This window comes from Mytilus trossulus, unplaced genomic scaffold, assembly GCF_036588685.1.
Source record: "Mytilus trossulus isolate FHL-02 unplaced genomic scaffold, PNRI_Mtr1.1.1.hap1 h1tg000380l__unscaffolded, whole genome shotgun sequence".
Taxonomy (NCBI): Eukaryota; Metazoa; Mollusca; class Bivalvia; order Mytilida; family Mytilidae; genus Mytilus; species Mytilus trossulus.
The window spans coordinates 314,744-443,131 of NW_026963343.1; the positions used below are offsets into that span (position 1 = coordinate 314,744).

At 31.6% G+C, this 128,388-nt stretch overlaps 2 protein-coding genes, 1 long non-coding RNA gene and 1 pseudogene across 7 annotated transcripts; 2 read left to right on the plus strand and 2 right to left on the minus strand.

Moving 5' to 3' along the window:
- Nucleotides 1-9,939: 9,939 nt before the first annotated feature.
- On the plus strand, nucleotides 9,940-25,377 carry LOC134702045 (GH3 domain-containing protein-like). 2 transcript variants are annotated; one of them, XM_063563143.1, is made up of 7 exons: nucleotides 10,009-10,056; nucleotides 14,579-14,725; nucleotides 17,157-18,373; nucleotides 19,119-19,246; nucleotides 21,908-22,050; nucleotides 22,293-22,387; nucleotides 23,682-25,377. In XM_063563143.1, the coding sequence occupies exons 2-7, from the start codon at nucleotides 14,602-14,604 to the stop codon at nucleotides 23,898-23,900; spliced, it is 1,926 nt and encodes a 641-aa protein (XP_063419213.1). In that variant the 5' UTR covers nucleotides 10,009-10,056; nucleotides 14,579-14,601; the 3' UTR covers nucleotides 23,901-25,377. The 2 variants fall into 2 exon arrangements, with proteins under 2 accessions (XP_063419214.1, XP_063419213.1); XM_063563144.1 differs by lacking the exon at nucleotides 14,579-14,725 and having other exon boundaries at nucleotides 9,940-10,056.
- On the plus strand, nucleotides 21,600-21,708 carry LOC134702063 (U2 spliceosomal RNA; annotated as a pseudogene).
- A 10,544-nt stretch (nucleotides 25,378-35,921) lies between the features above and the next one.
- LOC134702059 (probable protein phosphatase 2C T23F11.1) lies at nucleotides 35,922-64,608 on the minus strand. Of its 4 annotated transcripts, none has more exons than XM_063563155.1 (11): nucleotides 64,483-64,602; nucleotides 58,482-58,591; nucleotides 57,068-57,151; nucleotides 49,628-49,693; nucleotides 49,157-49,249; nucleotides 48,088-48,134; nucleotides 46,149-46,290; nucleotides 44,949-45,032; nucleotides 43,854-43,999; nucleotides 41,061-41,233; nucleotides 35,922-38,205 (listed from the first exon to the last, which is right to left on the minus strand). In XM_063563155.1, exons 2-11 carry the CDS (start codon nucleotides 58,582-58,584, stop codon nucleotides 38,133-38,135), a joined length of 1,011 nt encoding a protein of 336 aa, XP_063419225.1. In that variant the 5' UTR covers nucleotides 58,585-58,591; nucleotides 64,483-64,602; the 3' UTR covers nucleotides 35,922-38,132. The 4 variants fall into 4 exon arrangements, with proteins under 4 accessions (XP_063419225.1, XP_063419227.1, XP_063419226.1 ...); XM_063563157.1 differs by lacking the exon at nucleotides 48,088-48,134 and adding an exon at nucleotides 39,445-39,507 and having other exon boundaries at nucleotides 49,110-49,249; XM_063563156.1 differs by lacking the exon at nucleotides 48,088-48,134 and having other exon boundaries at nucleotides 49,110-49,249; nucleotides 64,507-64,608.
- Nucleotides 64,609-126,411: 61,803 nt separating this feature from the next.
- LOC134702058 (uncharacterized) lies at nucleotides 126,412-127,803 on the minus strand. Its single transcript, XR_010104305.1, has 3 exons — nucleotides 127,581-127,803; nucleotides 127,153-127,230; nucleotides 126,412-126,587 (listed from the first exon to the last, which is right to left on the minus strand). It is a non-coding gene; the product is annotated as an uncharacterized LOC134702058 (long non-coding RNA).
- Between the last annotated feature and the right edge of the window lie 585 nt (nucleotides 127,804-128,388).

The window sequence follows — 128,388 nt, forward strand, 5'->3', positions numbered from 1 at the left end:
TCCAGTCTGATTCTTCACCATTCACTATGACCTTTTGTTTCCTATCTTCTAAGAAGCTTGTTATCCACTCTACTATATATTCATTGACACTTAGATTTATTATTCTGGCTATTATTCTTTTAAGTGGTACCTTATCAAAGGCTATCATAAATCGGTATATATGCAGTCTATGTCTAAACCTTGATATAATGCCTCTGTCCACTTATCAATCACTCCTTATAGTTGAAGACCAGTTGACGTTCCTGCAATTAATCCTTATTGCTTTGCAGAGATCAGAATATGTTGTTCTTTTTCATATGTTCTTTGATAAATTCACGCAATTTTTTCTCCATTGTTTTGCATACTACAGATGTCAAACTGACTATCCTATAATATTTGGCTAGTGACTTATTACCCTTTTTAGATATTGCACTTATCATATCATGTTTCCAACCGTTAGGTACAGTCTTACTTTCAAGTGATTGATTATACATAATACATAAAGGTTTAGCCAATGATTCAGCGATCTCTTTTAACAGCCTAGGGTGTAGTTTGTCCATACCTGGAGATTTATCTATTTTTAATGCATTTAAGTGTTTCAGCACTACTTCTTCCTTTATTTTCTGATTTGACATTTCATAAGTTACTAATACCGGCGTTTGCGGTGGCACTTCTCCGTCAGGTTCCTTGGTTAAACACTAGAAAAGTATTCTGCTAGTAATTTGGCCTTCTTGCTGTTATCTTCCGTTTTATTTGATTTTGTGTCTTCTGGATCCAGATGTAAGTCCCCAATTCCTTCTTTGGTTTTAGTTTTGGACTTAATGTTACTCTAGATAGCTTTAGGGTTTTCTTTAGCTTTTTCAGATAGATTTTTCTCATATTCCCTCTTCAACTTATTTACTCTACTCTTTACTTAATTCCTTATCTTATTGTATACCTGTCTCACCTCTGGGTCGTTATCTTTTTTTGAGAGGATGCTTTTCCTTTTAATTTAATCTATGGTGTTTTTATTAATTGAAAAGTTGTTTTTCCCTCTACCGATTTGTCTCATTTCTTTTCTTGGTATATATTTTTTGTTCATATCTTGAATAATTATACTTAAAACTGATCTCAAGTTTTCGTTCATATCATTTTCTTTTTGTAGTAATTTTGACCATTTAATTGTTGTAATTCTTCTTTTATTTTTTATGTAGTTTCCTTTACTGAATAATTTAATTATTTTTGGTTTACTTTTTGATATTTGTGCAGCAACTAAAGTCAAATTTCATAGTACAGTGATCGATTTTCCCCAGTAGACTTTGGTCTTGTAAATTTGAGATTATATTTTCCTCATTTGTTAAAATCAGGTCTAGGGTATGGGTTGTATTGGTATCTCTCCATCTTGTTGGTCTTGTAACATGTTGAAATAAGAAGTTTTCTTGTAGATTCTCTAAAAATTTGTATTCATTTCTTTCTGTATTTTCACCTGGGGAACTCCAACTGTCCCAGGTTATTTCTGGAAAATTACAATCTCCCATTATTATGGGATACGTGAGAAGCCTTTATTACAAGCTTCAGATGTAGGAATATTTATTTTTTTATTGTATTCATGTGATCTGTTTGGTGGTGTTCTATATATTAGGCCTAATAATAGCCTGTCTGACTGATTTAAATTAATCTTAATAAATAAGTTTTCTTGAAGTTCTGTATTCATTTGGACCTGTGATGCGTCCAGTTCTTTATCTATGTATACAATAAAAGACCTCTGCCTGTGTCGATGTCTAGGTTTTTAACAAACATGTTGTAATCGGATACATCGGCTAAAAAATATTCTAAAATTCCTTGTTTGTACCGAATATTTTTAGGTTTAACCTCTTTAATACCAATTAGTTTTGGTTTGTCGTCTCTTGTTCTTACTATTAATTCAGGCAGCTTGTTAAATAACTGGTCTGCATTTGTGTATATACAGATTAATTTCGGTGAAACTTTAAAATGATCTGTGTTTACATTTAAAAAAAATCTTTTTACCATTAAAATTATTTACATTCTCTTTTCCTCCTTTTTTTCTTTTAGGAGTCTAGCTTTCTTAGTTAGACAACCTTCATTGCCCAAGGTAAGCCCTTACTTTGAAATGCATGGTAGTCTCCGAAACCTTTTCTTCGGTTTGTTTTCTCGCTTAATCCCACAATATTTTCCCTTGTTCTCTATCTGCTTGGGTTAGGTCGTTACTGACTCCCAATTTTTGGGGTTTGTTTTAAATATTGCATGTTTCTACATGGGATGATCTTTGGTTCTGCACTAGTTTATTTTCATAGGATTAGTCTATTTGGGTTTTCTGTGTTGAATTTCCCAAGTCTTATAACCGTTTTCAAATTTTCCTTATCCAGTTGTATTTTACAGTCTTTATAGAGCTCATTTAGTCTTTCTTTGTCACCATTTTTGCTCTCGTCATCTATTAGTATTTCAGTTTTCCCAAAGACGATCAGGTTATTTTCTCTGGACTTTCTCTCAATAATTTCTTCAAGAATATTTGTTACAGTCTCTTTTCTTGTTATAGGATTGGCTACTTTATCTACCTCATTGTTTGTCTTTATCTCCTGTATTGTCTGGCTTTTGTATATTGCTTATTCCCTCTGTTATAGCCTTTACTTTTTCGTCATTATAACTGTGATTGGTATCTCTATTTTGCCAACTTCTTCTTTTACCATAATTTTTACCATATTGTCATTGCAGTTTTTTTATTTCCTCTCTAACAATATCCTTGACTTTATTCTCCTCACATTTATTTTCAACTGTTTTTTTCAAGTGATGTTAATCTTTCCTCGTAACTCTAAATTATATATTTGCACCTTCTTTCTATTTCAATATCGGTGACTGCATGTTGTTCCGTGACTATTCTGCATTTCCCACAAAACCACATTGTGCATCTGTTTTACATAACATACTGTATTCCGCTTTTGTTTTCTTTGGACAGGTTATGAAGAAATGATCCTTACACCTTTGGCATTCCATAAGTTGAGCCTCTCGCTCTCTGAAGATGTTGGTATATTAAGCGCATGTCCATGCTTCATCCTCAACTTGACTTGTTTTTTGTGACGATTTGGGGCCTGTGGTACTGCTTTTTCTGGTTGACGCCATACTTTAATTTAAAAAAAATATTAGAAGCTAAACTATCCTAATTTTGACAGGGCTTCCCTATCACGCGTTCAATTTATTTCGGGACAAGGCTTCCTCGTCCGTTTGACATAGACTCCACTCTCAATGATAGAAATAGCGCTTCCCTGTTTCCTCAATAACTATCTTTTACTTATTTTTCGGTCCTACTAAAAAGCGCCTGGGAGCGCCCGAGAGCGCCCGGGAAAAGAAAAAGCAGTATATCTGAGGTAGTTAATGCACATCTTTGCTATTATCCAGATTATAGCACAGTAAGAACAAAGAGATTTTACCCATGTCATGTGTTAAAATATAAAATTATTTTACAACAATATATTTTTTCCAAAAAAATATAATCATTGTTTGTTTTGTCCTTAATATAAATGGGGATATGAACGATGCTAAATCTAAAGTGTTGTTGTACTTTTAAACTTTGATTTCAAAATGGTATATAAGTAAGTAAATAAATATAGATAAGAGTATATAGAAGAATCATGAACGATATTGTCCTCGATTAAAACCAAACTCCTGCTCTTTGTCCACTTGTTTTAACTACGGTACATGTATAGTACTGCTTTATTTGCTGATTTATAACTCTTTTAATTTTGTTTAAATTAATATTTATCGGTGAAATTTAAGTTGTTTTTTACATTTTTACATTTTGATATCGTTTGTGAAAAACACGTCTTTTGATGTTTTATACATTTTATAAATCTTCCGCATAAACTGTGATCCAGTATTGTCTGTCTCTCGAAACAGCATTCATATATTATTGTTAAAATTGAAACATTCATACTTGAGTTTGTGCTTTATTACAAATGTCTATTATCTGAATTTGCAAAATACTTGTCTAAAATTAAAAAAAAAAAAAACAATGTTCATAACTTATTTCATCGACACCAAATTGTCTCATGCCAATAAAATATTTTTTATATTTTCCCCTGGCGCCTTTTCTTTTCCCGGGCGCTATATTTTCTTCCCGGGCGCTTTTTTTCACCTGGGCGCTCCCGGGCGCATTTTAGTATGACCCTTATTTTTTAGGACAAGGATTCCTTGTCGTCCTCCTATTAAAGTTATAGCACTGACCTTTTTATTGAAGAACAAGGTTTCCTTTGTTTTTTATTTTTCCTTGTTGTATATATTCCTTTCCCTTTACTCAGAAGACAAGCCTTCCTTGGTTTCTGTTCCCTTTTAAAATAAAACCATGCCTACCTTTAAGTAATAAAGTAGTACAAAGAAATGTTTTAATTGATATTCCTAAACGGGTCATGCTTGAAATAGCCGTTGGCGGAATGTTTACGTTTAGAACGGTAAATTGCCTAAGGGGAAGTTAAATGAAAATAGAAACCGCAAAACAGTAATGCCAACATTGTTTTAGTGGAAAATTCCTTAAATTCACATCATATTAATGTAATCACTAATTAAGTTTACAAAGTAAGTTTTGTATCGTCTTCTATAATGTAACGGTAAAGATAATTATTTGAGACATCTGAAGAATCATGATAAGGATATTTAGACTAATCACGGTAAAATTTAAACCAATTTGACGCTTACAGCTGAAAATGACCGTTTGACGCCGGACGGTTAATTTAAAGGGCATTACCACACTCTTGGAAAGTTATTTAAAAATTTTGCTTTCACACCTTCCTGCAGTCCGTAAAAATTTTAACGAGTTCGGTCAAAAAAAGCATCTTGACATCTCACATGACCCGGTCATCCTATCAGCACAGATGTTGGTTCTGATATAAATTTTAGCAACAAAATTAGTCCCTGGAACATTAGTATTCTTTATTTAAAGCTTCAATGAAAAGAGATCACTTATGCTAGTGATTATAAAAGAAAGACAACTCTTACTTCTAAACTTTCTGGACATAATATTACTTGAATCAGTGATTTAGAAAATGACTCATTTAAGTAAGTCCCCTGACTGATGAGACAACTCTCCACAGGAGACAAAATGACACTGAAATTAACAACTACATGTATGGTCAAACCCGCTATTTTTCTGCAGTCAACAATTATTTGGCTTAATGTTTCCCTATTTTGAAAATTTGTTTTCCACTGATCAATCCCAATTTTATTTATAACAGCCTGTTTTAATGGGGCATAAAAAGTCCTACGGACCCCTTCCAGAGATGGACATCTAGTTAGGAAATGTAGAAGGAATTATTCCTCGAGTTTGCAGAGGGGACAAATTGGGTCTGCACTTCCTATATTAAATTTAGTTTTGGTTGCTTGTAAAAGGTAGGTCCCAGTTAGTATTCTAGTTTTTGTTATGGCTTTCTTTGTATCCCCCGGAATTTCTGTTGCTGTTTTCCAAACTGGATGTATTTCTCCTATATTGATAATGTCAGTACAGAGCCTATTCAGGGTTGATTTTTCTTTACTTAGAGACCTAAATTTATTACTCCAAAATGTATTAATAGCATGTCTAACGGATTGCTTCCATTTAATGTTTGTTGGAAGAAATATAAGAAGCTCATCAATACTTGGTAGGCTATATTGAAGCAGGACATTTTCTGTTCTGTGTAGAAAGGTTCCATTGCAGATTTCTAGCCGATACTGACGCAACAAGATATCCCTAAGATTTTGATTTTCAGACGCTAGGATTGAATGCAGAAGGCTTAAATGTTTTTTGTGAAGCACGGCCTCTATAGGGAGGGCACCCAGTAATGAAAATACTGCAGCAGAAGCTGTTCTTGTTGGAAGAGCCTTCCCTATTACTTAAATCCTTCATTTTTTTTTATTATGATTTCTCTGGATATGCTTTTATGCTTTAAATCTGAAGACAATGCTTCCTTGTCTACGGAACAACTAGTTTACATTTCATTTCGTTATGTCACAGAACAGGGCTTCCTTATTCTTCTACCACTTAGAACTATACTTCTACAATAAAGTGACCGCCTTCAACAAATTGAAGATTATGTCGCAGGAGGAAACTTACAACAAGACAAAGATTGAAAAAATGTACAAGTTTTTAAAAAATATGAAAGATTTAAAAATATAAAATGTTTTGTATAATAAAGTAAGATGTGGTAATTAATATTGATGCTTTGAGATTGAAGATTTGAACGAATCTACTGAAGTGCAATTTACAATGTTATCCTGTAGTTTGTTCCAGTCGGTAATAGTTCTTGGAAAATATGATTCTTTTCTGTACTGTGTTTTGCAGGATGGAATTTGGAAGCTGTTCGAGTTAGAATGTCTTGTTTGTCTTTTTTGAGGAATTAATTTATTATTTTTAGGAATTGCAACCTTTTCGTGTTCAATTTTGTAAAGCATTACCAATCTGGAGTCTTTACTTCTGTCAGAGAGACTGCACCATTCAAGATGTTGTAACATGTTACCAACGCTTGAGGTGTTTCTGTATTTGTTGGTAACAAAACGCGCAGCCCTTCTTTGAACTTTTTCAATGCTTTCTATGTCTTGTTGTTAGTATGGATCCCAAACAGAGCAAGCATACTCTAGTGATGGTCGTACTAGGGACTTATATACTTGCTCTTTAATGGATGTTAAAATATGCACAATCCATTTAAGGTTGGAACTGATGGTGACCCCCAGACATTTTGCTGTTGTTACATGTTCTAATGAATGATTGTGTAATGTGTAGTTAAATGTGATTGTTTTTTTTTAATTTCTGGTGACTGAAATTACATTACACTTATCTGGGTGGAATGCCATTTTCCAAGTAGTTTCCCACGATGCCAGTTTGTCTAGATCTTTTTGTAATGTTAATGCATCGGATCTTGATCATTCTGTCTAACCTCAGTCTCATCTTACTTGCACAGACAGGGTTAATTCCTATATGTATAATAACTATGACTTTACAGAAATTTAGAAAGGAATCATTTAGTAAAATGTACAAAATATATTTGTAACCGGAGGGGTTTTTACGTTGCGTATTTCTGTGTCAACTTTTACATAGTTTACCCCAGTTTGTATAAAGAGTAGGTATCGGAATCCTGAGTATCTGATCCTTCATATTCAGTGGCTTTGTAGAACTTAACACTAGCAAGTTTTCATAGTTTATTATAATAAATTACAATTTAGCAAATATCAACAATATTATTAAGATAAAAGTATTCAAATGTAAATAAGTTAAAACTCACATAAAAGTAACAAAATATGGTGAGGTCTGTGCAAGACCAACAAGACTGCAGATAGACATTTTGTTCTATATATAACAATGTCATCTTACAGTTAGTGGTAAGGTCTGTGCTAGACCATCAAGCTTTCTATATGTAAAGCTAAACTGCAGAGTGACTAGTGTCGACAAGCAGTGTTGCATAGTTTTTCTTTCATAAAAACACTTACCGTAAAAAGTCTCTTTAATAGACTGTGGCTCTCTAAATGATTAATAAAGGCAACAGTAGTATACCGCTGTTCAAAACTCATAAATCCATGGACAAAAAACAAAATCGGGGTAACAAACCAAAACCGAGCGAAACGCATTAAATATAAGAGGAGAACAACGACACAACACCGAAACGCAACACACACAGAAACAGACCAATCATCAGAAATTACACCACGAGAATAACAAATGTTACATGAAAACCAAATACATGAATTTGGGATAGACAAGTACCGTGCCACGTCTTATCTCAATATCTCAAAAATAAGAGAAAACACAAACGACTCAACGTAAAAATGCAACACAAACAGAAACGAACAATATTATGACCATCTTCCTGACTTGGTACAGGACACTTTTAAAGGGGAATAAAAGTGGTGGGTTGAACCTGGTTTTAAGGCATGCCAAACCTCGCACTTCAATGGCAAAGTTAAATATAGCATTGAAATGACAACATAATATTACAGGACTACAATACAAATAAATAGGAGAACATATTAGACACAGAAAAAACATGATTAATAGATAACAAAAAGCATCAGGTTTAAAATTCAATAAGCCAAAAACGCGCCTTGTCCACACAAGACTCACCAGTGACGCCCAGATATAAAAGATCGAAAGTGAAAAAGTACAAAGTTGTACAGCACTGAAGATCAAAAGTTAAAAAGGTTTCGCAAAATACGGCATTGTTTTTATGCCCGGGATAAGAACATTCTTACCATATAGAACAATTCATGCTATTTCAAACAGTAAATTCTATCAAATGAATATGAAAGAGATATACACAAAGAAACTAAAGTATTAACTAACTACAGAAAACCAAACCCGAATACATAACGCCCAGACACAAAAGACCGAACGTGAAAAAGGTACAAAGTTGTACAACACTGAAGATCAAAAGTTGAAAAGGTTTTGACAAATACGGCATTGTTTTTATGCACGGGATAAGAACATCCTTATTATATAGAATACTTAATGCTATTGCAAACAGTAAATTTTAACAAATGAATATGAAAGAGATATACATAATGAAACTGAAATATTAACTAATTACAGAAAACTAAACCCAAGTTTATCACAAAATAGACACACATCCGAATCAGTCCAGGCGTCAACGTAATTAAAAAAATTGTCACATACGATGGCGAAAAGGCAGAAACGTTATGCCACATTTGAATTTATGAAATTTAGAAACAGCATGACGTCACATATGAAAAACTATCATTCAAAAATGAGATAGAATTAGGATTGATTTAGAACTAAATACTGATAATTCATTTAAACAAAATGCATATTGCAATACTTATTAATAGCAATTAACTGTAATATATATATACATGTCCAGTTTGTTATGAATCCAACTTCAAACGTAAATAATCGTACAAAATTTAATATAATTAATAAAGAGGAGGTGATTAACTTTTCTATACGTCATACCTAAATATATAATAAGAAGACGTCAACACATTTGACAAAATCTGATGAGAATTACAAATATAACATTAAACATGTAAACTAAATACATGAATTTGGGATAAACAAGTACAGAAACACGTCTTATAGTAATGCGAATTCACATTCAGCAAAACGGTCACAATCGGGAATAAGTCACGTTTCGTAATTAAAAGATTAGACGACATAATGACAAACCACAATCTACCATGTGGTAAAAATGTCCTTAGCTAGTTTGGTTAAAGAGACATCATATGGATCAACCAATTCGTGATGGTGTCCATAAAATTTACGGAGTGTCAATTTTAATCTGTCCTCCTCATAACTTTGTTGGAGCAGTTTCTGCGTAAGGAGCACACTCCTGTATATGAAGTCCGTATAGTGTGAACATGCACGTGAATAACGTATCAATTGTGATATGTAAACACCATACGAAGGGGCAGAGGGTATGTTACTGCTGAGAAATGGGAAATTGATAATTGGGAAGTTGAAATCGTCCCGTTTATCATAGATTTTTGAAGTCGTCCATCTACGTCAATATTGAGGAAAAGATCAAGGTATGAAGCAGTCCTTCTAGTATCAGTAGTATCCTTAATTTCAAGTTCACTGGGATATATGAGATGTAAGTATTGGCTGAAGTATGGGTTGTTCAACGATAAAACATCATCAATATATCGATAAGTAAAATTAAAGAATTTCGCAAGGTGTTTTTTCTTTTTGTCTTTTAGAAGGTTCTAAATAAATTCTGCTTCTGTTTAAGCAAGTTGACAAATATTAATCTCGGAACTAATTTTACAAGAGCAAGATAAATAGAAAAGCTCTATAAGTAAATGATAAGTTGCAAATTTATCAAAATCTGTGACTATCTTCAACAAATTAAAGCACAATAAAGTAAATAGATATCATGACCAGAGACATATAATACAATGTAGTTTTAAAAACTGGCTCTCCGCCACATATTCAAGAATGATACAATTTCCGGCTGTAGATTGTGTGTGCATTTACTCAGAACACGTGACTGGCAGTTTTCTATGGTTCACGTGTTGCATTACTTCCATGTCCAGAAATTCAGGGGAAATAACCCAATCCTTATTGAGAATTTGTAGACGAAAAAATGAGGATGAAAATAGTATTCAAAGGTAGAAAATTGGTGAAAGTACACCATAACAGCATTAACATCAATGCGTATTTCAAGTTTTTTGATATACAAAATTGAATATTTGTTTATAGCATAGCTTTATATGAGAAATAATGGAAAATATTATTATAATTGTCATATAAACATAAGAAAAAAGGGGGAGTTGTACAGGCAATCGATGCTAAAGGCCTAGGTTAAGACCTTCTGGGCCACTTCCAAGCAAGGACCGAAGCTCATAAACTCGGCAATCAATCCTGTACATTGCGAGTATTTTGTATTTCTCAAGGTGAAAGATTGTTTTAAGGAGGACTTGATGGGTGGGATTGGTCTTATTGGGGTGTAAATAAAGGCAACAGTAGTATACAGCTGTTCAAAACTTGTAAATCCATGGACAAAAAACAAAATCGAGGTTAACAAACTAAAACGGAGCGAAACGCATTAAATATAAGAGGAGAACAACAACACAACACCGAAATGCAACACACACAGAAACGGACCAAGCATCAGACAAAATCCCACGAGAACAACAAACATTACATCTAAACCAAATACTTGAATTTTGGATAAACAAGTACCGTGCCACGTCTTATCTTAATATCTCAAAAATAAGAGCCAGTCCCAGATTACTGTGACAACTGAGGGCTGTTTTGCGTCATTGCCAGACATGTTGGGGCCTTCCCACAGTACTAGCTTGTCTGGGAAAACTGCAGTTGGACATCAAGTAATCTCGACTATGTATGAGCCTGATCAAGGATTGGCCAAAAGGCAATTTATTTGTAAGCTTAAACACATGAAAGCAGTCTACTGAAGATTTCATAATTATAGCGAGAAAATAAAATGGAAAATGGAGTAAATAAAATATTTTTAGTAGTATTATTTTTAAAACTTTTTGTATGCCTCAGAATGCTTCCAACCTAGGTGCAGTGTCTTTTGTCATGTATCTTGAGATTTGATTTCTCTATTTATATATCATGCTATCATCAGCAAATATTCTGAAAATTCATTGATGCACATTAAACCGATGTATAATTGTTTGATTTAAAAATAGTTCTATTTAGCAAATTTAGATAGGAAAGTTAACTAGGACTACACACATGATAGATACAAATTGAATCTATGACAAATTTAACATATAGGTGGTAATTAGAATGTTATTTAGACATGATAGATAACAATACTAGTGAAATTTGATTATAGATATTCAATAAGTTTAACCACTGAGGAGGTTATATGAGGTTATGTTACCTCCTTGGTTTAACAGAGATATACATGTGAGATAGCCTTTATTGTCAATAGAGGACTTGTTTCTGACCAAATCTGTACAAATATAAGATCGACAAAATATTAGACTAAGCACTAACCTAAGTTAAAGAAAAAAGTAAGAAAACTAACCCTATTAACATGATTAACATTATTAAGGAGCATTAGCCATAGGAATTGTGTTAGTTAATTCATACTGAATTATCATTTAAAGTAACTGGAACCTTTGCCGTGTGATCAGAATATTATTTACCACTTTTACTTTTTAGTTGTCATTATCTACTTCTTATCAATTTTCAACATGCTCAATGTGGAGAATTAAACAGATTTTTTTTCAATATCGCAAATATAGAACCCTGTTCAGTCTAAAATGACAAAATCGCAATAATAAATGCATGCAATATTTTCTGAATTTACAGTACATGATGTATACTATATGAAATGTTTGTATATATATGGTAATACATGTACATGAACATGTATTCATCATGTATAGATGAGAGGTGAATAAAAATCTGTTTTTTTTTCTTTTTGGTCTGGGTTAAATAAATTACCATTATTATCATGAAATTATGATAACAATTTCAGTAATATATGAATAGACAGAGATACTTATACTGTTATACTGGTTTGTACAATTAATTTATTATTATTTATGTTGAAACAATTATGAAGTTTATAAGTATGATAAGTATGGACGTTGAACTTCATTGTTCAAGTAGGAAGTATAGACATTAATAATGTGATGATTTTATGTTTTTATGATCAACAATAATATATCATATGGGAAATAGGATCATATATCAATGTATTATAGTAGGTAAATTTGAAGTATTTTCGACAACATTTATGACTATTATTTATAGATTTGTTGCTAAAGTTTCCTATTATATTATATAATAGGAAACTTTAGAAACAAATCTATAAATAATGTATAATTTATATGTGAATCTTTTCATGAGAATGCATGTTTTTGAATAACCTTTTAGAACTGATTAAGAATAAAGACATGATAGAAGACAAATACAATGTGTTTATAGTTTTATGTAAATTCTCCATGAGAAAGTAAATTGTTTACAGAAATTATTGCAGTGACAGCATTGAGCATGTGTTACCAGTTGTTACGTTGGATGTTTTTATTAATTTTATAGCCCAGATTGATGAACCAAAGTTTAGTTATATCCTAAATTTATCATCCATTCTATTTAATTTTATTTATTTCCTCCTGTCACTGATTAATATGAGTGGAAAATATATGCTGTCAAATTATTTTTTCCCCCTCATTAACTGCTCCTTGTTTTGTATCACCATCACAGCATGGTCGATATAGAGGTTGATAGTTACACCAGTGAGGAGTTTGGGACTAACCATCTTATCATTCAACAGTTGGTGTATCTCAGTATTATACATTTGTATAGAGAGAATTGTTTTTCACTGTAGGTAAACAATGGTAAATTAAAATACTTTGTGATATCTTTTTCATCCTATACATTTGATGTACATTGTGACCTACCAGTATAGTTGTTAATTTCTGTGTCATTTGGTCTCTTGTGGAGATTTGTTTCATTTGCAATCATACCACTTCTTTGTTTATATGTCATGTATGTCCCACTTATCTTGAATTACTTGAGTATAGGTATGTAACATGTGACTTAGACATTGACATGCAAGAAACATGTTTTTAAATATCTATTTAATATCACTAATTTCATGATATTGATGAATTTCATTGTACATGTTGTAAGTAAAATGTATGTAACTGGAGACAGACAAAATGGTGTGAAGTTTGGTGATATATCTTTGTTATCCTTTAATTTTGTGGTGAATTCTTAAGTTACCATTCCTTATTTTACATTGTGGTTATGTCACAGCCTGGCTGAGAAACTGGATAGGCAAATGCTCACATTAAATCTGTACTGATACAGTTTGTTAAATGGCTTCCTTTTTATACAATATCCCATGGTGGTGCTCCTACTATAGAAGGAAGATACAGAATAAACAAAATGGTGTTGAGTTTGGTGATATCTTCGTTATCCTTTACTTTTGTGGTGAATCCTTCAGTAACCATTCCTTATTTTACATTGTAGGTATATAACTAGAGACCAACAGAATGTCTTGGAGTTTGGTGATATCTGTGTTATCCTTTACTTTTGTGGTGAATCCTTCAGTAACCATTCCTAACTTTACATTGTAGGTATGTAACTGGAGATAAACAGAATGGCTTGGAGTTTGGTGATATCTGTGTTATCCTTTACTTTTGTGGTGATCCATTAGTTACCATTCCTTATTTTACATTGTAGGTATGTAACTGGAGACCAACAGAATGACTTGGAGTTTGGTGATTTCTGTGTTATCCTTTACTTTTGTGGTGAATCCTTCAGTAACCATTCCTTATATTACATTGTAGTTATGTAACGGGAGACCAACAGAATGGCTTGGAGTTTGTTGATATCTGTGTTATCCTTTACTTTTGTGGTGAATCCTTCAGTAACCATTCCTAACTTTACATTGTAGGTATGTAACTGGAGATAAACAGAATGGCTTGGAGTTTGGTGATATCTGTGTTATCCTTTACTTTTGTGGTGAATCCTTCAGTAACCATTCCATATTTTACATTGTAGGTATATAACTGGAGACCAACAGAATGACCTGGTTTTTGGTGATATCTTCGTTATCCTTTACTTTTGTGGTGAATCCTTCAGTAACCATTCCTTATTTTATATTGTAGGTATGTAATTGGAGACCAGCAGAATGGCTTGGAGTTTGGTGATATCTGTGTTATCCTTTACTTTTGTGTTGAATCCTTCAGTAACCATTCCTTATTTTATATTGTAGGTATGTAATTGGAGACCAGCAGAATGGCTTGGAGTTTGGTGATATCTGTGTTTTCCTTTATCCTTGTGGTGAATCCTTCAGTAACCATTCCTTATATTACATTGTAGGTATGTAACGGGAGATTAACAGAATGGCTTGGAGTTTGGTGATATCTGTGTTATCCTTTACTTTTGTGGTGAATCCTTCAGTAACCATTCCTTATATTACATTGAAGGTATGTAACGGGAGACCAACAGAATGGCTTGGAGTTTGGTGATATCTGTGTTATCCTTTACTTTTGTGGTGAATCCTTCAGTAACCATTCCTTATATTACATTGTAGGTATGTAACGGGAGACCAACAGAATGGCTTGGAGTTTGGTGATATCTGTGTTATCCTTTACTTTTGTAGTGAATCCTTCAGTAACCATTCCTTATATTACATTGTAGGTATGTAACGGGAGACAAACAGAATGGCGTGGAGTTTGGTGATATCTGTGTTATCCTTTACTTTTGTGGTGTATCTCCTTCACTATTCTCACTACCTACTAACCGTTCGTAATGGCCTAGATGGACTTCTAGAACATTTATGGTCATGTAAGCTAGATAGCACTTTTATGTTTAAGAAGAAGGAATAATGTTTATCTTGTGTATTTTTTGTGATTTGAATTGTTACTTTTCGAATCCTTAGATAAAAAGAGGGAGGGTAAAAGAAGTGCTGTGGTCATGCCTGGCATCATATCTCACTCAGATTGCAATTATTTTTGTTAATAAAAAAATGGTTGTAGTTTAATTTCAAAGACTGCTGGTATGAGTTTATTTCCTTAATCAGTCAGGGGACTTACTCAAACATGTGATTATCTAAATCACTTATTCAAGTAACATTATTTCCATAAAGGTTGGAAGTTAGAGTTGTCTTTCTTTAAAAATCACCTATTGAAGTATTTCAAATTAATCACTAGAAGAAGTGATTTAAAATTAGTGTAGCTTTAAATATAGAATACTAATGATCCAGGGACTAATTATGTTTCTAAACTTATCAGAACCAACATCTGCGTTGTCTAGGATGACCAGGTCATTGCAGGTGACTGATGACCTTGTACCTAATCTAGGATAATGACTTAAAAATCACTTAAGTATCAGACCTCAATTTTCTTCCCAAAAATCACTTCTTTAAGTATCATTCTTTTAATAACCCCCACTAATTTCAACACCCCTGAACAGTGAAATTTTTATCCTGAACAGTAGAATTTTATTACATAATCTGAAAGATGAAACCTTGAACTTCACAGGAAAAATACTCCCATTGCTGTGAAAAATCTTTTTAAGAAAGTATCAGTTCGTTATGTAAAGCCATTATTATAGCATTTTTTCCACTCAAATACAATTTTCAGGTAAATTAAAGCATCAAAGGCATAAACCTTGCTATTTAAAAGAAGCAAAATGTTCATATTCTTTAATTTTACTAATTAAAAGATGTTATTTAAACCTATGTGTTTAAAACTTTGAAAAAACTACATAATCCGAAATTTGTGACAAAACCTCCAATTTGCTACTCAAATAAGTGATTTAAAAATCACTTATTTTCAGTGAGACCCCTGACTGTTAATTATAAAGAAAGACTTTGACCAGTTTGTCTTATACTCATGATGTTAAATGCTAAAACTTTAATTCTTCTTCATACAGTTTTGTAAAGTTTAACTTCAACTATTATGTGAGTTATAAAAGATAAATTGTACATGTCGGTTTTTTTAACAATTAATATTTAGGAGATTTGTAGTCAATGGGAGTTTGCTAACGTTTTTTTTTTGTGACAACACAACTGCATTTATTGTGGAGTCATGGATTGAAAACAACCTTTAAAATTTTCAGCACCTCAACTATAAAACTTTACCAAACATGGCAAATGGAAATTTGAAATTTAAAGTTTGAAATTTATAAAATGTAAGGCCAACAAATGACCATATCAGACCCTGTCCTTCCATAATCACATCATTTCTGCAGCACACACTTAGTCACCTCAAGACATTGTCTCATTTTTACATGTATGCACTGACAAAAGAAAATACCACTTTTGTATCAATTTAACTTATTGCACAACTTATTTCTGAAAATGTATACATGATGTTATCATTTAAAGATTTACTAATCTCTGAAGAGAAGATTTCTTAGCAGAATTTCAGAGTTTCAAAAAGGGTTATCGCTATAAAAGTATTTTTTAAAATCTCATATATATACATTCAAGATGAATAAAAAAACCATCTACAAACATATATGTTGTAAAACAAACACTGAATTATTTTTAAGTCAATAATTCAGGAACAGGCTAAGGGTCCCTGTTTAAAAAAATGAACCATCTATCCAGGGGAAATAGAAGGCAATACATTTACAAATGTCCACTTTTTACCTTGGATTTACAATTAGTGTAAAAAATATATCCATATAATGTTAGAAGCATCTGACAGTTCAATATATACTTAAATTTCAAAATAGTAAGTACATAATAAGATACCTGCAGTGAAGTCAATGATTTTAATTTACTTGGTAGATACTCAATTGCACAATATTTTGGTGTAGGATTGCTAGAAATTGTATTGTATATTGAAACTCATTGTGTATTTTGGTGTCGGATTGCAAGAATTTGTAGTTTGAAAATATATTTAGTTAATACATAAAATGTCTTTTCTCTTAACAATATTAACATAATACTCTAGTCTAGGTCTGTTGTAACTTCTGAAAACTGTGATTAGTATCAAAGTAATTTTCTACTTGGAAAACAGAGATGATAATTTTATAAATTATATATTTTTTTGGCATGATAGTAGATATATACATGTATATACTTTCTATTTGTTTAATATCAGAATTATTGAAATCTAGTCCAAATAATACATATCTTTGTTTTTTTTTGTTTAAATGCTATCCTTTTTATTGAGAAATGGTATTCCTATTTAGAAAAATGGCCTGTAACCACACATCAAATTTTGTCTAAGAAAATCTCAGTGTTTATTTTAACTATTTTTTACAGGGGTTTTAATACCAGTGTTTAGTGCCACCAGTTATGTCTGTTATGATTTCTACAGAAGGAATGTGACACCAAATCATACAATAAGAACGTCAATAGATCATTATATCGCTATCTCATCCTTGTCATGGGTCGGATGGTACATGAGACGGAAATTAGAAAAAGCAACAAAAAATGTAAAACAGGCACAAGATGAACTCTTATTACAGAGACTGAAAGATAATGCGGAGACATCATACGGGAAAGAATATCAATTTGGAGAAATAAAAGATAGGGAAGAATATGTCAGAAGACATCCATTGACAAGAATTTCTCATTACGAGCCATATATACAAAAAATGTTAGAAACAAAAGAATGTGAAAATATTCTGACACATAAAAAGCCAATTCAGTTTGCTGTGACGTCAGGTACCTCAGGTAAGAGTAGTGTATTACCTATGACAGGTGAGCAAAGACTAGCATTCTTTACACATGGAATCGCTGTAGTATACAATAGTTTACTCCAATCTTTACCAGAGAACAAATGTATTCAGAAAAGTTTGAAATTATTTTATACTCCACGATGGAGAGAATCAGCTGGAGGCCTCCCTATTGGACCTAACTCCTCCTCTCCAACTAATTCCAAGGCCTTACTTAGTATATACTCAACACCTAAACCTGGGTTTGAAGTCCTTACAGAGCCTGAAGCATTGTACATCCATTTATTGTTTGGTCTCAAGGACAAATATCTTGGAATGGTAGAAGCTAATTTTGCTTCAATTGTACTCATAGCATTCCAAGCATTAGAAATGCAATATAAAAGTCTTATAGAGGACATTGAATTAGGAAGAATTAATCCAGATCTTAAAATCTCTGATGAGACCAGAAATGAACTAAACAAACTTTTATCTCCGGATAAAAACCGTGCCAATGAACTACGAGATGCTTTCAAAGGAGGTGCTGCCGGACTAGTTAAACGTGTCTGGCCTACATGTCATTTAATTCTTGCTGCTGACACTGGTGTGTTTACTTTGCCTGCCAGTATCCTAATGGAGACATATTGTAAAGGCATCCCTATGTATTCTCCATTATACGCAGCATCAGAAGGCTTACTAGGTGTCAATATCTGGCCTGAGGATAAACCAAGTAGATACATGCTGGTTCCTGGTTATATGTTCTTTGAGTTTATACCAGTACAACATTGTGATGAAGATCAACCACAAACACTCTTCTTAGATCAGGTATATTATATAATATTTCTGCTCCTTTATCCCTTACAATGACAGGGACTTTTTCTCCCACACTTTTTTCTTATTTTACTTCATAAAATTTCAGATGTGTTGTTGACCTCAGATTTAGCAGCTCAACAAAATATAACCACAATTGTATTAAGGTCACAGAACTTTGATATATATTTTGTAGTGATAGTTTCATCTTGGATTTAGGACATGTTCTTTTTGTCATGCGAATAACAGCTCACCTTGGATAATGGACAAGTATTAGCTTTTGCTACTTAACTATAAATTTGTAATGAATAATTTATTTATACTCAGGGAACAATGTATTCATGAGTAGTTGTCTATATGTTTGGCAAAAATAAATTTCGATAGCATTATTCATTCCTGCAATTGCAATAAAATATCTTACTTTTAGGCTTATTGCTCAACAATCACAATGATTAATGCACCCTAGAATTTCTAAATTTACAGTCTAAGTAAATCTAAAACACAATTACTACATTACCATAACCATGATAACAAACATGACAAATGATTTTGACAATTGGCTATTCTAGAAAAAAGTGTATGTTCTAAAATTAATTTGAAAAAAAGGCCATAATAGTTTCAGTGACATAGTTTTTCAGAACTTTTGGAATGAAACCATACCTGTATTTGTATTATAACAGGTAAAGGATTTAAACATTTACATAATTATAAACATATTATGTATATTATATATTATATCTGTATAAATTATATTTTCTAGGTTGAGCTTGGTAAAGAGTATGAGTTAGTGATAACCAATGCTGGTGGTCTGTACAGATATAGGTTTGGGGATGTTGTGAAGATAGCAGGGTTTCATCATCAATGTCCAATTATAGAATTTATGTATAGGTACAGTACTTTAAACCACACAGTGTTTTAACTGTTTAATAGGATATGATATTGAATCTGCATTCTTTTCTTGTCTTACTCTATTGATATACAATAGATAATAAGTCAGACATTATAAATTCACTTCACTCTGAACAAAAGATGGCTAAAAGGGCAAGGGGAAAATACGTGAAGTATATGAACATTTTACTTTAAACAAAAATTCACATCTTTATATATATATATCATGTATATGGACCATAATTTGGTATTCGGCCTTTGGTTTCTTTTTGTATCCTTTTTTATAAGTTCTAAAATTTTAACTTTTATTTTGTGGGTTGTGTTGGTGTTGGAATAGAATGAATGGAACAATTGAGTTTTTCGAGAAAAAATTAATACATTTTGATTCACGGTTTATGTGACATGAAACCAAACAGGAAACCAATCTTTATTTTCTTTATTTTGCACAATATAATTCAAAAGGAATAAATAAACACCATTACTAGTGTTACTTGCTTCATGTTAATATTTAAAATCTATTTTCAATGTTATATTAAAGTTTTTTTTAAACCTGACAGGAAACCATAAGAAACCGAAAGCATTTTTTTAGTTTTATTTTATTGCAAAATCTGCTTAAAATAATCTGAACAGTATACTTTTTCTTAAAATCCATCTTAAATGTAACAGTATTATAAAACTCCTAAATATGTGCTTGTTTTGAAAACAATTAGTACAATTTATTCAGAATTTTCCATATTTTCTTCATTGATACAGGATACCATAATCGTTGTATCTTGATGTTTAAGCCAAAAAATGTATTTATATTTGGTTTTGATATTCCAGTTGTATACAATTTATTTCAAATCATTGGCAATGTAACATTCTTTAAATCCAGTAAAGAAAAAAACTTTTAACTTGGAATTAAAATCTTTAAAATAGGCACAATGTGATACTTGTGACCTGTACACCATCTACATGGTTTCCACATTTTAACCTACTTTAGTGGGCTAAAATCAATAAAGTACTTCCTTTCAAGTCATGCATGGTAAAAGTTTACTTCTCCTTTGACAAGTTTATTGCGTTTCTGATAAGTGTTTGCAGAACATGAATAAAAAATATTAATTAAAAACTGTGACAAGATGCCAACTTTGTACATTCCATGTGTAACGGTATATTAACATGTATTTTTTATTAAATTATATTTATTCACCTAAAATATCCAGTAACATTTACTGCTGAAGTTAAATCAATCCAACGAGCATTGGTACAATGATAAGAGACGTAATTTCGATTGATTTTTCCAAGGACTCTTCACGTCATTATCGGGAAACGAAGTGTGTTCTAACGCCTGTCAAATATGTAATCGATTTTGTCAATTCATTGGGCATTTATTTTCACACAGGATCGTATGTAACATTATGCACATAGGAAAAATAACAGACCACAGGCACAATCTCTTTGACAATTGTATTTTCCTCCTTTAAACAAGACGAAACAAGTCTACAGATTATGTTTGCTAACATCCTGTTGGAAACAAAAACAATGTTTAGACCTAGTATTTCGTACATCTTGCCGTAATGGCGTTATCACATGTTAGTCACATGTTTCACGTATGACCGGAAATGATTAGAACTTAAGGACAAAAACAATTTTAATAAATAACTGGACTTCTGTTTCGTGTGAAATGTAACGCATAACGCTAACGTCATTTTCTTACTTTTAAAATTATTACGAAGATCAAAACAAGAATGTAAATCATCTCTGATTTACCTGTTTGAACATCTCGCGAGAGTTCATATTTGCATATTGTTTTTAAGAATTCTATTACAACAAAGCAGATTACATCATCTAAAATTTGCGTTACGAAATCGGACACAAAAATCACGCCACTGTTCTTACATCTGCTACATAAATACTTATAGTTCTCGGCATTTTCTTCTCACTATTCTAATTGGTCGAATTTCTTTGTTATTTGAAAGCAAAAGTTACAAATTTGTCGATGACGATTATCTATAAATCAGGCCGCGTTATGCTCTTCGGAAGCAAAAAGTAACGCGAGAAACGACACAAAAACACGGTTGTAGAATCTTTGCAATTCGTATATTTCAATTTTTTTTCTAGGGAAGAGTAGCATACACTTGTATGTTGATAAAAATAATGGCATCTTTAGATGTAGTTACAACTTTTCTTACAGTAATTCACATTTTATTACTTTTCTATAGTTATAGGAAACGGAGCCCAATAGCAAATTATGGTCCATATGTTTTATTTTATAGTGCAACCTGATATTACATAATAATTCAACATATTTAAGTACATTATTAACATATCAGCCAGCCTTCAAATACTTGATGCACTGCTATTAAACTCTAACAGCGCTTGTCAGCCTTTTGGCTAAGATCAAAGTGTAGTATCTGTTCTTATCATCTTTATATTGGTGATTAACATGATAAACAAATGATAAAGATAGTTAAGCACCAAGTCACAACAAGGTCTTAATTGTGAATAAATTGAACAGATACTTCCAATTATCTAACAAAGAAACAAGCAATTTCTAAAAAGACAAATCTTTAAAAGACAATTAAATTTCATATTAAAGGTATAGAAATTGACATTCATTATCCTATTTCATGTATTTCACAACATTGATGACACTAAATGATATTATTGTTATCTTTCCAGACAAGGACAGTTCCTGAATGTAAGAGGAGAGAAGACATCAGAGAAGACATTCTATAATGCATTGATGAAGGCAGTCTCTAGCTGGGAAGGACTGAAGTTAACAGACTATTGTTGTTCTGAGAGTTTATTGATAAGTGAAGAAGGCAAGGACATTCTATCTTAAAAAGACCTAAAGTCAATCAACCGTAAAGAATTTTCAAGGGACACAACTCTGTACTAAATAATGTGCTCACAATAAAAGTAAAAATTCAATGATAACTGCTCAGTGTTCCTTGACCTGCTGAAAAATGCAAAACTTTTATTATTATTTTGTCACTCTAGGCAATTGATAGATCACTCTGACATAATATATAGATGTAACAATAGATTTATATTATACTTGCAGGAGAGAAGAAGGGCTATGCCCCATTTTATCATGTATTTTTGGAATTGGATTCAACAGATGGAGATGCTATGCTGACTGAAGAACAGAAAAATCGGGTAAAGGCAACATCAGAAACAAGCATACTTATCTTTTCTGATGGATTTAAATACAAATGACTTACTCAATTTCTAAATGTTATTCTTTTGAATTTAAAAGATTCATTTAGATCAAATAAGTATCAGAAAACTTGTATTGCAAATCTGGATTTATTTAAGTTATTATCTAGTTGAAACTTTTGGTAACTGGTTATTGTAAATTCAGAAATTATTTTGGGTATCAGAATTTTTTCCTCAAATTGCTATATTTAATCCCGAATTTCTGTCCATTCTTTGAACATGGCAATAAAAAATGCATGCAATAAATTCTGAATTTGCAGTGCTGTTATATGAATTATTGTTGCGTAACAGCAAATAGTATGGTGTATTCCTGAAGAGTTTGTGTGTCATTTTCATGTCCAAATTTCTGTAACAGGCACTTATTTTATGTTGTGTTAGTCAGTCTGTCTTCTGTTCAAAGGAGTAGGTTCAGTAAGACCTCTTTTTGGCCCCAAAATATAGCAGTTTTACAAAATTGTTAAATTATAGATTTTCAGTTATTTATTGGACAGAAGAATGCTTCTGCTACATAAATATGGGCTGTTTTTGACAATACAATGCACATATATCGGGTTGTAGCACCATTAAGTCATGCTAAATTACTGAAATATTCAAAATTCTAGCATTTTAGTTAAATTTTAGACAGTTTCCGTGTAAAACAAAAGTGGCCGCATTCGTGTTCATCCTTAATATTGAAATGTAAGTTGTATTTTATGATAATACATAAAATATCTAAAGGTTGTGGATGAACACGGATGCGACAACTTTCATTTTTGCCAAAAAGCATCTATAAAGTGACATTTTTCGGCATATTTGGTAGATTTTTCATATTTGAGCTTGAATCGGATGGTTTTTAATGACTAAATCAGTAAAAATCATTCACATAAACTAATTGAATCAAGTGAAATAGACACTTAAGTGTTTAAAAAGTGGTCAAAATCTTTCGTCAGATGAACCTGAAATTTGAGGCCAATATCAGTCCTTACCGGACCTTCTCCTTTGTGAAATCGCCCATTTATTTACGTTCAGATCAAGTTATTCAATCATAAGCATTAAGGTTGAGGCCACATCCACTTGCAAATTAGCACAAATGTTCCTCCAATTTATTTTGCAAATCTGAAATGAAGGAGAATCCTATTTTGATCATGTTTGATTGTTTCCAATATACTCAGCACTCAGTACTATAAATGTATAATGCCATAGCATATATATGTTTTTTGCAATTAAGTATTCATTCAGTGAACATTTATTTCAGATTGACGAGACTCTAAGTGACCTGTCTTATGTGTATGGATCATTTAGGAAGAAGGGGAGTATACAGAAAATGAAGGTGTACATGGTCAAACCGGGAACGTTTCAGGGACTTAGAAAGTTTGCCATAGAGACTACACAGGCCTCAGCCAATCAGTATAAAATACCAAGGGTTGTCAAAACTAAGGAAGCTGCAGCATTTATGATGAACAATGTGATATGATACAAGTTGTAAATAGCTTGTTGGAGATTGTGATACGGTTTATATTTTTAATCCTATTTATGATTTACAAAAGCATTGTGATCAACAATCTAATATTTTGTTTATTTAATATTTTTATACATTTCAATTTAAAATGTTTTGTTTTTGTTTATAAAACAAGACTTCCACAAAAAACAATCTTTCTTTTGTTTGACCTGCTGCCTCATGGACATTCATTTGAAATCTTATTTTATTTTCAATACAATAAAAACATTAGTTTTAAACAATTTTCTTGTTTGACACTTTTGAATAAATTTTGATAGCAAAACAAAGAGAATATGCACTATAAAATTGATAAACTATGTCTGCAACTCTGCAATACTTATTTTTATTAATCTGTGTGTGTTGAGGAGGGGACACTATTGCATGAAATATAATCAAAATCATATTGTCACAAACTTTGATAGCTGTAATTTTTATACCTCATCTTTGCCGTTGCTGCATGTGCAGTAAGCTGAACATTCTTTAGATCCTTTCCATGTCCGATTGTGAACAATAAATGTTAATGATATATTCCAAGTCCGATTGTGAACAATTGTTGTTAATGATACATACTCAGATATTTAAGTTATAAAATGATGTGCATAACAATACATGTTTAAAAACATTTTATTAGAAACAACATTAGCCATCTATGGTCAATTACAATTATTGACAAAAGAGGTAACTGATTCAATTTAATATATTTCTAATTGCTTATTACAATATAAAGTTTAATCCGTCTGCACCAAAATCTGACTACTAGTTCAAAGACAGATATTCTGACTTTTTCTATTAATATGTGTCTTAACAATGTTTTGCAATAACTTACCTCCGATACATTTCTAGAAATGTGATTGGTTAAAAGCACCCTTGTGGAGACCGTGTATATTTGATATTAGGTTAGAAGGGAGATGGGGCTTATCTCTTTCACGGTTAGTAGTGGTGTTTAACATTCCTTTATATTCCATATAAGGTAGTAGGGAGTGCAATAACTAATACTAGTCCAATATAATTTTACTAGTCTAGGGCATTGGACCGCCTAATGGTGCATAAATTTGAAGTTCAAATTACCAAATGAAAGTTATGATCCTTACCCTTCACTGCCAACAAGTGCTTTTATATATCCTGACTAAAAAAAACTGATCAGGCATATCTAAACAAATTAGAGCTATGTTCATAGTTTAAGTTTGATAAATGTATTTCAAATTCAGCTTTCAATAATGCATACTTTCCTAATATTTACTTTTGTGTTTACTGTGCTTTTGACTAACAGGGATAACCAGGAATTGGGGATTGTGCAAACATATGTACTCGAGAGAAATGATATTGTAACTTATTTTTGTAAATTCATGTTGATATTGTATACAAAAGTCTTCAACGTCATGATATTTTACTTCAATCTATTGACCGTTAGGAAATTTATATATTATTTTCACTGCCATATGTTATTTATGTTAAAAAAATTTCGTCGTATATTGCTATCACGTTGGCGTCGTCGTCGTCGTCGTCCGAATACTTTTAGTTTTCGCACTCTAACTTTAGTAAAGGTGAATAGAAATCTATGAAATTTTAACACAAGGTTTATGACCATAAAAGGAAGGCTGGTATTGATTTTGGGAGTTTTGGTCCCAACATTTTAGGAATAAGGGGCCAAAAAGGGCCCAAATAAGCATTTTCTTGGTTTTCGCACTATAACTTTAGTTTAAGTTAATAGAAATCTATGAAATTTTGACACAAGGTTTATGACCACAAAAGAAAGGTTGGGATCGATTTTGGGAGTTTTGGTTTCAACAGTTTAGGAATAAGGGGCCAAAAAAGGGCCCAAATAAGCATTATTCTTGGTTTTCGCACAATAACTTTAGTTAAAGTAAATAGAAATCAATGAAATTTAAACACAATGTTTATGACCACAAAAGGAAGGTTTGTATTGATTTTGGGAGTTTTGATCCCAACAGTTTAGGAATTAGGGGCCAAAAAGGGACCCAAATAAGCATTTTTCTTGGTTTTTGCACTATAGCGTTAGTATAAGTAAATAGAAATCTATGAAATTTAAACACAAGGTTTATGACTATAAAAGGAAGGTTGGTATTGATTTTGGGAGTTTTGGTCCCAACAGTTAAGGAAAAAGGGGCCCAAAGGGTCCAAAATTAAACTTTGTTTGATTTCATCAAAATTGAATAATTGGGGTTCTTTAATATGCCGAATCTAACTGTGTATGTAGATTCTTAATTTTTGGTCCCGTTTTCAAATTGTTCTACATTAAGGTCCAAAGGGTCCAAAATTAAACTTAGTTTGATTTTAACAAAAATTGAAACCTTGGGGTTCTTTGATATGCTGAATCTAAAAATGTACTTAGATTTTTGATTATTGGCCCAGTTTTCAAGTTGGCCCAAATCAAGGTCCAAAATTAAACATTGTTTGATTTCATCAAAAATTGAATAATTGGGGTTCTTTGATATGCCAAATCTAACTGTGTATGTAGATTCTTAATTTTTGGTCCAGTTTTAAAATTGGTCTAAATTAAAGTGCAAAGGGTCCAAAATTAAACTAAGTTTGATTTTAACAAAAATTAAATTCTTGGGCCTCTTTGATATGCTGAATCTAAACATGTACTTAGATTTTTGATTATGGGCCCAGTTTTCAAGTTGGTCCAAATCAGGATCTAAAATTATTATATTAAGTATTGTGCAATAGCAAGTCTTTTCAATTGCACAGTATTGTGCAATGGCAAGAAATATCTAATTTCACAATATTGTGAAATAGCAAAAAAAATTTTAATTAAGAGTTATCTTTCTTTGTCCAGTTTAGTAAGCAAGAAATATCTGCAAGAATTTTTTTTAATTGGAGTTATCTTTCTTTGTCCAGAATCAACTTAAATCTTTGTTATATACAATATACAATGTATATTCACTTTTTACTACCAACTGATAAATTTGAATAATCTTTACCATTCAGTGATAACAAGCAGTTTTTTTACATCTTAATATTTTATGATGTATTTAAATGAGTAGTAATTGTTGCAAACTCCATTAGAATATTTTAATTGAAATTAGTTTTGGAATAAGGGAAAGGGGGATGTGATTAAAAATTGGGTTCAATTTTTCTCATTTGAAATTTCATAAATAAAAAGAAAATTTCTTCAAACATTTTTTTGAGAGGATTTATATTCAACAGCATAGTGAATTGCTCTAAGAGAAAACAAAAATTTTAAGTTCATTTGAATACATTCATTCTGTGTCAGAAACCTATGCTGTGTCAACTATTTAATCACAATCCAAATTTAGAGCGGAATCCAGCTTGAATGTTGTGTCCATACTTGCCCCAACCATTCAGGGTTCAACCTCTGCGGTCGTATAAAGCTACGCCCTGCGGAGCATCTGTTTTTTTCTTATATAGGATTTCGCTATATTTTTTTATAATTATAAACTTTATCATATACTTAAAAGAAAACTGAAATAAAAAAATGGGATCACCGTTCATTTAAGCTCACAATCTGCCTCCGGAAGAAGCATACATTTTTGTTAATGTCCTTTTTTTGTTGTTGAACTAATAGGAGAAAAAGAGGTAATATCGAAATAAAAAAAATACTTTTTACAGAAAACGCTTAAATTTTACAATTATTTAGTTTATGTACAGCTCATTTGAAAACAATAATAAAAAATATAGGTTACCGATGAGTTTAAAAAGATATTTCAAATTTAATACCAAAGGGAGATAATTTGGAGCTTTTTCAATTAAAACATCTTTGGCCAAACCAAATCAATTTTTTTGGGTTGATTTTTGTACCATTGTAAAAGTAATAACTAATAGTGTAATGAAAAATAAAGTTTTAATTTTTTGCTGAAATTTTGTACCCACAAGCCACCTTAAATCAATTTATCTCTCTTTTTGATTAGAAGTAGTACTAATTCATTTTCAAGCCGATATTTTACATTCCAACATACACGTACTGTTTATTCAGAAATTATTACTGGTATCAATCTGTCGGTAATGGAAAAATTGTAACTGAAATTATTAATGGGAGTTTTTATAATATAGTGAATTTTATAATGTCATTTTTTTGCATTAATAAAAATATTGCAATGATATCTGAATTTCCAGTAATTGCATTCAAACTATACTATAAAAGTTTTTATTCTTAGTTATATAGGGATAAAAGTTTTTTTTTTTTTATTTCTCACCTATGCTCTGCAGTGCCAAAAACTAGTACTACTTCACATCAAGGGAAAAGAAATGTAATACTTGCCAAAATGCTGATGTCTTGATATTTGTACTGTGTCACTGTTTGTAATAATTTATCAAAATAAAAGATGATCAAATGTGTTTTAACTGGTATATAAATATATATAAGCCCAGGTGGTCGTGTGGTCTAGCAGGACGGCTACAGTGGGGGCAATTTAGTGTCACTATATCTCAGTAGCATGGGTTCAAATCCCGGCGAGGGAAGAACCAAAAAATTTGCCAAAGCAAATTTACAGATCTAACATTGTTGGGTTGATGTTTAGACGAGTTGTATATACATAATGTACACAGCCATGTATCACCATCACTGCTGGTGATCAGATGGATAAATCTGTTGTAGAGCTGTCACTGGCTCAACAACTTATATATATATCTATATATATATAGTTGTCTGACTTGAACCATTCAGTTTCTGTGTAAGAATTATAAACATAGCCTGGATAGAGATAGAAACTTATACAAAATAAAGTGCATAAGATCCTATCTATCGAAAGAAGCAACTGAAACTTTGGTCTTATCTTTGGTTATTTCACATTTAGATTATTGCAATGTTATACTTTTTGGAGTTTCACAAACTGATTTATATAAATTGCAACGTATACAGAATATGTGTGCCAATCTTGTGTTAAACCGTTCTAAGTATGACAGTCAAAAAATGTTTGAAGAAATTTTCTTTTTATTTATGAAATTTCAAATGAGAAAAATTGAACCCAATTTTTTATTCACACCCCCCTTTCCCTTATTCCAAAACTAATTTCAATTAAAATATTCTAATGGAGTTTGCAACAATTACTACTCATTTAAATACATCATAAAATATTAAGATGTAAAAAAACTGCTTGTTATCACTGAATGGTAAAGATTATTTAAATTTACCAGTTGGTAGTAAAAAGTGAATATACATTGTATATTGTATATAACAAAGATTCTGGACAAAGAAAGATAACTCCAATTAAAAAAAATTCTTGCAGATATTTCTTGCTTACTATACTGGACAAAGAAAGATAACTCTTAATTAAAAAAAAATTAGCTATTTCACAATATTGTAAAATTAGATATTTCTTGCCATTGCACAATACTGTGCAATTGAAAAGACTTGCTATTGCACAATACTTAATATAATAATTTTAGATCCTGATTTGGACCAACTTGAAAACTGGGCCCATAATCAAAAATCTAAGTACATGTTTAGATTCAGCATATCAAAGAGGCCCAAGAATTTAATTTTTGTTAAAATCAAACTTAGTTTAATTTTGGACCCTTTGCACTTTAATTTAGACCAATTTTAAAACTGGGCCAAAAATTAAGAATCTACATACACAGTTAGATTTGGCATATCAAAGAACCCCAATTATTCAATTTTTGATGAAATCAAACAATGTTTAATTTTGGACCTTGATTTGGGCCAACTTGAAAACTGGGCCAATAATCAAAAATCTAAGTACATTTTTAGATTCAGCATATCAAAGAACCCCAAGGTTTCAATTTTTGTTAAAATCAAACTAAGTTTAATTTTGGACCCTTTGGACCTTAATGTAGACCAATTTGAAAACGGGACCAAAAATTAAGAATCTACATACACAGTTAGATTCGGCATATTAAAGAACCCCAATTATTCAATTTTGATGAAATCAAACAAAGTTTAATTTTGGACCCTTTGGGCCCCTTTTTCCTTAACTGTTGGGACCAAAACTCCCAAAATCAATACCAACCTTCCTTTTATAGTCATAAACCTTATGCTTAAATTTCATAGATTTCTATTTACTTATACTAACGCTAATGGTGCGAAAACCAAGAAAAATGCTTATTTGGGTCCCTTTTTGGCCCCTAATTCCTAAACTGTTAGGACCGAAACTCCCAAAATCAATACCAACCTTCCTTTTGTGGTCATAAACATTGTGTTTAAATTTCATTGATTTCTATTCACTTTAACTAAAGTTATTGTGCGAAAACCAAGAATAATGCTTATTTGGGCCCTTTTTTGGCCCCTAATTCCTAAACTGTTGAAACCAAAACTCCCAAAATCAATCCCAACCTTTCTTTTGTGGTCATAAACCTTGTGTCAAAATTTCATAGATTTCTATTAACTTAAACTAAAGTTATAGTGCGAAAACCAAGAAAATGCTTATTGGGGCCCTTTTTGGCCCCTAATTCCTAAAATGTTGGAACCAAAACTCGCAAAATCAATACCAGCCTTCCTTTTATGGTCATAAACCTTGTGTTAAAATTTCATAGATTTCTATTCACTTTTACTAAAGTTAGAGTGCGAAAACTAAAAGTATTCGGACGACGACGACGACGACGACGACGACGCCGACGACGACGCCAACGTGATAGCAATATACGACGAAATTTTTTTCAAAATTTGCGGTCGTATAAAAACAACAGCAGAAGGTCACCCCATTTATTCAATTTTTGATAAAATCAAAAAATTTTAATTTTGGACCCCGATTTGGGCCAACTTGAAAACTGGGCCAATAATAAAAAATCTAAGTTCATTTTTAGATTCAGCATATCAAAGAACCCCAAGGATTCAATTTTTGTTAAAATCAAACTAGGTTTAATTTTGGACCCTTTGGACCTTAATGTAGACCAATTTGAAAACGGGACCAAAAGTTAAGAATCTACCTACACAGTTAGATTCGGCATATCAAAGAACCCCAATTATTCAATTTTGATGAAATCAAACAAAGTTTAATTTGGGTCCCTTTTTGGCCCCTAATTCCTAAACTGTAGGGACCTAAACTCCCAAAATCAATACCAATCTTCCTTTTGTGGTCATAAACATTATGTTTAAGTTTCATTGATTTCTATTTACTTAAACTAAAGTTATTGTGCGAAAACCCAGAATAATGCTTATTTGGGCCCTTTTTTGGCCCCTAATTCCTAAACTGTTAAAACCAAAACTCCCAAAATCAATCCCAACCTTTCTTTTGTGGTCATCAACCTTGTGTCAAAATTTCATAGATTTCTATTAACTTAAACTGAAGTTATAGTGCGAAAACCAAGAAAATGCTTATTTGGGCCCTTTTTGGCCCCTAATTCCTAAAATGTTGGGAACAAAACTCCCAAAATCAATACCAACCTTCCTTTTATGGTCATAAACCTTGTGTTAAAATTTCATAGATTTCTATTCACTTTTACTAAAGTTAGAGTGCGAAAACTAAAAGTATTCGGACGACGACGACGACGACGACGACGCCAACGTGATAGCAATATACGACGAAATTTTTTTCAAAATTTGCGGTCGTATAAAAATTAAAAGGACAAAGACTAAGCAATATGAACACCACCAACAACTAGGGGTGATCTCAGGTGCTCTAAAGGGTAAGCAGATCCGGCTTCACATGTGGCACCTGTCTTTTTGCTCATGTTATTTATTATTATTACAAACCAGGAAAATACTCTAATCGGTAGGTTACATTCGTTATGAAATAGGAAGTGGATTGTAGTTAAGACACTTGGAACATATCCAATATTATCTGTGAAACAGTTATTCAATAATGTTCAACCCACTTGTTGGCAACAATGGAAAAAAGATTCAAATTCCCAGGTTGTGGAGAATATTTCTTTTAAGCAATGTAAAATGGTCTACAGAACAGCAGGCCAAGGTGGTGAGTGGTGTAAGTAGTTGAACTACTGTATCAGCAGGCTTTCAACACTGATCATGAAGTTCGTACCCAGCACATGGCACCTGTACTCACTCTAATCTTAAAATTAGTAGGATTGTTGGTTTTCCTACCTAAGATCAATGGTTCTTCCCAGGTGTTATCTCAATATTGATCATACCAGTCAACTGACCCGTTTTCTGCGGGTGTGACCCGAGATTTTCACAATTCTGAGGGATCACCCGGGACACCCGCCGGGTCATTGAAATCACCCGGGAATTCCGAAAATGACCCGATTTCACCCGTATTTCTTAGCCTTGCGATTGATTTCATAAGTAATATTCTTTTGAAATACCGGCAAATTCGTAATTCTTCCATGAACAGGAAGTTCATCTAGCTATGTAAACTGTCAATTTAAGTGACCCATTAAGTGCATGGCTTTACTTGACAGCTTTGGTGTCAAACACACTGTTAATTAACACCAATTACCTTAGCTTTAGGCCGTAAATAAACTGCTCTACATTTGTTTACAAATAGAGTTAGAGTTACTTCCCCTAATTTGTCACCATTCAAAATTATACCTTATATTTACGTTTTATGGGTGAAAAAGATAAAATGATAAAAAAAATAGAATTCAAATACATTTTGAACCAGATGCTTCGCAGGGCGTAGCTTTATACGACCGCAGAGGTTGAACCCTGAACGGTTGGGGCAAGTATGGACACAACATTCAAGCTGGATTCAGCTCTAAATTTGGATTGTGATTAAATAGTTGACACAGCATAGGTTTCTGACACAGAATGAATGTGTTCTAATGAACTAAAAATTTTTGTTTTCTCTTAGAGCAATTCACTATGCTGTTCAATATTAATCCTCTCAAAATAATGTTTGAAGAAATTTTCTTTTTATTTATGAAATTTCAAATGAGAAAAATTGAACCCAATTTTTTAATCACATCCCCCTTTCCCTTATTCCAAAACTAATCTCAATTAAAATATTCTAATGGAGTTTGCAACAATAACTACTCATTTAAATACATCATAAAATAAACTGTAAATAAAATGTAAAAAAACTGCTTGTTATCACTAAATGGTAAAGATTATTTAAATTTATCAGTTGGTAGTAAAAAGTGAATATACATTGTATATTGTATATAACAAAGATTTAAGTTGATTCTGGACAAAGGAAGATAACTCCAATTAAAAAAAATTTCTTGCAATAAGATATTTCTTGCTTACTATTTTGGACAAAGAAAGATAACTCTAATTAAAAAAAAATTTGCTATTTCACAATATTGTGAAATTAGATATTTCTTGCCATTGCACAATACTGTGCAATTGAAAAGACTTGCTATTCCACAATACTTAATATAATAATTTTAGATCCTGATTTGGACCAACTTGAAAACTGGGCCCATAATCAAAAATCTAAGTACATGTTTAGATTTAGCATATCAAAGAGGCCCAAGAATTTAATTTTTGTTAAAATCAAACTTAGTTTAATTTTGGACTCTTTGGACCTTAAAGTAGGCCAATTTGAAAATGGGACCAAAAATGAAGAATCTACATACACAGTTAGATTTGGCATATCAAAGAACCCAATTTATTCAATTTTTGATGAAATCAAAAAAGTTTAATTTTGGACCGCGATTTAGGCCAACTTGAAAACTGGGCCAATAATAAAAAATCTAAGTTCATTTTTAGATTCAGCATATCAAAGAACCCCAAGGATTCAATTTTTGTTAAAATCAAACTAAGTTTAATTTTGGACCCTTTGGACCTTAATGTAGACCAATTTGAAAACGGGACCAAAAGTTAAGAATCTACATACACAGTTAGATTCAGCATATCAAAGAACCCTAATTATTCAATTTTGAAGAAATCAAACACAGTTTAATTTTGGACCCTTTGGGCCCCTTTTTCCTAAACTGTTGGGACCAAAACTCCCAAAATCAATACCAACTTTCCTTTTATGGTCATTAACCTTGTGTTTAAATTTCATAGATTTCCATTTACTTATACTAACGTTATGGTGCGAAAACCAAGAAAAATGCTTATTTGGGTCCCTTTTTGGCCCCTAATTCCTAAACTGTTGGGACCTTAACTCCCAAAATCAATACCAATCTTTCTTTTGTGGTCATAAACATTATGTTTAAGTTTCATTGATTTCTATTTACTTAAACTAAAGTTATTGTGCGAAAACCCAGAATAATACTTATTTGGGCCCTTTTTTGGCCCCTAATTCCTAAACTGTTAAAACCAAAACTCCCAAAATTAATCCCAACCTTTCTTTTGTGGTCATCAACCTTGTGTCAAAATTTCATAGAATTCTATTAACTTAAACTAAAGTTATAGTGCGAAAACCAAGAAAATGCTTATTTGGGCCCTTTTTGGCCCCTAATTCCTAAAATGTTGGGACCAAAACTCCCAAAATCAATACCAACCTTCCTTTTATGGTCATAAACCTTGTGTTAAAATTTCATAGATTTCTATTCACTTTTACTAAAGTTAGAGTGCGAAAACTAAAAGTATTCGGACGACGACGACGACGACGACGACGACGACGCCGACGACGACGCCAACGTGATAGCAATATACGACGAAAATTTTTTCAAAATTTGCGGTCGTATAAAAATAACTTTTCATTATTTTAATACTTTTATACAATTTAAAAACAAAAAGTTGAAAATTATTTTTTACATTTATACTGCCTTTAACTGTATTACTATATTTTATCTTATTCTAATTTCCTACTTTGTTCAGAGTTGCTGTGTGAGCCAATAGTCTCAAACATTTTACATTACAATTGAAAAAAATTTCTAGTATCTTGATAATTACAAAAAGTAAAGAACATAAAACTGTATAACACAAATTTATTAAAATCTTTAAAAGTGCAATGAAATAATAATTAATTAGAATAAAATGACTTAACCAAGTGAACATGCATTGATGTTTTGGTATTTTCCATATACATAATAAGAAAATGTACCATTAATACTGAAATTCAGCTAGAAAAAGTTCGTACGCGTTATGACCTGAGATTTGATTCTTCAATGCAGGTCATGACCTGCATTTTCATCGTCACAGGTTGACAGGTATGATTGATGAAAGTGGTGTTCAACACCAATCAATACAGAACCAGTTTGGTACTGTAACATTCTGTCCAAGGTTAGGGTGAGGATTTGGTACCAACAAACTAGCTTATTGCCACAAGATTCTGTCAGAGGTTAAGGGGAGGATTCGGTGCCAACAAACTAGCTTATTGCCACAAGATTCTGTCCAAGGTTAGGGGGAGGATTCGGTACCAACAAACTAGCTTATTGCCACAACATTCTGTTGTTGTCATTTGTTGATGTTGATCATTTTAACTGTTTTTCATTCATTGTTTCATAAATAAATTTAAACCAGGCAGTTAGTTTTCTAGTTTGAATTGTTTTATATTTGTCATTTCTGAATTTTTGTAGCAGACTGCAGTATGGGTTTTGCTCATTGTTGAAAGCTGTACCATGACCTATACTAGTAGTTGTTAACTTGTATAAAGATATAAAAGGATGCGGTATTAAATCAAATGAGACAACTCTCCAATACAACTAAGTCCCTATTTGTAAAGTAAACCATTAAAATTCAAAGTATGAGCTTCAACACAGAGCTTTTACTTACAACGAACAGCAAGCTATGTCACTTAGTCTCTGATAAAGATTGGTCAATCATACCACATCTAATTTTTACATCTACATATTATGTCTTTATTATCATAAAAGGTTCATACAATTCTTTTGTGTAGCATCAGAAGCAATGATAAGAGGGACTAAAAGAATGACGGTTTACATTTCTGATGAATTAAAAACATTATACACTACAGAACTTTGTAACATTGGGTTTAAGTATGTATATATGTATATCCTTCTTTTGAAAGAGAAACTGTAAACACTCTGGCATGCTTCTCAGACTTTGACCAGAAGATTCTACAATTGATTCTAGATCATTCATCCTTGGCTGAGAAGCAACAAATACCAACTTTAAAGACTTTGGTTTGACCTCATCAGAATCAAATTAAATCCAAGACATATATGAAGCCATAACAGTGACCAAGGGTTCAATGTGGCATTATCAAGTCTTAGTGGCATATATAAAATAAATACAGACAAATCTATCAAACATTTTGTTTTTATTTCACAACAAAACTAGGTGTATTTTTCACCTCATGAGCACTACGTACAAATACAGAATTTTTAACAAAAACTATCTAACAAATTCTGTATGTTTGGCGATCATTGTTATATAACTTATTTGTGAATCACTTCAAAACATAGATAATAACAGCCTTACAAGGGACTATTTAAGATATAAAAAAATAAATCCTAAAAAAACCAATGGAGTAAAGCAGTAAATTTTTGTCCATAATTTGTAATGTGCTGCTAAAATGTTTATTTCCTCGGTTTCTACCCCTTTCCATATTTGCTGTGCTAAATGACATGTTTTATCACATATCTAAAGTTTCCACATAACTTTTTACAGTAATATTTTTTTTTACTGATTCACAGTGATAGAAGAAATTTATTCACAGGTACAATTTCTAGGATTCAGTGATTTATTATTGCTAGCATTAATGTCCAGTGGCAAGTATTTCATGGATATTTAGTGCCTGAAAAAATTGGTTAATACAAAAGATATGTTTTGAAAATATGTCTGACAGGGAGGAAGGTGGGAAATGAGACCTGTATTGCCACTTTATTTCTAAAAAATAAGATTTAACCATTAAAAACAAATTATATTGTAAAATTAATCCCTAGAAATATCATTCCATAAAACAATCACACCTGAAATTGTTATATATACGTTATACAACTATAAATGTACAATGAAATGTGATAAGCAATAAAGTTACTTTTAGCTCCAAATGAAACATTGGAGCTGGATTTATCATAGTTTAGATTTTCAGGTTAACAAAAATTATGAAGAAATACATTTTATATGATATAGTGTCAAGTAAATAATAGGAAAAATGTTAATTATTTTATAAGGTCACAGAACAATCACTAACAAATAGAAACTGGAATTAGTCTGTTTTCTATATTTTTATCATCAATATTGTTCACAAAAGTGAAAACCAAACAAATATAGAATTTTTTACATATTTTTTCCATAGCATCCAAGATTCTTATTGCATGTACTTTTCACAATAAAATAAACAGGATATTTTAGAAAAATCAGTACTTTATTTGTGAAAAACTATTGTTTTCCTGTCAGAATCATCTATAAACAGTCTTGTCTAGTATGTGTAAGTGTTTCTACAATTAATTCAAAACTACATAGTGTATTTAATAAACATAGAGCCATTTCATGGATATATGATAAGTAAAAATAAAACAATGAAATAATTTACACACAATGATAGGACACAAACATGTCTCTATAAAGTATATTAAGCACTTATAATTACTGAATACATCTGTCACTAAACTAACTTTAATTGTTGTTAATTTACCAAAGGTTGAAATAAAGTACAGAACCACTTTTGTCCTTCTTGAATTTGTGTTGTGAATCAATCTACATTTTATGGAGTAAAGAAAATACTATGTAACAGAAGTACACATGTTAATCTATTTATAGTAACACACATGATAATAAGTGGATATTTTGCATACATCATATGTTTTTTTTAGATTACAAGTTATGTTTTATAGTTGATATTTACAATGTGTACAAAAAAGAACTATGTGTTACAGAGATCATGGCTTGAAAGACAAATCATAAGTTCTGAGGTACTGCTCAAAAGCGTTTGTGAAAATGCAAGAAAATAAAAAACAAATAATTTAGTATACTATATCCATGCCATAACAGGTTTAATAAATAAATATATATATCATAAAATTCTTATTTACATTATCTTAGACATGGGACAGTTCTTTGGTGGCTTAAGATGATACTTTATATATATATACAACTCATAGAAGTATTACATTTTATTGGGACCGCTTCAAAATAACATATCGGAAATGTTATTTAGATGACACATGATACATAGAGAAGTTGAAAAGTGCAGTTTGTCTTTCTTAGATATGGATATTTGGTTTTCTTCTGATATAATATTTATTATATCCATTTTGGTCAGTGATTCAATATAAATCAGATTCCCCCAAGTTATAATAGTATGGCTCATGGTACAGTTCAAATTGAAGCATTGGTTTCAAAAACGGAAGTTTAATAAAAAATACAATTACAAATAATGGACCCAACAGAGATTGAGAATTTTTAAGCAAAGCCTTGAAAAACTATCTGTAACTTGTGATCAAAATGAAAAAGAAATTAACTAGTTTTAGAGAAAAGTATTTCCTTCTATGTATCAGTAGTGCAATATGTTAATGTAACTGTCTGTTATAAAAGGCTCTGTAGAAAACATTGTTCTTTGGACTTGATTTAACAACAAAACCCCTGCAATAAAATAAAACAACCAAATTAAACATGGTTAATGTAAGATTGGCAATTTATAATAAAATTGTTAAGCTGCTTTATGATTTTAAAATCATATCTCATATTCATCCATATTACAATTGATCAAGTAGAAAAGTGGTCCTTAAATGTGATCAGTTATAGGATTTTGCATAAATTGAACAACTACTATTTCATAAATCAGATTTTGAATTGAATATTTCAGAAAACTTTGTAAACTGATCAGTAAATTAACTTTTAACTAGTTTACTTATCTAACAAAACATTGTAGATACAGTAATCATAAAGATAGCATTGAAACTGCAGAAGAACTGGTTTAACATGTACATGATCATATTCAAAAATCAAATTGTCTTAAAGTTATTTCATCAGAATGTTTAAAAAAAATTCCACCACTTAAAACATGGTGTGAAACAAAAAGTTCATTCTTTAACCTTACAAGGAATTAAATAATCTGTCTAGACATAAAACATATGTATAGAATACAATTAAGATGTCAAAGTGCTTTTCCCATACTCATACACAAGTATATATAATTACTCTGATGTTAAAGTTCCAATATATACTGTTTGAACACAACAGGTGCACAAAATTTCCTTAATTTTTAATTAACAGTAAGCAAATCTATTGTTGTTTTGAATCAATTTTTTTTTATAATAATAAGATGACTAGCACATAGAAAACATACTTTTTTTTCTCGTAATCATTTAACAATTGTAGCAGAATGATATAAAAATTCTGATCCAACTCAAACATGTTCTGATATGATGAACCTATCTAAATGGAATAGCTGTCATTATATCATATTGACAAGTAACTTGGAACTCTATTTTATAGATTTAAATGAGGTGTTCAAATTGCTGTGCATTAAACAAACAAAGAAAGTGTATCTCAAATGTTTAGCTATTTAGTAAAAAAAAATATGCCATCATTTTACATGCTGCATTGCCCATCCGATATTTGCCCAATACTAATGTATTAGAAGAAATGTATAACAATATTTAACAGTGATATTTTCATGTATTTTCTTACAAAATAATGTATATAATAAGTTCACATGTCATTACCATATAAAAGAGAATAATTCTTTGGCTTTTCAAAGATCCATAAATAAAATTAAAGACAAGGTACATGATTTGATATTATACTAAAGTAAAAGGAGGAGAATAACATATAAAGTGCACACAGCAAAATAGATATACAAGTGAACAATGTACCCACTTTTTATTAAAGTGATTATCTAACATACACACTTATCATAGTTGGTCTCTACCACGACGTACACTGAAACAAAAGAAAACAGGTCACATGACATCAACCATCCAATCAAATGTCAGTTGAAACATGTCACATGACATCAATCACCCAATCAATGTCAGTTGAAACATGGAACATGACATCAATCATCCAATCAAATGTCAGTTGAAACATGTCACATGACATCAAGCATCCAATCAATGTCAGTTGAAAGTTTATTCCATCTTTCTTATAACAGCTTTAATAAGCTGCATTTCGACTATAAGTAACATTGATGGAAAATTACACCAATATTAATAACAGATTTTAATTTATTAAAAGGGTCTTATCTAAATTAAATTTTGGTTTTTATATTAAAATAGTGCTTGCTCTTCTTTACTGAAGTAGGGGACGAAATAATACTAAAAATATGGGTTATGAATTTAATATAAAAAGTATGATTTTGTCTAGTTAAAAGAGGTACAAAATAAATGTCTGAATCTGTTAAACTGAATTTAAGACCCCAATGACATAGAGTTTTCAATATTTTGAGTTATAGCTGATCAAGTTTTTTTAATCCTTTTGATATTAATTGTCCCAAAAGTATTACGTCACCAACTTAAATAGAGACTGAGAAAGCGCAAGTGTGACTTTATTAGTTTGCATTTATTGTCTATAAGAGATGAACTAGTAAATAAATGTGTTCTTGAGCCAAGTAGCTTTTCACTTAACTAATGATTCAAAATAAGAGGTTATTTACCTTTTAATGAGTGTAAAAGTTATGTCTAAATGGAATTATCTTTATAATACTAGAAACTACAGTTCAACACTAGTTCATCAGAGTACTCAGTAACCTTATTTATTTCACTTAATTTAAACCAAAATTATAAAATCAACCGTAACATTTGAAAACTTTTCATATATAAAATCATTTCAACTAGTTATTGAAAATGTGACGAATTTGGCTTTAAAAGCAAGCAACAGAATATTTATGTTAACATTATGTAACATTTCTAGCCTTGAACATGCTAAAAACTCGAGTAGCAATTGTGTCACAGAAAACAGTGTATTACTAGAAGTCAATGTTGTGTTGCACATTATTTTAATTAGAAAGGAGAACATGGAGGGATGCTCATGCGTCTTTGAGTTCTGTTTAGTTTATTATAGCCTTGTATCACTACCACAGGTGACCTATGGTCTTGCATAACAAATGTAAATAAATAAATAACTGTTTAACAAACAAAGACTTGAATACAAACAACTGCCCAGTGACATAAAACATTCACTGGATAATATAATACTTCCAAATGTTCTCGGGCTACTAAATCAGGGCTTGTTTAGCTGCCATCAACTCAATTATCCTGGGTATATTGTATCAATAGTAAAAAACTCCCTCAAAACAAAAGTCTTTACTGAAGCAACACAAAAATTTCAAGTCGTGAAATTCATTTTCAGGTGACAAACAAGCCCTGATACAGTCAAGTTTTTGGAAATAAATAACATTTAATTTTTTACGTATCTCCAAGTGACTTTTGGAAAAATCAACAGTGAATATAAATAATAAATAAAATAAAATTTTAACATAACAATTTTGTTAGTACTTTGTCATATTTGTGACAGGACCAGCAGGACTGGGTCGTTGACAACGTTTAACGAGGTCATCGTATGTTCCTCCACTAAGAAAACACACGATAATGACAGTCATATTATCACAGCCTAAACCTCCCATCTCACAATCTGGAGCTAAACATCGAGTCATTAATTCTTCACAAATCTGAAAATATAAATTATAACCTCACATTACAATCTGGAGCTAAACATCAGGTCATTAATTCTTCACAAATCTGAAAATATAAAATATAACCTCACAATACAATCTGGAGCTAAACATCGAGTCATTAATTCTTCACAAATCTGAAAATATAAAATATAACATCACAATCAATCTGGAGCTAAACATCGAGTCATTAATTCTTCACAAATCTGAAAATATAAAATATAACCTCTCATTACAATCTGGAGCTAAACATCAAGTCATTGATTCTTCACAAATCTGAAAATATAAAATATAACCTCACATTACAATCTGGAGCTAAACATCGAGTCATAAATTCTTCACAAATCTGAAAATATAAAATATAACCTCACATTACAATAAGGTGCTAAATATTGAATCATTAAAATATTTTTTAATATTACATCCTGCTGACTTAACATGTTTTTTTTATCCTTTTTATTTAGATCAACAGATCATATATCAAATTCATTTAGTTATGTTGTGCGATATTTTTTCAATGAGAAAATTAAAACAATACAGGCTATGTGTAAAGTTAAAGACTTGTATCTATAAAATTGTAATAGTACTAATATTTGTATAAAGGATTTCCTGAAATCAAAATAATAAATCTAAAATTTTTGTCCTTTATGATTAAACAATGTCTGAAATAAATGTACACAATTATTTCACAACTTAAGTATTTCTCACATACTTTAGTTTGTCCCTTAAAAATGCAAGACATTTATATATTTCAACTGTCATACAAGTGAGAGATTTAGCTAGCTATAAAATCATTTTTAACCAATCATTTTCTTTGGAAAATGTATGTTCCAATTTTAGAATATGGCATTTTTCTTAATGTGTTGGCTTGCTTTTTTGTCTTGGGGTTCAGTATTTTTGTTTTAACTTTGGGTTGTTTGAGAATTTTCTATACAAAATGCACTGTAAAAGGCAAAATCAGGGTAGATAACTCATCTTGCAACTCAAGTTCTTCATTGCACAACTATCAGTATTATTTCTACCATTTAGTACTGGCATAGTAAATCAAAGCAGAATAATAACCCATACTTTTTATAATGACTAGAGCACACCCGCGAAATCGCAGGCATTCAGAGCGTATTTGAAAGGATGTAAAGTGTTGTAGGAAGAAGATTTAATGACTTGAAAATTTCAGGAAAAGTATCAAAAGTACTAAAAGGTACTTGGGGACAGGAAAATGTTTTTTTTAACCCTCCTCCTTTAATTCCAAAATTCCCATTTTTTGTTTTCTATTAATTTAATTATGAACATACATTTAGTGTACATGTATTATGAACATTCCAGTCAGGAGCCTGTAATTCAGTGGTTCAGTGATATTTGTTTTTCGTTCCTTTTTTGTACATAAATAAGGTTGTTAGTTTTCTCATTTGAATTGTTTTACATTGCCATTTCGGGGCCTTTTATATCAGACTATGCAGTATCTGCTTTTGCTTATTGTTGAAGGCCATAAGGTGACCTTTAAATGTTAATTTCGGTGTCATTTTGGTCTCTTGTGGAGAGCTGTCTCATTGGCATTCATACCACATCTTCTTTTTTTGTAAAACATTTAGTGATTTGAGAATTTCGGAAAAGGTATCAAAAGTCATAGCTAGGTAATTTGGGACAGGATAATTGTTTTTCTAGCCCGGCTCCTCCTTTTTCCACCAAAAAATCCTTTTTTTTGTTTGTTCTCTATTAATTTGAATGACACATGAATAATTTTAGCGCTTATCTGTATATAATGAACTTTCATTAAAGGGGGGTCTGGACTGGGCGGATTTAGGGGGCCCGCCCCCCTTTTCTGGCAAATAATTGGTTGCTTATATAGGGAATCACTGAAGCATGACCGGAGCGGGCCCCTCTTAGGCAGTCAACGGGCCCCTGCGTGTGAAAACTTCTGGATCCGCCACTGCGGAGGGGCCCTGATCCCGATATCCAGGGCTTAAAAACATGAAATCCTGAGGTTCTGAACTTATTATACAAATTAAATATCTCGACATCCCGAAATTCGAAAAATGAAATCCCGGATCCCGAAATGGTCAATCCTAAAATTTCGATCTTAAAAACACCCGTTCCAGACGTCCCGAAAGTGTATTTTCTTTTTACAGTCAATTCTAAGTTTAATAATTGATCCACAGCGGTCATTGATTGATTATTCAGACCCTCTCTCTTAAATGAACCCTGTGACTGCCGTGGATAGTAAACTTGAAAATTATACACTTCATTCGTAGTATATGTATTTGTTTCAAAGTAAAAAGAAAAACGCAAACCGGGGTTCTAATTTGACTTAAAATTTCGACCGATGACGGAAACATATACGGACATGTTTGTTCTCGTTTTTCACCCAAAATAACTCAACCCGAATAATCATATGAATGGATGACAAATGCGATTATGCACTGTACCCATAGGACACAGAGGCATGATGATTAATTTATTGTGGAAAGAAGAGAAGCAACACCCAAAATGAGGTCTTCTCGTTTAATAGTATAGATTAATTTTTGTGACAATACCGATTCTAAGATATATTTATACTTTATACATTATACTTTATATATTTTTCTTTCTAAAAAGTACAGATATACTACATAGTACATACCATATCTGGTTGCATTCCCTGAGCAATCCTGCTCCTGACAAAAGTGACAACCTCCTGGTTAGTTAATACATCCCAGATACCGTCACAGGCAAGAACAATAAACTCATGGTCAGATGTTATACGTTTCTGTACAACGTCAGGATAAGCTACAAGTATTCAAATAAAAACATTACAATTACCCACCAAATCCTTTCTTTTCAGTAATAAATTCTAGATACAGATAGTTTGATTATAGTTTTCTTTTGCATCATTATAAATAGCTTTGTATGTCTTTTCAGTCGGTTTTTGTGACTATTTCTCTTTAATTGATGTAAATTTATATTTATAATTACAGAACAATATATATTTGTACAAGATCAGATTTGAGTTCCGTTCCTGTTGACTTCCTTTTTTTTAGAGATTTACTGTCACAGATATCGTTTAAATGTTTATTCTAATATTTGTCATGGGAGATATCAACCCAATTCAATACATCTTTTATTACTTCCCCTGGGTGGTTACCTCAACATTTTGATTGTTAGTCCCGAGTGTACCATCAGCCCAGTAGCTTATACTTTTGAACTAACATTAAAATTACGTAAATAGATTGTGTTATTCAGACTTGCTGATCTATAGAGTATGTTCTTCAGACTTGCCATTCTTGCTGTCACAACATTTTGGGAAATATCTTAAACTAATCATATATCTCCCTCATGCAATCTGATTCTTTGGCTACTCCTTTTATCCTTTTTTGGTATAACTCTATATTTTTAACTAACTTTGGATTTTCAAGTATTTTGGTCTCAACCATCACTGAAGAGGCATTCACTAACAAAATGCTCATCTGGTCCTGATAAAATGATCTAATTAATGTTATCAGATAATATCAAGACATTATGAATTAGCACCACACTCTCAATTTAAGTGTTTGCATTCTACTTTACGAAAAAAATTAATCTATAAAAAAATAAAACAAATCTTAAAAACATTAATGAGACTAAAACAGAGATCAGCAACTGACAATAATGGATACATTCAACTGAAATATAACTTTTGTTTATTAACTTTGCTAGTTTATGGTACCACAACCTTTTCTACGGGTATCTGTATACATACCAGTTACTATTTGTTCCTCTGGTCTTTTGGTTTCATTTTTCTTGAAAACAAAATCTCCTAATGCTCTTGATAAAGCTAAATTACCTTTAAATATAGGATATTGTAAATGAGTATTTTTTTTTATACTAATGAGACTATAAGATTCAACCCCATCAATCCACTTTTCCTCATATGAAAACCAATTCTTTAAACTGAACTTTCAATAACCCTCATAGATTTGTCATTTATCTTATTGTACATATTTTTTAAGCAATAGTTTTCTTTATCCTAGCAAAATAAAAGCTTTTTTTCTTTCTCTTTAATCATTTAATATTCATAAAATAAAATATACTTAGTTATTATTTTGGCAGGGGAGATCACTTTTGCTCAAATGTACTTAGATACAAGGGCAGATAATAAACTAAATATGACTGCAATATATCCAATCTTACTCTATTTTGTGAAATAAAAACACTTCAAACAGAAACCAATGTGTTTTTTTATAATTCTTTGCAATCAATTGATCTTAATAATGATCTACAAATAAATACTACATGTTATTGATACATGTAACATATCTTTTATTCCCCTAAGAAGTATTTCCCCATTATAATCTTCAATACTTGTTCGATCTTAAACTTCATGTTCTCAAACACAATTATAGTGCTCTACGTTTCATAAACCTAAATCTTTGTTGAACACATGTTTGATCTTTTTTAACAAAATTCAGTGGCTCTTTTCAGAAACAAATCTTCTGGCCTTTGTTAGTCTTGTATTATTTTAATTTTAGTTTCTTGTTATTGCTTGTGTACAATTTGGAGTTTAGTATGGCGTTCATAATCAATGAACTAGTATATATTTGTTGAGGGGCCAGCTAAAGGACGCCTCTGGGTGCGGGAATTTTTTGCTACATTTAAGACCTGTTAGTGACCTTCTGCTGTTGTTTTTTCTATGGTCGGGTTGTTGTCTCTTTGACACATTCCCGATTTCCATTCTCATTTTTACTTGTAAAGTAATAAATATTTCCGTATAACTCACTTCATTTTCCTTATATGATTTTTGGTGAAGATAGTGCTGATCATATCAAATTTATCATATCTTTAAATTGATCATTTCAACATAAAAGAAAAGTAATTGCAACATTGTTTGAAATAAGGTTTACATATACAATGTTTATATAAAACAAAATTCTTTTAAAAAAATATTTAATGTTTCGACTACCATTAACTCTGTTGAATTCCACAAAGCCCCCAGCTGCTGTTATACGTCGAGCCTCTAACTCATTGCTTGGTTTATGATCGTATGATAATTGTTCCACAACACCTCGTACACTGGCTACTGCACGAGAATCACCAACGTTTCCCTGAAATATCAAATATTATGACATATAAGTGTCTTGCTGCAATCACAAGATAACAATTCATCATGTTCTATATTCCAAGACAGGCTCTCAGCTGTTATTACCTTTATTATTAAATAGAGCAAATTATTATACCTCAGTATGTTTTTTCTTTATAAAAAATAATGAAATAGTTGTGCTATTTCATCCCACAGACTATTTGCCAGTTAATAGTTTCAAAGACTATTACCCCGGTTAATAGTTCCATAATCATCTTTCCCGTACTTTTTCATGCTTATTTTTCATTGGACAATAATGATGTCATTGACTATTTTGCTTGGCAATGTCAAACTCTAATATTGTAAACGGTGTAATCTGTGTGTGTCCATTGTAATTTCACTTACAATAAGCAAATATAAAAGAGAGAAAATCTTTGTGTGCATTTTTTAAAGATATAGTACCAAAGCTTATTCATAATATGGGTTCGGTCGTCATATTTGCATTTGGTGTACTTTAGCTTAAATTTATCATACGCACGGAACATTTAACACAAGCATTTCTAGTCTTGATTGCAATTTATGAAAATATTTACAAATATAAGAAAAATACATAAAAAAATATAGTTTATCTTGTGCATGTCAAGTTATGTGACAGTTTTTTCTTTTCTTTCATATGATATATCACGGTACACTTTTAGAAAATATTAATTTTGTATATAAAAACACTTAATGACTGTGTTGTTCAGTATAATAAAACACCTAATGACTGGGTGTGAGGGTAATAGCAAGTTTGTTGTCGCTGAGATACCAACTATTGCTCGAGGCAAAGCCTTTGCAAAGCTTTGCCTCGAGCAATAGTTGGTATCTCAGGGACAACAAACTTGCTAATACCCTCACACCCAGTCAATAGGTGTATAATATTGACCTGCTTCAAGTCTAACTTTTCTATCATCGCAAACATGTCTTTGTATATGAATTCCATATCCTGGCTAGTTTCTATTCATATTGAGGAACTGTTACAGAATCTTTTTTTCTAAATAACAATGGCTTTGGTAAATTTTTAAATAAAAACAGTAACCAACATGACCAGGGGTTCAAATAAGCTGTGGTCTGAAGTCGCTTACAAATATACAAAAATCTAGAATACAAATTATGTTAATACATGTATCAGTTCGTATATTTGAGAATGAAAAAGAAAAATTCAGCAATTTTTCCTTTTGGAAAGGGGAATAATTCTATAATGGTAAACGTGAAGCCACCAAAATTTGAACTTGATCTGTGTTTTGTGGTAACAGGCATTAATGTGCATAAGTAACATAAAATTTGGTTGACACTGTTGAGGAAAACTTTGAGAACAGAAAAAACATTTTTTTTACATTATCATTGTGGGCATTTCTCATTATTTCTATAGAACAGTTAATGTGAGGCCGCCATTATTTAAACTGAACCTTTGTTTTGTGGTAATAAGCATTGTGTACAAGTTTCATAACATTAGTTTGAGGCAAACTAGAGAGTTAGAGATTAGAAACTAATTTTGGAACGGATGTATGGATGTAGATGGAAAAGGATCAAACTTTATGCTATGCAAGCACTGTACAATGGTACAATGAAAATGAATTTTCATAACAATGGACAGACAGAAACTTCATTATGGAAGGTATCTGTATATAAGGTATGAAGCATCCAGGTCTTCTAAAATATAAAGTTTTATACAAAGAGCTTTCACAGTCGCCACAAAAGTTTAGTTTTACTTAGTGTTGCATTCTGTAACTGTTGTCACAGACAAACAAAACTGACTGTCTTTTGTAATTTGATAACTTACACAGTATATATCACTGCCTTTAAGGATAGCTATCACAGCTGTTGTACCTGCCTGTTGAGATTTAATAACTTACACAGTATATATCACTGCCTTTAAGGATAGCTATCACAGCTGTTGTACCTGTCTGTTGAGATTTAATAACTTACACAGTATATATCACTGCCTTTAATGATAGCTATCACAGCTGTTGTACCTGCCTGTTGAGATTTAATAACTTACACAGTATATATCACTGCCTTTAATGATAGCTATCACAGCTGTTGTACCTGCCTGTTGAGATTTAATAACTTACACAGTATATATCACTGCCTTTAATGATAGCTATCACAGCTGTTGTACCTGCCTGTTGAGATTTAATAACTTACACAGTATATATCACTGCCTTTAATGATAGCTATCACAGCTGTTGTACCTGCCTGTTGAGATTTAATAACTTACACAGTATATATCACTGCCTTTAAGGATAGCTATCACAGCTGTTGTACCTGTCTGTTGAGATTTAATAACTTACACAGTATATATCACTGCCTTTAAGGATAGCTATCACAGCTGTTGTACCTGCCTGTTGAGATTTAATAACTTACACAGTATATATCACTGCCTTTAAGGATAGCTATCACAGCTGTTGTACCTGTCTGTTGAGATTTAATAACTTACACAGTATATATCACTGCCTTTAATGATAGCTATCACAGCTGTTGTACCTGCCTGTTGAGATTTAATAACTTACACAGTATATATCACTGCCTTTAAGGATAGCTATCACAGCTGTTGTACCTGCCTGTTGAGATTTAATAACTTACACAGTATATATCACTGCCTTTAAGGATAGCTATCACAGCTGTTGTACCTGCCTGTTGAGATTTAATAACTTACACAGTATATATCACTGCCTTTTAGGATAGCTATCACAGCTGTTGTACCTGTCTGTTGAGATTTAATAACTTACACAGTATATATCACTGCCTTTAAGGATAGCTATCACAGCTGTTGTACCTGCCTGTTAAGATTTAATAACTTACACAGTATATATCACTGCCTTTAATGATAGCTATCACAGCTGTTGTACCTGCCAACTCATCTTTCATTAACTCATCTTTCATCATTTCTTCATCCAGAGCTAAAAAGCCCCTTCGTATTGAGTCACTAATATTTCCCTGAGCTGTAAAAATAAGACATTATGAACTAAAATTAGCTCAGTATCTACTGATCATGACCATATAGTAAATGTTCTGCAGAACTAAAAATTTACAATAAAACTAAATATGAAGGAAAAAAATTAATTTTAAATAATAGCTATACTGTAGTCCTAATTTTTTTTTCTTGCAGAGAATTTTTTCACATTTAGTTACACTGTACTTGGATTCTGTAGTCAGAAAATCTACAAGAACACTGGTGTGTCAAAACTGAACCCATAAATTCTTGAAGACTAATATCTTAATGATTATATGAAAATATTAATAATTTTTACAATAACTCCTAATTGGTCTGTAAAAAAATAAGAAAACATAAAATATATTTTTCCTTTATGTGTACTTACAGTAATAAGGTTGTGCTAATATTTTCTTGTGTAAGTGTAGGCTTGCGTACTGAGCAACTCGGGCACCTGTAAAAAACAACAAAACTTTATACATCACATTAAATAGCATGTTTAGTGTAAATCAAGAAATAATGTTGCAAATTTTTTATTCAGAATTTCGAAGAATGGACTAAAATGCGAGATTTATTATGAGGATTTCAGGAAAATCTTCAGACAGTTGTATGTATCAGATATCAAATGCATTTTTTTTATTAATGTGATAACCATTAAGTTCCATTAATAGCATTGATGAAGTGTTTGTAAGCACTGAAGGGTAAATATTGCTTAAATTTATCAGTGGGAATTAAAATAAAATATTGAATTGGTTGCAGGTGATTCAACTACAGTTCTGGACAATGGGAGATAACTCCAATGACACAATGACATCATTTGTATCTTTAGAACAGACTAGTTCACACCCGTGATATCAGGGGTCTGTGACTGAATTAAAGCATATAACTAAGTGTAAGCTTATTTAAGCCTGGATTTTTGCATTGGTACATGTATTATCATCTGCTAAAGTCATGATTATAAGATGCACAGTTTTCTCTGCTTTCAAAATGTGTTTGTATGAACCCTTGGACCTGGAACTGATCAATTATTGGTAATATTAATTATTTGGAAAACAAAAGGGCCTGGAATGGTGTAATTTTTAATCAACACCATTTTCCTATATATACATGATATATAAGCTAAAAATAGAGTTGATTTTTTTTTTATTTGTCGTTTTTACACAGACAATGACAGAAGGCTAACAAGTTGGATATTAGATTCTTGCAACTTGCAAAAGCTATGTAATTTTCTTGCCCATTGTAACATCATTTTGTGACTTGAATATCTGAGCATATATATACAAATGTATATTACATTGAAATATTTCTGGAAATATTTCTAGACTATAGTTGATCATCTCAAAAAGATTGTTTTTCTGGCTTCAATCGGTACGACGAAATTGAGAAAAGCAATCGAGTGGAGATGACACATGATAATCCGTTATCACTATTTTACCTATGACTACATTGTTAATTTTATGTTAATTTAATAAACAACTGCACGTGCTCCTTAAGTTTCTATAGATAATTTACTTATCATTCAACTCAGTTATAAGATCATAGGGAAATTTCGTAAAATACCGTTAGTCATGGATTAGAGTGTATAGAATGTTAAAAGGTAGGGATAAGCCTTGGAAGATTGGAGATCAAGTCAGTAACAGGGTTTTGGTTGCATTTCATTCAATCTTTATCCAATAAAAACCTATCAATTATTTCTAAATTTATAGTTATTAAAAATATCTGTCCTTTATTCCTTGAACTATCATATTTGTTTTCCTTTCATACTTTTTGGGATCATTAAATTCTTATATTTCACAATATTTTAATTTCAGATTAATTAGAGAAACAAACTAATAGAGGAACATAATGAAAAAAACATATCCACCCACCACCTCTTTAACTAAATCACTTCATCTTTTGTCCTCATTAAGCTTTGGATATTACATCATTACATTATGAGGCATGTAAGTTATACTACAGGTGTCTTAACTAAGATGATAGGAATATCAGTGTCAGGTTATCACAGAGAAAGTACATCCTACTTTGTAATTTAATTAGCTTTACAAGATGTCTACACCTGCTAATCAACACTTCCATCTTTACTTAATTCTGGTTTAAATGATGTATAAATCAATCGATCATTATTACTGATGGATACCATCCTACCTGTGTTTAATTCTTATGTAAGATTGTAAAAGTTTTTAAATCTATACTCTAGTTATTGCCAGTCGATTGTGAACCTTTACTTTCCAATTACAATTAAAGACCTTTTACTTTGTGTTTACAATAATGAAGACAGTAAAGAAATGGCCACAGTATTAATTAGATATTGATTTATCTTTACAGTGTGATATAAACTCATTAAAGCTCTGGTTTATATACAACAAATTACTACCTAAGCATGAAATATACTTATTCATCATAAGTATCATTTTGCTAAGAAGTTTAGAAAAAAAATAATTAAAAAATATGTACATCGATCTTTCACACTTTTGCAGAGAAGTTTAACTTTTCATGATCACTACCGTACATTTTGGGGAAAAATATATATTTAAAGACATTATGAAGCTTCAAAATTAAAAAAAAACTTGATTATTTTTCATGTGTTTTAAATTATCATATCACATAAATGTACTGCTATATATATTGCATTTTTATCTTGCCATACATGTACACTAATTTACAGATATTTTCATGTATGCAGTTACCTTAATTACAAGACCTCTTATTAAAAGAATGAAAACAAACTTACATGGGAAAGTAAATAGTAACAGTTGATTCTTAAAGAACTAATTTAATACAACAAACCATTTTAACAGCTGATAAATAAGAGTTCTATTAACAAATGGGAATGCATAAAATATATAAAAAAAAATATCACAGTTCTACCATATTCACTTATTTGTCATGTGCTCTGTGTTTATTGTTTAGTTAAGTCACTTTCAGGAAAACTTCAGCAACAAACTTGAAATTTTTAAAATCAGCTTGCAATCTGAATGAAATATGATTTGTCGATAACACTTTGTAAATTCGTAATAAATATAAGAGAAATGTGCATACAGGACTTAGTATATATATACATGCACTTATAATGATTTTGATAATATTCAAATTTACAGAAACTTGCTTCATATGAATTTAAAAATCATATGGTCAGTTTCAAAACATTGTGAATTGTGATGAACATGATGAATGAACCTGTGTTTGTGATTTTAGATCTAATGGTAAATTTGTATATAATCCTAAAGACAATTGTGTCCACTTATTTCATAGGACAAGCCTTTTAAAAGCACTAACACTTGACAATGGTTTCCAGGTGAGGAGAAAATTGATTCTGATGTTTTTTTCATCCAAATGAGTTAGAATAAAGAAACTATTTCTATGAAAATCTATGCTACTAGAAAGTCCTATGGCTTAACTTTTAATTCTACAGTCTTTATATATGTTATAATGAACTGAAAGTCATACGACCTTGGTTTGTAACATTACTTTCAGGCTTTAAATTTTGTTTCTACAAGCCTATAGAATCCAACTAAAATTTTCCAAAAATTAAGTTTTTTGCTTGCGAAGGAAGCTACAAATGTCAAGTTATTATCTTGCATGAACAGGAACTTGTGATACTTTTTATAGTGTTCAGGATAAGACTCATCACTGTACACTTCATATTGACCATCAAAACGAAGGGGTTTATTTTTATCTCATGTCAACCCACTATAATTGATATATAAACTAGAGGCTCTAAAGAGCCTGTGTCGCTCACCTTGGTCTATGTGCATATTAAACAAAGGACACAAATGGATTCATGACAAAATTGTATTTTGGTGATGGTGATGTGTTTGAAGTTCTTACTTTACTGAACGATTTTGCTTCTTACAATTATATCTATCATGAACTTTGCCCATTAGTAACAGAGAACTATATTTGGTAAAAATTTACATAAATTTACCAAATTAATGAAAATTGTTAAAAATTGACTATAAAGGGCAATAACTCCTTAAGGGGTCAATTGACCATTTAGGTCATGTTGACTTATTTGTAGATCTTACTTTGCTGAACATTATTGCTGTTTACAGTTTATCGCTATCTATAATAGTATTCAAGATAACCAAAAACGGCAAAATTTCTTTAAAAATTACCAATTGGAGGGCAGCAACCCAACAACCAGTTGTCCAATTCATCTGAAAAATTCAGGGCAGATAGATATTGACTTGATTAACAATTTAACTTCTTGTCAGATTTGCTCTAGATGCTTCGGTTTCATAGTTATAAGCAAAAAACTGCATTTTACCCCTATGTTCTATTTTTAGCCGTGGCGGCCATCTTGGTTGAATGGCCAGGTCATCGGACACATTTTTCAAACTAGATACCCCAAAGATGATTGTGGCCTAGTAGTTTCAGTGGAGATTTTGTAAAAGATTACTTAGATTTATGAAAAATGGTTAAAGATTGACTATAAAGGGCAATAACTCCTAAAGGGGTCAACTGACCATTTTGATCATGTTGACTTATTTGTAGATCTTACTTTGCTGAACATTATTGCTGTTTACAATTTATCTCTATCTATAATAATATTCAAGATAATAACCAAAAACAGCAAAATTTCCTCAAAATTACCAATTCAGGGGCAGCAACCCAACAACCGATTGACCGATTCATCTGAAAATTTCAGGGCAGATAGTTCTTGACCTGATAAACATTTTTATCCCATGTCAGATTTCCTCAAAATGCTTTGGTTTTTGAGTTATAAGCCAAAAACTGCATTTTACCCCTATGTTCTATTTTTAGCGGTGGCGGCCATCTTGGTTGGTTGACCAGGTCAGGCCACACATTTTTTAAACTAGATACCCCAAAGATGATTGTGGCCAAGTTTGGATTAATTTGGCCAAGTAGTTTCAGAGGAGAAGATTTTTGTAAAAGATTACTTTAATTAACGAAAAATGGTTAAAAATTGACTATAAAGGGCAATAACTCCTAAACGGGTCAACTGACCATTTTGGTCATGTTGACTTATTTGTAGATCTTACTTTGCTGAACATTATTGCTGTTTACAGTTTATCTCTATCTATAATAATATTCAAGATAATAACCAAAAACAGCAAAATTTCCTCAAAATTACCAATTCAGGGGCAGCAACCCAACAACCGATTGACCGATTCATCTGAAAATTTCAGGGCAGATAGTTCTTGACCTGATAAACATTTTTATCCCATGTCAGATTTCCTCAAAATGCTTTGGTTTTTGAGTTATAAGCCAAAAACTGCATTTTACCCCTTTGTTCTATTTTTAGCGGTGGCGGCCATCTTGGTTGGTTGACCAGGTCAGGCCACACATTTTTTAAACTAGATACCCCAAAGATGATTGTGGCCAAGTTTGGATTAATTTGGCTAAGTAGTTTCAGAGGAGAAGATTTTTGTAAAAGATTACTTTAATTAACGAAAAATGGTTAAAAATTGACTATAAAGGGCAATAACTCCTAAACGGGTCAACTGACCATTTTGGTCATGTTGACTTATTTGTAGATCTTACTTTGCTGAACATTATTGCTGTTTACAGTTTATCTCTATCTATAATAATATTCAAGATAATAACCAAAAACAGCAAAATTTCCTAAAAATTACCAATTCAGGGGCAGCAACCCAACAACCGATTGACCGATTCATCTGAAAATTTCAGGGCAGATAGATGTTGACCTGATAAACATTTTTACCCCATGTCAGATTTGCTCTAAATGCTTTGGTTTTTGAGTTATAAGCCAAAAACTGCATTTTACCCCTATGTTCTATTTTTAGCCGTGGCGGCCATCTTGGTTGGTTGACCGGGTCACGCCACACATTTTTTAAACTAGATACCCCAATGATGATTGTGGCCAAGTTTGGTTTGATTTGGCCCAGTAGTTTCAGAGGAGAAGATTTTTGTAAAAGTTAACGACGACGACGGACGACGGACGCCAAGTGATGAGAAAAGCTCACTTGGCCCTTCGGGCCAGGTGAGCTAAAAAGAGGATGTGGGACAACTGTCCACAAGAGACCAAAATGACGCAGACATTAACAACTATAGGTCATTGTACGGTCTTCAACAAATAACAATGAAAAACAATTCAAACAAGAAAACTAACAGCCTTATATTTATATAAAAAAATTGAACGAAAAACAAATATATGCCCTTTCCCAATCATCAATTTACTGTCTTCATACTAGAAGACATTTATCATGCTCATAATACTCCCTATGCCTGGGACTGTATATGATCGTATTTTTGAATTTCTTTTTTTTAGAAGAAAACACTTACAAAGATTTTCTATAAAGATTTACCTGTTTGAGTTTATATATCTTAACATATTGATTTTTCAATAGACCTTTTCTAACAGTTTGTCATTTATATTAGAAAAGTTTCATTACGAATATTGAAAAGCCTAATATGGTATTCTAGATGAATTAACATTAGTAACAATGATGCAAACTCAATCAATATTTCAATTATAGGATAAATAAAAATGTTAAAGGATACGAAACTCTTACAACTTATTAAATACACCATCGCTCATTAAGCAACAAATAATAATATTGCAAAGCTGATCATAGTAATATCCATGATATCAGTACATGTATATACTATACACTTGTTACATCCCTGAGATATATGTATCAGATTACTTCTTTTATCATGTTTATAGAAAACTCAAATAAACAACAAAATGGTAGACAATTATTAGTCTTTTTTAAAACATGTTAGTTTAAGTGTTTAAATCCAATTTAAAATAATTTTTCGAATAAAACAGAATTTCAATAGCAATGCCAATGTCTCATGCTTTGCACATATTTCATGTATTTTATCTGAAAGAGCACCAACAACATGAACTAAAAAACTTTTTTTTCTCCAATTTTTTACATTTAAATTGTTTGTGTTTTAAGCACTGCTATCATGGCTATTGGGCTATTTCCTAGCAGCCAGTTTTTAGTGATGGATGACGCCGGAGTGCGGGAACTTTGATAGGAAAACTGAACTTTGATAGGAAAACTGACAATCCTAGTCAATTAAGATTGGAGTTGCGTTGTTCAAACTCACAAACTCAGTGTTGACTGGCTAGTGATTACATTAGTTACTACTTAGACCACTTGGCAACCTAGCCCTTCCATATCTTAGAGAAAGAAGGACTAGACAGCAAATGTAATGGTATTTCTGATATATTTAGTTTTAAATATTTCCAAGAGCCATTTATGTATAATTCTTTGAATATTTTTTGATTGGAATAGATTTTCCAAATGGTCGAAGACATTACTTTGATAAAAATTTGATAAAAATCAAGCAAAAATTGAACACATGAAAGAGCTTTCAATGCAATTTTTCATGTAATTAATATTTCAAAGGGACATAACTCTATTAAAAGTTAATGACACATGAATGATAGGCACTGATTTTTTAAAATGTTCAAGCCATTGCTCATACTCCATTTTTTTTCCAAATTTTCTGCAATCCTTCTTCAAATGTCCCCTGGATTGCACATATATCTGTACATGTCAAAGGTGCAAGGGCAATGACTAGAAAACCTTTTTTCTTTTTTTCTTTACAGCAGTATACTACCCTTCTTTTAAAGTAGCTTAGTCCTACATAGAGATAGATTGGTTATCTGTTGGGCTAGTCTACTATTAAAGGAGGGTAGTTTACCTAACCTAACAATGAATTCACGGTTCATCTAACAAGCAAGCTAACCAAAGATATTACCTATAGCTACATACTCAGTGAAACCTGCTGTAAAACAAATTTAGGTCATTGTATGGCCCTCAACGTAACTTTTCAGTTATGATCATGACTAGCATAATTAGTAAGAGTTAAGTGACTAGTTACATACCTCCATGTCCATCATAGACACCAAAGAAGTGTGTATCTTTATCTCCTGGCATTGACAGTAATTCTGTGTGGGCATCTTCCATATCTGATTAGGTTAAGGAAACAAATAACACTTCTACATAGTTATACTTTACATAAAAGGTTCACCTCCAAAATTGATTTTCTAAACCCTAAACAATCTTTCAGGTTTAGGTCTGCCTACTACCATGACTACAGATCTTTACTTTAAAGTAGGCATTGACAGAGAGGGATACAGTCCATAATTGTACATGCCATACTGGCATACATTTGTTGTACATTTTATAAACCAACTCATTCTCATATATACATGATATATAATCAGAAGAACTATCAAAAGTCAAGAGTGTGGACAGCCATATATATATATAACGAAATTATATCCAAATATAGTGAAGTATTGTAAAATACTTAACAAAGCTACAAGATATTTTTAGTTCCATGTGGAATTTACTGGCCCCATACATATCGTATAAGGTCACTAGCACACTGTGTAACAAATTTATCTTATTAGTAAGGTAGGATCAATGCATTTGAATTGGGACATATAGTTTTTGGGAACACCCCTTTTTAAAAATGGCTGGATCCTCCTCCGCAGGAGTTCAATAGATTTACTAATATTGCAACATAATTCTGCCAATAAAACATACCTGTGTATCTGCAGACTGCAATACAAGAATGTCATGAATGTATTATACATAAAATTGAGAAAGGAAATGGTGAATATGTCAAAGCGACAACCACCCGACCATAGAGCAAACAACAGCCGAAAGGCAACCAATGGGTCTTCAATGTAGCGACAATTCCCGCACCCGTAGGTGTCCTTCAGCTGGCCCCTAAAAATATGCATAATAGTACAGTGATAATGGACGTCATACTAAACTCTGAATTATACACAAAAAACTAAAATTTAAAATCATACAAGACTAACAAAGGCCAGAGGCTCCTGACTTGGGACAGGCGCAAAATTACGGCGGGGTTAAACATGTTTATGAGATCCAATCCCTCCCCCTATACCTCTAGCCAATGTAGAAAAGTAAAAGAATAACAATACCCACATTAAAATTCAGTTCAAGAGAAGTCCGAGTCCGATGTCAAAAGATGTAACAAAAGAAAATAAATAAAATGACAATAATACATAAATAACAACAGACTACTAGCAGTTAACTGACATGCCAGCTCCAGACCTCAATTAAACTGATTGAAAGATTGCCTTAATCATATGAATATCAGGTACAATCCCTCCTGTTAGGGGTTTAGTATCATACTATCATAAAATATATATGAGAAGAACATAACCCGTGTCATGCCAACAACTGTTTTTTTAGAAATAAATGTGTTTAGTTCCGATGGAAAGACCCTATCAGTGTACATGTATTCATCACAGTAAAGGATACTTATTCTCCATCCCTGCATACATGAAGAGCCAACTTTAGCAAATGAATTCTGACATGTTGCTGTTAACTTTGTCGTTACAGGTTCAGACAAAGTCTGACCCATTGTTTATCTGAAAAATTAAAACAATGTTATTTCATAAGTATAATGAGTCTTTAATGACAATGAAATGTGTGCTGTTAAAAATGAGGAACAAATATAAAGCAAGAAAGTATGTACAAAACTACAAATGTACATTGAAATGGAAAAATTCAACGAATCCTTTGATCTTTCATAGTCATAAGGTCTCAGACATTTTCATAATTTTGCACTGTCAAAAGTAAAAGAACCATGACAACTACCGGTATGTAATATAATCAAGTGATCTTACATATAGGGTATTCCTTTAAACCTCTGTTCAGTCTCTAGTATGATAATACATGAATATAAATATATTTGTGATGTTATTATGTTGGATAATGATGTATTATGATCAGTTGGTTCTTACTACAAAAGATGGTAGCAGTGAGCAGTATGTGCTCTATACAAAAAATTATGTCCTAATCAAAGAGCTGAATAGCTCTGAGGGGAAAGACGGCCCTTGTTTCTATTTAATTATGTTTTTGGAAAGGGGGGTATCTTTTGATAGTTTTCATATGAAGAATGAAAAAGAGAACAGCTAGAACATGTAGAAAGGTTGACAATATTGAAATCAATTGTTGTTTATGTAATTTCATTTCCTTAGTTTAGGATTCAATTTGGACCAATGGAAGAGATCTGCATCTTCTAAATCTAAACATTTGATTAAAGTTGATAGCTAATTATCTAAAACTCAAATGAATTCTGTCATTTCACAACAACTACAATATTTTTTGAAATCTTGATTGTGTACCACTGAACTGCAGGCTAGGGCCATTTTCTATTTTTTGTGACAGTACTCTTGGATTTTAAAGTTTTTTCTTTAGAAAGTGTGGACTGAAAAATCTTTTCAGTTTTAAATTTCCATTGTTAAAGTTCCGAGTTACAACACTCATCACAGGGAAACAGGTACAAATAAAAAAAAAAAAAAACAATATGAGTGATGTAAACTGTGTGAAGCTTGTTTCCAAATCTTAATTTTGAAATATTTGTAAACAATAAATATGTTTAAACTACAAAATGCATTTTTTTTTCAACCTTTACAATGATTATGTAGGTACACAAAAATTTAGTTTTAATAGAAGACTACTAATCCAATGAAATGTCACATTTGAAGTGTTTAAATACATTAACTTTTATTTTAGTGGATAATTAGTCATCAATTGAGGTGCTCCTGAATTGGAGGAAGATTCTCAGAATTTTTACAGAAAAAAGTGGTCTCACTAATTAGCGACAAGAAGAATTTTAGCGACAAGAAGCGATAAGAAGAATATTTTTTTCTTGTCGCTAAATAGTCTTCTTGACGCTTCTTGTCGCTTTTTGTCTCTAATTAGTGAGACCCGAAAAAAGTTATAAAATCGTTTCTTTCCCCTGTCTCATGTAACCCCATGATCTTTGTTTATTTTGAAAGTTGTTGACCTACAAATTATAGTATCGTATGTTGATGTTTAAATCATCTACAGTAAACAATATTATGTTTAGATTTAACTAATACAAATTTGTAATTAGTGCACGATCTCTAAGAATGATTTAAATAACCAGTGAACTGGTGAAGGATATCCCTGCTTCTTCCAAGAATGACGTCACTATAAAATACAATGTAGGTTGGATATATTTAGAATATCTCGTCATACTAATTTTTCCGGATTGTAAAATAAACGTATATAGTGTAAAGGAGAGTTCAAGATACGATAATTTCATGAGAAACAGAAGGGAAATGTGTAAAAAAGTGTTTAAAGTCAAACTATTCATTCCTGGGTCTCCTTCTCTTCAATCTGAATAAGATTTGGTGGGGGGTTTTCCACACTATAACATGTATAAAAACAAAATGAATGATGTGAGGGAGTGTCACTCTGGTCAACCACATAGGGGATTGACGGCTTGAAGCCGTCTTTCCCCAAAAAGTGTCTCAAAATGTCAGGAGTGTAACGCTTTCGGTGTGACATTCACAAGAAAGCATGTGCATTCATCATGTTCATTGACGATCTAAAATAAATAAGGGCAGATACCATGGATACAATACCAAACAAAATCGCTCATCAAACCATTATAATTTATATCTTGACTATGATTTCTTGTTTAATTCTTCCATCTATTTACATTTTTATATTTAACAATATAAAGCAAGTAAAATAAGTTTGTGTAAAAAATAAAATGTAAGTACAAGTTAATATGTTGCCAGAAAATGTCTTTGTAAGCAAAAAAACATGTTTATACACATCTTGCATGGTTTATATTTTTTGGTTAGTGTCATACATGTAGCTCATTTCAGACATTTGTAGCTTGGCAAAGGTGCATCCAGATGACACAGCAGTTTTATTACTGGAATACTATATGTTGACCTACAGTAAGGGGTACTGTACTTGAACAAGTAATTTTTATTTACTTGAAGAGGTAAAAAAAAAATACTTCTATGTATATAAGTAAATAATAATGTTTGGATAATCTCCCCTTAATTTTCTAAAAAAATTGCTTGTATATATATATATGGACCATAATTTGGTATTCGGCCTTTGGTTTCTTTTGGTTTCCTTTTTTATAAGTTCTAAAACTTTAACTTTTATTCTGTGGGTTGTGTTGTGTTAAAATAGTATTAATGGAACAATTGAGTTTTTCAAGAAAAAATTATTACATTTTGATTCACCGTTTACGTGACAGGAAACCAAACAGGAAACCAATCTTTATTTTCTTTATTTTGCACAATATATTTCAAAAGACATAAATGAACACCATTACTAGTGTTACTTGCTTCATGTTAATATTTAAGTTTTATTTTATTGCAAAATCTGCTTAAAATAATCTGAACAGTATACTTTTTCTTAAAATCCATCTTTAATGTAACAGTATTATAAAACTCCTAAATGAATTATGTGTGCTTGTTTTGAAAACAATTAGTACAATTCATTCAGAAATTTCCATTTTTTCTTCATTGATACAGGATACCATAATCGTTGTATCTTGATGTTTAAGCCAGAAAAAATGTATTTATATTTGGTTTTGAAATTCCAGTTATATACAATTTATTCCAAATCATTGGCAATGTAACATTCTTTAAATCCAGTAAAGAAAAAAACTTTTAACTTGGAATTAAAATCTTTAAAATAGGCACAATGTGATACTTGTGACCTGTACACCATCTACATGGTTTCCACATTTTAATCTACTTTACTTTAGTGGACTAAAATCAATAAAGTACCTCCTTTCAAGTCATGCATGGTAAAAGTTTACTTCTCCTTTGACAAGTGTTTGCAGAACATGAATAAAAAATAATAATTAAAAATTGTGACAAAGATGCCAACTTTGTACATTCCAAGTGTAACGGTATATTAACATGTATCTTTTATTAAATTATATTTATTCACCTAAATTATCCAGTAATTTTTACTGCTGAAGTTAAATCAATCCAACGAGCATCGGTACAATGATAAGAGAAGTAATTTCGATTGATTTTTCCAAGGACTCTTCACATAGTTATCGTGAAATGAAGTGTGTTCTAACGTCTGTCAAATCTGAAATCAATTTGTCAAGTCATTGGGCATTTATTTTCACACAGGATCGTATGTAACATTATGCACATAGGAAAAATAACAGACCACTGGCGAAATCTCTTTGACAATTGTATTTTCCTCTTTTAAACAAGACGAAACAAGTCTACAGATTATGTTTGCTAACATCCCGTTGGAAACAAAAACAATGTTTAGACCTAGTATTTCGTACATCCGGCCGTAATGGCGTGATCACATGTTAGTCACATGTTTCACGTATGACCGTAAATGAATAGACAAACATATTTAATTAAAAAAAAGGAAATAACTGGACTTCTGTTTCGTGTGAAATGTAACGCATAACGATAACGTCATTTTCTAACTTAATTATTACGAAGAACAGAACTAGAATGTAAATCCTCTCTGATTTACCTGTTTGAACATCTCGCGAGAGTTCATTTTTGCATATTGTTATAAAGAATTCTATTACAACAAAGCAGATTACATCATCTAAAATTTGCGTTACGAAATCGGACTCCAAAGTAACGCAACTGTTCTTACACCTGCTACAGAAATACTTATAATTCTCGGCATTTTCTTCAGACTATTCTTATTGGTCGATGTTCTTTATTATTTGAAAGCAAAAGTAACGAATCTGTCGGTGACGATTATCTATAAATCAGTCAGCGTTATGCACTTCGGAAGCGGAAAGTAACGCGAGAAACAACACAAAAATACGGTCGTATAATCTTTGAAATTTGTTAATTTCAATTTTTTTTCTAGGGAAGAGTAGCATACACTTGTATGTTGATAAAAATAAAGGCTTCTTTAGATGTAGTTACGACTTTTCTTACAGTAAAACACATTTTTATCACTTTTCTATAGTTATAGGAAACGAGCCCAATAGCAAATTATGGTTCATATATATATATAAGTAATTTTTTTTTAAATCCCACAAAAGTTCTCAAGTTTGAAATGTAAAAAAATGCCTTTAATGATTTTTCCCAAGTTGACTCATTACTTTTTATTAGAGTTCAATGTTTCATCTCATTAATTCAACAAGGAAACTGATTGAGCAAAGATCTTAAGTATTTGGGCAAGGCCTTCAAAAATTGCTCCTTGAGACCAGTGTTCTGAAGATAACATTAAACTACACTTAAAATGATTAGTATTTTAGACATCTGCAAAGGGCAGACAATTTAAAATGCTACAAGATCAAAGAAATCCTAAGAATTTAAGAAAAGAAGATAGGATGACATGTTCACTTTTATACAAAAAAATAATACAATGCAAGTAAAAAAATCTGAATGTCTAAGGGACAGAACTGAGCTTTTTTTGTTTACCTATACAAGTAAATAAAATAACACAACTATTAAAATTTACTTCTTCAAGGATATAAAAATTACTTGTACAAGTTACTAAGGACCCCTGACTGAACTATAGTTGTTAATTTATGTGTCATTTGGTCTCTTGTAGAGAGTTGTCTCATCAGTTGAGGACTTACTTAAATAAGTCATTTTCTAAATCTGACACTAATTCAAGTAATATTATGTCCAGAAAGGTTGGGAGTAAGAGTTGTCTTTCTTTAATGATTGCCCTACATTGTATTTTTAAAAGTAGTACAAATTATAACAATCACTAGAATAAGTGATTTAATCTTATTGTTTCTTTAAATATAGAATACTTAATGTTCCAGCGACTAATATGTTGCTAAAATTATCAGAACCAACATATGTGCTGATAGGATGACCAGGTCATGTGAGATGTCAAGATGCTTCATTTTAGGAGTATTAAATTTATTTTTTAACCAAACTCGCTAAAAATTATAATAGCCTTCAAAGAGGGTGGTAATGCCCTGTACCCTCAGGCGTCAAATGATCATTTTAGGCTCAGATGTATTGAATATTTATTGTTACCATTAATTTTGGAAGAAAAAGAAGAGAGATTCATCAAATTCAGCGGATTTTTATATCGGCTAAACATGCTAAAAGAAAGTGTAAATTTTATCATCATGCACTAAAAGTTACCGTTAACGCCATTCGGCAAGAATTTTAATTGTTATACATCATGAATGTACCCCATTAGTACCCTCTTCCAAGACCTCATAATTATTTGAACTACATGTAGGTCCTGAATAACCCATTGACCTTCACTTACCAATAACTTAAAGACAGTTACAACCATTAAGGTAAAGATAGCTTAAGCAGTCTCGTGGACAACATTTGTATTCACCCAATTGAGTAAGTCATTAAACATAAAAACATGCCTTGGCCGCAGCAACTCGTACACACGACAAGCACGAGCAAGCAAGTACTGGCAGTAGAGCATATTACACTATTCAAAGAAGTTAAATGTGTTTATTTATGTTTTTATGTTGCACAGAAGACGATACAAAACTTACTTTGTATACTTAATTAGTGATTACATTAATATGATGTGAATTTAAGGAATTTTCCACTAAAACAATGCTGGCATTACAGTACTGTTGTGCTGTTTCTATTTTCATTTAATTTCCCCTTAGGCGATTTACCGTTCTAAACGTAAACATTCCGCCAACGGCTATTTCAAGCATGACCCGTTTAGAAATATCAAGACATTTCTTTGTACTTACTTTAAACAGCTAAGAGAATATTTTTAAAACAGAAGTTTTATTTGTTTATTAAAGTCTTCTGGTAAAATTTGACAGTGTATTTCCATTTGCGCACGAATATTATATTTATAATTTAGTAAACCGGCTGACGGAGTAGCCCAGTATTGATTCTGGCATGTAACTGAAGTACTAGTTTTGCTTTCCCTATTGTTAGTTTTCCCTTAGGCTTTATGGATCGTGATGTTCCTTTGGCACCATCTTACGGTGTTTATATGTCTCCGAACAACAAACAACAAAATCGTTTTACTCGCGAAGTGGTATTAACCATATAGGGATACATAAAAATTCTAAAGAAATTCTGGATAATATTCAGTTAACATGGTTAAATCTCGGTCTATTTTTGAAATTAATTCTAAGACAATTTAATTTGGCATACCACCATTCCCCATGTGAAATTATAATTGATTTTAATACAAATGAAAATAGAATAGAATAGAATAGAATATTTTAATTTTCCAAATTACAGGGCCCATAAAGGGCATAAAACTCAGATACAATTTTATTGGCACAAACACAATTACAATAAATACATCTATCGCTATTTGTCCGCTATTACTGGATACACACAGGTTCCCTTTAAATTTTGACGTCATAAAACAAAATATCTGACGCCACAATGGAAAAGTGATTGTTGTATGCGTCAAAGGTTCAAGTCTCCAGGTCAGCCGGGATTTGCGATAAGGTGTATTGGCAAAGGCCCATATTTCAGTACATTATAACAATGAATACAGCATAGTTAAATATGATTGTTATAATTAAGAAGCTAAAATCTCGTTTCTATACACCAGACATTTATATATACATGTATATATCTTTATTCTCAATAAACCATCATTTTGACAAGGTATAGAGAAATACACAATATTATGTACAATATTTACAATATATACAATATTCAATAAATACATTTAGTAAAAGACATGTTACAAAAATAATTAATAGGGTGGCGTCACACTAGATAAAGCCAGGAGTTCACACAGATTTATTTATAATTTTGATAAATTTGCAGAGTTTACTCAACTTAACCTTCTTTTTTGATGACATTAACAATTTATATTTTAAAATATTTGGCTTTGTGTAGCTATACTTTTCAATGTAATTTTTCCTCTCCTGTTCAAAAAAATTGCATTCCATTGTTTTTACACAGAGTACAGTTTCTATTTTGTCTGCTGGTGTTTAGCCATCTACCAGCTTCAATGGCTAATTTATGATTAGTCGTTCTAAATCTGCAAAATTCTACAAGATTTTTGTTATCTAAAATATCTTAATAAGCTTCAGAACTAAAACTATCTTTAAATACTTTGTAATTTATAGCTTTTGGTGATTCTTCTAACAGTAAGTGCCAATTCTGTTCAAATTGATCTTTAAGGTTTCTACTAACTGTAAGACGTAGCCAATTCAAATTAATAAAAGTTTGTGAATTCCAAATATATGTTAAGCCACATTCATTCAAAATATTTTTTATGTTATCTAACCATAAAAATTTATCTCCATTTTCAAATGACAATTGAAAACATAAGTTATAGACAACTTTTGACAATTTTGACTCCTTTCCAGAAAGAATTTTACCCCAGAATGAGATCATTCTATTTTTTATGTCAATTTCTAGAGGATATCTTCCAAGTTCGCCATATATCATATACGATGGTGTAGAAGATTTTAAATGTAAGAGCAATTTGCTAAATTTTAGGTGGACTTTTTCGATTATTTCATTATTGCTAAAACCCCATACTTCGCACCCATATAATAAAATAGGCTTTATCATCTTATCGAATAATTCTAGTTGCGTTTTGATTGAAAGCCCGTGGTTTCTGCCTAATTTTAGAACCTCGTAGAAAGCCTTCGTAGCTTTATTAGCTATGGACTGTTTCGCTTTCTTAAAATTCCCACTTCTAGCTAAGTCTATTCCTAGATAATTAATACTATTCACTATTTCTAATTCTGTTCCCTTCAAATTGAAATGTAGGTTTCTTGGAAGTGTTCCTTTAGAAAATATCATGATTTTACTTTTATCTGCATTTACTTTCAGTTTCCATAAAATACAGTAATCTTGAAATGAGTCAAGTTGCTTTTGAAGATCTGCAGCTGATTCTGCCATTAGCACAGTATCATCAGCATACAAAATTACAAATAATTTCAAATATGTATTAAGTTTGATTTCAATTTCGTTAGTTATCGTTTGAAGACCATCTAAGTTACAGTTTGATAAATATGACTCGAGGTCGTTCATAAATAAGGCGAAAAGAAATGGTGATAAATTTTCCCCTTGGCGTACCCCGTTACTACACGGGAAAAATTCTGACTTACAATCATTATAAGAAATACAAGACTTTGTACCGTTATACATATTTACAATTATATTATACATGTTACCGTTCATATTATTCACTAGCAACTTGTACCATAGTCCATCCCGCCAAACTTTATCGAAAGCTTTTTCAAAATCAATAAAAGCGCAAAACATTTTTTTCTTTTTGTTTTTTAGAATTTCAAAAAAGTTAAAAATTATAAACAAATTATCGATTGTTGAATAGCCCTTACGAAATCCACATTGATTTTCGTTCAAGATAAGAAATTCGTCTGAGAACTTAGTTAATCGGCGTTCGCTCACTCAAAATTGCAGTAAAGAGTTTCCCGAGGCAGCTTAAAATTGTAATTGGTCTATAATTTTTTGGGTCCATTTTTTCACCTTTGTTTTTGAAAAACGGTTTAATATTTCCAATCAGCCAACCATCTGGGACAACACCTGTTACAAAAATGATATTAAATAGTTGTTCGTAAATATCTAAGAATATAGTTTCTGTTGACTTGATATATTCATTTACAATCAAATCTTCTCCCGCGGCTTTATTGTTTTTTAGTTTTTTAACACATTTTTTAATCTCGTCTTTTGAAATGTTTTTATTTATACTTTCGTTCAGACGATTAATATCGTAAGGGTCAATGTATGGTATGTTAATGTCTTGCTTGTCATTTGGTTCCTCGTTTAAAGATTTAAAAAAAATCAAAAAGTTTTTCCATGGGAATGTCGGGTTGCTCCCGGTTTTTCCCACTTTTTAATAGTTTCCAGAATTCTTGTGAATTATTTGATTTTAAATTTTTAATTTTCTTTGACAAATTTCTTTTGTGATCAAGAATAGCTTGATCCATAACTTTTTTATATCTTTTTTCAGCTTGTTTCAAGTCTTGAAAATTTTGATCTGTTCTACATGTTTTGAATTTTCTTTTACGTTTTCTGAAATTTTGTCTCTCAAAGTGACAGTCGTCATTTAACCACTCTTTTTCAATTTTCCAAGTTTCTTTTTACCTTTTTTCTTAGAATTCGAAAATTTACATGTCCCGAAAGTGGATTTCGCAGATTTACAGAATATTGAACATAAATGGTCAAGTAAGGTATTGATTTTTGTTTTATCAACTGACGAGTACTTTTTACTAAAATCTAGATGTCCACTTTCTACTTCGTCTAATAGTATCTTTAATTCTTCAACTTTGCCTTGTTCAATCTGATCTTTAAATTCATGACATTTTTCATTATCCCATTTCTTAATTTTTTCAGAAAATATTTGACGATTACGATTCTCCCCCGTTTCCTCTACATTTTTCAGGGATAACCCTGACAATGAAATTGTTAATGCACAATGAACATCTGAATAAAAATGACTAAAATCAAGTATAGAAAAATTTCTAAAATATTTCAATAAACTTGTAGAACTTATACAATAATCTACAATGCTAGCATTCTTACATGTTAACTTTCCTGTCATTCTGTCTTCACCTATTCTTCCATTTATAATAAATAAGTTATTTCCTTTGCAAAAATCTAAAATTTTGTTTCCGTACCTGTTTCTAATAGGGTCTAAACTATTTCTTTTTCGTGGTATATTCAATAAGTCAAGCGTTAAAACATCGTTTTCTACAAAATTCGCCGCATTGTTTCCATGCGTTTCTTTTGAATGTAAAAAATCATCGTCGTTGGCCGTTCGTCCGTTAAAGTCTCCAATTAAGGCTACGAATTTGTAATTTTTTGAGAAATTTGTATACTCGTCCTCAAGTTGACTAAATGCATCATGTGAAGAAAAAGCAGTATATTCAGGGGGTATATATACTATACCTATAACAATATCTTGATCTAAATTTAAGAGGTCAGATGAGACTTTAAACCAAAGCACGTATTTACAATGTGTAGATAATGGTTTTATTTTACTTGCTATTTCTTTTTTGTAGCCAAGAATGATACCCCCAGATCGAGTTTTAGCTATAGCTTTTCTATTTTTCATATGAAATTCATATCCTGTTAACTTAATTGTGTCAATATCATCAGTTTTATTTTCTACTAAACAAATTATGTCATTTTTTCTTATTAGTTTTTCAAATTCTTCATATTTTAATCTCTTCTAAATTCCACAACAATTTAGACCTATAATATTTAAAACATTATTATCTTTAGTTTGACATGTATCATTATTATGTTATTTATATTAATGTTATTAACAGATGGATCATTGTCTTTTTCTGATTCGTCTACACTGATAAATGTATATTCTCCTTGGCATTTCTAATCAGGTGTCTCAGGACTAGACCCTGCACGCTGTCGTTTGTATCGTCCATTCTGTGTATCATTGGATGGAGTCATCAGAACGTCCATGTATCCAGTGTTCTCTCCGCTACCTTCGCGCTGTATTTCTGTTGGTACTGGTTCTTGGTTTTGCGGAGTGGGGTTTTCTGTATTTGATCTTGGAATAAACAGTTTCCCATCGATATATAACTTGTCTCGAAACATTTTGACAAGTTTTCCGTCCTGTTTTGCCAATTTCATAATGGGATAAAGCCTAGCCTTTTTCTTTCTTCTTCTATTTCAGCAGGGAACTGTTCCTGTATTCCGAAAGGTTTACCTCGTAACTTGTTCGCATTTTTAAGAACGTGTTCTAGGTCACGATGATACAGAAACCGAGCTATTATTGGTCGTGCTCTATTTAGGCTTCTCTTTCCAAATCTATGGACATTTCCAAACTCAATAGGATGTTGTATATCAAGTTCTTCGTACAAGAAGTTCTGCAGCTTTTGTTCACAATTTTCATATTTTGCAAAGGCTAAACCTTTAAAAATCAAATTGTTTTTCATTGACCTACATTGTAGATCTAAGATCGAATCTTTAAGTTTATTAATTTCATTGAGAGGAAGCTCTAGTTGTTCTTTGGGACTTTGTTCTAGATGAGTAATTCTTCCATTGTGGTGAATAAATTTTCTCAAAATTTGTTCGGATCGAGTTTGAATGTCATCAAAAAGGTTGCTTACGCCTTGACAACTCGCCTGACAATCAGCAAGCTGAACGTTTATTTCACTTGTCTTAGTTTCCAAAGTTCTAACTCTTGCGGACACTGACAGCATAGATTGGTGAAGGTCATCTATACGTTTGTCAAGTTTCGTTTCCATTCCTTGGACTCTGGAATCAATGTTAGTTACAACTTTCAGGATCATATTAAGTAGGTCCATATTATTAGGGCCATCTTGTCCAGTCTCAATTATTTTGCGGGTTTCCTCTATAAGTTTACCGGTTTCGTTTAGAGACATATTTACAGAGGTCATAGGTCAAATTTACTATACAGTTAGTTGATTTTACACATTTCACATAGGTACAAAGTCCAACTTCATTCAAGGCGTTGTGAACTGTTTTATCCGTAAAGTTTCGCCCCTGGGTATATTCGAGCCAAGGTCTCAATGAACAAAGAAAATATTAATAAGTTCTTATAAAATGTGCATAAGACACCTCCAAAATATTCAAATTTTACACAAAACTGTATACTAAAGTCAAGATATTTACGTTTTGCGAAAGATAAATTCCATATCATAAGTAAAACTATCCAAACTCGAAGAAATTTTGTGGAACGAAAAAAACACTTCATGTTGGTTCAATCACGTGACCTCCTTCCTATAAAAACTATTCACTTTCAGGACTTTTAAAGAATTACTATTAATGCAACTATTAATAATTAGCGGATTTTTACAACAACATGCAGGAGGTACAGTCAGTGAACATTTCGATTTTTCATGTTAATTTTAATATCAAAAAAATCTTTTAAAAAAATTATTTCGAGATTATTTCTTGATATTTTTTTCATGAAATTTTCAGTTAGATTAAGATTGCCCTTGTCTATATAAGATTCTTTTTTGTTCAACAACCTTTTTAATTTTGTAAATCAAATACGGATGAAAATAATTACTTAACAGTTTCCGGTGATACTCGACCAAACATTTATGGTTTGTTTTGATATATTTTTTTTTAACAATATCCCTTTTTACAATATTTTAGTTAAGACCTGATATAGGTGAATTACAGGTAATTATCACGATGCCAGTCCTTATGAGGACCCCCTAATCCCTAATGTTGTTTTAGTCTAATTATCAAATGTTGGGGAAACGTGACTACACTATATTTAGTATAAACTTTTAAAGTTAATTCTGTAGTTTGAAATTTTTTAGATAGATAGATAGATCTTTATTCACATTTCAGTAAAACGTGATTTTCATCTTCTTCCTCACATGATTTACATAAATAACAAACTCGTTCATCGTTGGATAAACCAAAATATCGCACTTTTTCAATAGCAAGATTATGTGCACTCAATCTTTTTTTCTCCAGAGATGCATTACTTAATTAGAACATCACATAAAAACTATGCTGATTTCGAATTATGAAATTTTAGGTAAAATTTGAGTTTTGATGAATCGTGATTTTTATGATTGATCCTGTGCATTCTCTAAAAAATGCCTTATAAAATCTGTAGGTAAAAAATTAGCTGAAAGGTATACAGATTTCTGGAAAGACAGCCTTTTTAACGACCAACATAACCCAAATGGAAACAAATTAAGAACATACAGAAAATTAAAAAAAGACTAAAAATTATAATTTTTTTTATTAATAGATTTAGATCGATACATGATATCAAATTTTATAAAAATAAGAATAAGTAATAGTTATCTAAATATTGAACAGGGTAGACACTGTAAATTACCGTTGGAAAAAAGATTATGTCCTCTCTGTAAACAGGATGTAGAAGATGAATATCATTTTACTTTAAAATGTCAAATTTTAGAAAAATGTAGGCAAAAACTTTTTCAAGAATTAGAGAATATAATTCCAGATTTCTCAAAATGTCTGATGAGGAAAAAATTGTATTTATGTTTACTTTTAATGAGTATGACGTAACTAAAATTATTGTCAAGGGAGTAAATGATTTATATGTATTAAGAAACGATAAGAAAAACTAGTGTACGTATTTGTAATAATATATATTTTATAACAATTGCATTAATATGAATGTTTGTACTTGGACTTTTAATTTGCAAAGGTATCACCTCCTCCAAAACATTTAAATATATAGTCTTATAAGAATATGAATGTTGTTTAAATTTATATGTTTGTCCTGGTAACAATCCAATATTTGGATTTTACACCAATAAAATGATTTGATTTGATTTGATTTGATTTGTGTGCAGTGATCAATCACTCGTTGTTTAATACTTGGTAGATATTGATAAATAGAAAAGTTTCCCGGCTCGGTTTGCAAGTCCTTGGCTAGATTGTTTTAAATAGAATTCAGTTTCTTTGTCCAGGGGTTCTTTTTTTAGTTGCCAGAAAAAACTTTGGATACAAGTGTGTTTTCAGACATTAAAATATGATAAAAAATACTTGATTCAAGAAAACAATATGTTTGACCGACAATATAGATTGAATATACATATGACACCAAACACGCGAATCAATAAATGTGGGTTTTTTATTTGATAGATGCTTTCGTTGCTTTTTTGGTAAATGTTTGTTTGTTTTGAGATTGTAACACAGTGATGACTGCTGTAATCATATAATGACTATTTTACCGATTATGATTGTTTTGTTCACGCATCGTTGTAAATATTACGAAATTTGATGCGACTGTCATACAAGTGAGAGGTTTCGTGGTCTAAAACCAGGTTCAATCCACCATTTTCTATATATGGAAATGCATATACCAAGTCAGGAAATGACAGTTGTTATCCACTCGTTTGATGTGTTTGATCTGTTGATTTTGCCATTTGATAAGGACTTATATTTAAAAATTGACTATGAGGGTCGGTTAAAAACAAAAATTGGAGTTTAGAATTTTTGTGATTTTACTTTTCATAACTTGTATGCCCGTGTCTGTTGTGACGTTTCTGATTTCAACGAACGTACATCAAATTGAAAAAGGGAATAGGGAATGTGTCAAAGCGACAACAACCCGACCATAGAGCAGACAACCGCTGAAGGCCACCAATGGGTCTTCAATGTAGCGAGAAACTCCCGCACCCGTAGGCGTCCTTCAGCTGGCCCCTTAAAAATATGTATACTAGCTATGTTCAGTGATAATGGACGTCATACTAAACTCCGAATTATACACAAGAAACTAAAATTAAAAATGAAACAAGACTAATTTAACCACGCCACATTATTCATGTATATGCCTGTCCCAAGTCAGGAGCCTGTAATTCAGTGGTTGTCGTTTATTTATGTGTTACATATTTGTTTTCGTTCATATTTTTACTTAAATAAGGCCGTTAGTTTTCTCGTTTGAATTGTTTTACATTGTCCTATCGGGGCCCTTTATAGCTGACTATGCGGTATGGGCTTTGCTCATTTTTGAAAGCCGTACGGTGACCTATAGTTGTTAATGTTTATGTCATTTTGGTCTTCTGTCGATAGTTGTCTCATTGGCAATCATACCACATTTCTTTTTTATAAAACAAAAGCTAGAGGCTCTTGACTCGGGTCAGACTCAAAATTGCGGTCTATGTATTACTGGTCAGTTATGTTTTTTAAAACCTATAACAATATCATTGTTACCATTGGCAAATCAAGCCTGGAATTTAGTTACCTCAATTTACTTTAAAACTTTACTAAATTCTTTTATAGATATACAGATTTGGTTTTGAAGTTTGGTTGTACCTGTAGAAATCTTATTTCAAACGGGATATAACGTCCTCAGTTTTACGGAAATGTTTTATTTTTTTCCGTGCCCGGAAATTTACTTTGTTCTTTCGGTTCTGGTAAATACAACCTGTAGCTTGGCATTGCACAATATTATGTTTTTCTCTAGACCGCCAAACTTTATCGAAAGCTTTTTCAAAATCAATAAAAGCGCAAAACATTTTTTTCTTTTTGTTTTTTAGAATTTCAAAAAAGTTAAAAATTATAAACAAATTATCGATTGTTGAATAGCCCTTACGAAATCCACATTGATTTTCGTTCAAGATAAGAAAATTGCAGTAAAGAGTTTCCCGAGGCAGCTTAAAATTGTAATTGGTCTATAATTTTTTGGGTCCATTTTTTCACCTTTGTTTTTGAAAAACGGTTTAATATTTCCAATCAGCCAACCATCTGGGACAACACCTGTTACAAAAATGATATTAAATAGTTGTTCGTAAATATCTAAGAATATAGTTTCTGTTGACTTGATATATTCATTTACAATCAAATCTTCTCCCGCGGCTTTATTGTTTTTTAGTTTTTTAACACATTTTTTAATCTCGTCTTTTGAAATGTTTTTATTTATACTTTCGTTCAGACGATTAATATCGTAAGGGTCAATGTATGGTATGTTAATGTCTTGCTTGTCATTTGGTTCCTCGTTTAAAGATTTAAAAAAAATCAAAAAGTTTTTCCATGGGAATGTCGGGTTGCTCCCGGTTTTTCCCACTTTTTAATAGTTTCCAGAATTCTTGTGAATTATTTGATTTTAAATTTTTAATTTTCTTTGACAAATTTCTTTTGTGATCAAGAATAGCTTGATCCATAACTTTTTTATATCTTTTTTCAGCTTGTTTCAAGTCTTGAAAATTTTGATCTGTTCTACATGTTTTGAATTTTCTTTTACGTTTTCTGAAATTTTGTCTCTCAAAGTGACAGTCGTCATTAAACCACTCTTTTTCAATTTTCCAAGTTTCTTTTTACCTTTTTTCTTAGAATTCGAAAATTTACATGTCCCGAAAGTGGATTTCGCAGATTTACAGAATATTGAACATAAATGGTCAAGTAAGGTATTGATTTTTGTTTTATCAACTGACGAGTACTTTTTACTAAAATCTAGATGTCCACTTTCTACTTCGTCTAATAGTATCTTTAATTCTTCAACTTTGCCTTGTTCAATCTGATCTTTAAATTCATGACATTTTTCATTATCCCATTTCTTAATTTTTTCAGAAAATATTTGACGATTACGATTCTCCCCCGTTTCCTCTACATTTTTCAGGGATAACCCTGACAATGAAATTGTTAATGCACAATGAACATCTGAATAAAAATGACTAAAATCAAGTATAGAAAAATTTCTAAAATATTTCAATAAACTTGTAGAACTTATACAATAATCTACAATGCTAGCATTCTTACATGTTAACTTTCCTGTCATTCTGTCTTCACCTATTCTTCCATTTATAATAAATAAGTTATTTCCTTTGCAAAAATCTAAAATTTTGTTTCCGTACCTGTTTCTAATAGGGTCTAAACTATTTCTTTTTCGTGGTATATTCAATAAGTCAAGCGTTAAAACATCGTTTTCTACAAAATTCGCCGCATTGTTTCCATGCGTTTCTTTTGAATGTAAAAAATCATCGTCGTTGGCCGTTCGTCCGTTAAAGTCTCCAATTAAGGCTACGAATTTGTAATTTTTTGAGAAATTTGTATACTCGTCCTCAAGTTGACTAAATGCATCATGTGAAGAAAAAGCAGTATATTCAGGGGGTATATATACTATACCTATAACAATATCTTGATCTAAATTTAAGAGGTCAGATGAGACTTTAAACCAAAGCACGTATTTACAATGTGTAGATAATGGTTTTATTTTACTTGCTATTTCTTTTTTGTAGCCAAGAATGATACCCCCAGATCGAGTTTTAGCTATAGCTTTTCTATTTTTCATATGAAATTCATATCCTGTTAACTTAATTGTGTCAATATCATCAGTTTTATTTTCTACTAAACAAATTATGTCATTTTTTCTTATTAGTTTTTCAAATTCTTCATATTTTAATCTCTTCTAAATTCCACAACAATTTAGACCTATAATATTTAAAACATTATTATCTTTAGTTTGACATGTATCATTATTATGTTATTTATATTAATGTTATTAACAGATGGATCATTGTCTTTTTCTGATTCGTCTACACTGATAAATGTATATTCTCCTTGGCATTTCTAATCAGGTGTCTCAGGACTAGACCCTGCACGCTGTCGTTTGTATCGTCCATTCTGTGTATCATTGGATGGAGTCATCAGAACGTCCATGTATCCAGTGTTCTCTCCGCTACCTTCGCGCTGTATTTCTGTTGGTACTGGTTCTTGGTTTTGCGGAGTGGGGTTTTCTGTATTTGATCTTGGAATAAACAGTTTCCCATCGATATATAACTTGTCTCGAAACATTTTGACAAGTTTTCCGTCCTGTTTTGCCAATTTCATAATGGGATAAAGCCTAGCCTTTTTCTTTCTTCTTCTATTTCAGCAGGGAACTGTTCCTGTATTCCGAAAGGTTTACCTCGTAACTTGTTCGCATTTTTAAGAACGTGTTCTAGGTCACGATGATACAGAAACCGAGCTATTATTGGTCGTGCTCTATTTAGGCTTCTCTTTCCAAATCTATGGACATTTCCAAACTCAATAGGATGTTGTATATCAAGTTCTTCGTACAAGAAGTTCTGCAGCTTTTGTTCACAATTTTCATATTTTGCAAAGGCTAAACCTTTAAAAATCAAATTGTTTTTCATTGACCTACATTGTAGATCTAAGATCGAATCTTTAAGTTTATTAATTTCATTGAGAGGAAGCTCTAGTTGTTCTTTGGGACTTTGTTCTAGATGAGTAATTCTTCCATTGTGGTGAATAAATTTTCTCAAAATTTGTTCGGATCGAGTTTGAATGTCATCAAAAAGGTTGCTTACGCCTTGACAACTCGCCTGACAATCAGCAAGCTGAACGTTTATTTCACTTGTCTTAGTTTCCAAAGTTCTAACTCTTGCGGACACTGACAGCATAGATTGGTGAAGGTCATCTATACGTTTGTCAAGTTTCGTTTCCATTCCTTGGACTCTGGAATCAATGTTAGTTACAACTTTCAGGATCATATTAAGTAGGTCCATATTATTAGGGCCATCTTGTCCAGTCTCAATTATTTTGCGGGTTTCCTCTATAAGTTTACCGGTTTCGTTTAGAGACATATTTACAGAGGTCATAGGTCAAATTTACTATACAGTTAGTTGATTTTACACATTTCACATAGGTACAAAGTCCAACTTCATTCAAGGCGTTGTGAACTGTTTTATCCGTAAAGTTTCGCCCCTGGGTATATTCGAGCCAAGGTCTCAATGAACAAAGAAAATATTAATAAGTTCTTATAAAATGTGCATAAGACACCTCCAAAATATTCAAATTTTACACAAAACTGTATACTAAAGTCAAGATATTTACGTTTTGCGAAAGATAAATTCCATATCATAAGTAAAACTATCCAAACTCGAAGAAATTTTGTGGAACGAAAAAAACACTTCATGTTGGTTCAATCACGTGACCTCCTTCCTATAAAAACTATTCACTTTCAGGACTTTTAAAGAATTACTATTAATGCAACTATTAATAATTAGCGGATTTTTACAACAACATGCAGGAGGTACAGTCAGTGAACATTTCGATTTTTCATGTTAATTTTAATATCAAAAAAATCTTTTAAAAAAATTATTTCGAGATTATTTCTTGATATTTTTTTCATGAAATTTTCAGTTAGATTAAGATTGCCCTTGTCTATATAAGATTCTTTTTTGTTCAACAACCTTTTTAATTTTGTAAATCAAATACGGATGAAAATAATTACTTAACAGTTTCCGGTGATACTCGACCAAACATTTATGGTTTGTTTTGATATAATTTTTTTTAACAATATCCCTTTTTACAATATTTTAGTTAAGACCTGATATAGGTGAATTACAGGTAATTATCACGATGCCAGTCCTTATGAGGACCCCCTAATCCCTAATGTTGTTTTAGTCTAATTATCAAATGTTGGGGAAACGTGACTACACTATATTTAGTATAAACTTTTAAAGTTAATTCTGTAGTTTGAAATTTTTTAGATAGATAGATAGATCTTTATTCACATTTCAGTAAAACGTGATTTTCATCTTCTTCCTCACATGATTTACATAAATAACAAACTCGTTCATCGTTGGATAAACCAAAATATCGCACTTTTTCAATAGCAAGATTATGTGCACTCAATCTTTTTTTCTCCAGAGATGCATTACTTAATTAGAACATCACATAAAAACTATGCTGATTTCGAATTATGAAATTTTAGGTAAAATTTGAGTTTTGATGAATCGTGATTTTTATGATTGATCCTGTGCATTCTCTAAAAAATGCCTTATAAAATCTGTAGGTAAAAAATTAGCTGAAAGGTATACAGATTTCTGGAAAGACAGCCTTTTTAACGACCAACATAACCCAAATGGAAACAAATTAAGAACATACAGAAAATTAAAAAAAGACTAAAAATTATAATTTTTTTTATTAATAGATTTAGATCGATACATGATATCAAATTTTATAAAAATAAGAATAAGTAATAGTTATCTAAATATTGAACAGGGTAGACACTGTAAATTACCGTTGGAAAAAAGATTATGTCCTCTCTGTAAACAGGATGTAGAAGATGAATATCATTTTACTTTAAAATGTCAAATTTTAGAAAAATGTAGGCAAAAACTTTTTCAAGAATTAGAGAATATAATTCCAGATTTCTCAAAATGTCTGATGAGGAAAAAATTGTATTTATGTTTACTTTTAATGAGTATGACGTAACTAAAATTATTGTCAAGGGAGTAAATGATTTATATGTATTAAGAAACGATAAGAAAAACTAGTGTACGTATAATTTCTTATAGTATTTGTAATAATATATATTTTATAACAATTGCATTAATATGAATGTTTGTACTTGGACTTTTAATTTGCAAAGGTATCACCTCCTCCAAAACATTTAAATATATAGTCTTATAAGAATATGAATGTTGTTTAAATTTATATGTTTGTCCTGGTAACAATCCAATATTTGGATTTTACACCAATAAAATGATTTGATTTGATTTGATTTGATTTGTGTGCAGTGATCAATCACTCGTTGTTTAATACTTGGTAGATATTGATAAATAGAAAAGTTTCCCGGCTCGGTTTGCAAGTCCTTGGCTAGATTGTTTTAAATAGAATTCAGTTTCTTTGTCCAGGGGTTCTTTTTTTAGTTGCCAGAAAAAACTTTGGATACAAGTGTGTTTTCAGACATTAAAATATGATAAAAAATACTTGATTCAAGAAAACAATATGTTTGACCGACAATATAGATTGAATATACATATGACACCAAACACGCGAATCAATAAATGTGGGTTTTTTATTTGATAGATGCTTTCGTTGCTTTTTTGGTAAATGTTTGTTTGTTTTGAGATTGTAACACAGTGATGACTGCTGTAATCATATAATGACTATTTTACCGATTATGATTGTTTTGTTCACGCATCGTTGTAAATATTACGAAATTTGATGCGACTGTCATACAAGTGAGAGGTTTCGTGGTCTAAAACCAGGTTCAATCCACCATTTTCTATATATGGAAATGCATATACCAAGTCAGGAAATGACAGTTGTTATCCACTCGTTTGATGTGTTTGATCTGTTGATTTTGCCATTTGATAAGGACTTATATTTAAAAATTGACTATGAGGGTCGGTTAAAAACAAAAATTGGAGTTTAGAATTTTTGTGATTTTACTTTTCATAACTTGTATGCCCGTGTCTGTTGTGACGTTTCTGATTTCAACGAACGTACATCAAATTGAAAAAGGGAATAGGGAATGTGTCAAAGCGACAACAACCCGACCATAGAGCAGACAACCGCTGAAGGCCACCAATGGGTCTTCAATGTAGCGAGAAACTCCCGCACCCGTAGGCGTCCTTCAGCTGGCCCCTTAAAAATATGTATACTAGCTATGTTCAGTGATAATGGACGTCATACTAAACTCCGAATTATACACAAGAAACTAAAATTAAAAATGAAACAAGACTAATTTAACCACGCCACATTATTCATGTATATGCCTGTCCCAAGTCAGGAGCCTGTAATTCAGTGGTTGTCGTTTATTTATGTGTTACATATTTGTTTTCGTTCATATTTTTACTTAAATAAGGCCGTTAGTTTTCTCGTTTGAATTGTTTTACATTGTCCTATCGGGGCCCTTTATAGCTGACTATGCGGTATGGGCTTTGCTCATTTTTGAAAGCCGTACGGTGACCTATAGTTGTTAATGTTTATGTCATTTTGGTCTTCTGTCGATAGTTGTCTCATTGGCAATCATACCACATTTCTTTTTTATAAAACAAAAGCTAGAGGCTCTTGACTCGGGTCAGACTCAAAATTGCGGTCTATGTATTACTGGTCAGTTATGTTTTTTAAAACCTATAACAATATCATTGTTACCATTGGCAAATCAAGCCTGGAATTTAGTTACCTCAATTTACTTTAAAACTTTACTAAATTCTTTTATAGATATACAGATTTGGTTTTGAAGTTTGGTTGTACCTGTAGAAATCTTATTTCAAACGGGATATAACGTCCTCAGTTTTACGGAAATGTTTTATTTTTTTCCGTGCCCGGAAATTTACTTTGTTCTTTCGGTTCTGGTAAATACAACCTGTAGCTTGGCATTGCACAATATTATGTTTTTCTCTAGACCGCCAAACTTTATCGAAAGCTTTTTCAAAATCAATAAAAGCGCAAAACATTTTTTTCTTTTTGTTTTTTAGAATTTCAAAAAAGTTAAAAATTATAAACAAATTATCGATTGTTGAATAGCCCTTACGAAATCCACATTGATTTTCGTTCAAGATAAGAAAATTGCAGTAAAGAGTTTCCCGAGGCAGCTTAAAATTGTAATTGGTCTATAATTTTTTGGGTCCATTTTTTCACCTTTGTTTTTGAAAAACGGTTTAATATTTCCAATCAGCCAACCATCTGGGACAACACCTGTTACAAAAATGATATTAAATAGTTGTTCGTAAATATCTAAGAATATAGTTTCTGTTGACTTGATATATTCATTTACAATCAAATCTTCTCCCGCGGCTTTATTGTTTTTTAGTTTTTTAACACATTTTTTAATCTCGTCTTTTGAAATGTTTTTATTTATACTTTCGTTCAGACGATTAATATCGTAAGGGTCAATGTATGGTATGTTAATGTCTTGCTTGTCATTTGGTTCCTCGTTTAAAGATTTAAAAAAAATCAAAAAGTTTTTCCATGGGAATGTCGGGTTGCTCCCGGTTTTTCCCACTTTTTAATAGTTTCCAGAATTCTTGTGAATTATTTGATTTTAAATTTTTAATTTTCTTTGACAAATTTCTTTTGTGATCAAGAATAGCTTGATCCATAACTTTTTTATATCTTTTTTCAGCTTGTTTCAAGTCTTGAAAATTTTGATCTGTTCTACATGTTTTGAATTTTCTTTTACGTTTTCTGAAATTTTGTCTCTCAAAGTGACAGTCGTCATTAAACCACTCTTTTTCAATTTTCCAAGTTTCTTTTTACCTTTTTTCTTAGAATTCGAAAATTTACATGTCCCGAAAGTGGATTTCGCAGATTTACAGAATATTGAACATAAATGGTCAAGTAAGGTATTGATTTTTGTTTTATCAACTGACGAGTACTTTTTACTAAAATCTAGATGTCCACTTTCTACTTCGTCTAATAGTATCTTTAATTCTTCAACTTTGCCTTGTTCAATCTGATCTTTAAATTCATGACATTTTTCATTATCCCATTTCTTAATTTTTTCAGAAAATATTTGACGATTACGATTCTCCCCCGTTTCCTCTACATTTTTCAGGGATAACCCTGACAATGAAATTGTTAATGCACAATGAACATCTGAATAAAAATGACTAAAATCAAGTATAGAAAAATTTCTAAAATATTTCAATAAACTTGTAGAACTTATACAATAATCTACAATGCTAGCATTCTTACATGTTAACTTTCCTGTCATTCTGTCTTCACCTATTCTTCCATTTATAATAAATAAGTTATTTCCTTTGCAAAAATCTAAAATTTTGTTTCCGTACCTGTTTCTAATAGGGTCTAAACTATTTCTTTTTCGTGGTATATTCAATAAGTCAAGCGTTAAAACATCGTTTTCTACAAAATTCGCCGCATTGTTTCCATGCGTTTCTTTTGAATGTAAAAAATCATCGTCGTTGGCCGTTCGTCCGTTAAAGTCTCCAATTAAGGCTACGAATTTGTAATTTTTTGAGAAATTTGTATACTCGTCCTCAAGTTGACTAAATGCATCATGTGAAGAAAAAGCAGTATATTCAGGGGGTATATATACTATACCTATAACAATATCTTGATCTAAATTTAAGAGGTCAGATGAGACTTTAAACCAAAGCACGTATTTACAATGTGTAGATAATGGTTTTATTTTACTTGCTATTTCTTTTTTGTAGCCAAGAATGATACCCCCAGATCGAGTTTTAGCTATAGCTTTTCTATTTTTCATATGAAATTCATATCCTGTTAACTTAATTGTGTCAATATCATCAGTTTTATTTTCTACTAAACAAATTATGTCATTTTTTCTTATTAGTTTTTCAAATTCTTCATATTTTAATCTCTTCTAAATTCCACAACAATTTAGACCTATAATATTTAAAACATTATTATCTTTAGTTTGACATGTATCATTATTATGTTATTTATATTAATGTTATTAACAGATGGATCATTGTCTTTTTCTGATTCGTCTACACTGATAAATGTATATTCTCCTTGGCATTTCTAATCAGGTGTCTCAGGACTAGACCCTGCACGCTGTCGTTTGTATCGTCCATTCTGTGTATCATTGGATGGAGTCATCAGAACGTCCATGTATCCAGTGTTCTCTCCGCTACCTTCGCGCTGTATTTCTGTTGGTACTGGTTCTTGGTTTTGCGGAGTGGGGTTTTCTGTATTTGATCTTGGAATAAACAGTTTCCCATCGATATATAACTTGTCTCGAAACATTTTGACAAGTTTTCCGTCCTGTTTTGCCAATTTCATAATGGGATAAAGCCTAGCCTTTTTCTTTCTTCTTCTATTTCAGCAGGGAACTGTTCCTGTATTCCGAAAGGTTTACCTCGTAACTTGTTCGCATTTTTAAGAACGTGTTCTAGGTCTCTATGATACAGAAACCGAGCTATTATTGGTCGTGCTCTATTTAGGCTTCTCTTTCCAAATCTATGGACATTTCCAAACTCAATAGGATGTTGTATATCAAGTTCTTCGTACAAGAAGTTCTGCAGCTTTTGTTCACAATTTTCATATTTTGCAAAGGCTAAACCTTTAAAAATCAAATTGTTTTTCATTGACCTACATTGTAGATCTAAGATCGAATCTTTAAGTTTATTAATTTCATTGAGAGGAAGCTCTAGTTGTTCTTTGGGACTTTGTTCTAGATGAGTAATTCTTCCATTGTGGTGAATAAATTTTCTCAAAATTTGTTCGGATCGAGTTTGAATGTCATCAAAAAGGTTGCTTACGCCTTGACAACTCGCCTGACAATCAGCAAGCTGAACGTTTATTTCACTTGTCTTAGTTTCCAAAGTTCTAACTCTTGCGGACACTGACAGCATAGATTGGTGAAGGTCATCTATACGTTTGTCAAGTTTCGTTTCCATTCCTTGGACTCTGGAATCAATGTTAGTTACAACTTTCAGGATCATATTAAGTAGGTCCATATTATTAGGGCCATCTTGTCCAGTCTCAATTATTTTGCGGGTTTCCTCTATAAGTTTACCGGTTTCGTTTAGAGACATATTTACAGAGGTCATAGGTCAAATTTACTATACAGTTAGTTGATTTTACACATTTCACATAGGTACAAAGTCCAACTTCATTCAAGGCGTTGTGAACTGTTTTATCCGTAAAGTTTCGCCCCTGGGTATATTCGAGCCAAGGTCTCAATGAACAAAGAAAATATTAATAAGTTCTTATAAAATGTGCATAAGACACCTCCAAAATATTCAAATTTTACACAAAACTGTATACTAAAGTCAAGATATTTACGTTTTGCGAAAGATAAATTCCATATCATAAGTAAAACTATCCAAACTCGAAGAAATTTTGTGGAACGAAAAAAACACTTCATGTTGGTTCAATCACGTGACCTCCTTCCTATAAAAACTATTCACTTTCAGGACTTTTAAAGAATTACTATTAATGCAACTATTAATAATTAGCGGATTTTTACAACAACATGCAGGAGGTACAGTCAGTGAACATTTCGATTTTTCATGTTAATTTTAATATCAAAAAAATCTTTAAAAAAAATTATTTCGAGATTATTTCTTGATATTTTTTTCATGAAATTTTCAGTTAGATTAAGATTGCCCTTGTCTATATAAGATTCTTTTTTGTTCAACAACCTTTTTAATTTTGTAAATCAAATACGGATGAAAATAATTACTTAACAGTTTCCGGTGATACTCGACCAAACATTTATGGTTTGTTTTGATATAATTTTTTTTAACAATATCCCTTTTTACAATATTTTAGTTAAGACCTGATATAGGTGAATTACAGGTAATTATCACGATGCCAGTCCTTATGAGGACCCCCTAATCCCTAATGTTGTTTTAGTCTAATTATCAAATGTTGGGGAAACGTGACTACACTATATTTAGTATAAACTTTTAAAGTTAATTCTGTAGTTTGAAATTTTTTAGATAGATAGATAGATCTTTATTCACATTTCAGTAAAACGTGATTTTCATCTTCTTCCTCACATGATTTACATAAATAACAAACTCGTTCATCGTTGGATAAACCAAAATATCGCACTTTTTCAATAGCAAGATTATGTGCACTCAATCTTTTTTTCTCCAGAGATGCATTACTTAATTAGAACATCACATAAAAACTATGCTGATTTCGAATTATGAAATTTTAGGTAAAATTTGAGTTTTGATGAATCGTGATTTTTATGATTGATCCTGTGCATTCTCTAAAAAATGCCTTATAAAATCTGTAGGTAAAAAATTAGCTGAAAGGTATACAGATTTCTGGAAAGACAGCCTTTTTAACGACCAACATAACCCAAATGGAAACAAATTAAGAACATACAGAAAATTAAAAAAAGACTAAAAATTATAATTTTTTTTATTAATAGATTTAGATCGATACATGATATCAAATTTTATAAAAATAAGAATAAGTAATAGTTATCTAAATATTGAACAGGGTAGACACTGTAAATTACCGTTGGAAAAAAGATTATGTCCTCTCTGTAAACAGGATGTAGAAGATGAATATCATTTTACTTTAAAATGTCAAATTTTAGAAAAATGTAGGCAAAAACTTTTTCAAGAATTAGAGAATATAATTCCAGATTTCTCAAAATGTCTGATGAGGAAAAAATTGTATTTATGTTTACTTTTAATGAGTATGACGTAACTAAAATTATTGTCAAGGGAGTAAATGATTTATATGTATTAAGAAACGATAAGAAAAACTAGTGTACGTATAATTTCTTATAGTATTTGTAATAATATATATTTTATAACAATTGCATTAATATGAATGTTTGTACTTGGACTTTTAATTTGCAAAGGTATCACCTCCTCCAAAACATTTAAATATATAGTCTTATAAGAATATGAATGTTGTTTAAATTTATATGTTTGTCCTGGTAACAATCCAATATTTGGATTTTACACCAATAAAATGATTTGATTTGATTTGATTTGATTTGTGTGCAGTGATCAATCACTCGTTGTTTAATACTTGGTAGATATTGATAAATAGAAAAGTTTCCCGGCTCGGTTTGCAAGTCCTTGGCTAGATTGTTTTAAATAGAATTCAGTTTCTTTGTCCAGGGGTTCTTTTTTTAGTTGCCAGAAAAAACTTTGGATACAAGTGTGTTTTCAGACATTAAAATATGATAAAAAATACTTGATTCAAGAAAACAATATGTTTGACCGACAATATAGATTGAATATACATATGACACCAAACACGCGAATCAATAAATGTGGGTTTTTTATTTGATAGATGCTTTCGTTGCTTTTTTGGTAAATGTTTGTTTGTTTTGAGATTGTAACACAGTGATGACTGCTGTAATCATATAATGACTATTTTACCGATTATGATTGTTTTGTTCACGCATCGTTGTAAATATTACGAAATTTGATGCGACTGTCATACAAGTGAGAGGTTTCGTGGTCTAAAACCAGGTTCAATCCACCATTTTCTATATATGGAAATGCATATACCAAGTCAGGAAATGACAGTTGTTATCCACTCGTTTGATGTGTTTGATCTGTTGATTTTGCCATTTGATAAGGACTTATATTTAAAAATTGACTATGAGGGTCGGTTAAAAACAAAAATTGGAGTTTAGAATTTTTGTGATTTTACTTTTCATAACTTGTATGCCCGTGTCTGTTGTGACGTTTCTGATTTCAACGAACGTACATCAAATTGAAAAAGGGAATAGGGAATGTGTCAAAGCGACAACAACCCGACCATAGAGCAGACAACCGCTGAAGGCCACCAATGGGTCTTCAATGTAGCGAGAAACTCCCGCACCCGTAGGCGTCCTTCAGCTGGCCCCTTAAAAATATGTATACTAGCTATGTTCAGTGATAATGGACGTCATACTAAACTCCGAATTATACACAAGAAACTAAAATTAAAAATGAAACAAGACTAATTTAACCACGCCACATTATTCATGTATATGCCTGTCCCAAGTCAGGAGCCTGTAATTCAGTGGTTGTCGTTTATTTATGTGTTACATATTTGTTTTCGTTCATATTTTTACTTAAATAAGGCCGTTAGTTTTCTCGTTTGAATTGTTTTACATTGTCCTATCGGGGCCCTTTATAGCTGACTATGCGGTATGGGCTTTGCTCATTTTTGAAAGCCGTACGGTGACCTATAGTTGTTAATGTTTATGTCATTTTGGTCTTCTGTCGATAGTTGTCTCATTGGCAATCATACCACATTTCTTTTTTATAAAACAAAAGCTAGAGGCTCTTGACTCGGGTCAGACTCAAAATTGCGGTCTATGTATTACTGGTCAGTTATGTTTTTTAAAACCTATAACAATATCATTGTTACCATTGGCAAATCAAGCCTGGAATTTAGTTACCTCAATTTACTTTAAAACTTTACTAAATTCTTTTATAGATATACAGATTTGGTTTTGAAGTTTGGTTGTACCTGTAGAAATCTTATTTCAAACGGGATATAACGTCCTCAGTTTTACGGAAATGTTTTATTTTTTTCCGTGCCCGGAAATTTACTTTGTTCTTTCGGTTCTGGTAAATACAACCTGTAGCTTGGCATTGCACAATATTATGTTTTTCTCTAGACTGTGTATGACGTCTTTACACTAAATCCATGGGATGTTGGATGTGTACTGCGGATTGATAATTAAGTCGTAGATGTATGATTTGTTTTTATATTAGTTGTAAGTCACTTTTAACTAGCTGTCAATAACTGCGAGTACTTTCAGATCTGTACTAAGTCAGTAAGTGTCTTTTCGTTGTACAGTTGAGATGTACAAGTACACGGCCACATCCACTTGTATTTGTATTTTTATCCGTCTGATGAACCTAGGCCTTTTCATCAGATTTTTATAGTCCGTTCTTATATTTTACCGTTACACCACTGTCCCGGATAAGGGGAGGGTTGGGATCCCGCTAACATGTTCAACCCGCAACAGTCTGTATGCATGTGCCTGTCCTTAGTCAGGAGCCTGTAATTCAGTTTTTGTCGTTTGTTTGTGTGTTACATGTTTGTATTTAGTTCATTTTGTTCCCTACCTACGGCAGTAGAGGAACATTATGTGTTCTGGTCTGTGCGTCAATTCGCTTGTTCACCGGTCCATACGTCCGTCCGACCGTCTGTCTATTTTGCTTCAAGTAAAAGTTTTTGGTCAAGGTAGTGTTTGATAAAGTTGAAGTCCAATCAACTTGAAACTCAATATACATGTTCCCTATGATATGATCTTTCTAATTGTAATGCCAAATTAGAGTTTTCATCCCAATTTTACGGTCCACTAAACATAGAAGATGATAGTTCGAGTGGAGCATCTGTGTGCTATGGACACATTCTTGTTTTTACATAAAATGATATCGGATATGTTCCTTACAACTACAATCCTCTTCCCTTTCATGAATATGACCTAGCGAATTATACTATTTACCGGATTTGTTATCACATAAGCAACACGACGGGTGCCGCATGTGGAGTAGGATCTGCTTACCCTTCCGGAGCACCTGAGATCACCCCCAGTTTTTGGTGGGGTTCGTGTTGTCTATTCTTTAGTTTTCTATGTTGTGTCATGTGTACTATTGTTTGTCCGTTTGTCTTCTTCTTTTTTAGACATGGCGTTGTCAGTTTGTTTTAGATTTAATCAGTAAGTTTGACTGTCCCTTTGGTATCTTTCGTCCCTCTTTTGGGCCGATGGTTTTCTCGTTTTAAATGTTTTACATTGTCATTTCGGAGCCTTTTATGGCTGACGATGTGGTTTGGGCTTTGCTCATTGTTGAAGGCCGCACGTTGACCTTTAGTTGCAAATTTCTGTGTCATTTGGTCTCTTGTGGAGAGTTGTTTCATTGACAGTCATACCCCATCCGATTTGAGGGCTTATATATTTATCATCACTGACAATAAGGGTTCTTATTTCAAAGAAGGATTTGACTCTTGAAAATTGAAGTTTCAGTCAAGTATATGTTTCATTAATAAAAATTTCCCAATTTGATAAAAATGACGCATATTTTTCCAATAAAAAAGGGTAGAGGTAGTTTTGAAAAAAGCCAACAATATCACTGCATAACTTAATTTTGAAAGAAAAAAGACCCAAATAATTTACGGGTATAAAAGTTTAAAATTCTGCAAGCCAAAACACTGAACAACAAACAAATCCCTAAAAAACCCAGCAGCTACCTACATAACTATGTGAATTACATTTTTGCTTTGTCCTACATATTGGTCTTTTGATGTTGTTCCTTAAAAAAATCTTACCGTGACTGAATCTATACATTTGCTTTGAGACCAAAACTTTGTAAAAAAAATCATTAAAACAGAACTTGCGTTTCAGATTAAGAAAGGGTCTAGAAAACACACAGAAAGCAAAATGTTGTGTCATTTGTTTCTATAAAATTGAGAATGGAAATGGGGTATGTGTCAAAGAGACAACAACCCGACCAAAGAGCAGACAGCAATTGAAGGCCACCAATGCGTCTTTTTAGGGCCTACAGCGACTCCCTTGCACTTCGTTAATTTTTGGCAATATTGTTTAAAAAGGCAAGTTACAGCCCAACTTTAATACCGCAATACATGACGTATATGCAGTTTGGGATTCAGAACATTCAATTCTGCAGAAATGGAGGATTAATTCTGATTATTGATACATTATGACTTGACTATAAATGTATTAAGTTATTATATTTTAGAATAACATTGAAATTAATAATGGTATATTGCAGTGACCAGGCAGTTTTATAGAGTAAAACTAGTATTTCCCCAGATAGGAATTTGCTACAAATTTATATGCATATATAAAAGGGATTATTTGATTAGAAAACTAATTTAGACTATTGCTTTTTTGCTTCAGGTATATTTAAGTTAATCAATGGTACATTATGACTTGACTATACATGTATTAATTTATTTTCAAATATCATAAATATACTGAACTGTGCAAATAAAAATCAGTCTCTTGCTTCAAAAGTAATGAAAACTTGAGCAAAATTCATGTGACTGAACAGTGTATAAGTTAACTGCTAGTAGTCTGTTGTTATTTATGTATTATTGTCATTTTATTTATTTTCTTTTGTTACATCTTTTGACATCGGACTCGGACTTCTCTTGAACTGAATTTTAATGTGCGTCTTGTTATTCTTTTACTTTTCTACATTGGCTAGAGGTATAGGGGGAGGGTTGAGATCTCATAAACATGTTTAACCCCGCCGCAATTTTGCGCCTGTCCCAAGTCAGGAGCCTCTGGCCTTTGTTAGTCTTGTATAATTTTAAATTTTAGTTTCTTGTGTATAATACGTAGTTTAGTATGACGTCCATTATCACTGAACTATTATGCATATTTTAGGGTCCAGCTGACGGACACCTACGGGTGCGGGAATTCTCGCTACATTGAAGACCCATTGGTTGCCTTTGGCTGTTGTTTGCTCTATGGTCGGGTGGTTGTCGCTTTGACATGTTCACCATTTCCTTTCTCAATTTTATAAAAAAAAAATATTTCCTCTCAGTCTACGAAAATAAGTAACCAATCCAAAACAAATCATCTTGCAGCCCACTCTCCGACCGAATATTAAATGGTTGTTTTCTAACTTGAGAAATTACCTTGCGTTAATGCAAAAAATATAACCCATTTTATTGCACGGAAAACAAACATAGTCGTCCGGTTTTTTTTTGTTTCATTTGAAAACTAGTATAAAAAATAGTTCGTCATTAAATTTGTATTTTACTAAAAGAAAATAACAACTTTTTTAACTGAAGCTGACATTGGTTGATAAATGAAAAAATGTTGCTAGAATAAACAGGGATAATCGATGAAATCTAAACAAAAAGTGAAAAAAAGAAGTTATAATGAAGAAATCCGAGACCTTCCGAACAACTTTTACTTAGAAAATGTCAACATCCGGTTGTCAAAGACAAATAGTACACGAGGTTGAAAAATAACATCAAACGAAATGTTTCGTCAACCCAAGACAGTTTCGATGACGGGGTGGCGTCTGGTAGCATTTTGGGGTGCCTTTGTCGGGTCAATTGGAGGTTTCATGTATGCGGTTGCAATTTACCCAATGATGAACGTAGATAAATATAGTTAGTTTATGTAAGACTGTCGTATATATAAATCGATGTCGAGTTGATATTATGAATGAGTTACAAGACGATTAGTCCAAATAATTATGACGCCTTGAACGGCTATTAAATTTTGTATGTTCTAGATTTTCGAGACTTCATAATTATTTAGACTAATACAGGAGACGATTATTATTTAAGTCAAAAACAAAAATCGACATGTCTGAGTTCTGACTGTAATATGGGTCCTTAAGTAGTTGGACTTGAGCTGAGCTGGAGTCTGCAGGCTGGAGATCAATTTTACTTACATGTTTCGTGTTGCTGAAATAAGATACAATCTAACTTGTTCATGTTGTTGAAATAAGATACAATCTAACTTGATCATGTTGTTGAAATTAGAGTCAATCTTACGTGTTCATGTTGTTGAAATAAGATACAATCTAACTTTATCATGTTGTTGAAATTAGAATCAATCTTACTTGTTCATGTTGTTGAAATAAGATACAATCTAACTTTATCATGTTGTTCATGTTGTTGAAATAAGATATAAACACACTTGTTCATGTTGTAGAACAAAAAGATTCAATCTGAGTTGATGAAATAAGATAAATCTGACTTGTTCATGTTGTTGAAATTAGAATCAATCTTACTTGTTCATGTTGTTGAAATTAGAATCAATCTTACTTGTTGATGTTGTTGAAATAAGATACAATTTAACTTGTTCATGTTGTTGAAATTAGAATCAATCTGACTTGTTCATGTTGTTGAAATTAGAATCAATCTTACTTGTTCATGTTGTTGAAATAAGATACAATCTAACTTTATCATGTTGTTCATGTTGTTGAAATAAGATACAAACACACTTGTTCATGTTGTAGAACAAAAAGATTCAATCTGAGTTGATGAAATAGGATAAATCTGACTTGTTCATGTTGTTGAAATTAGAATCAATCTTACTTGTTCATGTTGTTGAAATTAGAATCAATCTTACTTGTTCATGTTGTTGAAATAAGATACAATTTAACTTGTTCATGTTGTTGAAATTAGAATCAATCTGACTTGTTCATGTTGTTCATGTTGTTGAAATTAGAATCAATCTGACTTGTTCATGTTGTTCATGTTGTTGAAATTAGAATCAATCTTACTTGTTCATGTTGTTGAAATTAGAATCAATCTTACTTGTTCATGTTGTTGAAATAAGATACAATCTAACTTGTTCATGCTTATCATTTTCTTATTGAAATGAGAATTAAATAACATGAGTTATCTTTCTTTACCAAGTAAATAAAATACATTCTTTGTATACATACATGACGATGTATACAACACAAAAATTTATCAAGCATTATTGAATATGTTGAAAATAAACATAATATAAACTCATGTATGATCATATAAGACAAGAAAGCTAAAAATATCCCATTTAGATTAATATTTGTCTCGTAGGAAATCATACCATATCTCCTAATTTAAATGGAATATTTTAAGCTTTCTTGTCTAAGATGATCATACATTGTGCATATATGTATTATTTTTTTTTTCAACATGTTCAATAATGCAACAATGCTCGATAAATTTTTTAAATATTTAAATTAAATAACTAAAACTCTCATGATAAATTGATGAAGGTTTTGAACAGATCAAAGCCTGTCGGTACTGTATTCTATATCTTTTAAATTCTTTTTCCTGCTATATTGACAACTAAGATAATTTTACCAATGAATATTGTCACTAAAAGAAAACCCACATTTAATTAAGTTATTGTTTGAATTTCAGAAGAATTACAGAAGAAAGGCCGAGCTGGTTTGGATATTGAATCTATACAACCAGCAGGTAGGGTATAGAATAGATCTTATAACAACTAATTATCTAAATAGTTTGATATATAAATGATATATATGTATTGGTACAAATGTATTTGTACAAACATTAACAAAGTATTCCATTTAAGCTTTCTTGGCCCAAAGTGGCTATGTGACCTTCTCACTCCACTTTGAGTCTTTTATCCTTTGGTTCTAATTTATAAATTATTAAAGAAAAATCTTTCTCTGGGTATTTAGCAAAAAAACATGTGTAGGATTAATGTAGACTGCCAAGATTGAAAATAGAACAGCCAGCTGAAAGACTTCATGGGTGCAGGTGTTCTGGCTGCATTGAAGACCTGTTGGTGGCCTTTGGCTGTTGTCTGCTCTATGGTTGGGTTGTTGTCTCTTTGACACATTCCCCATTTCCATTCTCAATTTTATTGTAGCCTGGGTAAAATGGCAACTATTGCCATTTTTCTTAAAACAGTTAAAGCAGGGTTGGATCATTAATTCTATCCAGGGGCATTTAGCATTGTAGTTTGGATGCTTTATTGCTTGAGAGTGATTATGTCTGAAGTGGGTTTCTGATAGATTTTATTATGGATGTAATGTTACATTTAAATGAAACAAGAAGGTACAAAATTCTCTATAAAGAATAGGAAGATGTAGTATAAGTGCCAATGAGACAACTCTCCATCAAAGTCACAATTTATAAAAGTAAACCATTACAGGTCAAAGTACAGTCTTCAACAGTGAGCATTGGCTCACACCAAAACAGCAATCTATAAAGGGCAAAAAATAAATAAAATCCTAGTGTAAAACCATTCCAACTAGAAACATTATGAACCACAAATATACCAGAATGTTGTTGGAAATTAGTTAAGAAAATAATGGTTAAAGGTAAAGAAAATCTGAGAGGTGAAATACTATAATGTCGGTCACAGATCTATTGAAAGTCCAGAAATTATCATACACTTTTTTTTTTGTATTGCAATGTTTGAATAAATGCTACATACATTTATATGAATAAGATATCAGACTGCAAGTTCTTATTATGGGCTACTGGAAAGGTATTTGCATAAAATGTCTATGAGATTTATTTGTTTATTTTTTCAGATATGAAGGTGTGGTCGGATCCCTTTGCTCCATATAAAAAGAAAAAGGAATAAACTTTTAAGATATTGTGATATTTATTGTATTTTTATATGTACTATATATCAATTGTTTTTTTTTTTTTTAATGTTTTCAATAAAATTTGAAAGAAGAATCTCAGCAATTAAAAAAAGGCCAACACCCATCCACACATATTCAGACAGCAATATATTAATTTACAATGGCAGATTAATGACTACAAATTGTTCAATTTTTGTACATAAATTAGGCCATTAGTTTTCTCCTTTGAATTGTTTTACATTGCCATTTTGGGACCCTTCATAGCTAACCATGCAGTATGGGCTTTGCTCATTGTTGAAGGCTGTACAGTGACCTGTAGTTGTTAATTTCTGTGTTATTTTGGTCTTTTGTGGAGAGTTGTCTCATTGACAGTCATACCACATCTTCTTTTTGTTGAGCCTTCGACTTTAGTCGAAAAAGCGAAACTAAGCAATCCTACATTCCGTTGTCGTCGGCAGTGTCCACAAATATTCACTCTGTGGTTAAAGTTTTTGAAATTTTAATAACTTTCTTAAACTATACTGGATTTCTACTAAACTTGGACAGAAGCTTGTTTATGATTATAAGATAGTATCCAGAAATAATTTTGTAAAAATAAAATTCCATTTTTTCCGTATTTTACTTATAAATGGAGTTAGTTTTTTCTGCGGGGAAACATTACATTCACTCTGTGGTTAAAGTTTTTAGAATTTTAATAACTTTCTTAAACTATCCTTGGTTTGTACCAAACTTGGACAGAAGCTTGTTTATGATCAAAAGATAGTATCCAGAAGTAAATTTTGTAAAAAATAAATTCATTTTTTCCCTATTTTACTTTTAAATGGACTTAGTTTTTCTGCGGGGAAACATTACATACAGTCTTCAGTTAAAGTTTTCAAAACATTTATTAGATTCATTAACTATCCTAGATTTTTACCAAACTTGGATAGAAGCTTCTTACAATCATAAGATAGTATCAAGAGGAATATTTTTATTGATTTTTTGCCTCATTTTTGTTCAGCCTGCGATTTACAGCAAAAGTAGGCGAGACACTGGGTTCCACAGAAGCCTTACAAATTTTTATAATGATTAGGTATGTTTTTTTGGCTTATTTCGATGTCAACTTCAATTTTCATGATTTTAACTTTTCTTCTTATTGAGTAATTGCCCATTTTAATATTCAAAAGTGTTAATATTTTTTGTGATTGAGTTATTGCCCTTTTTAATTTTCAAAAGTTTTAATATTATGTCATTGTCAATGATTGAGTTATTTCTCTTTGAACAGAAATGCTTAATTATATATATTCATTACATGATTGGATTGATAGAATTATTACAAAAATGTGTGTTTCCTAAGTGTTGATTTTAAGCTACTGATGAGTCTTTTGTAGACGAAACCTCTGTCTGGTGTATATATTTAGTCCTGGTATCTATCATGAGTTCAATTATATAGGACTTTATAAATAAAGTTATAAATTAACTGTTCATTGTTAAACATTTTGAAGATAATAACAGATAAGTTTTATAGATTTTTAAAAAGACATTATGTTAATGACAAATAAAATTTGGATTTTTTTCTGTTCTTTGGTAAATTGTTTGATGAGGTTTGTTGTTTATTCTGTAAAAACTGATTTTGGGTCCAGTTAAAGTTTTCAAGTGTGTCCTAACAGGGTTCTGAAATTAAACTTTGATATCAACATAAATTGTAAATGTATAGAGTTTTTTAAAATGCTGAATCTAAACCTGTATTTACTTTGATTATTAATTAAATGGTACCACATTGAGGTCAATAGGGTCCTAAAATAAACTTTTTATGTTCTATTCCTCAAATACTATAACAAGAAATATGGTCACAGTGTTTGGTGTATGGAATGATTGTAAGGTGTACATGTTAGACTTGCAGGTTTCATCTGATCTTTACCTCAGTTTCGTGGTTTAATGGACAATATTAAATTATGAGGTCTGGTTTAGTTCTCAGATACTTTATGTAAAAGTTCAATTATATTTACATGTTGTACGATCAGGATTCATCTCACGTTGTCCTGACTTCCATGGTTTATTGGACAGTATTATTTTGTTTTTGGTTTGATCTATTCCTCAGATACTATAAATAATGGGTGCCACTTAAAGTACTTGGTGTATGTAATGATAGTTATGTATTCTTGTCAGACTTGCAGGTTTCATCTGACCTGCAACTTATTTTCTTGGTTCAATGGACAATGTTAAGTGTTGGTTTTCTGGTCTATTTCTCAGATGCTATATAAAAAGGTCAACTAATCTTGGTATATGGAATGATAATGACGTTAACACCGTCGTACTGTCAGGTCTCATCTGACCTTGTGCTATTCCTTGAATACTATAAGCAATAGGGCCACTGTATTTGGTATATGGAATGATTATAATGTGTACATTTCAGACTTGCAGGTTTTATCTGACCTTTACCTCTTTTTTTATGGTTCAATGAACAATGCCAAGTTTTTGTGGTCTGGTTTATTCCTACGATATTATAAGTAAATGGTAAACTTTATTTCATGCATGGAATGGTTGTATTGAGAACATGTCATTTAAGCAGTGTTTATATGACCCTTGTGGTGTGTGGTTGTATTGAGAACATGTCATTTAAGCAGTGTTTATATGACCCTTGTGGTGTGTGGTTGTATTGAGAACATGTCATTTAAGCAGTGTTTATATGACCCTTGTGGTGTGTGGTTGTATTGAGAACATGTCATTTAAGCAGTGTTTATATGACCCTTGTGGTGTGTGGTTGTATTGAGAACATGTCATTTAAGCAGTGTTTATATGACCCTTGTGGTGTGTGGTTGTATTGAGAACATGTCATTTAAGCAGTGTTTATATGACCCTTGTGGTGTGTGGTTGTATTGAGAACATGTCATTTAAGCAGTGTTTATATGACCCTTGTGGTGTGTGGTTGTATTGAGAACATGTCATTTAAGCAGTGTTTATATGACCCTTGTGGTGTGTGGTTGTATTGAGAACATGTCATTTAAGCAGTGTTTATATGACCCTTGTGGTGTGTGGTTGTATTGAGAACATGTCATTTAAGCAGTGTTTATATGACCCTTGTGGTGTGTTCTATTCACCAAATACTAAAAGCAATAGGACAACTAGTACTGTAATTGGTGTGTGGAATGATTGTAAGGTGTTCATGTCAGACTTGCATGTTTCATCTATCTGACCATTGTTCACCTTCCCTTTCATGAATTTGACCCACCGAATAAGACTAATTACCGGGTTTGTAATAAATATGAGCCACATGTGGAGCAAGATCTGATTACCCTTCCGGAGCACCTAAGATTATCCCTGGTTTGTGGTGTTGCTTTTTCTTTAGTTTTCTATGTTGTGTACTGTGTACTATAATTTGTATGTTTGTCCTTTTCATTTTTAGCCATCCGTTTATATTGGTTTATGAGTTTGACTGTCCCTCTGGTATCTTTCGCCCTCTTTTATTGCTATTCAACTTTGCACATGTTTTGATCTGAGCGTCACTGATGAGTTTTATGAAGACGAAACGCTCGTCTGGCATATTAAAACATAATCCTGGTACCTTTTTGTCGAAAAACTAAGGATTTTCTTATCCCACGCATAGATTACCTTAGCCGTATTTGTCACAACTTTTGGACATTTTGGGTCCTATTTGCTCTTCAAATTTGTACTTGTTGGCTTTATAATTATTTTGATTTGAGCGTCATTGATGAGTCTGTCGTAGACGAAACGCGCGGTTAGCGTATTACATTATAATCCTGGTACCTTTGATAAATACATCACCTTATTTACTTGTTCAATGGACAATGTTAGTTGTTTGTTGTCTGGTCTATAATATTTCTCAGATACTATTTGTTAAAGGTCAACTATTTTTTGTCTAGAAAATGACTATAAGATGTACATATCATACTTTCAGGTCTTATCTGACCTTGACCTGCAATAAGTGTTTTGTCGGACAATGTTAAGTTTATTTGGTTTGTTCTATTCCTCGGATACTATCAGCCACGGGGATCACGGGGCCACTGTATTTGGTGTATGGAATAATTGTAAGGTGTGCACGTTGAACTGGTAGAATTCATCTGATCTTTACCTCTTTCCCGTGGTACATTTGACTGATATTTACCTCGTTCCCGTGGTACATTTGACAGATATTTACCTCGTTCCCGTGGTACATTTGACAGATATTTACCTCGTTCCCGTGGTACATTTGACTGATATTTACCTCGTTCCCGTGGTACATTTGACTGATATTTACCTCGTTCCCGTGGTACATTTGACAATGTCAAGTTTTACATCTCAGACATCATAAGTAATAATTATTGATCAGTTAAATTTAATGTCTGGAATGATAGAAAAATGAACATGTCTATTAAGCAATGTTTCTATGACCTTGATCCTCATTTGAAAGGTTTTTTGTCAATGATAAGTTTTGTCAGTTTTTCATATACTATAAACAATTGCTCTGTTATTTTTGGTGTATGGAATCAATGTTATATGTACATGTTTGTTTGGCATAGTTAATCTTAGGATCTTCATATTAATTGTAATATTAAGTTCATTTGATATTTGTAGTTTACGGACTTTCAATATAAGCCAACCATAAGTGAAGCAGATGATACATGTCAGCCTTTGCACTTTTGTTAATGGATTTATAATCACTGACAACACTTTTGTTAATGGATTCATAATAACCGACAACACTTTTGTTAATGGATTCATAATAACTGATAATACTTTTGTTAATGGATTCATAATAACTGACAACACTTTTTTTTATGGATTCATAATAACTGACAACACTTTTGTTAATGGATTCATAATAACTGACAACACTTTTGTTAATGGAATCATAATAACTGACAACACTTTTGTTAATGGATTCATAATAACTGACAACACTTTTGTTAATGGATTCATAATAACTGATAACACTTTTGTTAATGGATTCATAATAACTGACAACACTTTTGTTTATGGATTCATAATAACTGATAACACAAAAGCAGCATACCCTTCCGGAGCACCTGAGATCACCCCTAGTTTGGTGGGGTTCGTGTTGTTTATTCTTTAGTTTTATATGTTGTGTCATGTGTACTATTGTTTGTCTGTTTGTCTTTTTCATTTTCAGCCATGGCGTTTGACTTGTCCCTTTGGTATCTTTCGTCTTCTTTTAGTAAATACAAAAAAAAACAAGCTTTAAAAATTATACATATTTATTTAAAAAGAGAAATATTTACAAAGAGGAAATGGCCTCACACATCAACACAAAAGCAGCATACAACAAATTTGAGCTCTTATGTTACTAAGGTCACTTGCATCATATCTTAATCATGTTCAGTGAACCTTAAAATGTACCCAAAATACTAACAAAAGAAAAAATTAAAACTGTAACATTATTTGAAGTTGATGAGACATAATCTTGTACTTTGAATAATATTTACTTAATAAAATTGAGAATGGAAATAAGGAATGTGTCAAAGAGACAACAACCCGACCATAGAAAAAACAACAACAGAAGGTCAACAACAGGTCTTTTATGTAGCGAAAATTCCCGCACCCGGCGGCGTCTTTCAGCTGACCCCTAAACAAATATATACTAGTGCAGTGATAAAGAACGCCATACTAATTTTCAAATTGTACACAAAAAACTAAAATTAAAATAATACAAGACTAACAAAGGCCAGAGGCTCCTGACTTGGGACAGGGACGAAAATGCGATTAAACATGTTTATGAGATCTCACCCCCCCCCCCCGCTAATACATCTAGCCAATGTAGAAAAGTAAACGCATAACAATACACACATTAAAATTTAGTTCAATAGAAGTCCGAGTCTGATTTCAGAAGATGTAACCAAAGAAAATAAACAAAATAACAATAATACATAAATAACAACAGACTACTAGCAGTTACCTGACATGCCAGCTCCAGACTTCAATTAAACTGATTGAAAGATTAGAATTTCTTCATATGGCTATCAGACACAATCCTTCCCCTTTAGGGTTTTAGTATCATACCATCATAACATATATGAGAAGAACATAACCAGTGTCAGGCCAACTACTGGTTTTTGAATAAATGTGTTTAGTTCCGATGCAAAGCCCCTATAAGTGAATCAATATTAACGCCAAAATATGCAATCTTTAATGAACTAACAGTATCGTAACTATATTCCTTCTTAATAAGTCTATTAAAAGGTTTTGTTAGTTGAGGTCTGAGGGAATACTGACATTTTTGTGCTTTATAAAGAATATTTCCATACAAAATTGGATGTGAAATACCTGAAGTCTGCATGCTGAGCTATATTTTCGAATGATGTCCTTATACCGAAGATAAAGTTTAGTAAATGTTTTGACTAGTTTGTGATATTGAAAACCCTGGTGGAATAAGTTTTTAGTAATACATAAATTTCTCTCGTTAGAATCTAAAACAGTGTTACATACACGAGCAAATCGTACAAGTTGAGATATATAAACATCGTTAGATGGTGACAAGGGAACGTCACTATCTAAACATGGATAATTAACGAAAAGAAATGAGAAATCATCTCTTTTATCATAATTTCGAGTATTAAGCTTTCCGTTAGTAATATAGCTATCAAGATCGAGGAAAGGGCAGTGGTCATTGTTAGTAATAGCTTTATCTAAAGTAAGCATACCCAAGCAAACAATAGTATTTATTTTATCGATTGAAATTTTAAAGAAAGAACGATATGTTAAATTACAGAAAATGTTAACACTCCTGGTTCGTTTACAAAAGAAGAACTTAACAATCAACACTCCTGGCTCACGTTCAAAAGCGGTAACAAACAGTTTTACACATAGTTCGCACTCCTGGTTAAACTAAAAACGAGTTAACAAACAGTTTACACTGCTAGTTCACTCATGAAAACTGTAGCAAATAGTTCACACTACTGGTTCACTTACAAAAGGGATTATAAACTATACGCACTCCTGGTTCACTTACAAAAGAGGCGACATACAGCTCAAACTCTTGGTTTTATTACAAAAGAGGCGAAAAATGTATAACACTCCTGGTTTTCTTGAAAAAAGAATTAACAATCTGTTTATAGTCCTAGTACACTGGATTTATTTCTCCGAGGGTATCACACGCCGAGTAGTCAGCACTATTTGTGCTGACATGAATTGTCATCGATATGGTTATATTTATAAATTTACTGTTTACAAATTTTTAAATTTTTTGAAATAAAAAAAAACGCATACAAGACCGACATCAACGAACAACAACGAACATCACGTTCTTATCACATATATTGTATAGGTTTAAAACTATTTTTGTGGCTTCACCAGTTAATGCGACATTACTCCCTAACATTCAAGAACATAAGTTGTTAAACTAAAGCAAACATTTGAAAAAAAAATCATGCATGTACAGAGTAACTTTAACATTTTACACTTCAGTTGGCGTACAAATGAGAAATCAAAGAGTTCACACTCCAAATTCATTTACCAAAGAGTTAACAAACAGTTATACGAAAACTTAACATTGACAATCATACTATGTGTTCTTATTTCGATATTAATATCGACACTTATAGAATTTTCAAATATAGAAAAATATTCATCAAATGGCATAACAGCACATTAACTGACGCCGGAAGGCGCGCAGCGAGCATGAGTTAATTATGAGAGTTGTTTGGTAACTGTTGCGAATTGAATATTTTTCGATATTTGATTTCTTCGATTAGTTATTCTTTTAGTAAATGATTTTTTTTTAATGAAATAATAGTATAAAATGTAAGGAACTATATCTGTTTAAGCCTTTTCTAAACTAAGGCTTTTCTACCTTGGGAATAGATTACATTAGCTGTATTTGGCAAGATCTTTAGGAATTTTTGGTCCTCAATGCTCTTTAACCCCGTACTTTATTTGGCCTTTTAAACCTTTTTTGATTCGAGCGTCACAAGTTTGGATTTACATGCAATTAAGATATTGCAAGTATATGAAGTATATGTGTCTTAATTGATACGTTACTCTAGAGCTAGCTCAAAGTACGTTGATTTTGTTGAACGAGGAATACTACTTTCTCAAACGTTGCTAAGACAGGAATATGAATCAATCAAATTAAGGTCATCACTCAAGACATTTTGAAATCATGAGCTGATTGGCCATTATGACAAAAATGTGTCCTCAGTCATAATAACCTTCCATCATTACCGAACTGTACAAAAGAAATAACACGACGGGTGCCGTATACTTGATTTCACTCCCGGTTTACAGTGGAGTTCGTGTTGTTTCTTATTCATTATTTATAACTGTTTATGTAAATGTCATTTGGTTTTTATGAGTCTTTATTTACTCCTTGGTTTTGATTGTTAGGTATACAGATGAAAATATCTCTAACATTTATTCGTATTAAATACGCATACAACCCCCCCCCCCCCAGTTTCTTTAAGCAATATCCGCACACAACAATTCTTCTTTTAATCGGGGCTGGTCTTTATTTTGTCTGTGCTATTGTTGAGCTTTCTTCAATATGGTAGGTTACAAAACATGAAGTAAAAACATAAAATTCTTTTGGAGACGTAACGCGTATCTGGCGCTATACAAAATTTCAATCCTGGTGTACATGATGATTTGGTTAAATACATAGCGCTTGTTTCCGTTAGTCAATAATTTATAGTTGTTAACATTCAAGGAGTTCTTCTGCAAATCTGATAGAATAAACAATTGATTTTTTTTATTCTAGGTTTCCTTGACGTCATCGGAGATTTTGTGGCAATTTGAAGAATTGCTACATGGTACAGATGATACATTGGTCAATTTAGACTCGTTCATTGATTTACTCTTATTTGATGACATGACTCTATTACAAAACAAAGACAGGAGACCGTCACGAAATTGTTTTGACATGGCAATATATACCCATATGTTAATCATGAACGATATTATTAAAGTTATGTTACAAAAACGATTTCCGGTTGTTGTTGTCAGCCACATTGGTTCTTTGGGAAAAAACGCTCTATAGAATACGCTGATTGTTGTTGGGAATTCACCAAGAATAAATATGAACATTATAAGAGTCAGCATGAGTGTTGTTCTTGTCTTGGTGCGTTGTTGTTCCGAAGACTCACTTGTCGTCATTTTCTTTCGGTTTACTATTAGTAAACAGACTACCATGCAAAATGAAATTATGCATGCCGGAATAAGATGAAGAGCAAAGAATCTTATATACATGTAAATTTTAGGGAGTACAGAAATCGCCTCATCATTTAGCATGTAGTTAACTTTGCAGTACAATACAGATGTGTTATCATGTAATGTATTGATGACGCCTTCTATGTCAGATATTAACAGGTCTGGCATCTTTAAAGCGACCATAGACACCAATGAAACGATACCAAATAATGTGTTAGTTCTTAGTCCACAAAGTCGAGGTCCAGAAAATGGAAAGGCACAAATAACACATCTCTGGATTGCAAGATAAGTTGTGCTAATGATTGACAAGGAATGGAAAACAAAAGCCAGTGTCGATGACGCCATAACCACATAACACGCGTCTACGCTGAGTAAACTTCCACCTATAAAGGATGCTACATCGATAGAACTTGAAAATGTAATAGTGAGTGTGTCGTACAAGGCTATGATGGAAAGAAGAATAGAAACAGGTGTTCGGTTCGACGGTGATAGCCATACAATCGCTACACATGAATTGGTGACGAAAACAACCATCAACAATATTACATTTAAAAGTACATTTCCAAGCGTCGAAGTGAGGTAATTGTACATTTCGTTGATTTTCTGTGAAGAAACAAAATGCTGAAATAAATGAAAGTATAGAGCAGATATATATAATATAACACGATTTTATCATTGTATCAATTCATACAAGCGGAAAAGAGAATAACGTAATAATGTATATTTGTAGATGGTTTTTATCGTTCTAGTGACAGTATAAACACATTTTTAAATTTTTTCTTTGTTATTATAGAAATTAACATATCATATTTTGTTAGTATAAATAATAATTTTACTGGCCCACGGTAGAAATCTTTTTGAAAAGTGAACAAATGATTTATGAAGCAATTAAGATTTGCAATACATGTATAACTAAGTGTTGTTAGCTAAAATCGAAGGGATACAAACCTGGATTAAACATTGAAAAAGAATAAGAATCAACCGATTCAACTGAAAAAAAACGAATAAAAAAGATATGACGTAAGATTGCTAATAACTGTTGTCTAACACGTCTGCAGGGTATTGTGTATTGTGTTTAGAACAACCAAATACTTACTTAGTATATAAAAGGTGACAAATTACAGTGAAGGGAAAGTCAAGATGTGATTACTTTTAATACACTTTAGCTAGTTAAGGAAGTAATGCCTACTAGTGATTGAAAATTTAGTTTTGTTTTGCTTATAACTCAATAAAGCATTTTTGACAGACTTTTGAAAGGTCGATTGAAAACAAAACTTTACGGCAAAAGCGATGATTTCAGCTTCCCAATTGTGAACTTCACATTTCTATGTAGCACCATTTCAGTAGCGCCTACACACGGAGTCTATATCTCCTAATTGATACAATATTCCTATGCTTGAAATCATCCCTTCGTAAATTTAACGGACCCCTTACGAATCGGTTGACCTTTATGGAATAACCGTGATACAGATTATAGCGGATTAATCCTTATGTCCCTACTACAATACCCCAATTAGACTATTTACCGGATTTGTAATAACGTCAGCAACACGACGGGTGACACATGTGGAACAGGATCTACTAACCATTCCGGAGAACCTGAGATAACCCCAGGTTTTGTAGGGGATCGTGTTGCTAAGTCTTCAGTTTTCTATGCAGTGTCTTCTATACTATTATTATTTGTCTTTTTGTCTTTTTATTTTTAGCCCTGGCGTTGTTTGTTTATTGTCAATCCACGAGTTTTACTGTCCATTTTGGTAACTTTTGTCCCACATTCAATGTGATTTGTAGTATGTAATTATTTTTCTGTTTGTTCATAATCACATTCTCTTACATTTAAGAAGATTCTTCATTCCCCAATTTGAATGAACAAGTGTGTGAAATATCATGAGGTTATAGTTAAGTACCAGTCTTTGTAAGAATCAGGCAATTTAGGTAAAAATCAAAACATCACCAGAAAAAAACCACCGAGCTAATCATGCTATTTAATACTTACCATCATCCTGAGTTAAAAATTATTAGTCTTTCGTTTGTGGGTGTCTGGTAATATCAAATAACTTGGTAAGAAAATTGGTTAGAATGATAGCAAATTACAAAGTTATCTCCCCTTATTCGTTAATTTCTAATGCATTTCAGCCAAATTGTATCTTCTATTACCAGAACAGAAAACGGAAATGCATGTTATTTTTGTGCATAACTACATATTACGAACTGAAATTAATGTCAAATTGGGTGGGTTTTTTTGGTCATGTTTTCACCACTGCCTGATTCTTAGGCAGACTGCCACTTAAAATAAACATGTGCCTATCTGAGTCTAGAATCGAGCTTTTAAAAATCAAAAGCAATCTTTAAACGGATTGGTATACGTCCTGTAGTGACTACATATTGTCATAAGGTTATTCTAGAAGTAGCCGGCATTATGCGGCTTTAATATTTCAAGTGACGATATGAATTTGAATACTAATTCTATTTAAGATATTTTTCAAATAGTTTGAGTCGTAGATTTATCTCGGAAGTATGCATGTTTGTGGACCTTCAACAATGTAGACGTCGTTTTAGGAAGTATGCATGTTTGTGGACCTTCAACATTGTAGACGTCGACCTAAAACGTCGCTATTATAACCCACAAAAGGAATTTTGATATTTTGTTTACAAATTTACAAATTTGCATAATAATCAGTCAATACATATTTGATTTTAAAAAGAGAGAGATACCAAGTCATCGATAAAAACCAGAACAATTGTCTTATAAAAATTAAAAGCAATGGATCTCCCAAAAACATTGTCTTGACAAACATCAGTCCAAAAAATACTATACAATAAACAATTTGAATAGCATGGAACAAAGCACATACTGGGGTAGCATACTATGCCCGACATGTTAAAACTGTCGTGTTATTTATTGAACCAACACTTTGGGAATAAATCGCAATCAATGATGTTACATTGGAGGAAAAGAAGCCTGAATTGTGGTTTTTGAAAATGGAACATATCTGACATGTCATATACGAACATAGTAAGGAGTACTCCTGTGAAGTGTTAAATCGAGAAGACGGGTTTTAGGATTTTATACAGACCAGAAACTCACATATCAAGTATTAGTGCCTCTCGCAAAATCAGAGGTTTGTAAGGAAATTGTCAAATCTCTTGCTTACACATTTTAATATTTTCGAGAAATAAAAAAATATGAACTAAATCCAGTCATGTAGAACTTTTTACAATGCATTCTATGTAATGTTCAACACCTATTAAGAACCTTTATATATTTATCGATCATATCACCTTTGCTTCCAAATCGAAATAAAGCAATGGAAGATTTAATACTTATATGACCAGACGAAAAGCATGTCAATTATTTTAACTATTATCTTTTGGAATTTGATCATTATATTGGTTAATTGTCATCTATTGCTAACACTTTTCCATTATAATTATCTTTTAGTTTAAATTGTACTTTTGTACTAATCCGATAATGGAATTTACAGTACGTTTGAAAAACAGTTTTTTCAGTAGAAAATCTGGTTAACAAAGACAATAGAAAATTCACACTTTTTGTGAAAAATTTAAAAAAATCAAAATAAAAATAATGCCGGTGATGATACTGATCAAACTGTGTTATTTGAAAAAAAAGTAAAATCACAAAAATACTGAACTCAGGGGAAAATCAATTTGGAAAGTCCATAATCACATGGCAAAATCAAATAACAAAACGCATAAAAAACGAATGGACCAGAACATGCAAATACACGATGTTTATGCTCAGTCTTTATCATGTTTATCGAAATAATTGCATTAGAAGCTTGTGAAACTGAAATAAAAAAACCCGTAAATCTTTGATACATATTGCATGATAAATAGTTATCAAAGGTACCAGGATTATATTTTAGTACGCCAGACGCGCGTTTCGTCTACACAAGACCCATCAGTGACTCTCATATAAACATAGTATCTAAAAATCTTTTGTGAACCAATTGTCAAGGTGTTCCACAGAGTCATAAGCAGGTTCCAATTTCCAAAAATATATTTGCCTTTCCCGATGATCTAAGTTTTTTTTTCCGGAGCCTCTCTGATCTTAACCCACATATACGGATTATCAACATGTTCCAGAGAAGAAGGCATCCAGTTTGTTATTTAAGGTAGGAGATGAGAAGACTTAATGTAATATTTTCTTATTTCAACTTATCTTAATATTTGCTATGTACTCGTAAATTTGTAATTTTCTTAATTTAATATTTTTTTTTTACTGCGGAACGATAATTGAAATGATATAGTGTTTAGTGTTTACAGGGAAAGTACTTTTTGTCCCTTTAATTCCAAACGCTAGCCGATTTTCTTATCATTGGACAATACTTTCTTAATCCAACTGATACCATATTCCCGTGCTTGCATTTCCTATCAATATTTCTTGATAGAGGGTTGTTGATCACAAGGAAGCTATTAAATCAAGAGTTCTAAATGGTGAAGGTGAAATCATCTCTTCGTTAATTTTACGGACGCCATCACGAGTTGGTTGACCGTTATGGAATAACCGTTTCACAAATGATATCGGATTTGCTCTTTACGTCGTAACTACAATCCTGTTCCCTTTCATAAATGTGACCTACCGACTATTTACCGGAATTGTTTTTCATAAGAAACACGACGGGTGTCACATATGGCGCAGGATCTACTTACCCTTCCGGAGCACCGGAGATCACCCTTAGTTATTGGTGGGGTTCGTGTTGTTTATTCTTAAGTTTTCTATGTTGTGTCATGTGTACTATTGTTTGTTTGCTTGTCCTTTTCATTTTTAGCCATGGCGTTGGCTGTTTATTTTCGATTTATGAGTTTGACTGTCCCTTTGGTATCTTTCATCCTTTTTTCATGGATTGTTTTATAATAATGACTTATTAATTTCTGAAAAATAATGTATATTCAGTGTTGAAAAGTTAATCTGTCCATAAACATCGGACTCAATATTGTAACATTTTCATTTAAAGGTTTCCTAAGGAAACTGAAATATAAGACTTACCTTTCAGAAATTACTGATGACAGGGTCTTCAAAACAAATGGCTCGATAAATGTCATAAATTGAAAATCCACTTTTTATACAATTTCGTGTAGGACGTCCTTATCAGGAAACCAATTAAATTGCTTTATTAGTTTACGGTTTCAGACAGACATCATTAAAGCACAAAATAACTGACAATTTTGTGATGAAATTCTGACCAATGGCACGTAGCTGACAGCTCTACACTCAATATTCGTTTATTGACTTATATAGTTTGTGAGAGAAAACAATTGTGATTTCTTTGCTTTCTTTGCTCTCACGGCATAGTGATGTACTAGTATATCATTTTCAATTTATATCATTTCTAAGTTGTTTTATATCTTGACGTTAAATAACAGCCAACTGAAAACACATTTGAATGATCTGAAATATATTTTTGGGTTATTTAATAAATGTATAACGCAAGTAAACTTCTAACTTTCATAACATTTATTTCTTAAACAATAGCGACGAAGAAATACTTTCAAGAGTGTTTCCAAAAACATATATTATATACGATTTATATCAATTACATCAGAAATACATATAAGACTGCTGTTCAAAGGATATTCATTTTCAATATCAGAACTGTTAAGTTTAAAAGAGGGGAGAAAGATATCAGAGGGACATAAAAAGATCACAAAAATACTGAACTTCGAGGAAAACTCAAAACGGAAAGTTCCTAATAAAATGTTTAAATACATCTAACATGGATAACAACTGTCATATTCCTATCTTGGTGCATATATTTTCTTATGTAGATCAAACTCATTGATAAAAAATAAACGAACAACGCCATGACTAAGAAAGAATAAGACAAACAGAAAAACATAAAAACAATAGTACACAAGACACAACGTAAACACTAAATAGTAAGCAACACGAAGCCCACCAAAAACTTGAGAGCAGATCTTACTCCACATGTGACACCCGTGTATTGTGTAAAAAGTTTGCTTCAGTCTTAGAAAACTTTAACAGGTTCGTCATTGGTTCTCTTGAGAGAGTTTTTCTAGAGTAACTTCTATAACACCTTTAAAAGTGCCAGTCTTTGTGAGAATCAGGTAATTCAGGTAAAATTAAAACATGATTAGAAAAAAACCATCGAACAAATCATGCTATTTAATACTAACCATCATTCTGAATTAAAAAGTATTAATCTTTCGTTTGTGTGTGTCTGGTAATATCAAATAACTTGGTAAGAAAATTTGTTAGAATGATAGCAAAGTGTAGAGTTATCTCCCCTTATTCGTTAATTTCTAGTGCATTTCAACCAAATTGTATCATTTATTACCAGAACAGAAAATGGAAAAGAATATTTTTTTTGTGCAAAACTACTTATTATGAACTGAAATCAATGTCAACTTGGGTGGTTTTTTTTGGTCATGTGTTCACCATTGCCCGATTCTTACGCAGACTGGCACTTAAGGGGAAAAAAATCTTAAATGATTTTTTTTGTTGTAAAAATACCTAGTAATTAATTAAATTTATAGGGATCAATGTTTTTGGAGTCAGGAATATAACAAATGTTTTCCATTTCTTTGATTGTCTGAGGTTTTGATTCTGACTTTTGATAAAGGACTTTCCTGGAAGTTTGGTATTTTTGTATGAAGTTTCACACTGATTGGTTATCGCCGTCGAAAAACCCAAGAAAGAGACTAAGCTGTAATTTTGCAATTTTTTTTTTTTCAATTTTGAATGGATAGATTTGATAGCTTCAAAACCAACCGTCAACTATATACGTTACATTGCATGTTGTCTATCCTACAGGACCCTTTGTTCAAATTTGTGTACGACAGAACCTTCAAATTTTAGTTTTGTCAAAATATTTTGCACAATACTACGATTATACGGCCAAAACTACTTTAACGTTAGATGAAATTCAAGGAAGTGCTCAACTGATTCATGCTAATTGTTTCAAATTTCATCTAGACGTGACAAAACAGTCTTCATTATGCTTCACTCAAACCGAACATTAATGAAAAATATAGACTTTAGTGCCAGAGATCAAATGTTACATTGCCATCAAAGAACATAATGATGAATTTGTTTTTTTGTTCTAAATTGAACTTTATTCAGATTCTTTCATAACACAATTATATGGATCAAAAGCTTCAAATATGTCTTGTACTAAATATTGTTATCGAAATCTTTGAACATTTACCAAGCCTTGCAATATGAACATATACTACGAATTATTTGCACTTGTAATCAATGTAATTATATACATAATAGCAGGTTTTCAACGGACTTAAAAGTGTCTCCAACGTCTTTGAAGTAAATGCGTTATTAGATTAGTAGTTTTCATTAACTGTGATGCGCATCATAATGAAAATTAAAACCTTGAATTTTGTTTAAAAATTAGGAAGATACGAAGGGGAAATAACTCTCAATTGATCTTCTCATTACCCCGATTGTGATTGATGTGACATTAAAGTGTAACAAATTATCTACAGTTTTTGAATCTTCATAAAACTTGCTGATTGTTATATAAGTGTTTAACCAAAAAGTAAATTTTACATTCTCAGTAAGAATTGCACATTCACAATTTATCGTTTCACCAATTGCATGAATATGCAATTAATTAACGAGCTGAATTAATACCAAAATGAAAATGTTCTGATATTGATATGAATGACAGGGATGCTATCAATTACTATTGTACAGTTCCAACAGACCACACCAACATCAAGCACCGAAAGTACATATGATAAAGATAATACAATATAAGTACCTTGATGATGAACACATATAATAAAATGACATAATTCAAATATAAAAAAACAGAGAGTAGCATTAATTAACCATATAATTGTTGTCCATTCGTTTTATGCGTTTTAGCGTCTGATTTTGCAATTTGATAAGGAATTTTCCGTTTTGAATTTTCCTCGGAGTTCAGTATTTCTGTGATTTTACTTTTTATGTATTAATTGCAGTTGAATAGTATTTGATTTATGAAGTAGTAATGTCGGATATCAAACCTTGGTGAAACATTTTTCTTCTTCATTTATGTAATGATTTTAAAGGGATAGTGTATGCAATATATTACCTATAATATCACAATCCTAGGCTTGAGTCATTAGCTATCTTTTAGGCCGCTCGTCAACTGGGGACGTCCGATCAGGATAACAACTATAATATGTCTGCCAAATATACCATGGGTAACCCCGGAATTCCTTAATATGACGTGGTGATCTTCCGAATATACAGTAGTGATAATAGACCCAAGTATGTGTAGTTTCGAGTAAACTGGTGTTTTCCCATATTCATAACATTTATACCATTTATTCATATACTGTAACATCCGTTTGAAAACACTCGACTCATCCGATTCACCAGAAGCATTAATTAAGAACTAGTATTATTATTCATTCCGCTCAGACACTTTCGATGGACAGAGTAGTATAAATAAGACGTGTCTGATTGGGTGCCATTAATATATTCTCAAGAACCATGAAATTAAAAAAAAAAACAGATGCAGCTTCCTCTACCGTAAGTTAGACTTGTAACTCGAATTTAAAATGATCGGTTACATCAGTACCAGAATCTATAACAAATGTGACCATTTGAATTATGAAATAATAAACAGCAATATATAAGTTTCTCCTGCATATTGTATATCCATTTCCCAAATTATTCTTGCTACTCATACTTTATAAAACCAGTGTCTGAGCAGGAAGTTGATTCTACCAGGGCTATGATAAAGAACGTCTCATTATTTTTTCCAATAGAACTACGAGAACCACTTATGAATAAATAAACGCATTATAGATATTTTGTATTTACGCCAAAAGCGCATTTCTTCTACAAAAGACTCATCGGTGACGCTCGAATTTAAAAGTTAAAAAGGCCAAATAAAGTACGAGATTGTTGAGCCTTGAGAACCGAAATTCATAAAACTTAAGGGGGCGCTAGCTATGAGATATATAACATATATAAAATATGATTCATTTTGTTCAATAATTAATGAAAGTGAAATAGTGAAATTTTTCTATCGCATTTAGCAGCCAGTATTGTTCAATTTTGTCAAAATAAGCTAAGACACATTGATGATGAATTATTCACATGCAATTGAATTATTCGACCTCATTAAATCCGTGTTCATGTAAACTTGAATTTAACTCCTTAGCTAGAGATAGATAATGCATGCATTGGGCGTGTTCAGTTATTTAAATGAAAATAATGTCAATGTTGGAATTGAAACAATGGTAAATCATTTGATTGACTGATTCGATCCCCCAAAAAATCTATCTTATACTGGCAATTATTTCAAAGTTGAAACCTCGTCAATGTAGAGGAACGAATAAGGTATTTTACTTTAATTGACTTATTTGAAAGAACTTTGATCTACATTTTAAGTTTTCATAGAGAAAAACATAAGCTACTTTTCCAAATAAAAATTTGTGACTTTCTAAAGTATCTATAATTGTTTTTGAATCGCAAAATATTTAATCGATTTGTATCTAATAGATACAGGCTCACTGTTCGGTCTTTCGAATTTTACAATTTTGAAATGCCCATATACTAGAAATATCCTTCCTTCTCATAGTGAGCTCGAATCACTAATGGTATTGTAGAAAAAAATGTTTAACTCATCATCAATTGTATCTTCAAACTTAGGTAGGAACGTCAGGCATTTTTGTTTTAGAGGCAAGAGAAATCCCGCGTCGATTGCAGCAATTTTTCGATGTAATGACTCATTGGTGGTCTTGTTTTGTGTTCTGCTCCTTAGTCCGTTTGATGTCTCTCTGACCGATGTCCTCGTATCATTCTCAATTTTATAAACATGATAGTGTAAAGATATTTCTTTTATTTCTTTTGAACAAAACCTTATTTTATCTTTCTTATATTATTGTGTGTATAAATCGGAAATACAACAAACACATCTTTTGGGGTTAATGCGTTTCATCCTCCAGCAAAAGTACTAGATAAATGAACATAATAAAGCCTTTGATGGATTACATATTGTTATTAGTTTTCTTTAACAACTTAAGATATCTTTTAATGAACTAGTTAGAAAAAGATCACAGATGAAATAATTACAGAACAACATAGACTTTTGGAAGAACTAAGTACTGTTTACGGTCTTCATTAAGATTCATCAAACATAATTTTACATGACCAACGACATAACTAAGCCGTAGAACGTATCAAAAGTGTGAGGTACTTTAATACGTACGTTAAGGTTGACGCGTTCTATTGTCTAGTGTTACCACGTCATATATGGATGGAAAAAATCCGACAATGAATCCTTAAAAACAATTTTCTAATAAATAGCTAATATATCTCCAAACAGTATTTTTTTAAAACATCTACCATAAAGAATATTTGATAATAACACTTTGAAATAATTGTTAGCGTTAACGTCACTTTTAAGCGTCACCTTTAGGTTATTTCGGGTGGGCCAGTTTTTATTGGTGGAGGATGCTGGTATGCCTGGAGGAAACCACCGACTTTCGATAGGAAAACTGACAATTCTAATCAATTAGGATTAGAGTCTAGACTCTAGTGCACCGGTGGGTTTCGCACCTACGACAGTGTTTACTGGCTAGTGATTACAGTACAGAAGCTACTGAAACGTCTTGGTTTCCGAATACCAGGCAAGACACTTTTGGGGTCAGATATGAAAGTAGTGCCATATATGTGAACATGTATACACATGACAACATATAGCTGTGTTAGCTGGTGTATTGAAATCCCTAACGTAAAAACAGCAAATTATAGAAACTGCAAATTGGCCTGATATTATTCCATAATTCAAACTACAGCTTATGCCATAAAAAATATAGACACATATTTTTAAACAGAATTTAAAACATGATAACATAACATGCTGATCTTTAAAACTGAAAAAAAAGCATTAAAGGTATAAAATGAATGGGAGAATGTGTCAAAGAAACAACAAACCAACCATAGAGTAGAAAATAACCCAAGGCCACTATAACTCTAAAAATATTTGGTTCGTGTTTGGCAATTGCAATTTTATTTTGTTAAACACAAGTTATAAAATGTAACTTTATCATTATCGAACAGTTCTGAATATATGCAGGATTAACCCTTTTGGATAAACAGTCAAATAAAAAAAATGTTGCAAAACCAATTCCCGGTCGATGTTGCCAGCCAAAGGAAACATGATTTGAAGAACGTCGTCGGCAATTCCCGTAATATAAATACAAACATAAAAAGAATCAGCGGAAGTGTTGTTCTTGTACTTATGCGTTATAGGTCTAAAAACCGACTTTTTGACAGTCCTCCTGTTAACTGTAATGAGACAGACGATTATGCAAAATGACACTTTGCATCTATTAACAAGGTGAAGTAAAAGAATCGTATATGCATACCTGTATACATTTAAACCGTTTCAACATTTAGAACATGCCAAATAGTTTACTCTACAGTTTAATGTAGTTGTGTTCATACCAGATACCTTGATGATGCCATCGATATCATATAATAAAAGATCTGGCAGATTTAACGCCACTATTGACACAAATGACACAATGGTACATATCCATGTTGTCTTTGGTCCAAAAATTCGAAGTACAGTAAATGGGAAAGCACAAGCAACGCACATCTGAATTGCAAGATGCATCGTACTAAGGATGGACAGGGAATGATATACAAACCCCCGGGTAGATGATGTCACTACTACGTGACAGCCGTCACGCCGAGTAAATTTCATTTTTAGGAAGGTATAACATTGAAAGCACCATAGAAATAGTCGGGGTGGAAGAATATTAATCTGTTAGATGGTGACAACTATACAAACGCTACACGTAGATTGGTTGCCTGAACTCCGAGTAACAAAGTTCACATAAAAAGAGCATATAGCAACCTTGAAGTATAGTAGTTGTACATTTTGCGAAATGTTCTAAATATAAGTATTAAAACTGCACTAAAATATAAAAAAATTATATTAATATGTTTTCCTTTTATTTTTTTGAACTTCTACAACTTTACTGAGGTTGACAGGAGGAGGTGAGGACTCCAACCAGAACCCAACAACACATTATGTGTCAGCCAAAAGTCAGAAAATTCACCAGTATATGTCATTTGTAATGTTTTAGGATGCATGCAATAATAAGGCTTGGGCAAATCTTAGGTAGACGCCATTCAACGTTTTGGTGCCTTTTCTTTAATTATGTCGACGTTTCATTTTTTGTCGATAGGTTGCTGTCTAATTGGCGTATTGGTTTGAAACATCTGTCTTTGTTTTGTAGAAAATAGACTTCTCTCTCAGAATTTGTGAGAGATAAAAGAAAACAAATTAAAAACAAATTGAATTTTAGTTTAAGCTGCACATTCAAAAATTGATTTTTTATTTTTAAAAGTGCAATTTCGGCATATTTTTTCTTAATAAATTAAAGATACATAAGCTAGGTAAACATACAATCGATTGTGTGTTTTCGCTGGCCAATAAAAAGTATCAGCCTCAAAGTTTTTCCTATAAATGAATGCTATTTTTTAAATAACAAATAATTAGGTACTTTCTCCAATTAGGATACCAACCAGAAAAAATCAACACTTTAACATAAACAAACAATCAAAAAGTTCATTGAAGAGAAAGGTTTATAGTCTATATAAACTAGTCGCATGTTTTCATCAATTAATATCAAGAGATACTTGTATACCCTACTCTATATACAGAACTATCGACAATGCAACGTAAATCAACGGTCGAAAACACAATTGTCGTAGAAGAATTATGTCAATAAGCAGATATTCTAATATCAATATTATCATTTTAAACTAAAATTAATCAAGAAAGATTTCTTGCATTCAGTGAATACAAATGTTCAATATAGAACTCGATTTTTTTACGATTTAATTGCGTTAAATTTTCACCGAAAAAAAACCCACCGAATTTCTTAAAATATATGTTAGGCATCTTTCGTTGTATCATACAATACGTATTATAGTTAAGTGTGATACGATTATTTGAGAACATAGTAAGACATTGACAGGAAAAATGTTTTTACGAGCTTCACAACATCAAAAAAGGAAAAATGAAAAGAAAAAAATGACCAATATATCAGATAATTCTTGGTTCGCTTAGTCTACTCAAATTACATTTAATTTAAGATCAGATTCTTTATTTTATAAATCTGAACCGATGAACTAAATTTGCCTTTATCAGTAACGCTCACAGCTTTTAATAAATATATGAAAAAACCGCATGGTCTTTTCTTTTAATTTGTTTTCGATTGTGGTTTTTATTTAGTTGAACTAAGTTTATTGCATTCTATGTGGTGAATTTATGAGCTTCTGTAAAAAAATATATCACAGCTTACAACCTGTAATAACACAGTTGAACATTCAATGAAATCGTAAGGGTTAGTTGGTAATATTTCCCTATAATTGTAGTATTAATAAGGTAATAATTAAATGTGATTTCCAAATATTTTATAAAAGGAATAACGATTAAAGGTTAAGAAGGTCCTCTAATCAAATCCGAATGTTTCTACCTCGAAAGACGATTCAAAAATATTAAAGCAAATATATAAAGTAAATTAAAAAATTCGTTTGGAGCAGAAAATGAGGCTGACATTGAAAAAAACTAGGTTTATTGTCTACTTCTATGAAGGAAAAGTTGAATTATCAGGTATGTAATGGGACTGTAAAAATGCGGTGTATGAAGAGAAAAATTGCTCCCAGAATAGAAGTTATATGATGATTATTCAAACTGTAGTGAAAAATTATAGCAAAATATTCAAAATATGAACGTCACTTCCCTTTTTCTGATTTTTTTTATTCTAGTGTCATTATAGTAATTTTAAGTTTAAATGCTGAACAATTTAAACAAAACAAATTTAATAAACATGACCTAAAAGTTGTATTATTTGTTCCATACCTAGTATACAAACGGGTTTTTAATTTAGTTGACATTGATATTGTCAAATAATGGTCAATCGAGTACAGATTATAACAGGAAATCACCATATGTTAATCCTACAGTCTCATGTTATTTTTATATGTCGCGAATTCATTCAACGAAATACAAACAGTATTAAGGTTTGGCATGCCACAAAACCAGGTTCAACCCACCATTTTCCCCTTTTAAAATGTCCTGTACCAAGTCAGGAAGATGGCCATTGTTATATTATTGTTCGTTTCTGTGTGTGTTACATTTTAACGTTGCGTCGTTTGTTTTCTCTTATTTTTGAGTGTAAATTTACATTGCGATAAGACGGGTCACGGTACTTGTCTATCCCAAATTCATGTATTTTGTTTTGATGTAATATTTGTTATTCTCATGGGATTTTGTCTGATGCTTGGTCCGTTTCTGTGTGTGTTACGTTTCGGTGTTGTGTCGTTGTTCTCCCCTTATATGTAATGCGTTTCCCTCGGGTTTAGTTTGTTACCCCGATTTTGTTTTTTGTCCATGGATATATGAGTTTGAACAGCGGTATACTACTGGTGCCTTTATTTAGTAATAAGAGTGTTCATATACCGGTAATAAACAGATTGTCTGGCTTTGGTGGGGTTCTTGTTGCTAAATTGTTCGTTTTTTAGTTGATGGTTTGATGTCTGTTGTTCGTCTATTCTTCAAGTTCACTATTCATGTGATTTATATTCCGTGGTCATGTTGTCAACACATAACGTCAAGACACTACATGACTTTTGACTGTCAATGTAAATAAAGAAATTTTATAACCGTGCAAAATCTGCATGGGTAATCAAGGTCGTGAAAAACCTCTTAGTAGGGAAACATTTAAGCCGGCTGTACAAAGTCCTCATAGGTAATCAAGGTTGTGGAAAATACCCGTTGTAGGTAAAAACATTTAAGCCTACTGTGCAAAATCACCATGGGTAACCAAGGACACAGAACAAACCGTACACAGACATATTTTTGCCGACCGTCAAAATCTAAATTGGTAAACAAGTTCGTGAAACAAAAACGTAGTAAGGAAACATTTTTGCTGACAGTGCAAAACTTTAACTAGTAATCAAGGTTATGGAACAAACCCGTTGTACGGAAAAATTTGGGCTGACTGTGCAAAATAACCATAGGGAACCAAGGTCATAGAACAAACCAAGTATTGACATATTTAGGCAGACCTTCAAAATCTAAATTGGTAAAAAAGGTCCATGAAATAACCACGTAGTAGTGACACATTTTGGCCAAACGTGCAAAATCTAAATTGGCTATCGAGGTCGTGGAACAAACCCTTTGTACGGAAACATTTTGGCCGTCTGCGCAAAATCACCATGGGTAAGCAATATTATAGCACAAACACGTAGTGGTGACATATTTAAGCCGACTTCAAATTCTAAATGGGTAAACAAGGTCTGTGAAAAGTATTTGGCCGACCGAGTAAAATCTAAATTGGTAATCGAGGTCGTGAAACAACCACATAGTAGGGAAACACCTAATGTAAGATAAAAAAAAATCTAGGATCTTCGTTGGCTGAATTGTCTTAGAATTGTTATCAATTGTATTACTAGCCTGTCACCACCGAGGTTGTAAGTCGGTATAAACTGACAGATGCATTCAATGTCGGTAGATGTTAAGTGATTAAAATAGTGTTAATTGACGAGAAGTCGTTGGATTTCTCTTGACACTCCGGCATCCTCCACAAACAAAAATGGTCGCAACGATACGATCAAGAGTGTTAAATATGACGATAAACATAAACGAAAGGAATTTTCTGTTATTATTCACTGATGTAATGTATTTGCTAAAATGTAAATAAACAAAATATGAGTCCGTTGTCATATTTCAAATTATATGCTATATGAAAATAAGAAGATGTGGCTTGATTGCCAATGAGACTAAATATTTACTGGAACTCAAATCGTGTGGTAATTAAAGTTCACCCCGCAACCTTCGACAATTAGCAAAACCGTATACATAGCTATATAAAGCCACAACATGGCAAACAGTAAAATGAGGAGAACGAGACTATCAACGGCTCGATCCACAAAAGAAAAGAAATATAAAATAGATAGCAACTAATTCACAGGGTTGAGTTTTTTTTTATGTATTTTAAATTTATTAATTTTTATATTCTCTTCCTCACTTGTATGCAATGGTATTTACTAAACAATTCAGCCTTTTAGTTTGCAAAAGAGTTATAAAATGTAGCGAAAAAAACTTCACGTATGCTGCTATTGAAACTGAAATAAAAAATAAGAGAGCACTTTATTTTTTGAAAGCGCTCGTGCTTCTATGTCTTTGGTTTTGAATATTGTGTTTTTTTGTACTTTTATTTGTTTGTTTTTTGGGTAAGCCAGCCATTGTATTAGTAGTTTATTTTCGACATATTAGTTTGAATGTCCTTTTGGTATCATACGCCTCTCTCATACAAAAAAATGTTTGCGTCATTTTTTCAAGTTTGCGTTTTTTTGTAAAGGTGTGCGTTATAACGAAACATCGAAAGAAATATAGAAAAAGTTGTGTGGCGCTGAAACGCTTCATTTTTTTTATCTTTATCTATCAGGTATTATTAACGTCATTATACTAATTAGTTTCTGGATACACTATTTATTTTCATTGGTTAACCCATATCATTAAAGATCAAATATAAGATAAGTAGAGAATTGTTGAGTTTACCCTTTCATAAATAAATACGACTTTATGTCGAATTTCATACTTTGAATTTTTATATTTGCATAACTTTTATTCATTAATGGACTTTTAAGTATTGTTATTACAATCGTTTGATTTTTGCTTTTTAAATCTCTAATGGAATATCGGGTCTAAATATTTGACTGTCTCTAAGACTATCATTATACGGAAGTACAAATAAATATATGAATAGCTTATTAATGATATGAAGATATTTAAACGTTAAAACTTAGCTGAACTGTCTTTGGCTGAAATATATGACTACGCTTTCGACACATTTTCTTCTCTGTAAAATTGAATCGAGAAACTGATTTTGTGTTATAAAACTTGTTAACCTTGTAGTTTAAAGGGGCAATATCTTGAAGATATAGCTTCTTTTTTTTATGTTTTTGTTGAATTATTAATAAAAGTGAAATAGTCTAATGAAAATTCACTTTTAGAAGCTTGTTTAATTCAATTTTGTCAAAAAAGCTAAGAAGTATCACTGATGTATTGTTTACTTGCAAGTGAATAATTTGACCTCATCGAATCCGTTTTCCTGTGAATCTCAAGTTAACTCCTTAACCAGAGGTTAGTTACGCACGAATTACTTGTGTTTAGTTATCAAAAGGGAAGAAATTATTAACATTGAAAGTGTAACAAGGGTAAATGATATGATTGACGAGTTCGACCCACAAAAACTCAGGTTAAAACGAAATGTTATGACAACTTTGTAATCTATAATGTGAAATCAAACAGATAATTGTTTTCTTTAGTAACATTTGATGTTAACGTCACTGTGTACATGTTAAGCACCATATCATATATTGTCAAGCAGGCATCTGAAAAGTAAATGGATGAACTTTTGAAGCTGCATCTTAAAGCTGTAGTATTTACGAGGTCATACATGCATATTTTAAAAGTAATGAATAGTGATTCTAAAATACTTTAAAAAAAATAAGGAATGGAAATAGGGAATGTGTCAAAGAGACAACAACCTGACCAAAGACTAAAAAAATAGCTGACGCCACCAATGAATCTTCAACACACCGAAACAATCCCACACCCGGAGGCTGACTTCAACTTGCCCCTAAACAAAACATTGCACTAGTTCAGTGATAGTGGACGTCATACAGAACTCCACAACATATGCAAAAATAACAGTCTTGTCTCTGTAAGTTTTTCATTGTGGCTTTTTTCTTTATGTAGATCATGTATACAAAATTTCCCTTTTTAGTCACAACGCCGACTAGCATTCTATATAAGTTATTTTTAGCAGTTCTGGAAAAAAAATTACAACGTGTAACAACAGAAATAACAAATTAATTAGATCGACTTTTTAAGGTTGTTGGCTTAATCTATATCCTCTTATTATTTTACTTAAGAATATCTGATTTTGGAAAATGGTATAAAATAAGGATTCCCTTTTCAAACTTAAATGACAGTTTAAAATAATCAATGAGAACATTTTAAGTAGTTTTTTTAGTTAGTTTGGGAGAAAAAAAAACTCGTTACTCAAATGATTGGATGGAAATAAAAAAAATAGATATAACGAGCTCCGAGGAAAATTTTAAACGGAAAGTCAATAAGGAAAAAGGGTATCCACTACATGTCATGGATGAGTCTTACAGAGACGAAACGCGCGTCTGATGTATTAAATTATAAGCCTAGTACCTTTTGACCGCTATTATTTATGAGTTTCTCTGTCCTTTATGTTCCAATTTGTTTGTATTATAGTCCTGTCATTTTAATGTTATATTCAACATATCCATAAGCGCGGGAGGCTTGGCTAGCCAAAATAAAACAGGTTTTACCCACCTTTTTTTTCTTTAAATTTCCTGTATCAAGTCAGGAAAATGACCACTGTTTTATTACAGTTCGTTTCTGTATTGTTGCATTTCAGTGTTGTGTTTCTGTTGTGTCGTTGTTCTCCTCTAATTTTTAATATAACGTGTATCCCTCAGTTTAAGTTTGTAACCCGATTTGTTTTTTTTCTCAATCAATTTATGAATTTCGAACAGCGATGTACTACTGTTGCCTTTATGTATCTCTACATGTCGAATTACCAAAAAAAGATATATATTTTTATAGGTAATATAGGAAATATTTTTAATCCAGAATAATTTATATACCTACAACTGTCATTGAAGTAAACATGGTGAATATAAGTTTACATGCTGAACAATTGAAAACAAATTTAAAGTCTATGATAACAAAATCGTATTATTTGTTTAATATTTTTAATAAATATGTATTTAATATAGGTGACATTACAATTGTCAGATAAGGGCCTTTAAGTTGCAGATTATAAACCGGGTTTTCAATATGTCAATCCTACGATTTAATCTCATGTCATAACATTGTGTTAGTCGCGAAGTCATCAAACACAATACAAACAGTATCAGTAATAAAATTGTAAATATTCTGGCAATAGACACATTTTCCCCCTTGAACACACGAGGTTATGTCATTAAATGTTCTAAACACTACAGTATTTTACTTTGCAAAAAGTACAAGGAGTGATTAAATTCAATGGATACAGCCTCAAATATTTAAAGCAGATGTTTTCCCTTTAGAATTAAACAAATAAGTGCACGTGAAAAGCTTTGGTAGGATTCGTGTTTCCCGGTCTTTGATTTTCTACCTAGTATTTTTGTACTGTTGTTTGTTTGTTTGTCTTTTTATTTTTTAACCATGTCCTTGTCAGTTTGCTCTCAACATAATACTTTAAATGTCCTATTGGTGTCATTCGCCACTCTCATAAAACTAATTTTCAAAGGTTTTCGTTATTTTTTATTTAAAGGTTTGTGTTATTTCGCAAAGGTTTAATATATTTTGCAACCATCGGAAGGACTGTTAAAAACAGTACGGCGGTGCTGAAACACTTTTGTCTATCTTATCTTATTCTATACTTGCTATATGACCGAAAATCCAGCCATTATACTTGTAACAAGTTTTTGGATACATTATTGACTTTTATTGGCCAACCTACACCATTAGAGATCAAATATAAGATAAGTAGAGACACGTTGACATTACCATTTCATAAATAAATACGACTTTTTGTCAGATTTTATACGTTTAATCTTTATATTTGCTTAATAATAATTATTAATGGACCTTTCAATTTTGTTATTACAATTTTTTATTATTTTTTATTATGCTTTATTTGCTATTTAAATCGCTGATGGGATAGTGGGTCTAAATATTTGACTGTCTCTAGGGCTATTATTACACGGGAAATACAATTAAATATAAATAACTTATTAATAATTTGAAGATATTTAAATGTTAAAACTTAGCTGAACTGTCTGTAGTTGTTTTAAAATATGGTTGTGTTGTTTACACTTTTTCATCTATTTACAGGTAAATATGAAATGAATAGTGCTTGCTCTTTTTTCTTTGATATTTTTGCATTTTATACTTAAAATCTTAACGTATTGTATCAGTTTCGTGTCAATATTTATTTTATTTGTTCGAATTTTGTTTGCAAAAATATTCATCTGATTACCTGAACCATTAATTTCTTATTCATTCAATCAATCATTTTTTGTCTGGCTAAATTTTTATCATTAAATGCGATTTCCGTAATTACATTTTAGGTCGCCATAAGCGAAATAAAACTTGGTTTCAGTAGAGAAAAGATCATTTGTATTTTAATTTAATCATAAGAGGCAAATATGAATGTCAGTATTATACTTTCATACGCGCCCTGACTTCCGAACAGTGGTCTACTACTGTGGCCTTTATTCATATAATTTTATCCAGATACTGCGTCGAATACAATTGTTCGTACGAGATCCTTCGACTTTTGTAATTTATCACTTATGTGTCCTGCAACATTTTAAGAACATAGATACGTACGATGAAATATTTGTTTTTACCTTAAAATATCAATCATTGAAAATTATTTTGTAGGTATGATTTTACCAAGAGAAATTGATAAATTATGGTATTTTTCTCAACATTTACTATAATTTTAGAAGCTTACAAAATGAATATTACGCTTGATGATTTAATTTCTTTAAGAAACACACAAACGCGTAATTGCTCACAAATTGCTCTCTTTACAATACCTATACCGTTTATTTGTTTAAATTTAAAAAAAACCCACCCATGCACTATTATATATTTTAAAACAAATCGAAAACTGACATTTCTGGTCATTAAATAAATTTACAGTTAGTTCTTGGCATTGTCAAAGATAACCGTTTGTTTGTGCTCTGTTTAGGAAGTTATTGAATGCAATGTATCATAAGGGACGTCAACTTCTAGTAAACACATATCATCGTTGGACGTTTGCGCTTTTGAATTGAACATTGGATTTTTTTAGGTGAAAATATGCACTTTAAAAAACTGGTTTTTCTAGATGATATTTGCGGTTTTTTTTTTCTGCCGAACAATTGAGGTTTATCAAGATTACATTTAATATATTTAATTTTGAACTAGTTGAGAGTTTTCTGCTCGATGATGCTATTCATAAAATAAAAAAATGCAGGATAAGGTATGCCACTATAAAATGATATTATTGTTTGTTTTCTGTATGACGGGTGCTCAGCAAATAATATATTGGTTGAAATAGTTGGAGTCACTAGACGGTCCGAACTTATTTGAAACCTACGTCAAACTTTACCCCTACATTAGAGCGGAAAAAATAAACTCTTTTATAACATTTTCGACTATTTTCGACATAAAATAAAATAAAAACATGAAGATTGCATTGGCATGCACATTTGTACAAGGATAGATAATATTTATATAGGTAGATGATAATAATTTATAGTGGCAGGTATTTTTTCTCATTTGCTACCCCCCCCCCCTCCCCGACAATTGAGACTGTAAAAATCGGGGGCCCCTTGTTGTGAAAATAAATAAATCTTGTCATGCTGATTATTTGCAGTTATTCAAAAAAGAATTTCTATAGAGAAGCTATGTGGCATTGCCTTTCCAGTAAATCTCGTTTTGAGATATTCTCATTCCCTTTTCGCTTTTCTTATGTGATAATATATGCTCCAGTTGCTTTCTAACTTGTCCAATTTTACGATTTATTAATTATTTCAAAATGCATTTTGATACTTTTATCGAGCTCTGAAGTGTTTTAAAGTAACAACAAAATCCATAATTGGTAAAAGGTATTACTCAAGATAAACTTCTGAATAATAATTGTTGAGTAATTATCTTATTTGTCAGTTTTTCTCAAATTGTTATACTATTATATTAGGTTTTTTAGATAAAAGACAACAAAGAAATGAATGGACCCTTTCTCCGAGCCCCTTATACAGAATTGTTGATATTCTGGAAATGAATACACGATATATACATGATATAGGTATAACGAGATGTGGTATGAGTGCTAACTTCCCATCCAAGTCACAATTTATAAGAGTAAACATTATAAATCAAAGTAGGTCTTTAACACAAAGCTTTTGCTAACGCTATTAAGGGTCCCAAACATAACTAGTGAAAAACCATTCAAACGGGGAAACCAACATTTTTATCTTTATAAAAAACGAGAAACACTTATGAATCACATTAACAAATGACAACTACTGAACATTAGATTCCTGACCGTACGTTTAATGGCAATGTCTTACCTCAATCAAAAGATATATTAACACAAGTGAACATACACTGTACGAACAAATTTGATCTATGATACATTGTAAATACAAAATCAATAATATAAGGGATGAACAATTTACGTAATAGTATTATACCGCTGTGAAATGTTAATACATGAATTGTCCTTGGCATGACTTATTTGATTTGACACCACCCGAGTTACTATTTTAAAAGTACTAATAACATTGAACTTGAATCAGGATAACCCTTTCTTAACACAGTTTAAAGATAAATTGAGGAACTGATTTTAAACAGGATTAGATTGTAATCGCTTTCTGTTATATAATTTGTAAACCTTTTAGTTTAAAATTATTTATAATATAGGATATGGTTGATACTGGGAAACTATATTTATTAATCGGATAGTGTGATAAAAAAAACCCAACTGAACCTTTTATAATCATAACATATCAGAAATGGAGAAAGAGAATCTTAAGACAGAAATTAACTACTATATGTCGATGGGAACGGCAATGTCTCCTCGATATATTTATTCATTATCTTTTTATTTTGTTCCGTATATGCATACCGTGTCAAAACGTAGATAAACCGTTTATTCTATCGGAGTTTTTGGCTAACTAATATTGTTAAATATTTGTCCTTTGTATAGCTTCCCTACATGCTCCCTTTACATTTATGCATACATTTGGATCCACACGCGGAAGAATGAACTTTGTTTTAAATACGTCTATATCTGTTTTTATAATATGAAGGTGCTACTGTTTTACAAATTTGTTGATTTTCCGTTACAAATATGATTTTGTTTTAGGTGTAATACCACCATTGATTTTTCCCTATTAGTCTTTGTTAAATTGGTACTTTTAAAAAAAATGTACAGTATTTACCTTTATTTCAACCAAAGAAATACTTTGCATGTGTAAAGTTTAATCCTTTCCAGTGATACAGTGAAAATTTCACACAATATTTCATTGCATATGAGAAAATAATCATCACCGGAAGTAAACAACCCAATTTTTACACTATTATTTACTGGTTACCTGCTTTGATAGCTATGTAACCTTAACGTTCCAAAATATTTTATAAGACCATCAAATAAAAAAAGAATGATGCTTTCAGACATCCAACATACATATTTACGACTCAGAAAAATTTAAGTGCATTGAAATGCAGGGTTAATTTTCTACAACTGTCAAATTCAAGGGAATTTTTTTTTAGGCCTACTTTTGTATGCAACCGGATGTGACGTACCATGATTTGGTGGTATTACACCTAAAGAACACCTAAATGTCAAATAAACTTAATGTATTTTTTTTCCCTCCAATTGCAAGTTATTTCAAGCATAACTGAAGTTTTGTCTTAGTCAGAGCTATAGTTTCAGAGAAAATCACTATAACGTAAGGCCATATCCTACGGCAATTTCAGTGTAATTTCTTCGAAAAATCCTAATTTCAGTGTATCATTATAAAATGCAGTGTTGAATAATATCTGATCAGAAATTCATGATCTATGCATTCAAACAATTAAATAGAATACAAAAGACAACTTTAAGATGATAAACAATTTTATTGCACCTTTTAGAGTTCATTTGAAGGTCTGTTTTGGTCTGTTTTGGTCCATTTTTCCTCCTTCCTCTCTTTTTCATCAAAACTTGATATCTTTTGTCTAAAAAATAAAACAAATGTGATTATTTCCCCACAAAAATGAAATAAATGTAATGTTAAATCAATAATTAAAGTGTTTTAGCTGAAAGAACTGTCTCTATAAATGTTAACAGTCTACACGGAAGTTTCTAGAAGCCCTTATGTGTAACTCGAGTTTTTAGTCTGTTCGCCTAGTGTGACAAATAACGGTTCCCTTTCAGTCAATCATTTATTGTTACTGGTATCAAAGTCTTTTTATTTACTCATAACAGTATATTTCTAATAGATTTACACAAAGAGTCTACTTTCTTGTATTTTACATTAGAAAATGGGGAGAAAGAGTAATAAAAGATACCTCAAAATGTTTTTAAAAAGGGTTATGTCCCTTGGAATGCTGGTACAAAAAAAGAATTGGTAAGAATTATAAAGTTTAAGTATGTGATACTGGATTCTGATGTGTATAAATCCAGGGCAAATAAGTGTTTAGATGATTTATTGTCTGTGCAAAATGTAGACGGCACAATGGCAAATTGTAAACTTTTGCGGCCAAAAAAACACCAAAAAACATGATGATAGTTGATACTTACTTTAATGCTGAAGTGTTATCTGCAGACCAATTCACATATAAGATTTATCAACAGAATGCTCTTCAGAACATGTGAACACTGAAATAAAAAATTCACATGTTGTATAAACAAAACTGTTATGGTAATTTAAAATTTAACACAGTAAACTAAATACAGCTTTGTCTGTCCACCCATTTGACTTAGAAAACACCCGTAAACCCCCATTTCAAGGCAATTTTACCTCAAACGTGCTTTCTGTGTCTCAATCCATTCCGAATAGTCCATGTTTACAATGTATGAACTGGTTTATTAATAACTTTTAAAAATGAAAGTACAATAAGGTCACGAGTGCACATGTAGTTTCCCTAAATAGGTGTAATACCACCATTGATTTTTCCCTATTAGTCTTTGTTAAATTGGTACTTTAAAAAAAATTGTACAGTATTTACCTTTATTTCAACCAAAGAAATACTTTGCATGTGTAAAGTTTAATCCTTTCCAGTGATACAGTGAAAATTTCACACAACATTTCATTGCATATGAGAAAATAATCATCACCGGAAGTAAACAACCCAATTTTTACACTATTATTTACTGGTTACCTGCTTTGATAGCTATGTAACCTTAACGTTCCAAAATATTTTATAAGACCATCAAATAAAAAAAGAATGATGCTTTCAGACATCCAACATACATATTTACGAATCAGAAAAAATTAAGTGCATTGAAATGCAGGGTTAATTTTCTACAACTGTCAAATTCAAGGGAATATTTTTTTAGGCCTACTTTTGTATGCAACCGGATGTGACGTACCATGATTTGGTGGTATTACACCTTTAGATTGTTTTAACTTTGAATATCAAACTGAAAGGAGAATAAAAATAATTTTGAGATAAAAATATATAGACCCCGCTTGTAAAACTTAATGTTTTTAATACCAATCCTAAGGAATAAGTCTTCACATATATGTTTAAATTGTTATTGCAATAAATCAAAATATTGTTTTTTTAACTTACACATATTACAGGACAAAATAATTGACCACAGCTGTTTAAAAACCACGGCTACCTTTGCTTTACATTTAAACAATTTAACATGTTGTGTTTATTGATCGTTGGGATTGAAATATACATCTAAATATTATTTTAATATATACTTGTCCTTTATGAAATTTGGTATCGCAATTTACCAAAAGTTATAACAAATGTTATTATATAACGAATGTTTGAAGATTGTATCAATCTTAAATGCGTGAAA

Coding starts and splice junctions, on each gene's coding strand:
- LOC134702045 (XM_063563143.1), top strand. CDS start 14,602: ATGGCGTGGAGTTTGGTGATATCTGTGTTATCCTTTACTTTTGTGGTG. Junction 18,374..19,118: donor AAACACTCTTCTTAGATCAG/GTATATTATATA, acceptor TATATTTTCTAG/GTTGAGCTTGGTAAAGAGTA. Junction 22,051..22,292: donor TTTATTGATAAGTGAAGAAG/GCAAGGACATTC, acceptor TTATACTTGCAG/GAGAGAAGAAGGGCTATGCC.
- LOC134702059 (XM_063563156.1), bottom strand. CDS start 58,584: ATGGGTCAGACTTTGTCTGAACCTGTAACGACAAAGTTAACAGCAACA. Junction 57,152..58,481: donor TATGCAGGGATGGAGAATAA/GTATCCTTTACT, acceptor TAACCTAATCAG/ATATGGAAGATGCCCACACA. Junction 49,694..57,067: donor TGTCTATGATGGACATGGAG/GTATGTAACTAG, acceptor TGTTTTTTACAG/GTGCCCGAGTTGCTCAGTAC.